This window comes from Leucopleurus acutus, assembly GCF_964270905.1.
Source record: "Leucopleurus acutus genome assembly, chromosome: 3".
Lineage (NCBI taxonomy): Eukaryota > Metazoa > Chordata > Mammalia > Artiodactyla > Delphinidae > Leucopleurus > Leucopleurus acutus.
Window position 1 is genome coordinate 20,519,867 of NC_139145.1, and position 144,179 is coordinate 20,664,045.

Sequence of the window (144,179 nt, forward strand, 5' to 3'; positions counted from 1 at the left end):
TTAGCTATGCAACCAGACCATTTAGAAAAGTAGTTTACTTACAAAGAAGGGTTCGAAGGAAGTCTAGGCTTTAGAAGAATAAGCTCCCTAAATAAAAAATACAACACCCATTTAAAGGGGAAAACCCTGTAAGCTTGCAAAGGCTAAAAGTTTATAGCTAGTCTGCTCTTTGGGGAAAACAGCAATTTTCTCAAACGGCTACTATCTGCCAACATCATGTCACAGCTTCAGACATTAGTATCACAAGAGTCAGGGATAAAGTTGTCTTAGTTAGAGTCAGTAACTTCCAGGAAAGCCTTCAGTTTTCATTAATTTGGGGATAAGACTGAAACAAGGTGATCCTGTCCTGCAATTTATATAAAGGTGCAAAGTGCTCTTTCCTCCCCTTCTGACTAAGATGTGATGTGTATGCCTTCCTTGTGATGGAGGAGGGAAAGGTGTCAGCTTTGTCCCCACAGAGGGCAAAAATTATGGCATATTTTAAAAGTTGCAAATTTACAAAGTAATACTTTTTTTTTTTGAGAATCTATTTTAATTAATTAATTTTGGGCTGCGTTGGGTCTTCGTTGCTGCGTGCGGGCTTTCTCTAGTTACGGCAAGCAGGGGCTACTCTTTGTTGTGGTGTGCCGGCTTCTCTTGTTGTGACTCACGGGCTCTAGAGAGCAGGCTCAGTAGTTGTGGCACACGGACTTATTTGCTCTGCAGCATGTGGGATCTTCCTGGACCAGGGCTTAGAACCCGTGTCCCCTGCATTGGCAGGCGGATTCTTAACCACTGTGCCACCAGGGCAGCCCTGAAGTAACAATTTTTTTTTTTTTTTTTGCGGTACGCAGGCCTCTCACTGTCTTGGCCTCTCCTGTTGCAGAGCACAGGCTCCGGACGCGCAGGCTCAGTGGCCATGGCGCACGGGCCCAGCCGCTCCGCGGCATGCGGGATCTTCGCGGAACAGGGCACGAACCCGTGTCCCCTGCATCGGCAGGCGGACTCTCAACCACTGCACCACCAGGGAAGCCCATGAAATAACACTTTTAACACGAGAAAAAATCACACTGCAATGTAATTGTGCTATTTATAAGCTAATCACAGAATTTAGAAAAGACTCTAATTACTGGCATATTCAAGTTTAAAAGTGCATGAAGAAAGCCTCTCAGTCCCACCAGTAGGCCTGGCCAATGGTCAAATGCTGAAATCTAAAAGTCCCAGCCCCAAGCCCCTATAGCCCTCTTGAAATGAGCCTTGATGGCAAGCTTTGGACATGTGGATAGATTGTTTTTCAACTTCGTTTACTTCCTCAACTTTATTGCTTTGTCATATTTGTAAACCCTTTAAGGAAAAAAGAAGTCTTCAGGGTATGACAGTTGAGCTGGCACCTCTCCAAGTGTCACTTTCCTTAGTGTAAAAGGGAAATAATGTTACGACCACCTTACCTAGCAGAGGCTGGTGCTATTTGCTTCCCCTTTTGGTTCTGCTACTAGTATGAACCCTGCCTAACCCAGCTGTTCCTGGAAGAGGGTCCCTGCTCACTTCATCTCTTCTTAGTCAAAGTGCCTTCGCATCTCTTCAACTTCCCCTCCGTGAAACGGGTTTGAGGGTGTCACTTTACTATGCCACCTCCATCTGCCCTCAGCCTGTCACAGACCTAGGCATAAAATGCTAGTCAAGGGTAGCTTTTCGTCTGGGAGCTGGCAGTTTCCACACACGGAGCTCTGGCCCTACCAACCTGCAGTGCAGCTAAGATCCTGGGGCTTTCCCGACCATGGACTACAACTCCCAGCATGCATCGAGGCCCCCCCCCCCGCCAAATCTCGCGTGAAATGACTCGGCCTCTGGAGACTTTATCGGGAAGGCTGTGGGCCGGCCGCCTGTGGTCCCTCCCTGTTTGGTGTCTGGGGCCTTCTGTGTCGCCACGGGCACAGCGCCGCTCACACCATGGCTTGGGTCCCGAATGCGCCACAGCCTCTCGAGAGACGTGGGTCCTCGGAGCCTCTTTAGTGCCGGAGCTCGGGCCGCAGGCGGCTCCGCGGCGGCGGAAAAACAGGTAACCAGATGAGCCGGACCGGACCCTCCTTGGGGCTCGGTCCTCCACCGGTAAGGAGGGGCGTGCCCCCGTCCCCTCCACCGAGGCCCTGGCCCGGGCCCTCGTGGTGCTTCTCTCCTCTCCCCTTACTCAGGCTCAGGTCTTTGCCGGACCGCTCCGTGCATCTCTCGCCCCGCCTTCTGGGGTCCCCCCGTGGGGTATCTCTGTGATCATGCCCCCGCAGCCCCGGCACCGGGCTTCGCCTCTACTTTACCAGGCCGGCCTTGTCCTGGACCCCCCATTTCTCGCCCTTACCTCCTACTACTTGCCTTGCCCCGGGGAACATTCGGCTTGTGCCAGGCCCTGGCCCTAATCGCCTTAATCTTTCTTATCCTCGCCGGGTGGAAGAGGCGGTTCACTCAGCCCAGGCGTTTCACATCCTGGTGGCATTGTCCTGTATCTTATGAAGGAGAAGTCAGAGCTCTGCGGGGAGGGGGGAGGGGATGGGCACTGGGAAGTGGAAGGGGAGGTGTCGGGTCGGAATGCTGCCTGGACCCCGAGGATGGCCGACTTTGGTTTCAGCGATACTCTTTAATGAGGAACTAACGATTTTGCCTTCTGAGCTTCATCAGGATAGAGGAGGGAGTGCAGCAAGCTGAAAAGCAAGTAACTTGGCTTTCTCGGAGCTTTGTTTGAACTCCCCTCTAAAATGGAGATGAAACTACCTGCCTTACAGATGGGCCACTTGTCTGTAACCTTGGACAAATCACTTCTGCTTTTTAGTTTCCTTTTCTTTAAATTGGGGGTAAACAATGCCTGCTTTGCAAGGGTTGCTGCAAGGGTTAAAACGCAAGATAAGTGTTGTATAAAACCCTTATGAATATCAGTCAGTACTAGCAGCAAGGAATGAATTTACCCACTGTGGTTCCCTAGTCCCTTGCTGTGGGTCAGGTTATTTGGACCCTGAGCCCTAACTTATTTAAAAACGAAATGAGTATAGTGTCTCTCGCAAGGTTGTTACAGGAGATACATGAAAGTACAGGAAGGTGTTTGGCAGACTCTGAAGGGCTGTGCCAATGCTGGTTGTTTGTTGTTCTCAGAACCTCTGGAATGGATGGACTCTTCCCGAGCAGCTTTGCTAACTTGCAGCAGCTGAGCAGCGTTCCTCATTAATATCTGTCTGTCAGCATAATCGTCACATCATTTCACTCTGGTAAGGTGACCTTTTCACTGTGTATGGTGTCTGTCATATCACAGGTGTTAAGATCAGTGACAGGTACAGTGAGACCTTTGATTTTATCCTTTTTTTTTCTCCCTCGCATGTTTGTCCCTCTTTTGTGTGTGTTTCAACCTTGTAACCAAGCCATAAAACTCTATGTGCTTGTCAGAAGAACAGCATTGGAGCTATTCTTTGGTGTTCACTGTAAGAAAATGCCCTTTGTTGTTTTTATTAGGTGGCAGGGACTCAGCTCTGAATTCTGTATAGAAAAAGCACCTGGATCCCAGTCTTTCAATGGCTTCGAGACAACCAGAAGTGCCTGGTAAACTTAATTCTTTTTGGTAAAGTTATGTTTTGCCCTTAACATTTTGAGCTAGACAGAAACTACTTTTTCTGAACCACATATTAATAGTAACTCTGTGCCACCAGGAGAGTATTTAGACTTAATAGATTGGCATCATTTAAATATTATCTTATTAACCACCCAGCCAGGGTGTGAACCCAAAAATCTAACTTGAAAGAGAACAGTTATTTCACTTAAGGGTATGACAGATTTGTCACTTTCCTATGTATCAAATAAAAATTCAGAATAAGCTGCGTAGTTCTTAAACCAAAATGATTAAACTCACCCCCTTTTTTTGTGAGGAGGAGATAGGAGGGTGGGAGGAATGAAAGTTTGGGCAAAAAGGCACCAGCCTGATTTCAAGACACATTGAACTTAGTCATGAAAATGCTCACTGCAACATTTAGTGAGCCCTGGGTCTGTACAGGGTTATAACTTCTGGATTAGTGAAGTCATTGATTCCTCCTTGGCCTGTTTTAGTGGGAAGGGCTAGTGATTTTTAAAATCTGAATCACTCAATTTTTGATTCTCAGTAAAGTATAGATGATAGTGCCTGTCTCTCAGGTTTGCTGTGAAGATCAAACATAAAATACATGAAAATGTGAGTTAAAGATGAATATACATTTACTGCCCAGAAAATTTTTTGGTCTCTATTTGTGGGAATTTATCTCCTAGTAAATATTAGCTGACTTTATTATTATTCTTAGGAAGGCTATTGGGATGGCTCTTGGGATGAGTCTTTAAGATGTTTCTGAAATTGCTCCCAAATTAAGTGGAGTCATAGGAGTCTCCCGATAAGGATCCATCTCTAGTCTCTAACTTCATCAACTTGTGTTTTAGTTTGTCTTTCATTGTCGTTGTGATGACTGTGAACTCCCTGTAAGCATCCTGGCCGCAGGGTTGCATGCATTAGGTTAATGCTTATAGTGTGGAGAGCATGGAGTGTTGCGTGGCGGGTGTGAGAGCTGGCTGAGATCTGTGTTCCAGCCCCCACCTCACACTTGCTAGTGGGGTGTTGCTTAAGATCTATGCCTCAGTTTCCTGAGCTGGAAAAGGGGAAGAATATCTGCTTAATGAGGATTAGGAAAGATGAGGGATGTAAGTTCCTGGCAAGGAAGGGTACTTGGTAATTATGATTTGCTTGTGTGTTTGTTTTAATTGAGATAATTCACATACCATACAATTCAGCCATTTAAAATGAACAGTATAGTGATTTTTAGTATATTCACAAGGTTGTGCAACCATCACCACTGTCTGATTCCAGAATATATTCCTCACCCACAAAAGAAAACCTTGTCCCTTTAGTAGTCACTCCTGTGGCTCCTCCCTCCCCCCAGGTCCTGGCAACTACTAATCCTCTTTCTGTTTCTATGGATTTGTTAGTAATTGTTATTAATCATAATAATAATGGTAACTGCTTGGCCCTCTTGTTGTTTACATGGAATGTCTTTGCTGGTTTTGGACTTATTGCCGAACAGGTTGATGTCTTGGAGAGTGTGATTGTGTAATTAGAGCAACAGGATAATGTCACACTGAAGGCAGGATCTGGACGTTAGTTCTGCTCTGAAAGGATCAGCAAACAAACAAAATGAACTTTGCTCTCTGATCTGGCAGAGCTGAGTGTGCCCTTGAGGTGGGGAGCCTGCGTCACTGGGGCATTCCGCCAGTCCGTTCCGGTGGACAGGAATGGCAGGATCAGCTGGCAGTGCTTTGTGAGAACCGTTGTCAGTAGTTTCTGTGATGAAAATTGGCTGTGCCATTTAAGTCATATAGAACATTCGAAACTGTTCTAGATGCTGCTGGACAGCATATTATTTGACATATTTCTTGTCATGGTGCTCTTGTTATCTTAGGTGAGGTAGTAAAGACAGAGGATTTGCCACCTCTGGGCCTTCTTTTCCTCATGTATAAACTGGGAACAAGATTTCATGGTGTTTTTTTTTTTTTTTTTTGGCCATGAGGCTTGTGGGACTTTAGTTCCCCAACCAGGGATTGAACCCTGGCCCTCAGCAGTGAAAGCGTGGAGTCCTAACCACTAGACTGCCAGGGAATTCCCAAGACTGCATATCCTCAGTTTTGCCTGAATTGAGAGTCTTGGGATTGCCACGGGCTTCTGTGGCCTAAAGAATACAAGCTTTGAGGGCTTCCCTGGTGGTGCAGTGGTTGAGAGTCCGCCTGCTGATGCAGGGGTCACGGGTTCGTGCCCCGGTCCGGGAAGATCCCACATGCCGCGGAGTGGCCCGTGAGCCATGGCCGCTGAGCCTGCGCGTCCGGAGCCTGTGCTCCGCCACGGGAGAGGCCACAACAGTGAGAGGCCCGCGCACCACCCCCCAAAAAAAAAAAAAAGAATACAAGCTTTGAAATCAGATTGCTTTGGGTTTTGATTCCTTACTGCACTTTGAAGTTATGTGACCTTGCTCAGGTAAATTGAAATTGAATTTTGGTTTCCTAATCCATAAAAATGGATTAGGGGTGCTGTGTGGGTTAAGTGGAGAATCCAGTGTCAGGCAGAGAGGAAGGAATTTGTAGTTACCTTACCTTGACTGGATTAGCTCTTCCAGAACGAGCTTTTCTTGCTCTGTCCCAGAATAAGAGTGTTTCAGAGCTTTCCTGCCTACAGATTAATTTAAAGCTACTGGTATGTTCAGCTGATGAGCCCATCCTGACAGGTGTGTCTGTTCTTAGCTCTTGAGCCTAGTGGGCCTCTAGGCAAGATGTCCCTGCCCATCGGGATGTACCGCCGGGCATTCAGCTATGATGATGCCCTCGAGGACCCTACGCCCATGACTCCTCCTCCATCGGACATGGGCAGCATCCCCTGGAAGCCAGTGATTCCAGAGCGCAAGTATCAGCACCTCGCCAAGGTATCTGACCCCGCTGACTGCCGTTGGCAGGCCCAACCCCTTCGTTCTCCTTCCTCTGCTCCAGAAGCCATCAGCAGCTCCTGACACCCATAGAATTGGGCAGCCACCAATCCTTATATATGTTATGTTTTCTGTAGAGTTGGTAGGCCTTTTTCCTTTTTAATTCAAAACTAGAATGGCTGTGTCTTCTACCTGAAATACAACCTCCCCATCCCCTCTCCTCCCCGTCCTCCCCACCCTCGTTTCCACAGTATTAAATCCAAGCTCCTTAATCTTAGTCTGGCTCTGCATGGTCCAGGTCCTGTCAGCGCTCCCTCCCCTCCGAATCCACCCCCCACCCCCTGTGATCCAGCCATGCAAGTTACCTAAGATTTCTTGTACTTAATAGGGTATTTGATGCCTCTAAGTCTTTGCTTCTCGCTGTTCCGATTGCCTGGAATGTTCACAGTCCCCATCCTATCCTCGTACTTCATCTGCCTGACAGATGGCATCCTTTAAGTCTTAGCTCAACCATCTCTTCTGTGATTTTCCTCCGTCCTCCCAGTAAGACTATCACCCCTCCTTTTGAGGTCTCCAGTGTACTGTGGACCCCTGTTACAATCCCTGTGTTACTTCATTGCCCTCCATTAGCTTCCTGGAGGCAGGGGCCCTGTCTGATTCATACTCCATCTACAGTATCTAGCAGAGGACTTGGCATAAAGTGATTGCAAAAAAGATGCTCATTGAGTGATTAAAAATTGGCTCTTTCCTGAACATATGCTGTGCTTTTCCTCATGCTGTCCCTCCTGCCTCAGATGCCCTTCCCCACTGCCATCCTATGTGAGAGCTGCCTCCTTTGTAAGGCCCTCCTGACATGCACACACATGCACACACATACCTCGTTACACACTGATCTGCTCTCACAGCCCTTTTGTGCAGTTGGGCTTCATGGGTTCTGACATGCTTGTTGCAGGGTTGTTTCTGAAGCCTGTGCTTCCTGACTGCAGGGACTGTGTCTCTCTCGCCTCTGACTTTCCAACCACCAAGAATGCCGGAAAGGTGGTCCTGTTGCCTGAATAAGCTAGGCCCACCCAGTTCAGATGAATCCTTTTAAGCTGCAGCTATCGTTTCACTGCACTTTGAGCTATGTGACAGCTAGGTCCTGACAGCAAGTACCAGTAAGCAGCTGTCTAAGCAGACCTGGGTGTGAGCCACCTAACAGTCTGTGCACCAGCTGTGAGCTTGGGCTTCACCCCTGAGCCACAGTGTCTCTGTGTGAGAGATGAAAATACTTTGTCATGGAGGTGCCGTGGGGATTAAATAAAAGAGGACTGGAGGGACTTCCCTGGTGGCACAGTGGTTAAGAATCTGCCTGCCATTGCAGTGGACACGGGTTCAAGCCCTGGTCTGGGAAGATCCCACATGCCATGGAGCAACTAAGCCCGTGCGCCACAACTACGGAGCCTGCGCTCTAGAGCCCGAGAGCCACAACTACTGAGCCCACGCACCTAGAGCCCATGCTCCGCAACAAGAGAAGCCACTGCAATGGGAAGCCCATGCACCGCAACGAAGAGTAGTCCCCGCTCGCCGCAGCTAGAGAAAACCCGTGCGCAGCAACGAAGACCCAACGCAGCCAAAAATAAATAAATAAAATAGATAAATTTATAAAAAAAAAAAGAGGATTGAAAGGCCTGGCCCATATTAGGTGTGGAGCTGATGTTGTGACTCCTGGCTCCGGGCTTAGCTTCCCTTGGCAGAGCTGTATGTGATCCTTCCTTTCTAAAGAGTGTAGTGTCCCTCCCTTCCCCGCCACCCCCCCACCCCACATACCATTAAGCTCGCAGAACAGGGCGCTCCTTGCTATGAAAGTGCCCCCTACAGCTCTGGGGGAAGTTCCCTATATCAGTTTTCTACTGAAATCTGACCCAGTCAGTTGTTGAGGTAGAAACATTTTGTGTAAAAAGTATTGGCAGTACTAGGGGGAAAGGGCCCCAGCAGCCGGCCTGTGATGCCAAAACAGCAGACTCAAGGGACCGGAGCAGAAAAGAAGCAAGGCTCCTGATAGCTCTTGGGAGGGCAGCCCACCACCCGCTTCATTTATGAAGGCTGCTGCTTGCTTCTCTAGGCAAAGAATGGGCTTCCAGTTTTCTGCTGTGTCCCAGCTGGAACAGCTGACAGTTTGGAACAACTGGCCTTTCTAAGGAGAGCTCAACTTGACTCATTACATGCATTCTTTTGTTTGTCCTAACCATCCATGCCCTAGGCATCCATGTCCCAATCGTCAGCCGTCTTCCAAGTGAGAAAGCAGAGGTTCAAGTTTTGCTCGAGTAAGGTCACAGCTGAAGAGTTTAAATCCTGTTTTGTAACAGGGATACAACATTTCAATACTTCCTTCTACTCCCCTCCTTTCTGACCATCTTTCTTCTCAATTCCTTTGGAGAAGTAGAGAACAAAGAGTAAAACCCAGTCCTCTGCTTCCAGTTAGTCCTGAGCACGGTGTCAGGTGTTTAGATTAAGGAAGGCAGCGTGCTCCAGCCCTCTCATGTTAAAGCTGAGGAGCTACGTAGACTTTCTGGTTTGTTTTAAAAGACCGTTATTGAACCCTTAGAGCAGTGGTCCTCGAAGTGTGGTCTCAGGGACCAACAGCATCAGCATCACTTGGTAATTTGTTAGAAACAAAATTCTTGAGCCCTACCTACTGAATCAGCCCTGAGTTGGGGCCCAGCAGTCTGTTTAACAAGCTCTCCAGGGGATTCTGGTGCTTGGCAAAATTTGAGAACCACTTAGCAAATGCAGTGATTAATTAAGCAAAAGCAAGCATGGTGCTTGGTACACAGTCAATGCTTAGTAATAGTTGTTTCTTCTGTATCCTTAGGGGCATATTGTGTTTTGGACAGACATAATCTGGAAAGATAATAGAGCTCAGAGCTTCAAATTCTGGCTCTCCCACTTTTATAAATACAGGCTATTCGTATAATGTCATATCTTTTGTCACTATGGATAATACATATCTAATTGGGTGTGGACAACCAAGCCCCCCTTCACATATTTTCTCCTGTATCTGATTACTCCCAGAGGAGTAAGTTGAGGCGTGTGACTCCCTTGTCTGGCTCAGGTGCCTCCTTGCCCCTCTTGAACAGGTGGAGGAAGGAGAGGCCAGCGTCTCATCCTGTGCCCTGCCATCGGCCATTGATGGTGCGGACAAGGTCCCCGTGGTGAAGGCTAAAGCTACCCATGTCATCATGAGTTCTCTGATCACAAGTAAGCATTCTGCGCTCTCAGAACTGGGGGCGGGGAAGAGTTTAGGCTTCCTACAACTAGCTGGGGGAGTTCTGCAGACACACTTGCCTTAACCTGTCCTAACCCAGCCTGGCAGAGGTCAGTCTGGCTGCTGAGTCATCATCAGTGTTGAAGCTACATTTAGGTGGAAGACTTGCCCAACGTTAAGCATCTCAGTTGATTTAGGTGCACTCCTGCTGCTTCGTTGCTACAGCCTTATTTTCCCATATCCATCAGCGTGACCTTGGGCAAGTTACTTAACTACTGAGGCTGTTTCCTCCTCTGTGAGATGGGGAATCTGGCCGGCAGGTGGAGGGGAGGATTAGATGGCACCAGTGTTCAGTGGCCGGGAGCGGCTGCTGATACTGTTTCAAGCTCTGCTGGAGAAGGAGACACACTGAGACATCTCCCACCGCCCCTGCGCTTATTTTTTTAAATTAAATGGCTCAAAGTTGTTCCTCCTCTTGGATCTTGAGACCAGATTGGTGCCTCAAGTGTCTTTGGTCTTAAGAATGTGTGATTTGTGGTCCTGATAAGACTGGAAACAAGAGAGCTTGAATTTTTAAAAAAAAAATCTTACAAGTTAACTAAACTTGTTGGTTCCAGAGGGCCCTTCTAGTTGCTTCTAGTGGGAAGTTAACAATTATTAGATATACAGCTCTGCTTGTCAGCAGCAGCCTCTGCCAGGGGCAGGGCACGTAGAGGTTCTCTTTAGTTGGCTCAGTTTTGATGTCGGAAGCCCTTGTTTATCTGCTCTGGAGGGCATCAGTTAGTCTTGGGCAATTCCTGAAGAACTCACCCAGGAACCAAAAGTCCAAACTCTTACTTGGACTTTTTCTTATTCACACATAAATGCACTGTTTGAATCAGCAACTATTGCTTGTATTTTTCAAGCTTGAGAAGGTGTCCTGGCAGTGTTAGGAAACTTAGTCATTGTTCTTTTAGAACAGTGTAACTTCTTTATAGAAAATAGAGTTTACTAACAGTATAGAACATTATAGCGCCCCAGTATATATTACTGTCACTCAGATACTTATTTGGCTTAGTCATTTCCACATATATGCCTATTTTTATATAATTGCAAATCTAATAGACAAACCATTCTATCAATATTTTTTCAATTAATATTACGATGAACTTTTCATGTTGCTGTAGTCATAAATTTAAAAAAAAAAGCATTTAAAATCCTGGCATTTTAAATATCAGGTATCGTATTCATTAAATCCTTTCCTGCTTTTAAAATTTTCAAGTGACTACATGGCAAGACTGGAAAACACCTTTATACATTTAGTGTGTGTGTGTGTGTGTGTGTGTGTGTGTGTGTATGTTTCCTTTGCTTCTGTTTCTGTTGGAAATAAACTAGTCCCTTAGAAGGGGAATGACTAAGTCATAAAGGACATCTGGTATCTGGACTTTTGGTCCTCAGCTGCCACATTCTTGTACATGGGGGTGTATTACATAGTGTGTGTACAGATTAAGCAAAAATTCCACTGTCAGTCATTCCCAGGTATAACTGACATTGATGACAAGATAATCGGGTCAGACTGCCCTGATAGTGAGTTGAGTCTGCCTGCTGTGCCAGGCACTGTGGTGGGCAGTTTCACACACAGGAAACATTGGATCAGTAGACCTTGGTTAGTTCAAGGCACATTCTCTCTGGTTTGGATCCAGTTGCTACTTTGGTGCCATCTGTCCTAAACGTGGCCCATTTCTCTTTGGTGAAGATCGTAAAGAGGGTGGTGAGTATCTCTGAGGAAACTTTATATTTGGAGAACTTGCACTGTTTCTGAATGTCAGCTGCCTTCTTCATGTTGCATTTCTGAAAACAAAGAAAATGTCCTAGGGTATAGATGAGAGGAAGGTAAGGAGTGTTTCCCGGGAGGTTATCAGGCTGTCCCTTTAGGAGTAACCTGCTCTTTAGCTTGCTGTAAGGGAAGGCTTCTTTCTGCCTAGGCTTCATGTGAGGTTCAGAATTCCTGCCACGATGCCTGGGCATCCTTCTCGGATGGCCAGTTTGTATGCTCTTGCTCTCGGGGAGAACAGTGGATATCTGTGTTCATCTCCCCCAGTTTGTGATGGGAGAGGGGGATGGGCATGACTGTTATCTCCTCTGTTCCCAGAACAGACCCAGGAGAGCATTCAGCGTTTTGAGCAACAGGCAGGGCTGAGAGATGCTGGCTACACACCCCACAAGGGCCTCACCACCGAGGAGACCAAGTACCTTCGAGTGGCAGAAGCACTCCACGTAAGCTTGTTTCTTAGGAACTTTTAAAAAACAAAACCCTCGGGCTTCCCGGGTGGCGCAGTGGTTGAGAGTCCGCCTGCGGATACAGGGGACACGGGTTCGTGCCCCGGTCCGGGAAGATCCCACGTACTGCGGAGCGGCTGGGCCCGTGAGCCATGGCCGCTGAGCCTGCATATCCAGAGCCTGTGCTCCACAACGGGAGAGGCCATAACAGTGAGAGGCCCGCGTACTGCAGAAAAAACAAAAACAAAAACAAAAACACAAAACCCTCATCATTCACAGCTTGAGGTGTGGCTGTGGTTTTGAAGTTACCAGCTCAGCTAGTTGGGGGTGTGGAGAGTGGTGGAAAGAGGCTTGAGCGAGGAATTTAGAGCAGGTTTAGTCTCCCTTGTGGTCGCACTTTCTAGCTGAAAGCTCCCGGGCTCTTGGCCTCGTAGTTTCTGCTTATCCATCTATAAAACTTACTGTTTCCCTTACTTCTAGTTCGGAGGGTCAGATGAGGTTCTGAGCTTACACAGGTGATATGTGTGAGCACATTATGAACAACAAAGCCAACGTGGGTCACTATGTACCAGGGTGATTGACTCTGAGGGCGAGAAATGGGAGTCAGGCAACCTCAACAGAGGTAACACTGGCTAGAAAGGAATGTTATGCTCTATGTTTAGTTTTTTAAAAATTAAAATAAATATAGAATTGGGATGTTTTTGCTTTCATTTTAAAAATTGGAACAAATGGAGAATTTTCAGTAAGGTTAATAATGACCAAATAATTGTATGAATAAAATAAAATAGTTTCAAATGATTTTCTTTCAGGGAATATCACTTTATACTTAATAGTGCTTTTAAGAGTTATCAAGCACTCATATTCACTTCATCTTCTTCCTAATCCTCTGACATAGATACATCCATGTTTTATAAATGAAGAAACTGAGGTCCAGGGTTATGTATTTATTAACCAGTCATAGTACCTGCAATCAAGTCTCCTGATGCCCTATTTCCTGTTGGTTTTTCTCCATATTCCAGAGTTGCCTGAGAATCTGGCTCCCGAGGGGCTCACAAGGAGGATCATGATATACAATACATGGAGGAGGAATAGTTGGGGGTTAGTGGCCTGTGGGCAGGGATATGAGACGTTGTGGATGGCTGCATTTTGTAATGAGCATCCCGGATGATGTTTGCACACTAAACTTAAAACCACTGCTGTGGCGGGTCAGGGTTGGTTTGGTGTCCAGCTTAAGCTCTCAGACAAGACAGATCCTTCTGGAGAGGGGCACTGTCAGCCTTTGACACTGAGAACTTTCCAGGGTAGGTGTCAGTCTGAATTCCATTTGCACAGTTCACCCCATATAATGGTGGAACTGAATCTGGCCCACCTTCTGCATCTTGGCCATAGGAGTAGAACATGAGGATGGCTGAAATGCCAGCTCATGTAACCTGATATGTTGAGTGTTGAGAAAATTCATCACGGTCATTTGTTTGAAGTATAGCCTGGGCTGAGCATTGGTGTACTAGACACGGAGCACGGAGACCGTATGGAAGCCTTGACCTAGGAGCAGTGAGAAGTAGGCTTGTCTCCCCTGCTAGACTGCTGGTCTGTCTGTTAGATGTCTGTTTACAACGCTGAGGGCAGCTGGAGTGACTGGTTATGGGAAGGAAGGGCTGCACAGAGGGAGCATTTAGCTGGAGGGGTTAGTGGCCAAGTCTTGGCGCTGAGAGGCTGGGGATGGCGGGGTGTGTGCGGTAGTGGCAAAGAGGGCAGTTGAGGAAGGCCCGCCACTGGGGTTCTGGCTCGTCCACTTACTTATTGGTTGGTCAATGTGGACAGTCGAAAGCTCTGGTGTGGAATTAGTACAGAGATGTTCAGGATATGCTATAGGATGAATACATTTTTTTAAAAGATGGAACTCTAGTATGGCAGAATCAAAGGAATATCTTCCTATAATCCAAAACTATTTCACCTCTTAATGTTTCCTTTTGCCTGAAGTTAGTGTGAACCAGGTTGTTTATACCCAAACTTAGCTGTTTTGTATTTGCTGTGATTTTTAAAAAGCCTCTCTTCTTACCCATCTGAGCAGAAACTAAAGCTCCAGAGCGGAGAGATAACAAGAGAGGAGAAGCAGCCGGCCTCCACCCAGTCCACCCCAAGCAGCAGCCCCCACTCGTCCCCTAAGCAGAAGCCCAGGTGAGCCCTTCCTGCGACCCCCACCCCCCAGCAGCCGTGGGCTAAAGCAAAGCCAGTGCCACGTCCAACACTGGGAGGTCAGCCTGTGGCTTCCGAGCCAGGAGGGGGAGCTGACAGTCCCTAGTCCTTGCGTGGGACACTTCTAGAGGTGTAGGAAGAGGATGTGTTACCATTTTATTCTTTCTCTTCCAGAGGCTGGTTCACTTCTGGTTCTTCCACAGCCTTACCTGGCCCCAATCTTAGCACCATGGATTCTGGAAGCGGGGAAAAAGACAGAAGCTCGGCAGATAAATGGAGCGTCTTTGGACCAAGATCCCTCCAGAAGTCTGATTCGGGTAAGGCTGCCCCTTCACGAAAGAGAGCAGTGGCGGGCATTTTACCATGTATGTTGGTAGCTGCTTACTAATTTTGAAATCGTTTGCTCTGTGGTTTACTTCTGTAGGAGGTTTTGCCATCCAGGCCTACAAAGGAGCCCAGAAGCCTTCTCCAATGGAACTGATTCGCACACAAGCCACCCGAATGGCCGAGGATCCAGCAGTGTTCAAGCCACCGAAAATGGACATCCCAGTGATAGAAGGGAAGAAACAGCTGCCGCGGGCCCACAATCTAAAACCGCGGGACTTGAATGTTCTCACACCCACTGGCTTCTAGAGCTCTTTCTGTTCCGGGGACTCTGGATAGAGGTGGCTTGAGCCCAGCTCCCCTTTACCTTGGCTCTGACATAGGAAAAGTTTTGTTTTCTCTTTTTAAAAAACTCTCAAACTGAGGCTAGAGCTGGAGACATAATTGGCTTTTGAGAAACATTAGTGCAAAGCTTGTCCTTGTGTGGAAGAAGCCATTTTGTACTGCTTTAATTTAAAGTTAGACTAAACCTCAGCAGTGATGCATGGGGACCTCATTACCTATTTTTGTATCATTTACCCTACACAAGAACTTTGATCATTACTTAATAGGTAAATAATATTTGTGTTGTTCCAAAACCAAGGCTTCTTGATTCCTTTACCACTGTCCACGTGCGCATGGACAAATCATGGCATAGAGGCGTTCACTGACTAGTTTAGATGACTTTGGCCCTCCTGGCTGTGCTGGCACTGTGTGCTCCAGCCTTGTCAGTTATGGGGACCCAGGATCTGTTTGAGATCTGGGTATAGTTAAGAGCCAGCCTTGGTAGGGATCCCCTCTGTTTTCTGCTGAAACCAGAACCTCCTTGCTTTTTGGTAGACCTCATGGATCACTTTGTCCTGCAGCCAGTTCTTACGTAGTACCTCTTGGGCCAGTGCTGTTGGAGGGATGCTTCTCTTTTGTGTGTCACAGAACAAACACTAGCCTTACATATCCTTTGTTGCACTTTAAAGTGAGATTAATTTAACTCCCATTTGGTTGAAAACTTCCGAAGGGAGAAAATCCAGTCTACTGGTTTGGTATAGATAAATGGATGTTAAACTTTCTTAAAGGAGGTGGCAACTGCAGTTCGAGTATAGTCTTGCAGTTCATACGAAACTAGTGTCACCCTATTTTGAGTTTCTTGTTCAGGCCAGGGCCTGAAAAATTCTTTTCTGGGAGGTGGAAGAATTAAAAAATTTTCTGTATGCAATCATTTTCCCCCCAAAAGAGCCTCATACCTTTCTAAACACGTACCTCACTGAGGAAAGGGATGAGGGGATCCACCTTTTCATTTCTCCTCACTGTGTACATGTTCAATCATTGTCTTGAACACTGTTTCAAATTCCTGCTGTCTTTTGCTTTGGACAGTATGGTGTCTACACAAGGAGCTGAGCTGACCTTCCCACAGAGATGCCCTGGAGTCTAAAAAATCAGAACAGTTAATTTATTTGTGTTTTCTGTTATGCTTGTATCTCTTAACTTGTTTTGACAATAAAAATCCTTACTACTTTCTCAAATGTGGATGGAACTTTTTTTGGTTCTGTTAAGAGTAGTTATTCCATTCTGCCTGCTTGCAGTCATGAAACCGAAGCGTGATAAACTTGGTATTTTGAAAAACCATTGCTTTTTTATTGTATGCTTTTAACATCAGATTTTTTGTAACACACTCAATCCTTTTGTTTTTACCCCTTTCATTGCATTAGATCTTGACAGACTGGCCACAAAGTCAAGTTCATAGGCAATATCACAGGTCCAATATAGGATGTTTGTTTTCCATTAGGGAGAAACAAATATGTCTTTCTCTTTCGAAACAGGTTGTCAGTACCTTGAATGACATAACATTGATGTCTAGAATTTGTTCAGCACACGGATTCTTTTTTCACATCTTGAAATGTTAAACATACAGTGCATATAGTATTACCTGTTCCAAAAAAATTATAGATAAATAATTTATTAAAAAATATATACACCTTATATATTTAAGCCATATCTGAGAACAGGCTAGGATAGGATTATAAAAAAAAAGATATTTACTAAACAGAAAGTTATTATAGCCTACAGATAAATAAGATAGGTTTGGTCCTATAAGATTTTAAACTACTTTTTATACTTTTAGAACTTCCAAGTAATTTGAGATGGAGTTCAGGAGGTATTCTTGGCGTTCAGTGCTTAGAAGGACCTCAGGGTCTGCTCCAGGCCTGTGGAGAGGCGTCTGCGTCAGGGTTCAGGTCTGCGGCATAGAAAAGCAGGAGCTTCAACAGGTGCACCTTGTCTTGGAGCTGCGGAACGAGCGGCTCCCCCAGCATCTGGACCAGGCGGCTGCGGAAGGCCTCTATCTGTTTCTCCACGTCCACCACTGTGATGTCATCTCCTTGCTGGGGCTTGGGCTTAATCCTTTTGATTATTAAGTCTTTTCGATCGATCACTGAACTCCGTAAGTGCTCTGCAAGAGGGAAAAGGTTAGCGGAACTGTTCTGAACTGCTTTTTATTCCTTTATGACTTGGGAAGATGAAGTCCAATTTTGGTAGGTAGGGTCTAGGCAAAGACTTGATGAGTTACTAGGATACAAGTCAAAGGGCGTGTGAGTACCTGTGGTACCTCCATTTCCAGTCCTTTGTTCTTGGTCCTCTTTGGACCTCAAGTTTTACGTATTAAAAAATGTATTTCAAAGTCATTTTAATTTTTTTCAGAGTAGTACATGCTTTGTTTAAGAAAATCAAATTCTACTCAAAGGCTTTTGTCCCCTGTGACTGTTCTCCCCCAGTAGCAGAGTGAAATAGAGCACATTTCCCTGCTTAAAACCCTCCAGATACTTGCCTTTGCTTTCAGAGGCCAAACTCCACTTTGTTCTGTGGCCCAGCCTGCCTGCCAGTCTCCTCTAGTCCTGCTCTCCTTCTTACTACCCGGATCTTACCTCCAGTTCTTGAAACAAGCTCTTCCTGCATCATGGCATTTGCACTTGTTCTATCTGGACTGCTTTTCCCCTAGACCTTTGCATGCTTACCTCCTTCTCATCCTTTGGGACTCAGCTAAGAGGCCCTCCCTGACTAGAGTGAGCTGCTTCCCTCGTTTCCCCAGTGTTCCTCTTCATCACAGCACCTGATTTATTTATTGGGTTGCACTCACCAAAACTATAATTGTTTTTGTTGGCTTGTTCACTGTCAGGCACTGTCACTGCAGCTAGAATGTCAGTCCATGAGGGCTGGGCTCAAGTCTCTGCCTCTGACGTCACGCACTGGCAAAGGGGTGTACATCCTCATCTCTTCCATGTTCTTGCTGGTCACCAGAGAATAACTAGGCAACCCCAATTGTGGGGCATTCTACAAAATAAGTGCCCTGGACTCTTCAAAAATGTACATATTACGAGAGACAAGTAAAGGCTGGGAGCTGTGTTAGATGACAGGAGACTGAAGAGCATAACAACCAAGTACAATGTGTGCTGTTTGACTGAATCCTGGCCAAAAGCAAAACTGAACACCTATAAAGGATATTATCGGCACATATTAGATAATATTAAATCAAGGATAAAATAAGTGGGATGATGAATAGTTGTTATGTAGGGGAATATTCGTATTCTTCAGCTGAAGTATTTAAGCATGAAGGATTATGACAGTGCAACTTACTCTTAACTGGTTCAGCAAGAAAAAGAAAAAAGCATATAGATGGATTAACAGATAAACCAAATGTGGCAAAATGTTAACAGCTTATGAATCAAGGTAAAGTTTATATGGGTGTGCATCGTACTATGCTTTAAACTTTTCTGTAAGTCCAAAAATAAAATACTGGGGGAAAGTACAAAGGTCTAAAGGTATCTCATCCCAAATCCATAACTCAGTCCCAACAAGGTTCTGGAAGTGTGTGGAATTGAGGGAAAGGAGCTCAAGGTTACATATAAGGCAAATGAAGTGAGAAGAGCCCTGCAGCCCTTCTGACTCCCAGGTGCGCCAAAGGCCACAACAGTATCATTTTCTCTATCTCATTTATAAAATGGGGGTAATGGCGCCTTCATTAACAGGGTTATTAGAAGGACTGAACTACAGTGTCCAGAAATTTGGGAAACAGAATAAACTGAAAAGAAAGTACAATAAATACACTGTAGAGTTTCCAAAAAGTCTGGAAACATAGGAGGTGAAGCTGCCTTGAGATGTCATTACAGGGCCCTTTCAACATTCAATCAACAAACATTTACACTGAGCACCTACTCTGTCTGTGGAACTGGGCTAGACTTCGGGGATGCAGTGGGATCAGAGCCTTGGGCCCAGCCTTCATGGACTGACGTTCTAGCTGCAGTGACAGTGCCTGACAGTGAACAAGCCAACAAAAACAATTATAGTTTTGGTGAGTGCAACCCAATAAATAAATCAGGTGTTGTGATGAAGAGGAACACTGGGGAAACGAGGGAAGCAGCTCACTCTAGTCAGGGAGGGCCTCTTAGCTGAGTCCCAAAGGATGAGAAGGAGGTAAGCATGCAAAGGTCTAGGGGAAAAGCAGTCCAGATAGAGAGAACAAGTGCAAATGCCATGATGCAGGAAGAGCTTGTTTCAAGAACTGGAGGTAAGATCCGGGTAGTAAGAAGGAGAGCAGGACTAGAGGAGACTGGCAGGCAGGCTGGGCCACAGAACAATGTGGAGTTTGGCCTCTGAAAGCAAAGGCAAGTATCTGGAGGGTTTTAAGCAGGGAAATGTGCTCTATTTCACTCTGCTACTGGAGGAGAATGGTCACAGGGGACAAAAGCCTTTGAGTAGAATTTGATTTTCTTAAACAAAGCATGTACTACTCTGAAAAAAATTAAAATGACTTTGAAAAGATAGAATTGGCTGAATAGAGTGGGATATAGGGAACATGTGGGTTAGGAGCAAGAAGAATTTGGAATTTATTAATACAGGAAATTCAAAGAAGCAAAGGTTGGCAGTGCCCACCTAACCACCATCCAAGGGGAGGAAGTCTTGGCCAGTGGACTTGAACCATTCTGGTCCAGTTGGCAAGGCCTTGGATTTTATGCTTCAGTAGAGGAGAGTTCTTACATCGGAGGTTCTTGTGGTTATTGTGTGAGGTGATTTATGTAAAGGGTTTATTTGGCACAAGGCCTGGCTCAAGATATTCTGGCTGGTAGTATTATTAGTTCCTGGATCAACATTAGGATCAGCTACTATTATTTTATCATAATCATCGTCACTACAGGAATCTCCAATCTAACAGTCACACTGAGCTCTTTATCTTCTCTGCAGATCTTCCATTTATCTCCACGTCAGTACTGGGCGACATCCTTCAGCCTTGGTCACCCATGCCCTGTCACACTGATCTTCAAAGTGCTTCTGATCCGTCACTGCCTTTCCCACTGCACCACCCACACCCTTGTCACCATTATCCCTCCCCTGACCTCTCTGGTCCTCGGCCAAACTATTTATCACACATCAGGCAGAGTGACCTTACTTAAAACCACTTTGATGGGTTCCCTTCACTCTGGAATCAAGGTGAAATTCCTTAACACGAACTCCCTAACAGGAGGGCCCTTCACACCTGCTCCTGTCTGGTACCGTGGTCTCGTTTCGTGCTATTATCCCCTTGCTCACTGTATCCTAGTCCCACCAGTTTGCTCTATGTTGCTTGGACTCATTAAGCAACTTCTTGTCTCAAGGCCCTTGGACATGCTGTTTCTTCTTTCTGGGAAACTTTTCCCTCCCTATTCGCTTGGCTAACACTGGTACTTCATATCTCAGCCCAAGTATCACTTCTTCAGGGAGGCCTTCCTGGGTTCCTCCATAAACAGTGTAAGTCCTGTTTTGTGCACTTGTACTTTCCTTCACAGCATTTATTTTCATTGCAATTATATGTTACTTGTGTGGTGGTTTGTTTAGGGTCAATCTCTTTACTAGACAGTTAAGCTCTAGGAGGGCAGAGGCCATGTTGGTCTCACTCATTGAAGTTTTCCCAGTGAGCCAGGCACAGAGGAGGCATTCAGTAAATACTGGTTGCCTGGATGAATGTATGAACTTAACTGATCTTGCCTGAGTCTGCTTTTCTCCCCTCTGTGGACAGGGCTCCTTGCAGGAAGGCTGTATGTGAGACTCTCCTTGGAGTGAACAGGTGTCTGACTTCCGCATCGCCCTAAGTGGTCCAGCAGAGCGGAATTCAGGAAAAGCATGCATTTCATTCGTTTAAATACTATATGTTTAAATTCCTAGAATTCATAGTTTCAAAATATGAGGTTCTAATTATTCATAAGCATCAGGAAAACTCACGGCATTATGGCAATTCATAATTTTGCCGAGGCTGACTTGAGTTGCATGGTTGTGAAACTGGGGTGTGGGGGATTGATTCTCTCAGCCAGAGAATGTGAGCTCAGCCAACAGCCCAGCATCCACCTCTCAGTGGGGCTACTCTGCCCTCTACAGAAACATTTACAAGATGTGGGGCTTCAAGATATACTTCTCCCCAGGATCAAGGGTAGATACAAAAGTATTTTAACCATGTATAGAGAGTTTAGAAAGTGGGGGGTCGGAAATTCCTTAGAATCTCACCTTCTAATCTCACCCAGTGATTTCATAGAAAATTAGTTCCTTCCAGTGTGCTTTCACCATATACAGACTTTGGCAACAGACCTGGCTCTGCATTTACTTTCCTCTCAGCCTTCGTTTTCCCATCTGTGAAAGGCGGGTGGTACTCACCTTCACAGGGGTACTGGGTTAGATAAGCCAGTGCATGCACATTTACCTATGCTGCCTTCCTCTCTTCCTCCATGCTAAGAGGTTCCCATAAACATAGGGCGCGCTTAGGCGCCCCAACCTCTTCCCTTCTTCCCCTGCCCTTGGAGCTGGACAACTCCGGCCGACCTCAAAACGCACTCAACAATGTCCTCAGCCCACTTGAAGAGGACAGAGATGACTAAGGAGCCCTCACAGTAAAATGCCTACTGACAAGGACACTGACCATTTCAGGGAACCATTCAGCTGTGTTCTTTGTAGTTCTCTGTAGGACTCTGTTTTCAAACTACTGGTTCTAAATATTTTTTTCTCCTTCTTAACTCCTGGTCTCCAAAGAAGCTGGAAACGACGTTAAGGATAAAATAGCATTGGAACACACCCCGTTTATTCTTGGTCAATATACACTGGTCTGAGGCCTTCCTCTCCTTTATTCAAGGCAGAAGAATATTCTGTAATAAAAGTAGATCCCATGTCCATCTTAAATTACTATTGCCCATGACCCAGGTGTATTCTCTGGGACGCAAAACAGAAATGAACAAGAAGTGTTAAAGGTGAACTTTAAGCAAAACCGAGCTGCTTTAATATTAAACTTTCAGCTAGATCTCCAAAAGAAACAATTACATAAACCTCCATGAGGCATGGAATTTGCCTTTGGGGCTTTGTTCTGAGAAGGACACATACCTTTCTTTGAGCGTGTTAAAAAATGCACAAACCACACAATTACATGTCATGGCCTTGACAATGCTCTCTCTTATGTTTTAGTTACAGGCGCCTGAAACAGAGAAGACCCTCCTGGCCAGATGACAGGCAGCTAACAGTGACTGAGCGCTTTCTACTTTTATCTCACGCCCATTAGCAATCAGTCTTGGCAAGTTATGTATTACCATCCCCGTTCTATAGAAGGAAGAAACTGAGGTCTAGAGACATAAAGTTAGCTGCCCAATGCAGAGTAGGTGATGGAGTTAGGATTTAAACCCAGACCTTCTGTCTTAAATCCAGTGCTTTTTAAAATGTTTCTGTAACAGCTTCCTCAATTCCAGGCCCAAGAGGGTGTAAGGACCATCTTATCTTCCCAAGTGCCATTACTGAGCTAAAAGCAACCTCAATATGATCATGGCAGGTAAATTATGTATGTGTGTGTGTGTGTGTGTGTGTGTGTATATACATTTTCCCCCCTTACTGATGGAGAATAAGTTGGACATTGTACCCCTCAATACTTGAGAATGGATTTCCTAAGACCAAGGGTATTTACTTTCATAAGCCAGGATAATTATAAAAAAAAATGAAACTTAACACAATACTATTATATAATCTACTTAAAATTTACCAACTGTCCCAATAATGCACATTATAACTTCTTTTTTCCTGGTTCAGGATCCCATCCAGGATCATGTTTTATGTTTAATATTCATGTGCTTTAGTTTGTTTTTAATCTGGAACAGTTCTTCAGTCTTTCTTTGTTTTTAAGACATTGTGACTTTTGAAAGTACAGGCCAGCTACTTTGTAAAAGCCCTTCAATCTGGGTTTGTCTGATGCTTCCTTCTGATTAGATTCAGGTCATGAATTTTTGGCAAGAACACTACATAAGTGATGAGGTGTCCTTCTCAGGGTATCACATCAAGAGGCATGTCAGTTTTCTCCCCTGAAAACTTACTATCTTTCCTTATGTAATTAATAATTACATTAGTTTCCCCAGGGACCACATTAATCCTTGGCTAATCAAATCATTCTTATTTGAAGCAGCTATTCCATCATTATCCTTGTCAATATTTGCCCCCTGAGTGTTAATTAGTCTAACTTTTCCAGATCCTCACGGATCACTGGCTTTGCCTGTGACTAGAGCAGAGCCACTTTCACAGACTTAAGAGTGTCTTACAACTTTTGCAAGATGTACATTTTTACTTTGCCACTGATTTGCTCTGTATTTGCATCATATTGACGGATATTTACAATGTCCGAGTCAGTGAGCAATCAACCCAACAAAGACGCTGCAGTGATAGGCCACGGAAAGATGCCAGGGCCAAATCAGGTCATTACTAAATCCTTCTCATGTTAGGATGACTTTTGTTTACCTGCACAGCCTAATAACTGTGAGGACCACTGTAGTATCTGCCATAACAAAAATACTATGTGAATTCTGTTTCACAGCAGTGATTCCGGCTATGTCCTTCCTTGTTCCTCACAGTTATACCAAGGAACAATGGTTTATTGAAGCTAACAAATTAGTGTCCCTTATGTAACTTTAATTCATAATAATGTCCACTGTGAGACTCCCACACCATCTGGTTTGTGACCAAATGCTCCTTACCTCTTAAAACATGTTGGTAACTGGATAACAGAAACTGTAGATGCTCAACCAGTTCATCCCATGTCTGCCACTGGGTTTTATCCGACTGCAGAGATAGTAAAAGCAATTGGTAATAAATGCCTTCCTCAGTTAGAGGTTTTGTACAGTTTTCAAGTCACTTTTACATAATGTAAAAAAGTGAAAAACACTTTTACATAATTTACTTAATCAAGGATTAAGGAAAAGGTGTTCTAGGCCTGGAACTGAAATAGGGAAAAATGTACCTGACACTTGAGCAGTGATGTGGAATTGTTCAGAAAATAGAGGGCCTGGGCCAGAGACAAGGGCAGGCGGGTGGGTGTCTCACAGCTGTGGAGGAATATGATTTCCAGCACTTTGCAGCGCAGAAGGTGGCTCTCCATGGTAGTAAAGAACATCTCTCTGTGTGGAGAAGAGATAGAGAGAGTTCACCATCACAATTATTGTTTCACGGAACATACACCACAATTCTCCCTGAATGCTCTAACCTTTGCCCTAATCCAGAGAAGGCTAAGAAGGAATACAGTGAAGGCCTACAAAATCACAAAGCTTGTGGACAGGGCAGAAATGGATTTGTTCATAAATTCGCAACTGTCAGAAGGAGGGAAAGTCTTTGATATTTGAAAAAGACTAGTTTAGGACACATTAAGAAGAATTATATCATACTGTAACCAAGAGAATTAATCATGAGATTACATATTTCTGAATGGCCATAATGTGCCAGGTACTGTTTGGCAGAAACAAGGAATAATAAGAGAAATAAAAGATGATATTGCTCTCAAAAAGCTGATAGTTGAAGAGGGGCAAGAAGTATGCAGCAGGAAACCTACATAAAGCGCAGGGCAAGTGTACACGTATGCGAGGTGCCTGTGGCGCTCTAGAGACACAGAGAAGAGAGCACATTTGGTCAAGGGGCTGGAAGCAGCCTTCGTATGGAGGAGGTGGCACTGCTGACAGTGGTCTAGGAGTAAAGAAGGCCCGAGACAGGAGGCATTTCAGTGCAGGGATAAACATGGGTAAAAACAAAGAAGTAAAAGTCATAGCTGGGGCACTGCAGCCTTGTTAAATTTCAAGTCTAGGACTTAAGAGTCCCAGAGGGACTCTGGCCCTTGACTTTGTCACTCTGTGCAGGGCAGGGCTTGGCCAGCGAGGGTGGGCTGGAGCACATTCAGAGGCTTCTGAGCAGGACAGCTGTAAAACGGGGGCTGTGCTTCAGAAAGGTGAATCAAACTCATTGTTCTAAAAGCAATGTCAGCTTCCAAAAAAAAAAAAGTTATGAATCTCAGATGCACAGGGTGAATCTCTGGACTGCCTGAAGGTTTTTGCCTGAAGGTTTGTTTGGTGGTTCTTGCCAGGTCTGCTTGTCATAGCAGTTCTGAGGAATAGACGGCTCATGAGCAGATAAGGAGATGGCAGCAACAGAGTTAGCTCTAGATCTCAGAGTTCTTTCTTCTACAACTGCCCCTTTGCAGTTTTGCAACATCTGGAAAAATAGGGTGCTCTTTGTGCCACTGTCACTTATAAAAATGATAAATAACAAAGTATCTATTCATTTTTATTTTCTTTTTTCCCCTTTCCCGTTGCTGTTCCACCAGGCACAGGTATTATTTGTGTAAAAGCAAGGGTAAAAAAGCAGAATAAATACTTTAAAACCTTTGCTTCTTACCATTCAAAAGTTTTAAAAAGTCTGTAATATTTGTGAAAATCCATTTTATCTCTCTTTTTAAAAAAAAAATATATTTATTTATTTATGGCTGTGTTGGGTCTTCGTTGCTGTGCGCGAGCTTTCTCTAGTTGCGGCGAGCATAGGCTACTCTTCTTTGTGGCGCGCGGGCTTTTCATCGTGGTGGCTTCTCTTGCTGCAGAGCACGGGCTCTGGGCACATGGGCTTCAGTAGTTGTAGCACATGGGCTTCAGTAGTTGTGGCACGCAGGCTCAGTAGTTGTGGCTCACGGGCTCTAGAGCGCAGCCTCAGTAGTTGTGGCACATGGGCTTAGTTGCTCTGCGGCATGTGGGATCTTCCCGGACCGGGGCTCGAACCCGTGTCCCTTGCATTGGCAGGTGGATTCTTAACCACTGCACCACCAGGGAAGCCCCATTTTATCTCTTTAATGTGTGTTTTTTTTTTAAGTACGATTCTATACCTCCTCTGACAAATTTTCTTTTTTAATACAAAGGACTCCAAATTATTACATTTATAAGATATTCCCCCAATTCTTTTAAAGTTTAATTTCTACTCTGTATTTGGCCTATTACTTTCACAAGACAGTTTTCCTATTTAATAACTTTTTATTTCAAACTGTATTTTCTCTTCCAATTTTTATTCCAGGGCCTGCATTTGTCCTGGTTTTATAACCCAAGATGGCAAACCCAGAAATATCCAAGGGACAAGAAAGTAATTTTAATGTATTGGACATAGTAGGAAATGGAGGTACAATTATCTATAGCAATTCAAATTCAAAATTTAAAAACAAGATACAGAGGAAGGCTAACATCCAGATCCAGCCTTAACAAGTATAGCTGGTATTGGATTTACTCTCCTGTTATCAATAATTATAAACCTGTACAAAATATATGAAATAACTATTTTCAGGCATTGGACAAGCTACTACAAATGACTATTATTCTTGAGAGAAGGGAAACAAAGGTGGTGAACCCCATGTTTACCCCAGATTTCTTGCTGGGGGCACTTTCTAATTAAGGCAGAGGAAAGCGTCGGTCCCAAACAGAAAGCAGTGGGCTTGTTGGGCAGAGCAAACAGAGACTGGAGTTCAGTAGAGCTGAGGTGGCTGGAATTTGTGTCAAAGAAGAGGGAGCTCAAGAAATATGTGTAAGGGGCCCCCTTGGCACACGGACAGGGAGAAGATCCAAAAGCCTGGGAGAGAACAGCTAGTGAGGAGCTGTGAGCTGACTGGGAATTTGGGAGAGTACCCAGTGCTGAAAGACATGGGGTTTCAATGAGCTAGAGGAGAGATCTCATTGAACATGTTGGGCATTCAGGTGCAACCCCAGAAAGACTAAGCTACAAGACTGGTATCTTAAGAAGGGTTGATTTAGAACACCCTTACAAATCCTAGAAACAAGGCTTAAAAGGAGAAAGCTAATCTGCCAGTAAATCACTGTCTGCAAGAATGAAACTCAATACTCTTTAAAGGAAGTCAGCAAATTTCAGACTCTCAACAATGTGGCATTCATAATGTTCAGCACACAATAAAAAATTATTAGACAGGGGAAAAAGCAGGAAAATGTGATTCATAACCAGGAGCAAAATGTCCATAGAAACAGGCTAAGAGTTGATACAGATGTTGGAATTAGTAGACAAGGACTTTAGAACAGCTATTATAAATATGTTCAAAATTAACCAACCAACCAACCAACCAGCCGAACAACTCACCAAGATATATATAATCAGTGATTAGATGGGGACACTTAGCAAAGAGAAAGGGACACTATAACAATGAACCAAATGGAGAGTCTAGAGCTGAAAAACACAATACCTGAAAAAAAAAAAATCACTGGATAGGCTTAACAACAATTGGGCACCATAAAAGAAAAGATCAGGGAGCATGAAGTCTATCCAAAGTGAAAAAGAGAAAAAAAAAAGACAAGTCAAAACAAAATAAAACAAAACAACAACAGTAGAAAACACCAGATCCTCAGTGTTCTGTGGAACAGTGTCATACAGCTTGATGTATATGTACTTGAATTCCCAGAAGATGAAAGTTTGGGGCAAAAAATAATGGCCAAGATATTTCAAAAATTGATCAAAAGTATCAACTCACAGATTCCAGAATCTCAATAAACCCCAAGCAGGTTAAACATAAAGGAAACCACACCTAGTTATAATAATCAAATTGCTGAAAACAAAAAAAAGCAGCCAGAGAACAAAGACACATGGCATATAAGGGAACAAAAGTAAGAAATTCTAATGACTTCTCATCAGCAATCCAGAAGAAAATGGAACATCTTTAAAATAAATTAAAAATACCTATCAATCTAGAACTCATATCAAGTAAAAACACCATTCATATATGAAGGTAAAATAAAAACATTTCCAGATAAACAAAAGCTGAGAGAATTCATTATGGTAGACCTGCACTACAAAAAATGTTAAAAGAAGTTAAGTTCTTTAGGTGGAAGAGAAATGATACCAAATGGAACTTGGATCTTCAACAAAGAAAGAAGAGCACCCAAAATGGTAGCTATGTGGATCTGATGTGTTTTTATTTCAGCACCACTAAGCAATTAACTCAATTCTGACACTATTTACCATAGTGTCAGATCCCACAGGTTAAGGGCTCAATCCTACAAGACTGCCCTCCCACTCTCTCTTCAGGTGCCAATTGGAAAGTCCAGGTTGTTGACCTGTGTGCTTCTGAACCACTTAGCTATAGATGGAAGGTTCCCAGAAACCCATCTTAGGTTTGATTAATTTGTTACAGTGGCTCACAGAACTCAGAGGAACACTTTACTTACTAGATTACCAGTTTATTATAAAAGGATATAACTCAAGAACAGCCAAATGGGAGAGATGCATAAGGTATGGGGAAAGGGTGAGGCCCTTCCATGCTCTCTGGGTACATCACTCTACAGGCATCTCCACCTGTTTACCAACCTGGAAGCTCTCTGAACCCAGGCCTTTTGGGTTTTCAAGGAAGCTGCATTAGATAAGCATGACTGATTAAATCATTGGCCATTGGTAATTGAACTCAACCTCCAGCCCCTGCCCATTCCCAAGACGTGGGGGTGGGGTGGGGGGAGGGCTGGTAGTGGAGGGTTGGAGTCCCAACTCTCTAATTACATGGTTCCCCTGGCAACCAGCTCCTATCCTTAGGTCACCAAATACTTTCTGAAAGACCCCTCACTAACATAACAAAGATAACTTGATCACTCTTATCACTTATAAAACTCCAAAAGAGCTCTGTGCCAGGAACAGGATGAAGATCAAATATATATATTTCTTATTATAGGTCATAATATCACAGTTAGGTAGTATAAAGACATTCCCTCCCATATCTCTGAAATTTTTTTAAAAACAACTAAATGTTTAAAGCAAAAATATGATCCCATCCTGGAGTAAAATGTATGACAACAATAGCACAGAGGATGGGAGTGGGGTAAATGGAAATACACAATTATAAGGTTCTTACATTACATGTTATGATATAATATTAATTCAAGGCAGACTCTAGTAAGTTAAGAATGCATATTGTAATTCCAAGAGCAACCATTAAAAAAAGTATAACATTTGCTGAAAAAGCATGTGATAAAATTCAATACCTGCTCATGATAAAAACTGAGAAAACTAGGAATAGAAGGGAACTTCTTCAACTTATTAATGAATATCTACAAAAAAACTTATAGCTGGCATCATAATTAATGGTGAACTCATATATATATATTTTTTTGCGGTACGCGGGCCTCTCACTGTTGTGGCCTCTCCCATGGCGGAGCACAGGCTCCGGACGCGCAGGCTCAGTGGCCATGGCTCACGGGCCTAGCCGCTCCGCAGCATGTGGGATCTTCCCAGACCGGGGCACGAACCTGTGTCCCCTGCATTGGCAGGTGGACTCTCAACCACTGCGCCACCAGGGAAGCCCTGAACTCATATTTTAATTAATCAATAATTAATGAACTGAATGCTTTCCCCTAGATCATGAACAAAGGTGTCTGCTTTCATCACTGCTATTCAACATAGTACTGGAAGTTCTAGCCAGTGCAGTAAGGCAATAAAAGGCATACTGATTGGAAAAAAAGAAATAAAACTTTCCCTATTTGCAGATGACATGATGGTCTACACAGACAATCCTAAGGAATCTTTGGCACAAAAGCATTTTCCTTAAAAGAAAAAGCTGATAAGCTGGACTTCATTAAAATTTAAAGCTTGCTTTTTGAAAGACCTTGTTAAAGAGGATGAAAAGACAAACTACAGAATGGGAGAAAATATTTGCAAACTACAGATCTGAAAAAGGATTGTATCTAGAATAAAGACTCTTAAAAGTCAACAGTAGGAGAGCAGAGTCAAGATGGAGATGTGGGAAGACGTGGAGTTAGCTTTTCCCTGCAACTAGGGCGCCTGCCGGCCGCTGGTGGGGGACTCTGATGCCCAAGGAGATGGGAGGTACCCCAAAGTGAACCGGTAGGATGTAGGGGGACTGATGGGGGAGGAGAAGTGGAAGCCAGACAGGATCGGCATCCCTGAGGCCAGGGAGATCAGGAGAGGCAGGCGGGAGGAACTCTCCAGGAAGAGCAGGAGAGGAGGGAGGGCGATTGCCTGGCCCGCCTGGGCCAGGGAGCCTGCTGAGCTCCCAGGCCTGTACCCCCCCTCCAAAGCCCCATCCAGGCTGCATGGGTCCTGGGGGCATAGGAGGGAGGCAGGGAGATCAGGAGAGGCAGTTGGGAGGAGCCATCTGGGAGGAGTGGGGGATGAGAGGAGGGCCATTGCCCCTCTCACTCGGTATGGGGAGCCTGCTGAGATCCCAGGCCTGTCACCTGCCCTCCAAAGACCCCTCCAGGCTATGTAGGTCCTTGAGGGCATAGGAGGGAGGAGGGGAGATCAGGAGAGGCAGGGGGGAGGGGCCCTCCCAGACTGGAGGAGCAGGAGAGGAGAGGAGGGCGTTTGTCCCACCCACTTGAGCCCAGGAAGCCTGCTGGGCTCCCAGGTGAAGTCCCCTGCCCTCTCAGACCAGGAGTGGGGGGCACGCCTGGGCCCCTTCTGTTCCTTGAGCCTAAGCCCCATCCCCCACAGCCCCCAGGGCCTGTTCCAGCCCTGTGGGTCCTGAGCATTAGCCCCACCCACTACCCAAACCTCACCCTTGCTTAGGCCCTGCCCTCTGCAGCCAAAGCCTCCTCCCCCACCCCCCTTTTTTTCCCTCCTCTTTTTTACTACTGTGGTACTGTTGTACCTTCCGATTGTTGATTCATCTATATTTTTATTTTTATATTCTTCCTAACATATCTGTTAGTTTCCTAGTCTAATTTTATTTTTTACTTTGTTATTGTATTTTATTTTTTTGCCACCCCAGGCAGCTTGTGGGATCTTGGTTCATGAGCCTGCCAGGGTAAGGACGAAGCTCCTGCGGTGGGAGTTCTGAGTCCAAACCACTGGACTAACAGAGAACCTTAGACCTCAGGGAATTTTCATTGGAATGAGGTCTCACGGAGTTCCTCATCTTAGCACCAAGACCCAGCTCTACCCAGTAGCCTACAAACCCCAGTGTTGGAAGCCTCAGGCCAAACAACCAGTAAGACAAGAACACAGTCCCACTCATAAAAAAATTTAAAAAAATGAGACGGCAAAATAATATGTCACAGATGGAGGAGCAAGGTAAAAACCTACAAGACCAAAAATATGAAGAGGAAATAGGCAATCTACCTGAAAAAGAATTCAAAGTAATGATAGTAATGATGATTCAGAATCTTGGAAACAGAATGGAGGCACAGACTGAGAAAATACAAGAAATGCTTAACAAAGGTCTAGAAGAAATAAAGAACAAACAGAGATGAACAACACAATAACTGAAATAAAAAATACAGCAGAAGGAATCAGTAACAGAATAACTGAGGCAGAAGAACGAGTAAGTAAGCTGGAAGACAAAATGGTGGAAATAACTGTCGAGGAGCAGAATAAAGAAAAAAGAATGAAAAGAATTGAAGACAATCTCAGAGATCTCTGGGACAACACTAAACACACCAACATTCGAATTATAGGGGTCCCAGAAGAAGAAGAGAAAAAGAAAGGGTCTGAGAAAATATCTGAAGAGATTATAGTTGAAAACTTCCATAACATGGGAAAGAGTCACTTAAGTCCAGGAAGCAAAGAGAGTCCCATACAGGATAAACCCTAGAAAAAACACACCAAGACACATATTATTCAAACTAACAAAAATTAAATTCAAAGAAAAATATTAAAAGCAGCAAGGGAAAAACAAAAAATAACATATAAAGGAATCCCCATAACGTTATCAACTGATTTTTCAGCAGAAACTCTGCAGGCCAGAAGGGAGTGGCAGGATATACTTAAAGTGATGAAAGAGAAAAACCTAAAACCTAGATTACTCTACCCAGCAAGGATCTCATTCAGATTCAATGGAGAAGTCAAAAGCTTTTCAGACAAGGAAAAGCTAAGAGAATTCAGCACCACCAAACCAGCTTTACAACAAACGCTAAAGAAACTTCTCTAAGCGGGAAACACAAGAGGAGAAAAAGACCCACAGAAACAAACCCAAAACAGTTGAGAAAATAGTAATAGGAACATACATATCAATAATAACCTTGATTATTAAATGCCCCAACCAAAAGACACAGACTGGCTGAATGGATACAAAAACAAGACCCATATATATGCTATCTACAAGAGACCCACTTCACATCTAGGGACATATACACACTGAAACTGAAGGGATGGAAAAAGATGTTACAACAGACAAGGAGGGACACTACATAATGATCAAAGGATCAATCCAAGAAGAAGATATAACAATTATAAATATATATGCACCCAGCATAGGAGCACCTCAATACATAGGCAAATGCTAACAACCATGAAAGGAGAAATCGACAGTAACACAATAATAGTAGGGGACTTTAACACCCCAGTTACACCAATGGACAGATCATCCAAACAGAAAATAAATAAGGAAACACAAACTTTAAATGACACAATAGACCAGACAGATCTAACTGATATTTATAGAACATTCCACCCAAACGTGGCAGAATACACTTTCTTCTCAAGTGCACATGGAACATTCTTCAGGAGAGATCACATCTTTGGTCACAAATCAAGCCTCGGAAAATTTAAGAAAATTGAAATCATATCAAGCATCTTTTCTGACCACATGCCATGAGACTGGAAATCAATCACAGGAAAAAAACTGTAAAAAACACAAATACATGGAGGCTAAGCAGTGCACTACTAAATAACCAAGGGATCACTGAAGAAATCAAAGAAGAAATAAAAAAATACATAGGAACAAATGACAATGAAAACACGACAACCCAATCTAAAATAAACAACCTAACCTTACACCTAAAGCAACTAGAGAAAGGAGAACAAACAAAACCCAAAGTTAGCAAAAGGAAAGAAATGATAAAGATCAGAGTAGAAATAAATGAGAGATGAAGAAAACAAAAGATCAATGAAACTAAAAGCTGGTTCTTTGAAAAAATAAACAAAATTGGTAAACCTTTAGCCAGACTCAAGAAAAAAAGGGAGAGGGCTCAAATCAGTAAAAGTAGAGATGAAAAAGGAAAAGTTACAGCTGACACCACAGAAATGCAAAGGATCATAGAGACTGATGCAAACAACTGTATGCCAATAAAATGGACAACCTAGAAGAAATGGATAAATTCTTAGAAAGGTACAATCTTCCAAGACTGAACCAGAAAGAAATGAAAATATGAAGAGTCCAATCACAAGTACTGAAGTTGAAACTGTGATTTTAAAACTTCCAACAAACAAAACTCCAGGGCCAGATGGCTTCACAGGCAAATTTTGTCAAACATTTAGAGAGGAGTTAACACCTATTCTTCTGAAAGTATTCCCAAAAATTGCAGAGGAAGGAACACTCCCAAACTCATTCTATGAGGCCACCATCACCTTGATACCAAACCAGACAAAGATACCACAAAAAAGAAAATTACAGGCCAATATCACTGATGAACATAGATGCAGAAATCCTCACCAAAATACTAGCAAACAGAATCCAACAGCACATTAAAAGGATCATACACCACAATCAACTGAGGTTTATCCCAGGAATGCAAGGATTCTTCAGGATATGCAAATCAATCAATGTGATAAACCATATTAACATATTGAAGGAGAAAAACCATATGATCATCTCAATTGATGCAGAAAAAGCTTTTGACAAAATTCAACACCCATTTATGATAAAACTCTCCAGAAAGTAGGCATAGAGGGAACCTACCTCAATATCATAAAGGCCATATATGACAAACCCACAGCCAATATCGTTCTCAATGGTGAAAAACTGAAACCATTTCCTCTAAGATCAGGAACAAGACAAGGTTGCCCACTCTAACCACTATTATTCAACATAGTTCTGGAAGTTTTAGCCACAGCGATCAGAGAAGAAAAAGAAATAAAATGTATCCAAATCAGAAAAGAAGTAGAACTGTCACTGTTTGCAGAGGACATGAAACTATACATAGAGAATCCTAAAGATGCTACCACAAAACTACTAGAGCTAATCAATGAATTTGGTAAAGTAGCAGGTTACAAAATTAATGCACAGAACTCTCTTGCATTCCTATATGCTAACCACAAAAAATCTGAAAGAAAAATTAAGGAAACACTCCTATTTACCATTGCAACAAAAAGAATAAAATACCTAGGAATAAACCTGCCTAAGGAGGTGAAAGACTTGCACTCAGAAAACTATAAAACACTGACGAAAGAAATCAAAGATGACATAAACAGATGGAGAAATATATCATGTTCTTGGATTGGAAGAATCAATATTGTGAAAATGACTATACTACCTAAAGCAATCTACAGATTCAATGCAATCCCTATCAAACTACCAATGGCATTTTTCACAGAATTAGAACAAAAAACTTTACAATTCGTATGGAAACACAAAAGACTCTGAATAGCCAAGGAATGTTGAGAAAGAAAAATGGAGTTGGAGGAATCAGGCTCCCCAACTTCAAACTATACTACAAAGCTACAGTAATCAAGACAGTATGGTACTGGCACAAAAACAGAAATATAGATCAATGGTACAGGATAGAATGCCCAGAGATAAACCCATGCATATATGGGCACCTAATTACGACAAAGGAGGCAAGAACATACAATGGAGAAAAGACATCCTCTTCAATAAGTGATGCTGGGAAAACTGGACAGCTACGTGTAAAAGAATGAAATTAGAATACTACCTAACACCATACACAAAAATAAACTCCATATAGATTAAACACTTAAACATAAGGCCAGACACTATAAAACTCTTAGAGGAAAACATAGGAAAAACACTCTTCAACATAAACCACAGCAAGATCTTTTTTGACCCATATCCTAGAGTAACAGAAATAAAAACAAAAATAAACAAATGGGAGTTAAACTTAAGAGCTTTTGCACAGCAAAGGAAACCATAACCAAGACAAAAAGACAACCCTCAGAATGGGAGAAAATAATATTTGCAAATGAAACAACAAAGGATTAATCTCCAAAATATACAAACAGCTCATGGAGCTCAATATGAAAAAAACCAAACAATCCAGTTAAAAAATGGGTGGAAGACCTAAATAGACATTTCATACAGATGGCCAAGAGGCACATGAAAAGATGCTCAACATCACTAATTATTAGAGAAATGCCAATCAAAACTAAAATGAGGGGCTTCCCTGGTGGCGCAGTGGTTGAGAGTCCACCTGCCGATGCAGGGGACACGGGTTCGTGCCCCGGTCCAGGAAGATCCCACATGCCGTGGAGCGGCTGGGCCTGTGAGCCATGGCTGCTGAGCCTGCGCATCCGGAGCCTGTGCTCCGCAATGGGAGGGGCCACAACAGTGAGAGGCCCGCGTACTGCAAAAAAATAAATAAATAAACTACAATGAGGTATCACCTCATGCTGGTCAGAATGGTCATTATCAAAAAATCTAGAAACAAATGCTGGAAAGGGTGTGGTGAAAAGGGAATCCTCCTGCACTGTTGGTAGGAATGTAAATTGATACAACCACTATGGAAAACAGTATGCAGGTTCCTTAAAAAACTAAAAAGAGAACTACCATATGACCCAGCAATCCCACTACTGGGCATATACCCTGAGAAAACCATAATTCAAAAAGAGACATGTACCAATGTTCATTGCAGCACTATTTACAATAGCCAGGACATGGAACCAACCTAAATGTCCATCGACAGATGAATGGGTAAGGAAGATGTGGCACATATGCACAATGGAATATTACTCAGCCATAAAAAGAAACAAAATTGAGTTATTTGTAGTGAGGTGGATGGGCCTAGAGTCTCTCATACAGAGTGAAGTAAGTCAGAAAAAGAAAAACAGATACTATATGCTAACACATATATATGGAATCTAAAAAAAAAAAAGGTACTGATGAACCTAGTTGCAGGGCAGGAATAAAGAGATAGACATAGAAAATGGACTTTAGGACATGGGGTGGGAGGGCAAAGTGCGAGTAGCATTGACATACATACACTACCAAATGTAAAATAGTTGGCTGGTGGGAAGCAGCAGCATAGCACAGGGAGATCATCTCGGTGCTTTATGATGACATAGAGGGGGGGTGGGAGGGACGCTCAAGAGGGAAGGGATATGGGGACATGTGTATGCATATGGCTATTCGCTTCACTGTGCAACAGAAACTAACACAGTATTGTGAAGTAATTATACTCCAGTAAAGATCTATTAAAAAAAACCAAACTCAGTAAAAAAGCAAACAATCTATTTAGAACATGAGAAAAAAATATTTTAGTGAAGATGTTATACAGATGGTATTAAGCACATGAAAAGATGTTCAACTTCATTAGCCATCAGAGAAATGAAGATGAAAATCATAATGAGAATCCACTACACACCTATCAGAATGGCTAAAATAAAAAACAGTAACAACACCAAATGCTGGCCAGGATGCAGAAAAACTGGATCACTCATATACTGCTGGGGGGAATGTAAAACCGTACAGCCACTCAAGGAAACAGTTTGGCAGTTTCTTAAAAAAATTAAATAAGTAACCACTATATAATACAAAAATTGCACTCCTTGGCACTTATTCCATAGAAATGAAGACTTACATTTATTCAAAAATTTGTACATGAATGTTTACAGAAGTTTTATTCATAATAGCCCCAAACTGGCAACAAGACAGATATCCTTCAGAGGTAAATTGTTAAAAAAAAAAAATCAAAGGTAAACCCACACTATGGAATACTATTCAGCAATAAAAAATAATCAACTATTGATAGATACAACAACCTGAATGGATCTCCAGAGATTTATGCTAAGTGAAAAAGCCAATCCCCAAAGGTTACATACTGTATGATTCCACTTATACAATATCTTGAAATGACAAAACTATAAAAATGAAAAATAGACTAGTAGTTGCCAAGGGTTAAGAAGGGGTGGCAGTGGGAAGGTATAGTTCTGTAAGGGCAAAATGAATAATCCTTATGACTATGGAAATGTTCTCTATCTTGGCTTCTATCATTCTTTGTTTTTATTTTTAAAAATTGAAAAAATTTTTATTTTATTTATTTTTATTTTTGGCTGCATTGGGTTGCTGCACACGGGCTTTCTCTATTTGCTGTGAGCGGGGGCTACTCTTTGTTGCAGTGCGTGGGCTTCTTATTGCGGTGGCCTCTCTTGTTGCGGAGCATGGGCTCTAGGCACGCAGGCCTCAGCAGTTGCGGCACGTGGGCTCAGTAGTTGTGGCTCACGGGCTCTAGAGTGCAGGCTCAGTAGTTGAGGCTCACGGGCTTAGTTTCCCTGCGGCATGTGGGATCTTCCCAGACCGAGGCTCAAACCTGTGTCCCCTATATTGGCAGGTGGATTCTTAACCACTGTGCCACCAGGGAAATCCATTCTTGATATCCTGGTTGTGATACATGCACTAAAGTTTTGCAATACGTTACCATTGGGCAAAATTGTATAAAGAGTACATGTGATCTCTCTGTATTATTCCTTACAACTACATAAGAATCTACAACTATGTAAAAATAAATTTTTAATTTAAAAAAGTTAAAAAGACTTAGGAAATATAAAATGGAATAATAGAAAATAATTAATCCAAAAGAAGGCAGAAAAGGAGGTAAAAATGAACAAAGAACAAAAGGGACAAATAGGAAACAAACAGTAAGATGACAGATATAAAACCAATAATTAAATTAAATGTAAATGGAATAAATAACTCCAGTTAAAAGGCAGGGATTTTCAGCTGCCTATAAAAGCAAATCTGACTATATGCTGTTTACAATAAATATACCTTTTTTTTTAAACTTATTTTTTACACTGAGAGAAGAGTTGCAAGAATAGTACAAATAATTCCCAAATACCCTTAGTATTTTTCACTCATGTTCCCCAAGTGTTAGACATTTACCATATCTTCTTTATCCTTCTTACTAACTCTGTCTTTCTATTTTTTTTCTCTAAACTATTTGATAGTAAGTTGCAGACATGATGCCCATTTATCCCTAAATACTTGCAGTGTATAATTTCTAAAAACAAGGACATTCTCTAAGATAACCACGTACAATGATAAAAAAAATCAGAAAATTAATCTTAATGCAATACTATTATATTAAGCATAGACTTTAATCAGATTTTTAAAATTGTCTTAATGATGCTATTAATAGCAAAAGAAAATCCCAGATTATGCATTGCATTCAGTTGCCTGTTTTCTAATGTCCTTTGATCTGGAATAGTTCCTCAATCTTGCTTTGTCTTTCATGACATTGACATTTCGGAAAAGTGCAGGTCAGTTTTTTTCATAGAATGTTTCTCATTTGGGATTTCTCTGATGTTTTCCCATGATTTGATTGAGGTTATGCATTTTTTGGCAGGAGGACTGCAAAAATGTTGTGTGTATCATATCAAGGGGCATATGATGCCAATTTGTCCCATTGCTGGTGTTAATTTTGATCACTTGACTATGGTAGTATCTCCACAGTAAAGTTATTATTTTTCACTTCATAATTAATATCTTGTGAGAATATACTTTGAGATTATGCAAATATCTTGGAGTACACAAACTTTCACAATTTTAGTACACACTCATACCTGAATTTACTCTTATTATGATGGCTTCCAAATGGTATTTTTTCCCCTAATTCATCATTTCTTCTTTTTTTTTTTTTTTTGGTACGCGGGCCTCTCACTGTTGTGGCCTCTCCCGTTGCGGAGCACAGGCTCCGGACGCGCAGGCTCGGCGGCCATGGCTCACGGGCCCAGCCGCTCCGCGGCATGTGGGATCTTCCCGGACCGGGGCACAAACTCGTGTCCCCTGCATCGGCAGGTGGACTCTCAACCACCGCGCCACCAGGGAAGCCCCATCATTTCTTCTTATATTTATTAGCTGGCTTTCTAATATAAGGAAGAGAGTCCGTTTTCTTCCTATCAGTATTAGAATCATGGATTCTTATTTTACACAACAGTTTATAACGTTCTACTGTCAATATTTATTTGGTACTCAAATTATCCCAGATTTAGTCAGTGGAAGCCCTTTAAGCTTCTTTTGACATGCTCTGAACATTCCTTGAACATTTCCTCACTTTCTGGAACAAGATGTTCTAGGCTCATTTTATACTTTTCTTTACCTCAGCTCTGGAATTAGTCATTTCCTTAAAGAACTCTGGTTCCTTTTAGTATAAACTAGTATTTAGAAACAAAGATCTGAGTACTAGGTGTGCTCACTGCTACTAGGGTGTAATTGTTTCTATGCTCTCTCAGTGGGTAAAGGTAGGAAACAGACGTATGAATTCACACACACACGCACTATATATATATATATAAAACACACTCACACATCTACATTTATTCCTATATCTATTAGAAACCACAAGTTCATGTTGATACCTCCAATTCCAATCCAGCACCACAGGGTTCCTTCTATCCTTTCCCCTTTTCATATGTGTAACTCTCTTCTCTGACAGTAAGAAACTTGGCTCTCATTATCCACAATACATTTATTTGTTTAATCCTAGAATACACATAAGATAGTTTTTGAATTGTTAACTCATACTTTCTGTGAAAAAGAAAGTTACTAACTAGAGTTTAATATTTACTTACACTTCATTTTGTCTTTAGCCTGAGGGCGTTTAGTCCAGATACTGTGTTTTACATTACTTGCACAGACTAGTGGTTTCCAGGGGTTGGAGAAGATGAATAGTTACCCGTAAAAGGGTAGTACAAGGGATCTTTGTGGTGATGGAACAGTTCCATATATCTTGATTGTGCTGGTGGTTATATGAAGCTACAAATGTCATAAAATTACATAGAACTACCCTCAAATGAGGGCAATCTAGGTGAAATGGATGAAATCTGAATATGTTCTGTGGATGATACCAATGTCAATTTCCTTTTTGTGATACTGTTATAGTTATGCAAGATGTAATCACTAGGGGAAAGAGGGTGAAGGGTATACAGGACCCCTCTGTACTAGTTTTTGCAACTTCCTGTGAATCTATAATTATTTAAAAATAAGAAGTAAAGAAAAAGTTGCTTGGGCTTGTCCTCCCTCCCATCCCCCACCCCATGGCCCCAATTATTATTCATTTAAAACACAGGTTAATTTGTGTCTGTTTGTATTGCATGTTAGGCTCCCATCCAACTTCCTTGCTGATTTATTTTTCTTTTTTTGAGTATATAAAACATTAATATGGTTCTAAAAGTCTAAAAGTTATAACTATACAAAGAAGTATACTCAGGGAAGTATTACACTACCAATACTACCATTAAGGTCATTGCAACTCCAGCTCAGCATCTTATCTCCTTTCCAGCCCATTGCCATCTATCTACCCCTGTATGTAAGCAATTTGATTAGACTGCAGTTTATCTTAATTTGGTTTCTTTTTTTGTAAATTATTATAATCGTGTATGTTTAAAAATTTCTCCTTTTTAGAAAAAGGTATGTATATTTATTATGCATACTCTTTTGTATTTTGCTTTGTTTACTTAACAATATATTTTGGAAAACAGATCATAAATATTTTGCTCCTATTTTTAAATTTTACTTTTTTACAGCTATATCTTCACTGTGTAGATGTACCACAGATATTCAACCACTGCCCTATGTATGGGCATTTGGGTTATTTCTAGTATTTTGCAATTACAAACATGTTGTTGTGAATATCCTTGTGCATATGTATTTTTATACTGTTAAAAGTGTACCTTCAGGGGGCTTCCCTGGTGGCGCAGTGGTTGAGAGTCCGCCTGCCGATGCAGGGAACAGATGTTCGTGCCCTGGTCCAGGAAGATCCCACATGCCGCGGAGCGGCTGGGCCCGTGCGCCATGGCCGCTGAGCCTGCGCATCCGGAGCCTGTGCCCCGCAACGGGAGAGGCCACAACAGTGAGAGGCCCGCGTACCGCAAAAAGAAGAAAAAAAAAGTGTACCTTCAGGGTAAATTCCTAGACATGAGATTGCTGGGTCAAGAGGTACATGTACCTTTAATTTTGTTAGATATTGTAAAATTCCCCTCCATAAGGCTTGTACCATTCTGCAGTCCCACCAGCAATGTATGAGTACCTACCTGCTTTCTCAAAGTCTCACTAATGGAGTCTTTTATAGTACTTTAAAATTTTTACTATTTAGATAGGTTAGAAATTGTACCTCAGTGTAGTTTTAATTTAAATTTCTTTAAATATGAATGAGGTTGAACATTATAAGAAAATAAAATCACAGATCACTATCTCTAGTAAACATAGATGCAAAAACCCTTAACAAAATATTAGCAAATTCAATCTGTCAATAAAAAAAGGATAACATATCACAGTCAAATAGGGTTTTTTATTCTAGGAATGCAAGGTTGTTTTAATATTAGGAAATTAATCAATGTAATTCATCACACCAATGGAAGAAAGGAGAAAAATTTTGACTATCTCAATAGAGGAAAAAAATTTCACAAATTTTAATACCTATTCTTCACAAAAACACTCAATATATTAGAAATAGAAGGAAGTCTCCTCAATCTGACAAGGGGTACCTATGAAACACCTACAGCTAATACTACTACTAAATGGTCAAAGACTGAATGTTTGCCCCCTGAGTTCAGGCATAAGGCAAGGATGTCTGTTCCTATCACTTCTCCAACATTCTATTGGAGGTATTAGCCCATGCAATAGGGTAAGATAAACAAGCAAAAGGCATACAGATTGGAAAGGAAGAGGTTAAACTGTTTTTATTTGCAGACAAAATATTGTGTATGTAGAAAATTCTAAGGAAACTACAGAAATATTCCTACTAGAATAAATGAATTCAGCAAGGTTGCAGGATTTCTATATGCTATCAATGAGGCACTGGAAAATGATAGGTCACATGGGTTATGCCTTTGTCAAAACTCATGGAAGGATATTTATGTAAATTAGTTTGTATCATTTAATTGCATGTAAATTATACCTAAACTTTTAAAAGTTAAAACAACCAAGATAAAAGTATATAAAGTATCTCCTAGTATAATTTGGGGTGGTTGCCAATATGCCCTTTCTGAGAAAGTTTTAAAGTAGGGCCAGGTTTCATTTAAAATTTTTTTGTCTATGTTAAGCCCAAATTTGTTTACAGTTACCCATTCCTTAGATTTCCCATCTCTCACCAGAATCTGGGTATAAATGAATGAATGGTATGGGAGTTGGACCCAAATGAAAGATCCTTAACAAAGTGATAGAGCAAGCATGGCATTTATGAATGCTTCCTCTTGGCTGACCACTGTAATGTATTGCCTTCTTTGAACTGACCTTGGATTTAAGAAGTCCTGGGGGGCTTCCCTGGTGGTGCAGTGGTTGAGAGTCCGCCTGACGATGCAGGGGACACGGGTTCATGTCTCGGTCCGGGAAGATCCCACATGCCGCGGAGCGGCTAGGCCCGTGAGCCATGGCCACTGAGCCTGCGCGTCCGGAGCTTGTGCTCTGCCACGGGAGAGGCCACTACAGTGAGAGGCCCACGTACCGCAAAAAAAAAAAAGGTCTTCCCTGGTGGCGCAGTGGTTGAGAGTCTGCCTGCCGATGCAGGGGACACGGGTTCGTTCCCCGGTCCGGGAGGATCCCACATGCCGTGGAGCGGCTGGGCCCATGAGCCATGGCCGCTGGGCCTGCGTGTCCGGAGCCTGTACTCCGCGGCGGGAGAGGCCACAACAGTGAGAGGCCCGCGTACCGCAAAAAAAAAAAAAAGAAGTCCTGGGTTTAAATCTGGATTCTGAATGTGATTAGCTGTGTAAACTTGGGTTATTTAACTACTTAGAGTATATTTCTCATTTGTTAAACAGTAATAACATTATAAAGTTTTATGAAAACATGAGATAATTAACATGACAATGACTGGCACATTGTAGGGACCCAATAAGTGTTTGTCTTAATCTTAGCAGGATATTTTAATTAAATCTTTATTACAATTCTATATGGTACGACATTTTCTTCCAATAGAGGAACCAGAACTGTATAAGAATAGTCTTGGCTGCCAACTGGCAGCTTAGGGGATGAGTATGGGAAGCAGACATGGACCTGATGGAGATAATTTCCCCTAAGGGCCACCACCGTACAATGGCTTTCTCATAGTTATCTTCTGTACCAGCAACTGTTCATGAATTCATATTCATTCCAGTTTATTTTTCTTCCTTCAGATTTCTAAAATTACTGGTTCAAAGGAGGAATCACAGGCCCTAGCCAAGAGCTCTATTTCCTTGTCTCTTCCTGATGAAATGCTTTACTAATTAATGCTTAGAGAAACTGAATTCCTTATTCTTAGTATCTTGGCTCATTCTAAAGGTGCAACCCTATTCATTCTTGGGTCACCTCTTTTTCCCCTAATATTGGATATGCCTATTTCATTCATCCATCAAGACTTTAGTGAACAGTTATACCAGGCTCTATGGCTGAGGGTCAGAGAAGATGGTCGTGCCTCACAGCTGAACCTTGAGAGATGAGTAAAGTTATTAGACAGATGGATAAAGTGGGAAAATTTAGGCTCCATTTAAGGTACCCTGCCTCTTCCCAAGAAATTATGCCTTAGTTGCAAATAATAACAACTGGTTGAGAACCTCTTTCTTTCAAAAGGTTAAAGAGACAGGACCTATCCCTCTACCTTTTTTTTCCTAATTTAACTACCATTTGGAATTCTCTTTTGAAATTATGTTCCCAGACCAAAACAAAAGACAAACGAACAACAACAACAAAAAAACTAAGACTCACCTCTGACTCCTCTCAGGAATGTCCAGCACAAACCCAAACATCATTTCAGCAATTTTATTGGAGCTGCATGTGGGGGTCCTATCCACCTCTACGGCTATGGACAGCATCCTCTGCAGCTGGCATACAATCCTGAGTCCAGAACACAGAACACAAATGAGCAGGAGGGTCTGGCAAAGAGCTACCCTACTGGCTGGGATGAGGTCCCCACCAGTGTACTAAAGGATCTTGTAAAGCACACACTAGGGTCAGGGAGAACTACTCAAGCATCAGCATGCTTTTATTAGCAATTTCACCTACCTGAATCCCTTTTGCCAGATCATACTATCTGAACCTCTCAGAACCTGGGGTTGAGCTGTAAAAGCAAGCTGCTTTTAAATTCAAAAAGAGAAACATACAATCTTAAGGATCTAGAGAACTTTAAGGATCACCTAACCTATAACTTCTCTATTTCACAGATGAAGAAACAGGTCCAGAATGACTAACAATTATTTGAATTTCTTTGATAGGAGAAAATACATATTTACCATATAGTCTTCTCCTGTTACTAGTTCCTTTACAATAATCTTTTACTAAGTTCAGTCTCAGAGTTTCAGCTGGTGAAACGTGACCCTCTCTTTCATCAGACCTAACTGTGGGAGACAGCCAGGCTGATGTGGCAGGAGGAATCTGGGCAACCCCTCAGAAGGTGAGCCTGGCCTTGAAGCTAGCCTCTTCTAACATGCACTATTATTTGTGAGGGAAGGAAGGGCTCTGTTTTCAGAAAATCTGTAGCCAGTGACACAATAGGTGGAACAGGGACTCTGGCATCAGATTCTGGCCCAGCAATGACAAGCTGATCAATTTTTGACAAATTACTAAACTGCTCTCAGTCTAAGTTCTCTCATCTCAAAAAAGGAGAAATAATACCACCTATTTCATAAAGTTGTGCTGTTTAAGATATCTGGCAGACAGGCACTCATTCATGGTAAACAGCAGTGCCTACTGTTGTTGTTAAGATCATGATCACTTTTAGGGGGACCCTATTTTATTCTACTAATATCTACTTACAATAAATTTATTACTATTATTATTATTATATTAGCTTTCATTTAAGGAACAGTGTCTGCTTCTCTCTTGGGTCTATATACTGAGTTCTGGGATAACCCTACTTCCCTACTTTAGGACCTTCCCCAATCTGCTCAAGCAAATATTTCATTGTTCCAAAACATTCTCCCTTTAGGTACAAGATTGTCTCCTAAATTAGTGAAAACCCATAGTACTTATATGAAAATCAGGTCAGTGCAACTAGATTATTATAGAGCGTTGTGAATTTAGGCACAAATGCTGTATTTGAAATATCAAGTGTGACTGTCATTTTTAACACAGTTGACATGGAATAGCAGGTTACTTGTGCAAGGGCAGCTCTAGCCCCCAAATCCTGGCATTTCTCAAAAAATGCCAAGACCACTTTCAATCCCATTAAAGAAATGCCAGGAATCTCTTTCCAGTGTGGTCTGAGGTAATAGGACCTGCCCTGGTCTGAGCCATTGCTGTTATAATCTGTTGGAACCTGCAGGTTGAACTGCTCTTCTTCTTCCAGGACTGGAGGAGAGACCCAGGTCCTTGAGGACAAAAGGCTGCTGGAACACCCACTATGCATGACTCCTCTTCTGTCAGTGGACAGATGAAGTGGTGAGTAGCTGTAACCCTGTATTGTCTCTTGGAATCTAGGAAAGGGAGGGCACTGTCCTCTGGCTTTTGTTCCATTTCGGCTTTGTGAATTTATATTCACTTAGTGAAGTCCTATTCATCTAGGGGGAAAGCATCTGCTTTTGTTTTACCTTTGGAATTAGGAATTTAGCCTTTAGTCAAACTAAGATAGTTTTTAGTAAAAACCAGCCTATGTTATAAGAGCTTGTTAATTTTGGGGAAACTCCTCTTAGGGGGTGGTGCTGTTCTCTAAAACAGTAAATCCCAATAGCCCCAGGAAAGATGACTTCTGCCTGCTCCTTACAGCTGATTGGTGTTCTTTGTGAGGTTAGGTTGGGGAGAAGGGTGGCTACTGCTGGCCTTCAAGATTCCTGTTCCTGGAGAGGTTTGATTCTCCTTTGGGGACTGAGTTAATCTGTCTTCAGTTACTGCTTTGACCAACCACTTGATGACATCCCTGCAATGGAAAAAAGATAAGAAAGAAAAAGTTTAAACTTCTGTCTTACTATATGGTGCTCAGAACTGCAACTTTAACATGGGCTCCTAGACCTCTAGATTTCCCTAAAGGCAACACAGAGGGTCCTTAGGCTACTTTCAATATTTAAAAAGTCTAATGGAAACCTTGCATTTAATTGCAGTAAGGTTACAAAAGGTAAGTAAAACATCAACATTTTTCTTTAAGTTAGAATTATTGAAAGGTATCTCCAAGGTCAAAGAGCACTATCTGTGGCTTCCTGACCAGGAACATTCCTTGACAAAGTGGAAAGTTGGACTGGATGACTTTGTTGGCTTTCTATTATTAGATGTCAGTTATTAATGCTAATAACCAAGGTTTAGAGTATGTGCAGTGGAGTCAAACCTTACACAGGGTGTAGGCTCACAAAGTTAGTAAGGTAAAAACATCTCATATAGTCAAAATTACTTTTGATGATCACTTAGGTAACCCAGGTAAAAATGATGGATTGAATATACACATCTAATTTTGTTCCCTCCTAAAATGCCACTAATACTACAGTAAATAATTTTTTAAAAAGTCCACAAAGAAGGGAAGAAAAGGAGGGCAGATAATAACAGTAAAAATCTGGAAGCTGGAAGGAAAATGAAGTATATTCACAAAACAATATTCTTCAGTAGTGGAAATGAATATGCTACAGTGGATAGGTATGGACAAATCTTAGTACTCTATAATAGTAAGTGAAATATAAAAGTACCAATTGATTACATACAACATGATACTCTTTTATATACAGCTAAAAGGAGCTAAAATAAAAATATATACTTTGCAGGAACACATATAGATGCAATAAAACTATATAAAAAGGAAAGGAACATGATGAACATTCAGGATGCCAATTACTTTGGGTGCAAGAAGGTGCCAAAAGTGGATGATGGGGGATGGATGTAGGTAATTGTCAAGGTCCTAGCCTTTGATTTAAGGGGTTGGGTAAGAGATGCTGATTACAAAATTCAAAGTAACCAATTAACTAAGTAAATAAGGCAAATGTCATGTTTAGATGATGTTTAATCTAAGTCTATGACTTTGGCAATGGGGTAAATTTTAACTGACTTGGCAGAATTAAGAAAGCTGAATCCTAAGCCAGCAGTAGAGAAGAGCAATCCTATTTAATCCTATTCACCAAAAAATGGAAAAAAAAAAAACCTTCAATAAGTGCTACAAATGGCAGTATGAGGTTTCCATGAAGTTAGGGTAAAAGCGGGTAAATTAAAATAAATATGACGGCTTGTAATCTGTTTAAGAAACTTTTAGATCTTCTCCCCCAGTGCTGAAGACTACAGGTTAACTTTGTGGAGAGGTAAAACAGAGGGTCTCTGGACTGGGATACCAGGCACAGCTGGGAGGCAAAGGCATCAAAGCAAAAACAGGGGCTCTAAGTGAACCTATGCATGCTCAGTGCAGAGATCCTTGCCACCTTCCCAGAACTGTCTTCCCAAAACCTGGCATCCTGGTCTTTATCCTTCATGTAGGAAATCTGAAGTCTTTTCTGGAAAACTCATCCAGCCCAAGAGGAAAGACCTAAAGACACTGACGAAGTATTTTCTAAGAAATGGACAGCCAGTTCCACCTACAGGGAAGCTCAGAAATGACAAGTCCTCACCTGTACTCAGAGCTTCCAAGAGCTTTTGAGTCACCCTTAAACGTGGATAGATTACAAAAGTTTACCAGACATCTATGGACATATTCTAACATGAGAGATAAACACCAAAAAGCCAAACCAACCCTCCTTTCTCCTCAAAAAAGCAACTTGGAGAAAACAGACATTATACAGGGAATTAACAAAAACAAAAGCTATCATTAGTATAATCAAAGATATGAAAAGATACGGATCCATGAAAGAAAAAGACAAGAACAGAATACTATTTATTATTTTTAAAAAGGAACATTTAAAGAAAAAGAGCTCTTGGAAATTAAAAACATGATAACAGGAATGAAAATTCTATTTTCCAAGAATGAAGGATATGAAATGGCCCATTGAATGCCCAGCATACTAGATGAACATAGATCTAAAACAAGTATATTGGGCAAAAAGAGGATTCTATAAACAGCCAGAGAAAAAAATCAAGGCACACACAAAGAATCAGCAATCAAAGTAGCTTATGGCTTCTTCACAGCAATTCTGGAAGCTAGAAGACAATGGAAGATTTCCTTTAATATTCTGTAGAAAAGATATTTCTAACCTAAATATCTATACTTACTTATCAATCAACGTGTGGGAAGATAAAGATATTTTCAGACATACAAGATCTCAAAAATTTTACTTCCCACATACCTTTCTAAGAAGCTACTGGAGACTGATCTATCAAAAACATGGGAGTAAACCAAGAAAGAGAAGATATGAAACAGAGATCCAACACTGGAAACAGGTGAAGGGAATTTTCACATTTATGATAAAGACTGGAAAAGAGGACAACCAATCCAGATTGAAGGAGGTCAAAACGTTCCACCACAGATCTTCAAGAAGAAGAACTTCATAAGACTAACCCAGTGTGAATAAACATCTTGATGGGATATTTAAACCAAACAGCAGAGAATCTAGGGTTGACTTCTGATATGCACAAACAATACGAGGAAACTAAAAATGAGGCAGTTATTAACTCTAAGGAAAACAAAAAAGTATGAGTGAAAGAAAAAGTAATCACAGTTTAGTACTTGGCTCAACTCTGACTAGCACACATAGTTATAGTGATGGAAACATTGGATATTGATCTAAACAAAATTATGATATAACTCTATTAATGGCATGGGGGCTGGGATGTGTGTGTGTGTGTGTGTGTGCGTGTGTGTGTGTGTGAGAGAGAGAGAGAGAGAGAGAGAGAGAGAGAGAGAGAGGAGGTAGAGAGGAAAAAGAGCTAACTCCTCATCTTTCATGTGGGGAGTTAATAGATAATAGCTAACAATGAAAAATCAACAATTAGCAACACAAGCAGTTTATTTAGCCATAAAGAGGTAAAAATCCAAAGAATCACTTAAATAAAAGAGTTGAAAGTAGTTACCCCTTGGGAAAGGAAAATGTGGGTGAGGGGATCTGGGGACTAGTGTATTTCTTAAATCATGTAGAACTAGATTATTCTTTGTATGCACAGTTAACAAAAGAAAAGAAAATCCCTTAAGGGGTCATATGGAGACTGACTTACCATCACTTTCTTTTTAAAAACTTATCTTTGAGGTATAACATATAAAATAAATTGCACACTGGTTTTTGTTTGATGAAATTTTTTTATTTTAAGAAGGAAATGGAAAATTTTATTTGAGCTAAGCTGAGGATTATAACCCGGGAACAGCCTCTCAGAAAGCTCTGACAACTGTCCCACCCGTTAGAGGTCAAAGCACAGTTATATACTGTTTGATGAGTTTTGATAAATACATGCACATATCCGTGTAACCACAACCTCAATCTCATAGCCCTCTCTTTTTGAATCAAATACAGCTGGTTTCCCCTCCAGCTGGAACTGATTTTTTTCATTGATAAAGCACAAAATAGAGTATGTGGCTTGCATTTAGAGGTTACCAATGCCTATCTTTAAACCCAAGAGTATAGTGTTGGGTATAGTGAGAGGCTCACACAATGAAAGTGAGTGACTTGTCACTGGATTGAGTTGGGTTCATGTCTCCCATCTCCCAATCCAATGCCTAAGCTCACAAAGCAGAATGGTCAGGAGAGTTGCTCTCACTATTTAAATTGTTATTTTTCAATTTTAAACCCAACTATGCTATCCTGTGCTCTCTGTAGTTTCTCTACTTACTGATTTTCTACCCCCTATAATCATTAACATTTAAACTTTACATAAAATGGTACATCTAGGGAAATGGATATAAGCATGCAAACTAAGGGAGAAAAAGCGGACTGTTACTTAGAACATAATGAAACGTCCCCCTTTTCTAATTAAAGGAGTTATAATAGTCAATATCCCACACTGGCCTGTGAAAACTATTCTTAACAAATATGCCAGAACATATGAGAAAGTAAATGTGAGTGAAAAAAATCTCAGTGATGCTCTGAAAAAAGGAATGCTGGTGAGAACCGTTTCCAAAAGAAGCAAAGCTTGTAGTTTCAGGATGAAAATTCTAGCCTGAGATCCCTACCCTATAAACCACATTTCACCCCGTTGGTATAAGGATATGGTAGTTCCCCACTCTGAAGCTTCCAGAAGCTTTGGACCTGATCCTACAAAAAAAGAACACGTGCTTGCTACCTTACTGTACTTTATTGTCAGCCACGTGACCTATTATAATAATAGGCTTTTCAGAAAGTAGTAGTGACAAATGAGATTTATCTTGAGTTACTCAGGGGGATGGAAATAAATTTAGGTTTATAAAAGCTGTGAAAAGTTTTACACAAGTCAAGTTTTCCCCCTGGATCTCACAAGGCCGTCTGAACAATACTGAAATAGACTAAAGGAAGTCTGATGGTCCTCGGGAAAAAACCACACAAGTTATGGCATCTGACACACAGTTGGTACAGAGAGGTTTTCTTCTAGGACTGTTTATAGTTGTAATAACTATCCCTGTTATACTATCTAGCTACTAGAAAATCTCATCCACCTGATGTTCTCAGGACTTGAGTAGCTGCCCACTTACAGCCCCTACCTCTTGTCATCCCAGGGCTCAGATGGCTGGTTACCTGACATTGTGGGGTTGCTTGTCACAGGATAGCACAGTGCTTGCAATAGATTGCTGCAGGTGCTGTCGCTGCTTCCTCAGGATCTGTTGGAAATCATCTTCCAGGGTTTGTACTACATAACGTAGAAAAAGGACTCGCCCGGGCAGATTTTGTCCCTGGGGGAGAAAAAATGAGAAGTATTTCCTCTCAATCTCCTGGATGACACTGAGCACTGGGCTCTCATAAATACTAAGTCAAGGGAAGGCCCATGAGTCAACTAGTGTGTATCTAAAAGAGAGGTTTCTGGGAGAGAGCAAGCAGTCTAGGTCATTATAAAAGAGGGCAAATAGGGCAATCCTAGAGCTTGAAAAGTCAGTCTCTTTCTTTCACTGAACCTAACTATCAGTCTCAGGATAAACCCTAAACTGTGGATATCTGAACAGAGACAGAAAAAATGACTATGCCAAGCTACTAGATCAAGCAACCATGATGTCTATCTCACTGCTATACTTCTAGTAAGATGAGCTGATGTATATCCTTACTGTGAAAGCAAGTCTGAGCTGGGTTTCCTGTTACAGGTGAAATGATCCTAACTGTTGAAGCCTAACTGATGCAGGTAAAGAGCATGGGCTTTGGTGGTGCACAGACCTTATTTATTTGTTTGTTTGAAACTCAGCTCCATCCCGTATTTAACTTACCCCGCTGAGTCTCAGTGTCCTTGTGATTTATGTGGTGATAACTCTAACCTTACCAAAGCCAGCGTAAGTGTCTGTCACACAGCAGGCAGGCATGCACAATTCATTGGTTTCCCTTTACTGACAAGGAAGGACTTACTTCTGGCCTTGTGCTATTTGTTTTGTAAATGCCTTATAGTTTCTTTGTCCCTCATTTCCTGCATTATTGTCTTTGATTTTTTCATAGTGAAATGTTTACATTCCTTTCTCATTCCCTTTTGTGTATATTCTATAGCTATTGTCTTTGTGGTTACCATGGGGATTACATTTAACATTCTAAAATTATAATACTTTGAATTTATACCAGCTTAACTTCAATAACACACAAAAACTCTGCTCCTTTACAGCTCTGTTCCCACCCCTTTTAGTTGTTGAAGTCACAATACTATATCTTCATATATTGTGTGCCCCAAAATAAACTAATAATTCTTTTAAATGCATTAATCTTTTAAATTATGTAGAAAACAAAATGTGGAGTTACAATAATACTAGCTTTTAGATTAATACTTTAAAAATGTATTAGTTTCTTAATACATTATAGAAAACCAATGTGGAGTTACAAACCATTGTTACAATAATAGCTTTTATAACTGCCCATGTATTTATCTTTATTTCTTCATACGGCTTCAAGTTACTGTTTAGTTTTCATTTTACCCTGCAGGACTCCCTTTAGCATTTCTTGATGAGCAGGGATAGTAGTAAATGAACTCCCTCAGCTTTTGTTTATCTGGGAATGTCTTTATTTCTCCCTCATTTTTTTTTTTAACAACTTTATTGGAGTATAATTGCTTTACAATGGTGTGTTAGTTTCTGCTGTATAACAAAGTGAATCAGCTATACGTATACTTATATCCTCATATCACCTCCCTTTTGCGTCTCCCTCCCACCCTCCCTATCCCACCCCTCTAGGTGGACATAAAGCACTGAGCTGATCTCCCTGTGCTATGCAGCTGCTTCCCACTAGGTATGTATTTTACATTTGGTAGTGTATATATGTCTATGCCACTCTCTCACTTCGTCCCAGCTTACCCTTCTCCCTCCCCATGTCCTCAAGTCCATTCTCTACATCTGCGTCTTTATTCCTGTCCTGCCCCTAGGTTCTTCAGAACCATTTTTTTTTAGATTCCATATATATGTGTTAGCATATGATATTTGTTTTTCTCTTTCTGACTTACTTCACTCTATATGACAGTCTCTAGGTCCATCCACCTCACTACAAATAACTCAATTTCGTTTCTTTCTATGGGTAATATTCCATTGTATATATGTGCCACATCTTTTTTAACCATGCATCTGTCGATGGACACTTAGGTTGCTTCCACGTCCTGGCTATTGTAAATAGACCTGCAATTAACATTGTGGTACATGACTCTTTTTGAATTATGGTTTTGTCAGGGTATATGCCCAGTAGTTTCTCCCTCATTTTTTTTTTTTTTTTTTTTTGCGGTACGCGGGCCTCTCACTGTTGTGGCCTCTCCCATTGCGGAGCACAGGCTCTGGACGCGCAGGCTCAGTAGCCATGGCTCACGGGACCAGCCGCTCCGCGGCATGTGGGATCTTCCCAGACTGGGGCGCGAACCCGTGTTCCCTGCATCGGCAGGCTGACTCTCAACCACTGCGCCACCAGGGAAGCCCTCTCCCTCATTTTTGAAGGACAGTTTTGCTGGATACAGGAATCTTGGTTGACTTTTATTCTTTAGCACTTTGAATATATCGCCCCACTAACTTCTGGCCTCCAGTTTCTAATGAGAAATCTCTGATAATCTTATTGAGGATCTTGTATTGATGTGTCACTTCTCTCCTGCTGCTCACCCTCATTTTTAAAGGAAAGTTTTGCCAGACATAGTATTCTTGGTTGACAGTTCTTTTCTTTTAGAACTTTGAATACATCATCCCATTGCCTTCTGACCTGCAAGGTTTCGCTGAGAATCTGCTGAGAGTCTTATACAAACTCACTTGTATGTGATAATTCACTTTTTTCTTGCTGCTTTCAAGAAAAAGTCTTTCAAAGAAAAAGTCTTTGACTTTTGACAGTTTGATTATAATGTGTCTTGGTGTGGGGTCTCTCTGGTTTATTCTCACTGGAGCTTTCTTGAATTTGTATGCCCACTTCTTTCCTCAGACTTGGAAAGTTTTTGGTTATTATTTCTTCAAATAAGCTCTTTGCCCCTTTCTCTCTTCCGTTTATGGGACTTCTCTAATGTGTATATGGTCCATTTAATGGTGTCCCATAGTCCCTTAAGTGCTCATCAATTTTCTTTATTCTGTTTTCTTTTTGCTCCTCTGTCTCAGTGATTTCAAATGACCTTTCTTCATGTTCACTGATTTTTTTCTCCTGCCTGACCAAGACTGTTGTTGAACTCCTCTAGTGAAGTTTTCAATTCAGTAACTGTATTTTTCAGCTCCAGGATATGTTTGATTATTTTCTACAGTTTTTTAAAATTTAATATTCTCATTTTGTTCATGCATTATTTTCTTGCTTCATTTTGTTGTCTGTGTTCTTTTTTAGCTCCTTGAGCATCTTTAAGATAGTTTAAAAAATTTTTTTGTCAGTATGTTTGTGAGATTTGTGTTTGTTGTGTTTGTTGAGAGATTTGTGTTTCTTTAGGGTTAGTTTCTGGAGCTTTATTTCATTCTTTTGATTGGGCCACATTTCCCTGCCTCTTTGTATGCTTTGTAATCTTGTTTTGAGATTTAAACATTCGAAAAAAACACCTTTCCCAGTCTTTATCCATTGAGTTCATGCATGGCAAGACCTTCACCAATCAGCTTGGCTAAAGGTCCTGAGACCTCTCAGACCTTTACTGGAGATGTGTTTTCTCTGAGCTTGTGTGTGTGCTTTTATCTGCCTTAATTTCCCAAGTGGCTTGCCCCTACTTCTTCTTGAAAGCCCACGGTCTCTTGCTCCCCCAGTACCTGTTTGTGGAACTGCATACTCTCTGCAGCTCTAAAATGCTGCAGTGCTCACATTTCTTTTCAGCCAGAAAACTAAGCCACTGTTCTCAACAGTGCTCTGAGTCAGGTAAGACAGAAACTATTCTCCTAACAAGCCAGAACACTGGACTCAACGTCCACTCTTCTGTTTCCATCCCAAGGGAGGAGCCAAGGTATGGGAGATTTCCTCCTAGTTGCACTGTTCTATGCTAGGTAGAGGGAGGGGCATGGACACACAAAACACCACAAACTTTCCTACTCCTTTCAATGGAGTACCTTCTTGGTTATGCATTGGCCTGAGTACTACAACTTCTCAACTGGTCTCTAGAGTTTTCACAAAGGTATTCTGGTCCATATATTGTTGTTAACTTGGTATCTCCATTGGGGAATAAGGGCCTGGAGCTTCCTTGTCTACCCTCTTGGTGGTGTTTCCCAGATCATGCTTCCTTAAAGCCCTGTATTTTTTTGCTCCAATCTGGAGTGATTGCCCTCTAGGTCTACTATTTGCAGTAATCTCAGGACTTCTCTTCCTTACTCTTCTGGATTAGATCTAGTGATACTGGATCCTGTGTCTCCCCCTTTTTTGATTGTTCCCCTATTCTTTGTATGCATATCTTCAAGTAACCTATGAAATGGGGTGTGTGGATATTTTGTCAAGTTTGTACATGTCTGGAAATGTCTTTATTCTACCCTCACAGTTGACTAATAGTTTGGCTGAGTATAGAGTTCTAAGTTGACAATAATTTGTTCCATCCAAGTGCTTTTGGGTTAGCAGACAGAAAGCTGGCAATTAAATTTAGGGATCCCTAAAGGTCAGAATGCAGACTTTTTTTCTGGAGCACCAACTCTACACTAGCTGCCTTCATTTATGACAGATGGTTCATTCGATTTCTTTTAGACAATGAATCCTCTGATTTTTTGCCTGAAAGGTAGGTAACCTGGCAACTGAGCTTTCTGTACTCAAAAACAGAGATTATCAGTTCCATCTACAAGCTTTCAACAGACTTACAGCTCATATCCTACTTCAACCTTCTTATATATTGTGTTTCTGAGTCCAAAAATTCTCTGCTCTAAAGGGCAGATTTCCTCCCTCTTTGGCTACAGCCCTTCCTCATGTATTCTAGCCTGTAGCTTTCTCAGCCTAGCTTCATCAGTCATCACTCTTATATTTCCTTTAGCTCTTCCAATCTTCATTCAAATCTATTGTCTTTCCCCTTATTTTCAGTGCCATAGGTTTATATATTTCTCTATTCATTTACTGTTATTTTAAATGGAATCTGAAAAAGGAGAGGGATAAGTGAATATATTCAATCTTGAATTGGAAGACAGCACATACCATTTCAATAGGAATGTTTTGGTCGGGATTGGGGGGAGTAAAAGAAAGGAATAATGGCAAAGACGTTACTACCAGATTTACAGTCACTTTTATTTCTAGTTAAAACTTCCTCTGCAGGGCTTCCCTGGTGGCGCAGTGGTTGAGAGTCTGCCTGCCGATGCAGGGGACACGGGTTCGTGCCCCGGTCTGGGAAGATCCTACATGCCGTGGAGTGGCTGGGCCCGTGAGCCACGGCCACTGAGCCTGCGCGTCCGGAGCCTGTGCTCCGCAACAGGAGAGGCCACAACAGTGAGAGGCCCGCATACCGCAAAAAAAAAAAAAAACAAAAAACCTCCTCTGCAAAAGATTTTTGCTTGCAATTGCTATGTTACCTCTTCCTCCATGACATAAGTGAGCAGCTTCCAGTCCCACTCCACTGTCTTGGCATTAGCTGGATGTAGCCTGAAAGTAAAGTGACATCAATTAGAATTCTGGAGAGTTTAGTGGAAGAAGGGATGGGATCTCGAAGATGATAGAAGCAAGAAGCCTCCTCTTATCCTCAGTGCTCTTGCCCACGCTTTGATACAATACCATGTCATCTGAGGGTAGTGGAAGTTCATTTTCTTTGGCTACCCAGTATCCACCTGTCTTTTGGGAAGCATTAGTACCCCAATTTTGCCTTGAAGAAATCAACTCTTTATTATTCTTAGCCCACTGGCTTTACCCACTAGGACCCTGGGATGAAGTCTGCAAAGCATGTCAATCTTGATATTCTATTCCTCGATTCACAATGATTGGCTCAAAGATGGACTCAGGTCTTATGTTATGCCAATTAAAACCTATAAGACTCAATTTCAGAACTCTGTATGATTATAAAGGAAGTGGACCCTCTCTTGTACTAAGAATGTTGTAAAAGCTAGAGGCTGAGAAGGTTACCATGTGAAGCCTAGAAACAGCAACGTAGAGCTGAAAAATGGATCCTGGTAACCATTTCTGAACTGAATTAAGTCACATCTTATTCCTAGGTTTCTAGTAACACGAGTCATTAAATTCTCTTTTACCAGCTGTTAAAGCCAGTTTGGATTGAGTTTCCTGTCACTTGCAATACAAATAATACTAATATACTAAGTCACCCTCTCTAATGGTTAGATGAATAAATCTTAGGCAAGAGAAAGTTGTGCCCTGAGTCCAAGTTCCCCAGAAGATTCGCCAAAAGCTAAGGTTCATACTGTTGAATTTTCATGAGAAGCATGTAGGCCTCCTTTAGAACATCCACAGTCTCAGAGCCACTGAGCAGGATTTTCTGGATGATGTGAGCCACAATTTCTCTGGGTGGGTAATGCTGGGGTGACACAAAGTCCATCAAAAACTGCACAGTCCCCAGGGGAAAGTTTTCTTCAATGGTGTTTGCTACCATCCTTAGTCTTCGATGAGGGATAGGTTCTAATTTTTGACCCTTGTTCTGCAGAGATAAAAAGAAATAAATTAGGATGGGTTTCTATAGACATAAAAGCTAGAGGTTCTGGAACAAGTTGAAGACAGGGAAGTTTTCCATGCATTTTAAATATTCATAATTTAAAAAACTGAGACTGGAAAGCCTTATCTAAAAAACTTCTAATGACATGGTAAAATACTTATATTAAGTTAACAAATAAGAATACAAAGTTCCACATGTAACATGATTTCATCTGTGTTAAAATATAGCATTAGAAAGGAAAGTACAAAAGATTTAAGAGCTAGCCTAAGTTGATTTTGGAATAAGGGTGATAAGATATTTAGGGGTAGCTATGATACTATATCAGATACTGAAACAAAGAGATGAATAAAGATGCTTTAAATATCTTTTATTGTTAGAAGAAGAATTCCATTTTGTTGGTCTTTTTTGAGTCAACAGTAAATATTAAGTTGCTTCACCGCCCCCCCCAACCCCCAAACAGTATGTATATAAAGAATGAAAGAGAATGTATGAAAAGTGGTTTTCTGTTATCTGGGTGGTGAAATGATGGATGATTTTTCCTCTATATGTTCTTTTGTAGTTTTCAATTTTTCTGTAATAGACACATCATCAAAAGAAAAACAAACATTAAAAAGTCTGATATAATAACAACAATAATTATAATAATAAGTTTTAACATTCAACTTATCCTCACTTAATTCTCTCAACAACTGTAAGAAATATATGTTATTATTATTCCTATTTTATAGATAAGGAAACTGAGATTTAGAGTGAGAATTTGTCATGCAATAGATGGCAGAAGCTGGTTTCATACAGCGGTATAACTCCATAGCTACCATCTAAACTCAAACTCTCTATAAACAACAAAACCAACAATAATAAATATATTATTGTTAAAACCCCCAATTATTAAAAAATTTAAAGTGTCTACACATAAAAAGGCAACCAGGAAGGAAATACACCCAATTATTAACATTAATAAATGCTGACTGATAGCATCATGGGTAATTATTTCTTAAGCAAGCATTATTTTTAAAATCTGAGAATAAGTATTAATTTTAAAACATAAGCCAAACAAAGTTTGATAGTTTATGTATAACAGAAAAACAGTGATGGCTGGAATTGCCCTTCTGGGGAGAGAGCAGTTAGCTTTCTTATGTCTCAGGCCACCTGAGGGTAACCCCTGATCTCACTGATAACTCAGAGGAGTTAAGGCTAATGGCTGGTTAGCGGCAGCATGGACACTGGCTAAGAAGTTCTTGGAAGAATTTACTGTATAGCACAGGGAATTATATTCAATATCCTGTAAAAACCTATAATGGAATGTAACCTGAAAAAAATAACAGAATCACTTTGTTGTTTACCTGAAACTAACATAATATTGTAAATCAACTATATTTTAATAATATAGTTATATATTATTAAATATATATTTAATATAATAAATATATTATATTTATTGGCTATAAATGGCTATAATAAGTATTATTATAGCCATCCTAGTCGATACAAAGTGGTATCCCATTGTGATTCTGATTTGCAGTTCCCTAATGACTAATGATACAGAAAATCTTTTGAGAAATGTCTATTCAAATCCTTTGCCCATTACTAATATAATACTGTAAATCAACTATACTTCAATAAAAAAAATAATGTACTGACCAAAACCCCCAATGAATTAGAATAGAATAGAAAATAAAGTGCATCACACTAAAAACAAGTTCTGGGGGGAGAATGACTTAGTGAAGAAGTACTTATAAAAAGCCCAAAAGTAATCAAAAGAGACAGAAAATATTTACAGATGTATTCTAGATGGTTGAGATTCTTTGAGAAGTTAAGAAATAAAGATGAAGAAGAAAAGCCACTCTGTGTAGCCTAATTGCCACCTTGTAATCTGAGCTATGTGTACACATAAGGTGGACCTGTATCTACTGATGGCTTCTTTGGTTGTGTAGCACCTACAAAGGACTACAGCCTTGACTAGGTAAAAAACTTTCTCAAGTCCTCCAGGTGCTCAATAATGGAATGATGTATCGCCAATCAGAGGCAAACTCATAGGAAAAAAGAGAACAAGCTAGTGTTGGGGAAAGTCATTCAGAAGGAGGAAACATAAAGCCTACTAGAAGGTAGAACAATTAAAACGAGAGAAAAAAATTCACTCTCTAAGGGCAAATCAATGTGAATGCCTGACACCCACTAAGCTGGATTACGGATTGCTCCAACAGGAGAAGCACCTTTTGAATTCTTGAACAACTTCAAGCCAGTCTTCTTAATGTTGGGAATGTGGTTAGGTATAATGAAAAAAAGCTTCATGTTATGGGACTTAGCCACAATTTTTTTTTTCTTACACATCTAGTTTAGTTCTTACAGATCAATGAAGACTAATGGGAAGTAGCATTTCCGTTAAAGTCTTAAAATTGAGCTGGAGAGGGTGTTGAGAAAAGGGAACCCTCCTACACTGTTGGTAGGAATGTAAACTGGTGCTGCCACTATGGAAAACAGTATGGAGGTTCCTCAAAAAACTAAAAATAGAGCTACCATATGTCCAGCAATCCCACTCCTGGGCATATATCTGGAAAAAGACGAAAACTCTAATTTAAAAAGATACAGGCACTCCAATGTTCATAGTAGCACTATGTACAATAGCCAAGACATGGAAACAACCCAAGTGCCCATCAACAGATGATTGGTTTAAGAAGATGTGGTACACACACACACAAACACACACACAGTGGAATATTACTCGGCCATAAAAAAGAATGAAATAATGCCATTTGCAGCAACATGGATGGACCTAGAGAATATCATACTAAGTGAAGTAAGTCAGACAGAGAAAGACAGATATTATATAATATCACTTATATGTGGAATCCAAAAAATAATACCAATGAATCTATCTACAAAACAGAAACAGACTTGCAGATATAGAAAACAAACTTATGGGTACCAAAGGGGAAAGGGAAGTGGGGAAGGACAAGTTAGAAGTATGGGATTAACAGACACAAACTGCTATACATAAAATAGATCAGCAACAAGGATCTATTGTCTAGCACAGGGAACAATATTCTGTATCTTGTAATGATGTGTAATGGAAAATAATCTGAACAAATATATAACTGAATCACTTTGCTGTATACCTGAAACTAAAACAATATTGTAAATCAACTTCAATAAAAAAAATCTTAAAATTGAATTTCCTCCCCCCAAGTTAGAGAGTAACAATTTTGAAGGTACCAAAGTGTCATGAGTATTATTATCTCTGTAATATGGAAGCTGTAATGAGGGCATCAGGAATTGAGGAAGGAAAGGCAGAGGAATTGAGAAGTATTTGATGAGGCCTATGATGAGCCAGACACTCCAACAGGCACTTTACATATTATCTCCTTTAATGATACTGTGAAGTATGTTCTTATCTCCATTTTATAGATAGGTGAAGTGACTTCTTCAGTGCCAGATTTTAAGTGTGGGGCTGAATTTGTACCCAGATCTGATTCTACACTGAATGGTTCCACAGTGGGAGAAAGATAAAAATGTCTTAACTCAGCTGGGCCTGTCCTCTCATGCATGGACTCCTTGTAGCATACTAACGTCATGCTAGGCCTATACAAAGGACACCTGATCCCCAGGGGAAGACATGTTAGCTCACCTCTCTTGTGTCTTTATCTGGTATTAGTGTCTGGAAGAAGAGGTGATGCACCGGAGGTCGTAAGAAGTACTTCAGTCTATGCAGGCATGGTCTGTTGTACAACCCACCTTGTGGTGTTCGTGCTTGCACCTGGGCAGATCTGGGGTTGACAGGCTCTGACAGTGATATCTCTTTTCTGGCTGGAGTTTCTGTGACAGAGAGCCAAGGAACTTTCTCTAAGGAAGTTTCAGACTGTGGGCTGGGAGAGCAGCTTGGAGAGGATGGAGCTGAGACATCCATAGGGGTGTCATGGTTCTGTACATCATTTTGCGGAGAGTCAGGCCTGAGTTTTGGTAAATGAGGCAAGTCTCTAAGTGTGTGTGGCATGTCTTCTGGCAAGCATGACATGTCCCCAGGTGAATGTAGCACATCTCCTGATAAGTGTGGGATTTCTCCAGGTGAATGTGGTACACTTCCTGGTGACGGTGGCGTGTCTCTTGGTGACTGTGGTACATTGGCTGGTGACTGTGACACATCTGCTGGTGACTGTAGGACATCAGCTGGTGACTGTGGCACATCTCTTGGTGACTGGGGCATGTCTCCTGATGATTGTGGCATGTCTCCTGATGATTGTAGCATATCTCCTGGTGACTGTGGCATGTCTTTCAGGTGTGCCACATCTTGTGGATACGTTATGTTTTGAGGTGGGCCTGGTACATCTTGAGGTAGGCCCAGTGAGTCTTGAGGTGGGCTTTGTGAGTGTTGAAGTTGCCATGATGAGTCTTGAGGTGGACTTGGCATATTCTGCTGAGCGCATGCCACATTCTGAGGGCATGGCACATCTTGAGGAGGGCATGGCCCTTCTTTAGGTGGGTGAGGCAAAGTTTGTAGTTGGCACTGCATGGTTTGTGATGGGCATGACAAGGCTCGTGGTGGGCATGAGGAGGCTCGTGGTGGACATGGTGAGGCTCGCAGTGGGCATGGCAAGGCTCTCAGTGGGCATGGCAAGGCTTGTGGAGGGCAAGGCACATCTTGCTGTGGGCATGGCAAGGGTGCCCTTTGATTGCTACGGCTACCATTATTGCTTGTTGCAGGGAGGGAGTGAATATCTGAAGATAGCTGTAGGCTTGCCAAGAAGCCGAGGTCACCTTTGAATATGGTTGAGCTACAATTCGGCTCTCCTGGATAAACAGAGCCCCCACTGATGGACACAGGGGGCTGGGGACCTTCAAATGCAGTTTCTTCCAAAAGGTCCAAATCCACAGGATCACTGTTAATGATTCTCCGTGCTGCAGGCCGAGAGCTTCTGTCTACCCGCCCTTCCATCACCTCTTTGCTGGAGAGGCTGGCACATGCTTGAAGACTGGCTGGCTCTTTCTGGGAAGGAGCAACGGGTTCTAGAGTCAAGTCAAGAGTGGCAATAGGTCTATTTTCTTCCTCAGATCCTGTTAGGTCAATCACACAGAGTCCATTGCGATCCTTTGCCCTTGGTCTGGTTTCTCTAGTTAAGTCAATGAAGTCCTGTTGAAGGATTGTGAGAAGATAAGAGGTCAAGTAGGGGTCTTAGCTTTATCTAAGAGGACTTAAAGCTTAGCTTTTAATGATAAAACTATTTTACTTTTTCACTTCACTGACAATTTATATATCTTTTTTTTTTTTTTGCGGTACGCGGGCCTCTCACTGTTGTGGCCTCTCCCGTTGCAGAGCACAGGCTCCGGACGCGCAGGCTCAGTGGCCATGGCTCACGGGCCCAGCCGCTCCGTGGCATGTGGGATCTTCCCAGACTGGGGCACGAACCTGTGTCCCCTGCATCAGCAGGCGGACTCTCAACCACTGCGCCACCAGGGAAGCCCCTATATATCTTATATAACGTAAGTGTTAGTTTATTTCTTTTGGCCAAAATTTTCCTCTGTCAAAGCTGCCAATTTCTATACCTTCTTAAATTATCCAAATGCCACAAGCACATAACAGAGGACACAGGGGGAAATGTATTATGATCCAAGGTGGACAGGGGAGTAGTAGAGAAGATTTCAACCTTAAGTCAAAGTAAAAAGCAAACTTTGTTTGGAAAAGCAAATACACAGGATAACCTACAACAGAAGCTAAAGAAGGGAAACTAATACGAGAATTTACTTTGTGCTAAGAATGTGTTGAGTGCTTTCACACATCTTTAATTTTCACAATGACCCTGTCAGGAAGGCATTATCATCTCCATTATACAGATGGGGAAACTAGAGTTCAGAGGGGTTAGGTTATTTACCTATGGATTATACAGTTATGTAGCAGAGACAGACATTCAAACCCAGGCCTGTTTCCTTCTTTCCCTGTTAGGGCCTAGGAATGTACAACTTCATTCAATGTATAGTCAGCCTATAGTCAGATATGGAGAATAATACACTAAGGGTTATAAAACTAACCATTCTAAGTGTGAGCCTAAATTAATTACAAAAAACCTCCTATATTCACCCCCATTCCTTGGCAAAATGATTAGGCAGTTCACAAAGCCTGATGATGCCAGCCAGAGGTACTGTAAACAACTTCTGTGTCATGAGCCAGGAAAAATATTGCTCTGCCTTCCAGGTGTCTCCTCACTTGGTTGGGTACCATTGCCACTGCTATGTCGGGTACTAATTGCTGGGCTAGCAATGCTCTTGCTGCTACTACAGCTACCGTGCTATTTCTTTTAATAGATGTGATGGTCACCACTGTCAACGGCACCAAAGCAGGACACAGGATCCTGGGTGGGTCAAGTGAGAAGCTGGAATGCACCTCATCTTGGAATAGGGATTGCTTGGTGAAACCTAATGCCTCATTCCTAAGAAGCAACCATATAGTATCACTGCCTCTCTACTGCTAGCTGAACTCAACATAAATAGCTGCAAAGGTCTGAATTCAACTCCTATTCCATCACCAACTCCTAAAATGCAACATTACCATGTCTCTCTCACTTAAAACCCACCATATGAGCTACAGGATAAAGGGCAAATGCTTTAGTAAAGACTCATAAAGCCCTTCATAATTCAGCCTCTTCGTGATTACTCTCCTCCTCGTGTGCGCAAATCACACAGAACTACTTCAGATCCCCAAATGTGCCATGCTTTCTCAAGTATTTCTATCTTTATGTTTGCTTATGTTCTTTCTTTTGTCTGGAGTGATTATTATCCCTTTGATTGTTTGGAAGTTTCTTGTCTTTCAAGACTCAGCACAGATATCACTGTGTGCGAAAATTCTTCCAGATCACTTCTTGTCCCAAGTTAAATTACTAGTTTTCTCCCTTATATCCCCAATTCATCTGTACAAACCAAAGAGGTTTATCCCAAAGAATTTGATGTTTTTAAATGATATTGAAAATGGAAATAATTTTTTGTCATTTTCCAATTATTCATTGCTAGTATATAGAAATGCTGTTGATTTATGTATGTATATTATCCCTGTATCCTCTGACCTTGCTAAATTCACTTACTAGTTCAGGTAACTTTTTTTGTAGATTCCTTAGTGTTTTCCATATAAGAAATCATGTCTGCAAATAGAGGAGTTTTACTTCTTCCTTTTCAATCTGCATGCCTTTTATTTCTTTTTCTTAACTATTACAATGGCTAAAGCATCTAGTGTAATTCTCAGCAGAAGTGCTGAAAGCAGACATCTGAGACTTTCATCATTAAGTATAACGTTAGCTGTGTTGTCTTCATAGATGCCCCATATCATGTTGAGAAAGTTCCCTTCTTCTCATTGTTTTTTCAGAGTTAAAAAAAATTTATTTATTTATTTATTTAGGCTGTACTGGGTCTTAGTTGCAACACACAGGATCTTTGTTGTGGCATGTTTAGTTGTGGCTTCTTAGTTGCAGCATGCATGTGGGATCTAGTTCCCTGACCAGGGATCGAACCCGGGCCCCCTGCATTGGGAGCATGGAGTTTTACCCACTGGACCACCAGGGAAGTCCCATTTTCTGAGAGTTTTAATTGGAAATGGTTGTTAAATTTAGTCAAATGATTTTTCTGCACCTGTTGAGATATTTTATGATTTTCCTTTGTACTATTAATATCAAAAATTATATTAATTGATTTTCTAATGTTAAATTAATCCTATGGAAAACTCCACTAGTTATGATGTATTATTTTTTTCTATATTGTTTTAATATATCAATATTTTGTTAAGAATTTTTGCATATTTATGAGGGATATTAGTTTACAGTTTTCTATTCTTGTAATTTCTTTTACTGGTTTTGCTATCAGAATAAAATTGGCCTCATAAAATGATTGGGAGCTATTCCCACCCCCTCTATTTAGGTTGTGTTGGATTGGTACCATATCTTTCTTCAATGTTTATAGAAATCACCAGTGAAGATATCTGGGCCTGAAATTTGCTTTGTAGTTAAAATTTAGTAGACATAAGGCTATTTACATTTTCTACTTCTTGTGTTAGTTCTGTGACTTATGGATTTTGTTATTAAAATTATTAGCATAAAGTTGTTCACAACAGTCCTTTATTATCTTTCTAATTCTATATTCTGTATAGATTTATCCCCAATTTTCTTTTTTTATTCCCAGTATTGGTAATTTGTATCCTTTGCATTTTCTCCCCTGATCAGCCTAGCTAGAAGTTTATCAATTTGACTGATCTTTCCAAAGGACCAGATTTTTCATCCATTCCCTTTATTTCTATTGTTATCATTATTATTTCCTTCCTTCTATTTACTGTGGATTTAATTTGCCCTTCTTTTTCTAGCTTCTTAATGTGGAAGCTGATACCTTGATTTTCAAAATCTTTCTTTTCTAACATTAGCATTTAAAGCTAAAAATTTCCCCGTAAGTACTGCTTTAGCTTCATCCCACATTTTTTTTTTTTTTTTTTTTTGCGGTATGCAAGTCTCTCACTGTTGTGGCCTCTCCCGTTGCAGAGCACAGGCTCCGGACGTGCAGGCTCAGCGGCCATGGCTCACGGGCCCAGTCGCTCTGCGGTATGTGGGATCTTCCCAGACCGGGGCACGAACCCGTGTCCCCTGCATCGGCAGGCGGACTCTCAACCACTGCGCCACCAGAGAAGCCCCATCCCACAATTTTTAATACACAGTCACTTTATTATCATGTAGTTCAAGCTTACCTTCACCATAGTCAGAAAACAAACCCTTAAGATTTCAATCTTTTGAAATACACTGAGACTTATTTTATGTCCTAACACATGGCCTACTTGCTGAATGTTCCTTGTACACGTGAAAAAAATGTACATTCTGCAGTTGTTGGATATAAATGCCAATTAGGTCATGGCTGCTGATAGTAGCTTTTGGATCTTTGATTTTCTTCACCTTTGAGGGGATGCAGTTGTGCTATCAAGTACTGACAGAAGTGTATTAAAGTGTCCAGGGGAGAGACCTTCAAGATGGCGGAGGAGTAAGATGTGGAGCTCATCTTCCTCCCCATAAATACATCAGAAATACATCTACATGTGGAACAACTCATACAGAACACCTACTGAACGCTAGCAGAAGACCTCAGACCTCCCAAGAGGCAAGAAACTCCCCACGTACCTGGGTAGGGCAAAAGAAAAAAGAAAAAACAGAGACAAAAGAATAGGGACGGGACCTGCACCTCTGGGAGGGAGCTGTGAAGGAGGAAAAGTTTCCACATACTAGGAAGCCCCCTCACTGGTGGAGATGGGGGGTGGGTGGGTGGGGGAGCTTCGGAGCCAGAAGAGAGCGCAGCAACAGGGGTGCAGAGGGCAAAGTGGAGAGATTTCCGCACGGAGGATCACTGCCGACCAGCACTCACCAGCCTGAGAGGCTTGTCTGCTCACCTGCCAGGACGGGTGGGGACTGGGAGCAGAGGCTCCGGCATAGGAGGTCAGATCCCAGGGAGAGGACTGGGGTTGGCTGCATGAACACAGGCTGAAGGGGTCTAGTGTGCCACAGCTAGCAGGGAGGGAGTCTGGGAAAAAGTCTGGAACTGCCTAAGAGGCAAGAGACCATTGTTTCAGGGTGCACGAGGAGAGGGGATTCAGAGCACCACCTAAACAAGTTCCAGAGATAGGCGCGAGCTGCGGCTATCAGGGTGGACACCAGAGATGGTTATGAAATGCTAAGGTGGCTACTGCAGCCACCAAGAAGCCTGTGTGCAAGCACAGGTCATTATCCACACCTCCCCTGCAGGGAGCCTGTGCAACCCGCCACTGCCAGGGTCCTGTGATCCAGGGACAACTTCCCCGGGAGAACACACGGCAAGCCTCAGGCTGTTGCAACATCATGCCAACCTCTGCCGCCACAGGCTCGCCCCGCATTCAGTACCCCTCCCTCCCCCGGGACTGAGTGAGCCAGAGGCCCCTAATCAGCTGCTCCTTTATCCTGTCTGGGCGGGAACAGATGCCCTCAGGCGACCTATACGCAGAGGTGGGGCCAGTTCCAAAGCTGAACCCCAGCAGCTGTTCGAACAAAGAAGAGAAAGGGAAATTTCTCCCAGCAGCCTCAGGAGCAGGGTATTAAATCTCCACAATCAACATGATGTACCCTGCATCTCTGGACTACCTGAATAGACAACGGATCACCCAAAATTGAGGTGGTGGACTTTGGAAGCAACTGTAGACTCAGGGTTTGCTTTCTGCATCTAATTTGTTTCTGGTTTTATGTTTATCTTAGTTTAGTATTTAGAGTTTATTATCATTAGTAGATTTGTTTATTGGTTTGGTTGCTCTCTTCCTTTTTATATATATATATATATATTTTTTTTTTTTTTTTCCTTTTTCTCTTTTCATGAGTGTGTATGTGTATGCTTCTTTGTGTGATTTTGTCTGTATAGATTTGCTTTTACCATTTGTCCTAGGGTTCTGTCTGTCGGTTTTCTTTTTTTTTTTTAGTATAGTTTTTAGTGCTTGTTGTCATTGGTGGATTTGTTTTTTGGTTTGGCTGCTCTCTTCTTTATTTCTTTCTTTTTTTATTACTTTTTAATATTTTTATTTTTAATACTTATTTTTTATTTCAATAACTTTATTTTATTTTCTCTCTCTCTCTCTCTCTTTCTCCTTTTTTTCTGAGCCATGTGGCTGACAGAGTCTTGGTGCTTCAGCTGGGTGTCAGGCCTGTGCCTCTGAGGTGGGAGAGCCAAGTTCAGGACATTGGTCCACCAGAGACCTCCTGGCTTCACGTAATATCAAATGGCAAAAGCTCTCCCAGAGATCTCCATCTAAACACTAAGACCCAGCTCCACTCAATGACCAGAGGGCTACAGTGCTGGACACTGTATGACAAACAACTAGCAAGACAGGAACAGAACCCCACCCATTAGCAGAGAGGCTGCCTAAAATCATAACAAGGTCACTGACCCCAAAACACATCACCGGACATGGTCTTGCCCACCAGAAAGACAAGATCCAGCCTCATGCACCAGAACACAGGCACGAGTCCCCGCCACCAGGAAGCTTACATAACCCACTGAACCAACCTTAGCCACTGGGGGCAGTAACCAAAAACAACAGGAACTACAAACCTGTAGCCTGCGAAAAGGAGACCCCCAAACACAGTAAGTTAAGCAAAATGAGAAGACAGAGACACACAGCAGATGAAGGAGCAAGGTAAAAACCCACCAGACCACAATAAATGAAATTAAAAATTCTCTAGAAGGAATCAATAGCAGAATAACTGAGGCAGAAGAACGGATAAGTGACCTGGAAGATAAAATAGTGGAAATAACTACTACAGAGCAGAATAAAGAAAAAAGAATGAAAAGAATTGAGGACAGTCTCAGAGACCTCTGAGACAACATTAAACACACCAATATTTGAGTTATAAGGGTCCCAGAAGAAAAGCAAAAGAAAGGGACTGAGAAAATATTTCAAGAGATTATAGTTGAAAACTTCCCTAATATGGGAAAGGAGTCAATCAAGTCCAGGAAGAGCAGAGAGTCCAATATAGGAAAAATCCAAGGAGAAATATGCCAAGACACACTAATCAAACTATCAAAAATTAAATACAAAGAAAAAATATTAAAAGCAGCAAGGGAATAACAACAAACAACATACAAGGGAATCCCCATAAGGTTAACAGCTGATCTATCAGCAGAAACTCTGCAAGCCAGAAGGGAGTGGCAGGACATATTTAAAGTGATGAAAGAGAAAAACCTACAACCAAGATTACTCTACCCAGCAAGGATCTCATTCAGATTCGACGGAGAAATTAAAACCTTTACAGACAAGCAAAAGCTAAGAGAATTCAGCACCACCAGACCAGATCTACAATGAATGCTAAAGGAACTTCTCTAGGCAGGAAACAAAGGAGAAGGAAAAGACCTACGATAACAAACCCAAAACAAATAAGACAATGGTCACAGGAATATACATATCGATAATTACCTTAAATGTAAATGGATTAAATGCTCCAACCAAAAGACACAGACTGACTAAATGGATACAAAAACAAGACCCATATATATGCTGTCTATACGAGACCCACTTCAGACCTAGGGACACATACAGACTGAAAGTGAGGTCCTGAAAAAATATATGCCATGCAAATGGAAATCAAAAAAGCTGGAGTAGCAATTCTCGTATCAGACAAAATAGACATTAAAATAGACTATTACAAGAGACAAAGAAGGACACTACATAATGATCAAGGAATCAATCCAAGAAGAAGATATAACAATTGTCAATATTTATGCACCCAACATAGGAGCACCTCAATACATAAGGCTAATGTTAACAGCCATAAGAGGGGAAATCGACAGTAACATAATCATAGTAGGGGACTTTAACACCCCACTTTCAACAATGGACAGATTGGGCTTCCCTGGTGGCGCAGTGGTTGAGAGTCCGCCTGGCGACGCAGGGGACACGGGTTCACGCCCCGGTCCGGGAAGGTCCCACATGCTGTGGAGTGGCTGGGCCCGTGAGCCATGGCCGCTGAGCCTGCGCGTCTGGAGCAATGGGAGAGGCCACAACAGTGAGAGGCCCACATACTGAAAAACAAAACAAAACAAAACAAAACAATGGACAGATCATCCAAAATGAAAATAAATAAGGAAACACAGCTTTAAATGATTAAACAATATCAATTAAGATGGACTTAATTGATATTTATAGGACATTCCATCCAAAAACAAGAGAATACACTTTCTTCTCAAGTGCTCATGGAACATTCTCCAGGATAGGTCATATATTAGTTCACAAATCAAGCCTTGGTAAAGTTAAGAAAATTGAAATCATATCAAGTATCTTTTCCAACCACAATGCTATGAGACTAGATATCAATTACAGGAAAAAATTTGTAAAAAATGCAAACCCATGGAGGCTAAACAATACACTACTAAATAACCAAAAGATCACTGAAGAAATCAAAGAGGAAATCAAAAAATACCTAGAAACAAATGACAATGAAAACACGATGACCCAAAACCAAGGGGATGCAGCAAAAGGAGTTTTAAGAGGGAAGTTTATAGCAATACAATCCTACCTCAACAAACAAGAAACATCTCAAATAAACAACCTAACCTTACATCTAAAGCAAGTAGAGAAAGAAGAACAAAAAAACCCCCCAAAGTTAGCAGAAGGAAAGAAATCATAAAGATCAGATCATAAATAAATGAAAAGGGAATGAAGGAAACAATAGCAGAAATAAATAAAACTAAAAGCTGGTTCTCTGAGAAGATAAACAAAATCAATAAACCATTAGCAAGACTCATCAAGAAAAAAAGGGAGGGCTTCCCTGGTGGCGCAGTGGTTGGGAGTCTGCCTGCCGATGCAGGGGACGCGGGTTCATGCCCCGGTCCAGGAGGATCCCGCATGTCGTGGAGCGGCTGGGCCCATGGGCCGTGGCTGCTGGGCCTGCGCATCCGGAGCCTGTGCTCCGCAACGGGAGAGGCCACAGCAGTGAGAGGCCCGCATACCGCAAAATAAAAATAAAAAAAAAAAAAAAGAAGAAAAGGGAGAAGCCTCAAATAAATAGAATTAGAAATGAAAAAGGTGAAGTAACAACTGACACTGCAGAAATACAAAAGATCATGAGAGATTACTACAAGCAACTATATGCCAATAAAATGGACAACCTGGAAGAAATGGACAAATTCTTAGAAAAGCACAACCTTCTGAGACTGAACCAGGAAGAAATAGAAAATATAAACAGTCCAATCACAAGCACTGATATTGAGACTGTGATTAAAAATCTTCCCACAAACAAAAGCCCAGGACCAGATGGCTTCAAAGGCGAATTCTATCAAACATTTAGAGAAGAGCTAACACCTATCCTTCTCAAACTCTTCCAAAATATAGCAGAGGGAGGAACACTCCCAAACTCATTCTATGAGACCACCATCACCCTGATACCAAAACCAGACAAAGATGTCACAAAGAAAGAAAAGTGCCAGCCAATATCACTGGTGAACATAGATGCAAAAATCCTCAACCTAATACTAGCAAACAGAATCCAACAGCACATTAAGAGGATCATACACCATGAACAACTGGGGTTCATCCCAATAATGCAAGGATTCTTCAATATATGCAAATTAATCAGTGTGATAAGGCATATTAACAAACTGAAGGAGAAAATATTGATATTTATGAACATCATATGATCATCTCAATTGATGCAGAAAAAGCTTTCGACAAAATTCAACACCCATTTATGATAAAAACTCTCCAGAAAGTAGGCATAGAGGGAAACTACCTCAATATCATAAAGGCCATATATCACAAATCCACAGCCAATATCGTTCTCAATGGTGAAAAACTGAAACCATTTCCTCTAAGATCAGGAACAAGACAAGGTTGCCCACTCTAACCACTATTATTCAACATAGTTCTGGAAGTTTTAGCCACAGCGATCAGAGAAGAAAAAGAAATAAAATGTATCCAAATCAGAAAAGAAGAAGTAAAACTGTCACTGTTTGCAGAGGACATGATACTATACATAGAGAATCCTAAAGATGCTACCACAAAACTACTAGGGCTAATCAATGAATTTGGTAAAGTAGCAGGATACAAAATTAATGCACAGAAACCTCTTGCATTCCTATATGCTAACCACAAAAAAATCTGGAGGAGAAACTAAGCAAACACTCCCATTTACCACTGCAACAAAAAGAATAAAATACCTAGGAATAAACCTACCTAAGGAGACAAAAGACCTGTATGCAGAAAAGTATAAGACACTGATGAAAGAAATTAAAGATGATACAAACAGATGGAGAGATATACCATGTTCTTGAATTGGAAGAATCAATATTGTGAAAATGACTATACTACCCAAAGCAATCTACAGATTCAATGCAATCCCTATCAAACTACCAATAGCATTTTTCACAGAACTAGAACAAAAAATTTCACAATTTGTATAGAAACACAAAATACCCCAAATAGCCAAAGCAATCATGAGAAAGAAAAACAGAGCTGGAGGAATCAGGTTCCCAGACTTCAGAATATAGTACAAAGCTACCGTAATCAAGACAGTAAGGTACTGGCACAAAAACAGAAATATAGATCAGCAGAACAGGACAGAAAGCCCAGAGATAAACCCACGCACATATGGTCACCTTATTTTTAATAAAGGAGGCAGTAATGTACAGTGGAGAAAGGACAGCCTCTTCAATAAGTGGTGTTGGGAAAACTGAAGAGCTACATGTAAAAGAATGAAACTAGAACACTCCCTAACACCATACACAAAGATAAACTTAAAATGGATTAAAGATCTAAATGTAAGGCCAGACACTATAAAACTCTTAGAGGAAAACATATGCAGAACACTCTATGACATAAATCACAGTAAGATCCTTTTTGACCCACCTCCTAGAGAAATGGAAATAAAAACAAAAATAAACAAATGGGACCTAATGAAACTTAAAAGCTTTTGCACAGCAAAGGAAACCATAAACAAGACAAAAAGACCACCCTCAGAATGGGAGAAAATATTTTCAAATGAAGCAACTGACAAAGGATTAATCTCCAAAATTTACAAGCAGCTCATGCAGCTCAATATCCAGAAAACAAACAACCGAATCCAAAAATGTGCAGAAGACATAAATAGACATTTCTCCAAAGAAGATATACAGATTGCCAACAAACCCGTGAAAGGATGCTCAACAAACCCATTAAAGGATGCATTTCTCAATCATTAGAGAAATGTAAATGAAAACTACAATGAGGTATCACCTCACACCAGTCAGAATGGCTATCATCAAAAAATCTAGAAACAGGGGCTTCCCTGGTGGCGCAGTGGTTGAAAGTCCGCCTGCCGATGCAGGGGATGCGGGTTCGTGCCCCGGCCCGGGAAGATCCCACATGCCGCGGAGCAGCTGGGCCCGTGAGCCGTGGCCGCTAGGCCTGCGCGTCCGGAGCCTGTGCTCCGCAACGGGAGAGGCCACAAAAGTGAAAGGCCCACGTACCGAAAAAAAAAAAAAAATCTAGAAACAGTAAATGCTGGAGAGTGTGTGGAGAAAAGGGAACCCTCTTGCACTGTTGGTGGGAATGTAAACTGATATAGCCACTATGGAGAGTGGTATGGAGGTTCCTTAAAAAACTAAAAATAGAACTACCATACGACCCAGTAATCCCACTACTGGGTCGTTTTCTCAGACAAGAAAACCATAATTCAAAGAGTCATGTAGCAAAATGTTCATTGCAGCTCTATTTACAATAGCCAGGACATGGAAGCAACCTCAGTGTTCATTGACAGATGAATTGATAAAGAACATGTATACATATATATACAATGGAATATTACTCAGCCATAAAAAGAAACGAAATTGAGTTATTTGTAGTGAGGTGGATGGACCTAGAGTCTGTCATACAGAGTGAAATAAGTCAGAAAGAGAAAAACAAATAGCATATGCTAACACATATATATGGAATCTAAAAAAAACACAAAATGTTTCTGAAGAACCTAGAGGCAGAACAGGAATAAAGACGCAGACGTAGAGAATGGACTTGAGGACACAGGGTGGGGGAAGGGTAAGCTGGGACGAAGTGAGAGAGTGGCATGGACTTATATATACTACCAAATGTAAAACAGCTAGCTACTGGGAAGCAGCCACATAGCACAGGGACATCAGCTTGGTGCTTTGTGACCACCTAGAGGGGTGGCATAGGGAGGGTGATAGGAAGATTTAAGAGGGAGGAGATATGGGGATATATGTATATGTATAGCTCATTTACTTTGTTATAAAGCAGAAATTAACACACCATTGTAAAGCAATTATACTCCAATAAAGATGTTAAAAAAATAAAGTGTCCAACTATGATTGTGGCTTTGACCATTTCTCCTTTTCATTCAGTTTTTGCTTTGTGTCTTTTGAAATTTATTAGGTGTATATACACTTTTAATTATTATACCTTCTTAATGTATTAACCCATTTATCATTATTAGGATTATCATTTATCCTTAGTCTCCAGCAATCCTCCTTGTACTGATGTCTATTTTTCTGTTATTAATAGAGCCAATTTAAATTTCTTATGCATACTGTTTGCATGGTGTATTTCTATCCTTCTGTTCTCCATGTACTTGTATCTTTGTATTTAAAGTGAATCTCATATAAATAGTTCATAGTTGTTACTGCTTTTTCGTCTGGTCTGACAACCTCTGCCTTTTGATTCGTTTTGGGGTCATTTACACTTAATTGGTGATTTATTTGCTTTTATATCTATAATCATGCCATTTATTTCCTATTTTTCCTATCTGTTCATTGTTCTTCTGTTCCTCCTTTCCCACCCCACTTTGAATTAATCACATATATTTTTTGGAATTCCATTTTAATTCCTTTGTTGCTTTTCTAGCTATATATATATATATATATTTTTTCTTTGCAGTACACGGGCCTCTCACTGTTGTGGCCTCTCCCATTGCGGAGCATAGGCTCCGGACGCGCAGGCTCAGCAGCCATGGTTCACAGGCCTAGCCGCTCCGCAGTATGTGGGATCTTCCCGGACCGGGGCATGAACCCATGTCCCCTGCATCGGCAGATGGACTCTCAACCAATGTGCCACCAGGGAAGCCCCTCTAGCTATATTTTTAAATTATATTTTTAGTGGTTACTCAGATGATTACAGTATGCAAATTCAACTAATCCAGTATACTTAGAAAATATATTAAAATACTTAAGGTAAAAATGTAGGAACCTTAAAAAATATTCCTCTTGCCTTGTGCCCCATTATTTTTGTTGTCATATATATTTTACATATATATTATGAACTCATCAATATAGTATAACTATTTTATTTTCAGTTATTTGTCTTTTAAGGAAATTAATAGAAAATATTTTCTTTTTACACACATATTTACAAGTTCCAGTTCTCTTCATTCATTTTTGTAGATCCAAGTTTCCATTTGGTGTCATTCCCCTTCAGCTAAAATTTCTCATAGTGCAGGTCTGCTAGTGACAAATTCTCTTTTTCTGTTTATCTGAAAATGTCTTTATTTTGTCCTTTTTAAAAAATTTTTTTGGTGGCGTTGGGTTTTTGTTGTTGCACACGGGCTTTCTCTAGTTTTGGTGAGCAGGGACTACTCTTCATTGTGGTGCATGGGCTTCTCATTGTGGTGGCTTCTCTTGTTACGGAGCATGGGCTCTAGGTGCATGGGCTTCAGTAGTTGCAGCATGCGGGCTCAGCAGTTGCAGCATGCAGGCTCAGTAGTTGTGGCTTGCAGGCTCTAGAGCACAGGCTCAGTTGCTGTGGCACATGAGCTTAGTTGCGCCACAGCATGTGGGATGTTCCCGGACCAGGGATCGAACACTTGTGCCCTGCATTAGTAGGCGGATTCTTAACGACTGTGCCACCAGGGAACTCCTTGTCCTTAATTTTGAAGGACAACTTTCCCATATACAGAATCCTTGGCTAAAGGTTTCTTTTTTCCTTTATTTGGATATAAGGGAAATGTCAGTCCAATGTCTTTTAGCCTCCAGTTTCTGATAAGAAGTCCGTTGTGTTTTGGTTTTCTTTTTTGGCCACACTGCGTAGCTTGCGGGATCTTAGTTCCTCGACCAGAGAATAAACCTGTGCCCTTGGAAGTGAAACTGCAGAGTCCTAGCCACTGGACCACCAGGGGATTCCCAAGAAGTCTGTTGTTAATTGCATTGTGTATCCTATATGTAACATATTTCTTTCTGGACAGTCAAGGAGTGGTTTTCTTTGTGTTCATCTTGCCTTGAGTCTGCTGTGCTTCGAGGATCTGTAACTTATTATTTTTTTCCCCACCAAATTTGAGAAAATTTCTGCCATTATTTCTTCAAAAAAATTTTATTACCCCCACCCCTCCTTTTAAGACTCTAATTACCCATATTTTGAATTATTTTATATTTCCCTACAGATCTCTGAGGCTCTGTTCAATTATTTCCATCTTTTCCCCCACTCTGTTCTTAAAATTGGGTGATTTCTATTGTTCTATCTCAAACATTGCTGTCACTCCTGCCCACCCCGACATCCTGTTTTCTTTTCTAATTTGCTGTTGAGCCCATCTAGTTATTTTAAAATTTTAGTTACTGTATTTTTAAACTCCCTAACTTTTTTTTTTTTTTGCTTAAAATAACATAACTTTATTGTCTCACAGTTCTGAAGTCCAGAAGTCCAAAATCAAGGTGTCAGCAGGGCCATGCTCTCTCTGATGGCTGTAGGGGAGACTCCTTCCTTGGCTCTTCTAACTTCTGGGGTTTATTAGCAATCCTTGGCTTGTAGATGTGTGTCTTCACATTATCTTGCCTCTGGACGTGTCTATCTCTATATCCAAATTTCCCCCTTTTAGAAAATGAATTTCTGCTGTTTATTGTTTCCATTTTCTCTGTTGAGATTTTCTACCTATTCATTCATTGATGCCATATTTTCTTTAATTGGATGAACATATTTATAATAAATATTTTGAAATTTTTTGTTAAATCCAACACTTAGGCTCAGAGTCAGTTTCTATTGACTGCCTACTTTTCCTCCCCGAGTATGGGTCACACTTCTGCTTCTTTACATGTCTAGTAATTTTTGGTTGAAAATTGAGTATTATAGGTAATACACATAATGATTTGATGGTTTTCTTACAAAAACTGTCTTTTCATTTTTGTTGTTGTTCTAGTAGATAGTTAATTTGCCTGAACTCAAACTGCAAGCTTTTTCTCCCTGGCACAATGTAGGTACTGACATCTTTGTTCTTATGGTTTCCAGGTGCTGCTCTTTCAACCTGGTGGTGGGCGGCAGGGTGGTTCTCTCTTGTGCCTGCCTAAATTTGGCTATCAGCCAAAGATTTGTGCAGATTTTACTCTCATTTTGGGGTTTGCCCTTCCTGTGATTCTCTTGATTCTGGGGATTAGGGATTGCTTCCCTAATTATTTGCTGCTCTGCCAACCTTGACCTCTATCCCCTGACATTTCAAAAGCATAAAATTTCAGCTTTCTGTCACCTAAGTGGCAAATGATTGCAGAATGCAGTTCGTTAAAAGAGCAGCAAATTCACAGATATTGCCCCGTGCAGCTATCTTTCAAGAGCATATTTCTCTCTAGTGTCTGCCTGATTTTTCCCTGGGCCATCAGGGAGTATTTTCGCAGGTAAAGTAGTTTCACAGATTGAAAGTACAATTCAACTGCCTTGCTCCACCTTGGAGAGAGTTTATTGCTTCCCTCTTTGATCACTCCGTAGCACTCTATACATACCAATATCACTTTAGTGCATATCACAGAGTACCTGCTTATCCTCTCCCCCGTTAGACGTAACTTATTTTTGTATCCTGTATCCTTGGTACTTGCATAGTATTTTGGACTCAACAAATGATAAATGAATAAATTTAATCTAATAATTGTTTATTTATCCTCTCATCTCATTGTCCTCTGATAGTCCTCCTAACTCCTAATTAAGTAATTTGCTTTTCCATCACATATTACTCTAAGTTTTCACAGACAACAAATTATCTTTCTAATTTTAATAATTATGTCACCAGACAGAAATACAGATGACTAAGGCTCTCCAATAGTTTGTATCTGCAGAATGAAATATAGCAACAAGCCCATAAAGCCCTTGTCCACTCCATTAACCCTATTTTCCAAAACTAGATGCCTCACAACAACCCTGTGAGGTGAATATTATTCACATTTTATAGCTAAAGAAACTAAAACTCAGAAAGCAGAATAGTTTTCTTTTGGGTTTCTGGACTTGTTTAAATCAGAAGTCTCAAATTCACCTACACATGCCAGGGTGTTGGTCCAAGGCTTATTTCCTGATTATGGTGCTGAAAATGGTGTTTGCTCTTCACTGCAGGTTCAGCTCATGGTTTTGGTTTTATTTTTCTCCTTGGAGAGTTCTGTTAATTCCTGCCAGCCCAGCAAGCAGGAAAAATTAGTTTCATCCAGGATCTAGTTGTTGTTGTTTTAGCAGAGAACCCTTTCAAGTCAGTCATACTGCTGAAGGCAGAAGTTCCTGGGTTCAGGCCTCTTTACAAGATCCCAGTATTAGTTGCTTATCTTTCCCACTAGGACTGAGTATAATGCCATAGTGACTGGCACAGCATCTGACAAATGGCAAAGTGCTCAAGTAACATCAACTGAATAAAAAAATAATAATTTTGAGGGGGAAAGCTGATCTTCCATACCTCACATACAGAACTTCCACTCAAGAAGACTGAAAATAACAGAGATACTTCAGGTTTCTCTCCACCTATCACTCTTTTCCACAAAGAAAAAGGAATGGCATCATTATTTGGTGAATCTAGAACCAAGGGCTGAACCAGGAGCCCCCCTTCTTTGTTTTAAGCCCTCTACCCTAAAGATACTATCTGCTTTTTGCTTGGGTAAGTTTACCTTGAAGTTTGTTAGGTAGGAAGGGGTCAATGGGGTTTTAAGTTTAATTTATAGTTTTAGAAAGCCAAAATGGGGCTATAGATCCAGGAAGCTTACTCTAACTAGGCACTATTAGTAACATAGAATGTATTAGATCAATCTCCATCTATCTGACTTGTATATCCTTTTTCTGTCTCTATGGATTTGCCCATTCTGGACATTTCATATAAATGGAATAATAAATATGTGGCCTTTAATGCCTGGTTTCCTTAACTTAGAATTATGTTTTCAAGATTCCTCCATGTTTTTTAAAAAAAATATTTATTATTTATTTATTTTTGGCTGTGTCGGGTCTTAATTGCAGTATGGAGGATCTTTCATTGCAGTGTGAGGGTTTCTCTCTAGGTGCAGTGCGTGGGCTCCAGAGCATTCAGGCTCAGGAGTTAAGGTGCATGGGCTCCAGAGCACGTGGGCTCTGTAGTTGCAGCACATGAGCTCTCTAGTTGTGGTGTGTGGGCTCAGTAGTTGTGGCTCACAGGCTTACTTGCCCCGTGGCATGTGGGATCTTAGTTCCCCGACCAGGGACTGAATCCATGTACCCTGAACTGGAAGGTGTTTTTTTTTTAATTTTTAAATTTTATTTATTTTTTTATACAGCAGGTTCTTATTAGTTATGCATTTTATACATATTAGTCTATACATGTCAATCCCAATCTCTCAATTCATCACACCACCACACCCAGCCCCCGCCGTTTTCCCTCCTTGGTGTCCATACGTTTGTTCTCTACATTTGTGTCTCAATTTCTGTCCTGCAAACCAGTTCATCTGTACCATTTTTCTAAGTTCCACATATATGCGTTAATATACAATATTGGTTTTTCTCTTTCTGACTCACTTCATGCTGTATGACAGTCTCTAGATTCACCCACATCTCTAAAAATGACCTAATTTCGTTCCTTTTTATGGCTGAGTAATATTCCATTGTATATATATACCACATCTTCTTTATCCATTTGTCTGCCGATGGGTTGCTTCCATGACCTGGCTATTGTAAATAGTGCTGAACTGAACATTGGTGTGCACGTGTCTTTTTGAATTACAGTTTTCTCTGGGTATATGCCCAGTAGTGGGATTGCTGGGTCATATGGAAATTCTATTTTTAATTTTTTAAGGAAACTCCATACTGTTCTCCATAGTGGCTGTATCAATTTACACTCCCACCAACAGTGCAAGAGGGTTCTCTTTCCTATACATCCTCTCCAGCATTTATTGTTTGTAGATTTTCTGATGATGCCCACTCTAACTGGTGTGAGGTGATACCTCATTGTAGTTTTGATTTGCATTTCTCTAATAATTAGTGATGTCGAGCAGCTTTTCATGTGTTTCTTGGCCATCTGTATGTCTTATTTGGAGAAATGTCTATTTAGGTGTTCTGCCCATTTTTGGATTGGGTTGTTTGTTTTTTTAATATTGAGCTGCATGAGCTGTTTATACATTTTGGAGATTAATCTTTGTCTGGTTTTGGTATCAGGATGATGGTGGCCTCATAGAATGGGTTTGGGAGTGTTCCTTCCCTTGCAATTTTTTGGAAGAGTTTGAGAAGGATGGGTGTTAGCTCTTTGCTAAATGTTTGATAGAATTCACCTGTGAAGCCATCTAGTCCTGGACTTTTGTTTGTTGGAAAATTTTTAATCACAGTTTCAATTTCATTACTTGTGATTGGTCTGTTCATATTTTCTATTCCTTTCTGGTTCAGTATTGGAAGGTTATACCTTTCTAAGAATTTGTCCATTTTTTCCAGGTTGTCCATTTTATTGGCATAGAGTTGCTTGTACTGGTCTCATAGGATGCTTTGTATTTCTGTGGTGTCTGTTGTAACTTCTCCTTTTTCATTTCTAATTTTATTGATTTGAGTCCTCTCCCTCTTTTTCTTGATGAGTCTGGCTAATGGTTTATCAATTTTGTTTATCTTCTCAAAGAACCAGCTTTTAGTTTTATTGATCTTTGCTATTGTTTTGTTTCTATTTCATTTATTTCTGCTCTAATCTTTATTTCTTTCCTTCTGCTAAGTTTGGGTTTTGTTTGTTCTTCTTTCTCTAGTTCCTTTAGGTGTAAGGTTAGATTGTTCATTTGAGATTTTGCTTGTTTCTTGAGGTAGGCTTGTATTGCTATAAACTTCCCTCTTAGAACTGCTTTTGCTGCATCCCATAGGTTTTGGATTGTCCTGTTTTCATTGTCATGTTTTGATTTCCTCTTTGATTTCTTCAGTGATCTCTTGGTTATTTAGTAACGTATTGTTTAGCCTCCATGTGTTTGTGTTTTTTACATTTTTTCTCTGTAACTGATTTCTAATCTCATAGCATTGTGGTCAGAAAAGATGCTTAATATGCTTTCAATTTTCTTAAATTTACTGAGGCTTGATTTGTGACCCAAGATGTGATCTATCCTGGAGAATCTTCCATGTGCACTTGAGAAGAAAGTGTAATCTGCTGTTTTTGGATGGAATGTCCTATAAATATCAATTAAAGCTATCTGGTCTATTGTGTCATTTAAAGCTTCTGTTTCCTTATTAATTTTCTGTTTGGATGATCTGTCCATTGGTGTAAGTGAGGTGTTAAAGTTCCCCACTATTATTCTGTTACTGTCAATTTCCTTTTATAGGTGGTAGCAGTTGCCTTATGTATTGAGGTGCTCCTATTTTGGGTACATATACATTTATTATTGTTATATTTTCTTCTTGGACTGATCCCTTGATCATTATGTAGTGTTCTTCCTTGTCTCTTGTAACATTCTTTATTTTAATGTCTATTTTATCTGATATGAGTATTGCTACTCCAGCTTTCTTTTGATTTCCATTTGCATGGAATATCTTTTTCCATCCCCTCACTTTCAGTCTGTATGTGTCCCTAGGTCTGAAGTGGGTCTCTTGTAGACAGCACATATATGGGTCTCGTTTTTGTATCCATTCAGTGATCCTGTGTCTTTTGGTTGGAGCATTTAATCCACTCACGTTTAAGGTAATTATCGATATGTATGTTCCTATTACCATTTTCTTAATTGTTTTGGGTTTGTTTTTGTAGGTCCTCTTCTTCTCTTGTGTTTCCCACTTAGAGAAGTTCCTTTAGCATTCGTTGTAGAGCTGGTTTGGTGGTGCTGAATTCTCTTAGCATTTGCTTGTCTGTTAAGCTTTTGATTTCTCCATCGAATCTGAATGAGATCCTTGCTGGGCAATCTTGGTTGTACGTTCTTCCCTTTCATCACTTTAAGTATATCATGCCACTCCCTTCTGGCTTGTAGAGTTTCTGCTGACAAATCAGCTCTTAACCTTATGGGAGTTCCCTTGTATGTTATTTGTAATTTTTCCATTGCTGCTTTCAGTAATCTTTCTTTGTCTTTAATTTTTGCCAATTTGATTACTATGTGTCTTGGCGTGTTTCTCCTTGGGTTTATCCTGTATGGGACTTTCTGGCTTCCTGGACTTGGGTGGCTATTTCCTTTCCCATTCTCCAGTCCTTTCTCTCTCTCTCTCCTTCTGGCACCCCTATAATGTCAATGTTCTTGCGTTTAATGCTGTTCCAGAGGTCTTTTAGGCTGTCTTCATTTCTTTTCATTCTTTTTTCTTTCTTCTGTTCCACAGTAGTGAATTCCACCATTCTCTCTTCCAGGTCACTTATCCGTTCTTCTGCTTCAGTTATCCTGCTATTGAGTCTTTCTAGTATATTTTTCATTTCAGTTACTGTATCGTTCCTCTCTGTTTGTTTGTCCTTTAATTCTTCTAGGTCTTTGTTAAACATTTCTTGCATCTTCTCGATCTTTGCCTCCATTCTTTTTCCGAGGTCCTGGATCATCTGCACTATCATTATTCTGAATTTCTTTTCTGGAAGGTTGCCTATCTCCACTTCATTTAGTTGTTTTTCTGGGGTTTTATCTTTTTCCTTCATCTGGTACATAGCCCTCTGCCTTTTCACTTTGTCTATCTTGTGAATGTGGTTTTTGTTCCATAGGCTGCAGGATTGTCATTCTTCTTGCTTCTGCTGTCTGCTCTCTGTTGGATCAGAAGGTGGATTCTTAACTACTGGACCACCAGGGAAGTGTCCCCAACATTCATCCATGTTGTTATTGGTATTTCATTCCTTTTTGTGGATCTGTTGTATGGCAATAGCACTATTCTTTATTCATTCACCAGCTGATAGACATTTGGGGTGTTTCCACTTACTGTCTATTATGAATAATACTATGAACATCTGTAGACAAGTTTTTGTGTGTTTTGTGTTTTGTTTTCAGTTTTATTGGGTATATGCCTGGAAATGCAAATGCTGGGTCATCAGGTAAGTTCATGTTTGACTTTATAAGAAACTGTCAATGTTTTCTAGAGTGGCCATATTATTTTACATTACTACCAGCAATGCACAAGTGTTTCAGTTTCTCTGCATCCTTGCCAGCATTTGGAATTGACACCATCTTATTTTGGCCATTCTGATAGGAGTGTAATGATAGCTCATTATGATTTTAATTGTATTTTCTTAATGGCAAATGATGTTGAACTTTTCATGAAAATACTTGCTGCGCATATATCGTCTGTCCATATTCTAATTGGAATGTTTGTTTTCTTAGTATTAAGGTTAAAGTATACTATATGTACCTAGATAAGTCTTTTTGTGATATATGTTATTTGTAAATCTTTTCTCCTGGTGTATAGTTTGCCTTTTCATTTTAACAGTGTCTTTCACAGAGCAAAGTTTTAATCAATTAATTGATTTTTAATCAATTAATTGATTTTTTACATTTTATTTTAGAGTATAATTGATTTACAATGTTGTGTTAGTTTCTGGTGTACAGCAAACTGATTCAGTTATACATATACATATATCCATTCTTTATCAGATTCTTTTCCCATAAAGATTCTTACAGAATAGTGAGTAGAGTTCCTTGTAGTATGCAGTCGTTTTAATCTATTTTTTCGTAATTAATTAATTTTTGGCTGAGTTGGGTCTTTGTTGCTGCGTGTGGGCTTTCTCTAATTGTGGCGAGTGGGGGCTACTGTTCATTGCGGTGTGCAGGATTCTCATTATCAGTGGCTTCTCTCGTGGAGCATGGGCTCTAGGTGTGTGGGCTTCAGTAGTTGTAGCTCGCAGGCTCTAGAGTGCAGGCTCAGTAGTTGTGGTACATGGGCTTAGTTGCTCTGTGGCGTGTGGGATCTTCCTGAACCAGGGCTCGAATCTGTGTCCCTTGCATTGGCAGGCAGATTTTTAACCACTGTGCCCCCAGGGAAGCACTGATTATCTACCTTATATATAGTAGCGTGTATATGTTAATCTCAAACTCCTAATTTTTCCCTCTCCGTCACCTTTCCCCTTCGATAACCGTAAGTTTGTTTTAGAAGTCTGTGAGTCTGTTTCTGTTTTGTAAGTAAGTTCACGTGTAACATTTTTTAGATTCCACAAATAACTGATATTATATGATATTTGTCTTTCTTTGTCTGACTTATTACTTCAATTAGTATGATAATCTCTAGGTCCATCCATGTTGCTGCAAATGGCATTATTTCATTCTTTTTGCAGTACACGGGCCTCTCACTGCCGTAGCCTCTCCTGTTGCGGAGCACAGGCTCAGGACGCGCAGGCTCAGCGGCCATGGCTCACGGCCCGAGCTGCTCCGCGGCATGTGGGATCTTCCCGGACTGGGGCACGAACCCGTGTCCCCTGCATCAGCAGGCGGACTCTCAACCACTGCACCACCAGGGAAGCCCCTATTTCATTCTTTTTAACGGCTGAGTAATATTCCATTGTATATATGTACCACATCTCCTTTATCCATTCCTCTGTCAGTGGACATTTAGGTTGCTTCCATGTCTTGGCTATTGTAAATAGTGGTGCAATGAACACCGGGGTGCGTGTATCTTTTTGAAGTATAGTTTTCTCCAGATATATGCCCAGGAGTGGGATTGCTGGAACATATGGTAACTCTATATTTAGTTTTTTAAGGAACGTCCATACTGTTCTCCATAATGGTTATACCAATTTACATTCCCACCAACAGGGTAGGAAGGTTCCATTTTCTCCACACCCTCTCCATTATTTATTATTTATAATTTATTTATCATTATTATTATTTATCATTATTATTTATCATTATTTATTATTTATCATTATTTATTATTTATCATTATTACTTAAATTTATTTATATATCTTTGGCTGCACTGAGTCTTTGTTGCTGCATGTGGGCTTTCTTTAGTTGCGGCAAGCGGGGGCTACTCTTTGTTGTGGTGCACGGGCTTCTCATTGTGGTGGCTTCTTTTGTTGTGGAGCACAGGCTGTAGGAGCACGGGCCTCAGTAGGTGTGGCACACAGGCTCAGTAGTTGTGGCTTTGGGGCTCTAGAGTGCAGGCTCAGTAGTTGTGGCACATGGGCTTGGTTGCTCCACGGCATGTGGCATCTTCCTCAACCAGGGCTCGAACCCGTGTCCCCTGAATTGGCAGGCGGATCCTTAACCACTGCATTAAGTCCCTGCAGAATTTATTGTTTGTAGACTTTTTGATGATGGCCATTCTGACCGGTGTGAGGTGATACCTCATTGTAGTTTTGATTTGCATTTCTATAATAATTAGTGATGCTGAGCATGTTTTCATGTGCTTTTTGGTCATTTGTATGGCTTCTTTGGAGAAATGTCTATTTAGAGCTTCTGCCAATTTTCTGATTGGGTTGTTTGTGTTTTTCAGATTGAGCTGCATGAGTGGTTTGTATATTTTAGAGATTAATCCCTTGTTGGTCACTTCGTTTCCAAATATTTCTCCCATTCTGTGGGTTGTCTTTTTGTTTTGTTTATGGTTTCCATTCTGCAAAAGCTTTTAAGTTTAATTAGGATCCATTTGTTTTTGTTTTTATCTTTGCTATTCTAGGATGTGGATCCAAAAAGATATTGCTGTGATTTATGTCAAAGAGTGTTTTGCCTATGTCTTCCTCTAAGAGTTTCATCAATTGAGATGATCATATGGTTTTTCTCCTTCAATATGTTAATATGGTTTATCACATTGATTGATTTGCATATCCTGAAGAATCCTTGCATTCCTGGGATAAACCTCAGTTGATTGTGGTGTATGATCCTTTTAATGTGCTGTTGGATTCTGTTTGCTAGTATTTTGGTGAGGATTTCTGCATCTATGTTCATCAGTGATATTGGCCTGTAATTTTCTTTTTTGTGGTATCTTTGTCTGGTTTGGTATCAAGGTGATGGTGGCCTCATAGAATGAGTTTGGGAGTGTTCCTTCCTCTGCAATTTTTGGGAATACTTTCAGAAGAATAGGTGTTAACTCCTCTCTAAATGTTTGACAAAATTTGCCTGTGAAGCCATCTGGCCCTGGAGTTTTGTTTGTTGGAAGTTTTAAAATCACAGTTTCAATTTCAGTACTTGTGATTGGACTCTTCATATTTTCATTTCTTTCTGGTTCAGTCTTGGAAGATTGTACCTTTCTAAGAATTTATCCATTTCTTCTAGGTTGTCCATTTTATTGGCATACAGTTGTTTGCATCAGTCTCTATGATCCTTTGCATTTCTGTGGTGTCAGCTGTAACTTTTCCTTTTTCATCTCTACTTTTACTGATTTGAGCCCTCTCCCTTTTTTTCTTGAGTCTGGCTAAAGGTTTACCAATTTTGTTTATTTTTTCAAAGAACCAGCTTTTAGTTTCATTGATCTTTTCTTTTGTTTTCTTCATCTCTCATTTATTTCTACTCTGATCTTTATCATTTCTTTCCTTTTGCTAACTTTGGGTTTTGTTTGTTCTCCTTTCTCTAGTTGCTTTAGGTGTAAGGTTAGGTTGTTTATTTTAGATTTTTCTTGTTTCCTGAGGTAAGCTTGTATTGCTATAAACTTCCCTCTTAGAACTGATTTCCTGCATCCCATAGGTTTTGGATCATTGTGTTTTCGCTTACATCTCTAGGTATTTTTTGATTTCTTCAGTGATCCATTGGTTGTTTAGTAACATGTTGTTTAGTTTTTTACAGTTTTGTGTTTGTGTTTTTTAGTTTTTTTTTTCTTGTAGTTGATTTCTAATCTCACGGCGTTGTGGTCAGAGAAGATGCTCGATGTGATTTCACGTTTCTTAGATTTACCAAGGCATGCTTTGTGGCCCAGCATGTGATCTATCTTGGAGAATGTTTCATGTGCACTTGAGGATAATGTGTATTTTGCTGTTTTCAGATGGAATGTTCTATAAATATGAATTAAGTACATCTGGTCTAACGTGTCATTTAAGGCCTGTGCTTACTTATTGATTTGCCATCTGGATGATCTGTCCATTGATGTCTCCGTTTCTCAGGCTGCAGGATTGTAGTTCTTCTTGCTTCTGGTGTCTGCTCCCTGGTGGGTGGAATTGGGTCTTGTCCCACTGGTGGGAAGGGCCATGTCAAGGGGTGTGTTTATAGGTGGTTGTGGGCTCAGGAAGACTTTAGGCAGCCTGTCTGCTGATGCGTGGGGCTGTGTTTCCACCCTGTTGGTAGTTAGGCCTGAGGTCTCCCAGCAATGGAGCCTGCAGGCTGATGGGTCAGGCCAGGTCTTGGTTCCAGAATGGTTACCTCTGGAGAGCTCACACTAATGAATATCCCTGGGGTCTCTACCACCAGTGTCCTTGCCCCTGCAGTGAGCCACAGCTGACTCTTACTTTCCCAGGAGACCCTACAAGGCCCACAGGTAGCTCTGGCCCAGGGTCCTATGGTGTCACTGCTTTGCCCTGGGTGCCAGTGCACGTGAAACCTTGTGTGTGCCCTCCAAGAGTGGAGTCTCTGTTTCCCCTGGTCCTGTGGAGCTCCTGCACTCAAGCCCTGCTGGCCTTCAAAGCCAAATGTTCTGGGGGCCTTTCCTCCCAATGACAGACCCCCAGGCTGGGGAGTCTGACATGGGGCTCAGAACTCTCACTCCTGTGGGAGAACCTCTGTGATATAATTATTTTCCACTTTTTGGTTCACCCACCTGGTAGGATATGATTGCATTGTGAAAGCACCCCTCCTACTGTCTCACTGTGGCTTCTTCTTTGTCTTTGGATGTAGAATATCTTTTTTGGCAGGTTCCAGTCTTTTTTGTTGATGGTTATTCAGCAGTTTGTTGTGATTTTGGTGTTTTCGTGAGAGAAGGTGAGCTCAAGTCCTTCTATTCTGCCATCTTGTCTCTATTCCAGGGAGTTTTTATATTAACAAGTTTTGAGATCTTCAGATCTATTTCAAGAAAGTGGATTAGAAATAGAGTAAAAAAATAAAGATAAATAAAGTAGAAATGGTAACCTAGATGGACAAAATGGAAGTCAAAGTCATTGATTCATTCAATCACTCTTTGAGGACAATTGTGCACTAATCATTATTCTAAATGCTTATAGTTGAAAAGAGATACAATCCATTACAACAAAGAAGTTACAGTTTACTGGTGGTAGGGTCATGAGAAAGCAAATATTTGGCCCTTCTTCTTTTTCTTGTCCTTAGTCTAGTTTCACTTGCTCATAGAGTGATGCATATAGAGGCCTTGCACCCAGCCCTTGAGACCAGAGTTCCTCCAAATTTTTTATTTTGATGAAGTCCAATTTATCTTTTTTTTTTGGATTGTGCCTTTGGTGTCATATCTAAGGACTCTATCTAACCTCAGGTCTCAGCAATTTTCACTTATGTTTTCTTCTATAAGCTTTACAGCTTTACATTTTAAATCTATGATCCATTTTGAGATAATTTTGGTATAAGGTATGATATTTATATCAAGGTTCTTTTCCTTTTTTTTTTTTTTTTGCTTTTGAATGTCAATTGTTCCAGCATCATTTGTCGAAAATACTATCCTTCCTCCATTAAATTGCTTCTGCATCTTCATAAAAAAATCAGTTTGCTGTACTTGTGTGGGTCTATCTCAGGACTCTATTCTATTCCATTGATCTATGTGTCAATACCACACTCTTGTGATAACTGTAGCTAAATTGTAACTATTAAAATCTGATAGTTTGATTCCTCCAATTATAGTCTTCTTTTTCAAAATTGTTCTGGCTAATTTACTTCCTTTGCCTTTCCACATAAATTTTAGGACAAGCTTATCTATGTTTATAAAGAACCACATTGAGATTTTGGTAGGAATTAAGTTAAATCTATACATCAATTTGAGAGAAATGACATCTTTAGTATGATGAGTCTTCCAGTCCATGAACACAGTATATATTTTCACTCATTCAGGTCTTCTTTCTTTCAGAAGCAGTTTGTAGTTTTCAGTATATGGATCCTATATATATTTTGTTAAATTTATATCTAAGTATCTCACTTTTGTGGATGTGATTGTAAATGATAGTGTTTTCAATTTAGGTTTCTAAATGTTTACTGCTAGCATATAGAAATATGATTAATTTGTGTTGACCTTGTATACAGTGACCTTGCTAACTTATAACCTCACTTATTTGTCCTAGGAGGGTTTCTCTTCCTTCCTTCCACCCCTCCTCTTATGTTCTTTCTTGTAGATTCCTTAGGATTTTCCATGTAGACAATCATATTATCTGGAAAAAGTTACACTTTTATTTCTTCCTTTACAATCCGTGTGCCTTTTATTTCCTTTTCTTGCCTTATTGTGCCAGCTAAGACTTCCAGTACCATATTGAATAGGGGTGTAAAGAGCAGGCATCTTTGCCTTATTCCAGAAAGCATTCAGTCTTTCATCATTAAGTATGATGTTAGTTCTAGTGTTTTGTTTTGGTTTCTGTAGATGCTCTTTATTGGGCTGGGGGAAATTCCCTTCTGTGCCTAGTGTGCTGAGAGTTTGTATGATGAATAGGCATTGAATTTTGTCAAATGTGTTTTCTGCATCAACTGATATGATCATGTGGCTTTTCTTCTTAAGACTGTTAATAGATTACATTAATTGGTTTTAAAATACTGAGCCAGCCTGGAATTCCCAGAATAAATCCCACTTAGTTGTGGTATATTATTCTTTTCATACATTGCTGGGTTTGATTTGCTAATATCTTGCTGAGGATTTTTATATCTATATTCACGAGGAATATTGGTCTATAGTTTTCTTTCTTTTTCTTTTTTTGTACTGTCTTTGGTTTTGATATCAAGGTAATGCTCACCTTATAAAATGAGGGGGATAGTGTTGGTTTTTCTTCTGTTTTCTGAAAGTTGTGTAGAATTGGTGCTATTTCCTCTGTAAATGTTTGGTAGAATTTGCTAGTGACAATTTTGGGTCAGGAGATTTCTTTTCGGAAAATTTTAAATTACTAATTCAATTTCCACAACAGTTATGGGACTATTCAATTATCTATTTAGCCTTGGGCGAGTTTGTGATTTTGGAGGGGAATACGTCCATGTTAACTAAAGTTTCAAATTTATATGACTACAGTTGTTTGGAGTAGTATCTTATTATCCTTTTAATATCTGTGGGGTCTGTAGGGATATTCCTTTTTTCATTCCTGATACTGGTAGTTTGTTTCATCTCCCATTTTTAATTTATCATTCTTGCTAGAGGTTTATCAAAGTTACTGATTTTTTCAAAAGAAATCTTTTAGTTTGATTTTCTCTATTGTCTTTCTGTTATTGATGTCATTGACTTCCACTCTAATATTTATTATTTCCTTCCTTCTGTTTGTTTGGATTTATTTTGTATGTATTTCTTTGTTTAGTTTCTTGAGGTATGAGCTTACATGACTGATTTGAGGCCTTTCTTATATATAAGCACTAAGTGCAATATATTTCCCTCTAAGCACTGCTTTAGCTGTGTCCCAAAGATTTTGATATGTTGTATTTTCATTTTAAATCAGTATAATACATTAAAAAATTTCCCTTAAGATTTCTTCTTTGGATGTGGCACATATATACAATGGAATATTACTCAGCCATAAAAGGAAACGAAATTGAGCTATTTGTAATGAGGTGGATAGACCTAGAGTCTGTCATACAGAGTGAAGTAAGTCAGAAAGAGAGAGACAAATACCGTATGCTAACACATATATATGGAATTTAAGGGAAAAATGTCATGAAGAGCCTAGGGGTAAGACAGGAATAAAGACACAGACCTACTGGAGAATGGACTTGAGGATATGGGGAGGGGGAAGGGAGAGCTGTGACAAAGCGAGAGAGAGGCATGGACATATATACACTACCAAACGTAAGGTAGACAGCTAGTGGGAAGCAGCTGCATAGCACAGGGATATCAGCTCGGTGCTTTGTGACCACCTGGAGGGGTGGGATAGGGAGGGTGGGAGGGAGGGAGACGCAAGAGGAAAGAGATATGGGAACATATGTATATGTATAACTGATTCACTTTGTTATAAAGCAGAAACTAACATACCATTGTAAAGCAATTATACCCCAATAAAGATGTTTAAAAAACATCTTTGACCTATATATTATTTAGACATGTATTAATTTCCAAGTGTTTGGATATTTTCCTGTTATATTTGTGTTACTGATTTCTAGTTTGATTCCATTATGGTCAGAGGGCATACTTTTTATGATTTCAATTTTTAAAACATCTATAAGGTTTGTTTAATGACTCAAGATGTGGTCTATCTTGGTGAATGTCCCATGTGTGATAGAACAGATGTTACTGGGTGGAGTGCCAACCATCTTTTTAAAGTTTTAATCCAGGTCTTGGCCTAATGATATACTAACTAAGAATAAGGAGAAGAGTGGCTCTTCTCTCTCATGCTAAGAAAGAAACTTTTTAGTTTTCAAATAAGTAGGACCAAACTTTGGAACCTTGGGAAATTTAAAAGTTGCATTAGACCATCAGAGTCCAAAGGATTATAGAGCAGAAGACCCTACTTTTACACACCAGAGTTCGTGAAATCTCACACAACTCAAGATCAACTCATCCCCAAGATAGTAAGTACAGTATAGGCGCATCTTACTTGGGGATTTGGTTCCAAAGTAGGCCAGTAAAACAAGAATAGTGCCTATTCAATATTTCTCTTGAAGAGAAGCCAGCATAAAGGCGTTACCACTGGCTAACACTGGGTCAATTTGAACAACAAATAAATAGTACTTAAACAAATGATGCTGCAGCAATTGGACATCCATAGGCAAAAATATGAACCTCAACCTAAATCTCAGACCTTACAGCAAAATTAACTCAAAATAGATTATAGACTTAAATATAAAATGTAAAACTATAAAACTTTTAGAAAAAAAATAAGAGAAAATCTTTGGGTTCTAGGGCCAGGCAAAGAGTTTTTAGACAGCACCAAAAACACTACTTATAAAAGAAAAAAGTGAGTAAATAAGACCTAATCAAAATTTAAAACTTTTGCTCTGTGAAAGCCTGTGTGAAGAGGATGAAAAGACATGTTATAGACTGGGAGAAAAGATCTGCTAATCACAGACCCAACAAAGAAATAGTAACTAGACTATATAAAGAACTCTCACAACTCAACAGTAAAAAAAAAAAAAAAAAAATTCAAGTAGAAAATGGGTTAGATATGAACAGACATTTCACTGAAGAAGATAGACAGATGGCAAATAAGCACATGGAAAGATATTCAACATCATTAGCCATTAGGGAAATTCAAATTAAAATCTCAATGAGATATCACTATATAACAGAATGACTAAAATAAAAATAGTGAAAACACCAAATCTGGGTGAGGATGCAGAGAAACTGGATCACTCATATAATGTCAGTGGAACTGTGTGACTGTTTTTTAAAAAATGAAACAAACAACTACCATAGTACCAGCAATCACAGTCCTGGACGTTTATACTAAAAAAATGAAAAATTCTTCATATAAAAACATGTACATGCATGTTCATAGCAGCTTTATTTGTAACAGCTAAAAACTGCAGTTATCCCCAGTGTCCTTCAACAGATGCCTGGTTACACACACTGGCACATATATACAGTGGAATACTATTCTACAAAAAGGAATGAACTATTGATACACATAATAACTTGGATGAATCTTCCAAGAATCATGATGAGTGAAAAAGCTAATCCCCAATAGTTACATACTACATTATTCTATTTGAATAACATTTTGAAAGGATAAGTTTTAAATGAATGTCAGATTAGTGGTTGCCAGGGTTTAGGGATGTGAGTGGGGTGATGGTGGTGGTGGGGGGAAGGTGAATGGGGTTATAGAAGGGCAATATGAGGGATCCTTGTGGTATTGGATTGGTTTAATATCTTGATTGTGGTAGTAAATACAAGAACCTACAAAGGTTATAAATCTATAGAACTTAATACACACAAACACACAAATGAATAAAAGTAAAACTGGGGAAATCTCAATAATATAAGCAAATTGTATCAATATCCAGGATGTGATATTACACTATAATTTTGCAAACTGCTACCACTGAAGAAAACTAGGCAAAGTGTACAAGGGATCTCCCTGTATTATTTCTTACAACTGTTTGTGAATCTATAATTATCTCAATAAAAACAAATAAAGAGTAGTAGAAATTATTTAACCAACTGAATAAAATAGAAATCCATTAATTCATACTAATGATAGGTAGACAGGGTGATGTGAAAGAGAAGGAAATATTCTTCTTTATAGTAGAATGCCAACTAATATAATTAGGAAATATAATGCAATCAGGAAATATAATCACTATTTTACAACCATCATGGTAAGAATTGATTTAGGCAAGAAACATCAATGTATGCTAAAACTAAAGTATAGCAATTTCACGAGGATTAGAACACTTAATAGTCTCAGAGTGTCTCCCTACAAATTTCTTACTAATCAAGAGAAAGACAGCACCTTTAAAGTAGAGAAACCTGGCTGATTCTACATCAATGAAGTGACCAATGTTAACATCACCAATAATGAAACAAACTACCTAATGTTCCTCCTGATGAGATGCACTGAGAATATTACTTCTGTTTATCAAAACACCAGAAAGTTGTAAGAAAAGTCACAGATTAGAAGGTTGTTGGCAGTGACTGGTTTGGGAATACCATATAAAGATGAAAATGGCTAATTAAAGCCACATGCAATAACACTGCTTAATTGTATAAACATAAGATTGAGGAAAAAACAAAGGCAAAAGAGAATAACATGCAATATGATTCTGTGATATTGGGATCTAATAAGAAATATATACTTGGTTTTTGTCTCTGGTTCCTGATACAGAGCTCCTAAAACCCTTGTAGTTTCCTTAGTGGTAGAAGAGAAGCATCTTCGTTATTAATAAGCCCCTTTCAACCATATCTGTGTTTGTTAATGACATGACTGATGGCTGAAAGCCCCTAGGTATTTCAGGATTGGGGCTAGTTGCTAGAGGAACCAACCATGTGATTAGAGGGTTAGAATTTTCAGCCCTACTTCCTAAGTGTCTGGGGAGGGGAGAGGAACTCAAGATTGAGGTAATCACCAATGGCTAGGGATTTAATCAGTCACACCCACTGTCATGGAGCCTCCATAAAAATCCTAAACAACAGGGTTTGGAGAGCTTCTGAGTGGGTGAACACATCCATGTGCCAGGAGGGTGGTGTACCCTAAATTACATGGAGACAGAAGCTCCACTTGAGACCCTTCTGAACTTTGCCCTCTGTACTTCTTCATGTGGCTGTTCATTTACGTCCTTTATAATAAACTGGTAACAGTAAGTAAAGTGTTTCCCTGAGTTCTGTGAGCCATTATAGCAAATTATCAAACCTTAGAAGGGGGTGATGGGAATCCCTGATTTGCAGACAAGTTGGAAAGAAGTGAAGGTAACTTGCACTACATGCAATTGGAATCTGAAGAGGGGGGCAGTCTTGTAGGACTGAGCCCTTAACCTGTGGGTTCTATGATGACTGCAGGTAGTGTCAGAATTGAATGAAATTGTGGGACACCCAGTTGGTATCCAGAGAGTTGGAGAATTATCCCCCAATAAACATATTTGAATAAAAATTTAAAAGTCCCTGGAATAAATTTACTGGGAAATTTCAAGACCTATATTAAGAAAATTTCGATTGTCATATATATAGGCTGTTATATATGACCCTCATGGTAACCACAAAGCAAAAACCTATAGTATATACACAAAAGATAATATGAAAGGAATCTAAGCATAACACTAAAGAAAGTCATCAGACAACAGGGGAAGAGAGCAAAAGAAAGAACAGAGAAGAACTACAAAACTGCCAGAAAACAATTAACAACATGGTAATAAGTACATACCTATCAATAATTAAATGTAAATGGGCTAAATTCTCCAATTAAAAGATATAGAGTGGCTGAGTGGATTTAAAAAAAAACAAAACAAGGGCTTCCCTGGTGGTGCAGTGATTGAGAGTCCGCCTGCCAATGCAGGGGATGCAGGTTCGTGCCCCGGTCCGGGAGGATCCCGTGTGCCACGGAGTGGCTGGGCCCATGGGCCATGGCCACTGGGCCTGCGCGTCCGGAACCTGTGCTCCGCGACGGGAGAGGCCACAGCAGTGAGAGGCCCGTGTACTGCAAAACAAAACAAAACAAAACAAAACAAAACAAAACAAGACCCATCTATATGCTGCCTATAAGACTTACTTCAGATGTAAGGACACATACTGACAAAGTGAAGGGATGGAAAAAGATGTTCCATGCAAATGGAAACCAAAAGAAAGCTGGGGTAACTGTACTTATATCAGACAAAATAAACTTTAAAACAGACTGTAATAAAAGACAAAGAAGGGCATTACATAATGATAAAGTGGTCAATCAAACCAGAGAATATAACATTTGTAATTATTTATGTACCCAACATAGGAGCGCCTAAATATATAAAGCAAACATTAACAGATGTAATGGGAGAAACTGACAGCAATGAAAAAAACTGTGATATACTTTAATACCCCACTAACATCAATGGATAAATCATTCAGACAGAAAATCAATATGGAAACATTGGCCTTAAAAGACACACTAGACCAGATTAACTTAATAGATATAAACAGAACATTCCAGCCATAATCAACAGAATATACATTCTTCTCATGTGCATATGGAACATTCTCCAGGATAGGCCATATTTAAAAAAAATAAAGTCTCAATAAATTTAGGAAGACTGAAATCACATCAAGCATCTTTTCTAACAACAATGGTATGAAATAAAAAATTAATTACAAGAAGAAAACTGGAAAAATCACAAATACATGGAGATTAAACAACATGCTACTGAACAGCCAATGGGTAGACAGAGAAATCAAAAGATAAATAAAAAAATACCTTGAGACAAATGAAAATGGAAATACAACTTACCAAAATCTATGGGATGCAGCAAAAGAAGTTTTACGAAGGAAGTTGATAGTGATACAGGCCTACCTCAAGAAACAAGAAAAATCTCAAAGACAGAATTTAATTTTACACCTACAGGAACTAGAAAAAGAAGAAATGAATCCTAAAGTTAGGAGAAGGAAGGAAATAACAAAGATCAGAGTAGACAGAAGTGAAATAAAGACTAAAAAGACAACAGAAAAGATCAATGAAACTAAGAGCTGATTCTCTGAAAAGATAAACAAAATGGACAAACCTTTAGCTAGACTCACCAAGAAAAAAATAGAAAGGGCTGAAATGAATAAAATCAGAAATGAAAGAGAAGTTACAACTGATATCACAGAAATACACAGGATCATAAAAGACTACTAAGAGCAATTATATGCTAAAAAATTGGACAACCTAGAAGAAATGGATAAACTCCTAGAAACATACAATTTCCAAGACTGAATCATGAAAAAATAAAAAATCTGAATTGACAGATTACTAATAAAGAGATTGAATCAGTAGTCAAAAACTGCCCCTCACCCCAAACAAAAGTCCAGGGTCATGGCTTCTTTGGTGAATTCTACCAAATATTTAAATAAGATTTAATAACTATCCTTCTCAAACTCTTCCAGAAAACTGAAGAGGAAGGAATTCTTCCAAACTCATTTTACAAGACGAGAATGGCCTTGATACCAAAACCAGACAAGAATACCACAAAAAAAGAAAATTTCAGGCCAATATCACTGATGAACATAGATGCAGAAATCCTAGCAAACCGAATCCAACAATACATTAAAAGGATCATACACCATGATCAAGTGGGATTTAGTCCAGGAATGAAAGGATGGTTCACCATCCACAATTCAATTAACATGGTATACCACATTAACAAAGGATAAAAATCATGATTATATCAATAGTTGCAGAAAAAGCATTTGACAAAATTCAGCATCCATTTATGACAAAAACTCTCAATAAAGTGGGTAGAAATGGAAACATACCTCAACATAGTAAAGGCCATATATGATAAGGCCACAGCTAACATCATACTCAATGGTGAAAAGCTGAAAGTTTTTCCTCTAAGATCAGGAATAAGACAAGGATGTCCACTCTTGTCACTTTTATTCCACATAGCATTGGAAGTCCTAGCCAGAGCAATTAGGCAAGACACAGAAATAAATGGCAGTATTTGTGGACAATATATTATATAAAGTATGATAACTCCACCAATAAACTGTTAAGAACTAATAAATTCAGGAAAGTTGCAAAGTACAAAATAAATATACAAAAATCTGTATTTCTACACACTAACAATGAACTATCAAAAAAGAAAACAATCCCATTCACAATTTTATCAAAAAGAATAAAATACCTATGAATAAAATTAACCAAGGAGGTAAAAGACCTACACACTGAAAACTATAAGACACTGATGAAAGAAACTGAAGAAAACACAAATGAATGGAAAGATGTTTCATGCTCATGGTTTGGAACAATTAATATTGTTAAAATGCCCATATTACCCAAAGCAATCTACAGATTCAATGCAATCCTCATCAAAATCCTGATGGCACATTTCAGAGAAATAGAACAAAGAATCCTAAAATTTGTATGGAACCACAAAAGACCCCAAATAGCCAAAGCAGTCTTAAGAAAGAAGAACAAAGCTGAAGGCATTGCACTCCCTGATTTCAAACTCAGTATGATTTTGGCATACAAACCGACACATGGATCAATTAAAAAAATAGAGATCCCAGAAACAAACCCACATACATATGGTCAATTAATTTATGAAAAGAGGTAAGACTGTACAATGGGGAAGGGACAGTCTCTTTAATAAATGGTGCTAGGAAAACTAGACAGCCACAAGTAAAAGAATGAAACTAGACTATTGATACTATCTTACACCATAGAAATTAACTGAAAATGGATTAGAGACCTGAATGGAAGACTCGAACCACAGAACTCGTAGAAGAAAACATAGGTGGTAAGCTCCTTGACATTGGTCTTGGTGATTATTTTTGTATCTGATTCCAAAAGCAAAGGCAACAAAAGCAAAAATAAACAAGTGGGACTACATCAAACTAAAAAGCTTCTGCACAGCAAAGGAAACCATCAGCAAAATGAAAAGGCAACCTACTGAGTGACAGAAAATATTTGCAAATCATGCATCTGATAAAAGAGTAATATCCAAAATATATAAAGAACTCATACAACTCAATAACAAAAAACCAAATATCTGATTAAGAAATGGACAGAGGACCTAACATTTTCCCAAAGAAGACATATAGATGGCCAACAGACACATGAAAAGATGCTCAACATCACTAATCATCAGGGAAATGCAAATCAAAACCACAATGAACTATTACCTCATACCTGTTACAGTGGCTCTTATCAAAAAGACAGGAGATGACAAGGGTTGGCAAGGATGTGGAGAAAAGGGCACCCTTGTGCACTGTTAGTGGGAATGTAAATTGGTACAGCTGCTATGGAAAACAGTATGGAAGTTCCCCCCCAAATTAAAAATAGAACATGTGATCCATCCAGCAATTCTACTTCTGGGTATTTATCTGAAGAAAATGAAAACACTAATTTGAAAAGATATATCCATCACTATGTTCACTGCAGCATTAGTTGCAATAGCCAAGAAATGGAAACAACCTAAGCGTCCATTGATGGATGACCAGATAAATATGTTGTGTGTGTGTGTGTGTGTGTGTGTGTGTGTGTGTGTGTATAGTATATATATATAAATAAATATATATATACAATAGAATACTACTCAGCCATACAAAAGTATGAAATTTTGCCATTTGTGACAACATGGATGGACCTAGAGGGTATCATGCTAAGTGAAATAAGTCAGACAGAGAAAGACAAATACCATATGATTTCACTTATACATGGAACCTAAAAAGAAAAACAAACACACAATACGAAATTCACAGGTACAGAGAACAGAATGGTGTTTGCCGGGAGGGTTGTGAGGGTGGGCAAAATGGGTGAACAGGGTCAAGAGGTATAAACTTCCACTTATAAAATAAGTTATGGGGATGTAATGTTTAGCATAGTAATTATATCAATAGTATTTTATAATACATTATTATTTTTATAATATATTATATGTTATATAATAATATTATAAATTATAATGTATTATAATAATATATCAATAATATTGCAGGGCATATTTGAAAGTTGCCAAGAGAGTAAATCTTAAAAAAATTCTCATCACAAGAAAAGGATTTTCTTTGTAACTCTGTACGGTGAATGATGGTAACTAGATTTATTAAGGAGGTCATTTTGCAGTGTATACAAATACTGAATCATTATGTTGTACATCTGAAACTAATATAATGGTATATGTCAATTATACCTCAATAAAAAAATGATGAGGATTTTTAGAAAATGTGACATGACACTAAAGTTCATTGATAATGTGTGAAACTTCGGTTAAAAATTAAAAACTTTGTTAATTAACTAGATGGGAGGAATCCTTTCACAATGCATATGCATATCAAATCACCATGACATACACTTTAAATATCTTACAATTTTGTCAATTATACATCAATAAAGCTAAAATTTTAAATAAATAACTTAAAAAAAAAGAGAAATGTGACAAAACCCAGAAAAACTCTGGAAAATAATGAGCTGGGGGCTAACACTACCCTAATTTTCATCATATACCATTCTCTAGTATTTGAATTTTTTGGACTGGTACATGTAAGGTTTTTTTTTTAATTAATAAACTTTACTTTTTGGAGCAGTTTTAGGTTCACAGAAAAACTGAGCAGAAAGTAGAGTGTTCCCATATATCCCCTCTCCCCACATATGCACAACCTCCCCCAATATCAGCATCACGGTGGTATATAAGTTACAACTGATGAACCTTCACTGACACATTATCAACACCCAAAGCCCATAGTTTACATTAAGGGTTTACTCTTGGTGCTGTACATTTTATGGGTTTTGACAAATGTATAATGACATGTGTAACCATTGTAGTATCATACAGAATAGTTTCACTGCCTGAAAAATCCTGCACTTTGCTTATTCAGGTCTCCCTCTCCATTAACCCCTGGCAGCCAGTAATCTTTTCACTGTCTCCACAGTTTTCACTTTTCCAGAATGTCGCATTGTTGGAATCATACAGTATGTAGTCTTTTCAGATTACGTATTACTAAGTGAAAAAAGCCATTGAAGTTTACACCAAGTATTTTCATGGCTTGATAGGTTATTTCGTTTTAGTGCTGAATAATATTCCACCATCTGGATGTACCACAGTTTACTTATCTATTCACTTATTGAAGGACATCTTAGTTGCTTCCAAGTTTCGGCAATTATGAACGAAGCTGATATAAACATCTGTATTCGGTTTTCTGTGTGGACATAAGTTACAATTCATCTGGGTAAATACCAAGGAGCACAATTGCTGGTTTTTATGGTAAGAACACATTTAGTTTTGTAAAAAACTGCCCAACTGTCTTCCAAATTTGCTGTACCATTTTGCATTCCCACCAGTAATGAGTGAGAATTCCATTATTCCACATCCTCACCAGCATTTGGTGTTTGTTTTGGATTTTGGGTAGTCTAAAATCCAAATGTAGTAATATTTCATTGTTATTTTAATTTGCAATTCCCTAATGGCACATGATGTTGAACATCTTTTCATACACTTATTTGACATCTATATACCTTCTTTGATGACGTATCTGTTTATGTCCTTTGTCCATTTTTTAATCAGGTTGTTTATTGTTGAGTTTTAAGAACTCTTTGCATATTTTCAAAGCAGTCCTTTATCAGATGTGTCTTTTGCAATATTTTTTTCCAGTCTGTGGCTTATCTTCTCATTCTCTTGTCTTTCACAGAGAAGTTTTTAGTAGTAGTGAAGTCCAGCTTAGCAATTATTTCTTCCATAGATCATGTCCTTGGTGTTGTATCTAAAACATCACTGCCAAACCCAAAGTCATCTAGGTTTTCTCCTATGCTATCTTCTGAGAATTTTACAGTTTTGCATCTTATGTTTAGGTCTATGATCCATTTTGAGTTAATTTTTATGAAAGTTGTAAGGTCTGTGTCTAGATTCATTTGTTTGCATGTGAATGTCGTCGTTGCAGCACCGTTTGTTGAAAAGACTATCTTTTGCTCCTTTGTCAAAGATCAGTGGACTATAGTAATGTGGGTCTATTTCAGGGCTTTTTATTCTGTTCCACTGATCTATTTGTCTATTCTTTCATCAATACCACACTGTTTTGATTACTGTAGCTTGTAGTAAGTCTTGAAGTCAGGTAGTGACAGTCCTCTGACTTTGTTCTTCTCCTTCAATATTTAGTTGGCTATTGCTTCTCCATATAAACCTTAATCAGTTTACTGATATCCACAAAATAACTTGCTAGGATCTTGATTGGGAGTGTATTGAATCTATAGATCCGGTTCATAAGAACTGACATCCTGACAATACTGAGTCTTCCTTTCTATGAACACGGAATATATCTCCATTTATTTATTTCTTCTTTGATATATTTTATCAGTTTTATAGTTTTCCTCACATAGATCTTGTACATGTTTTATGAGATTTATACTTAAGTATTTCATTTTTTTAGGTTTTAATGTAAATGGTAATATGTTTTTAATTTCAAATTCCACTTGTTCGCTGCTGGTATACAGGAAAGTGACTGACTTTTGTAAGCTGACCTTGCATCCTACAGTCTTGCTATTATCGCTTATTAGTTTTCGTTGTTGTTGGTATTAATTCTTTTGGATTTTTTCCTACATAGGTGATTATGACATGTGAGTAAAGACAATTTTATTTCTTCTTTCCTAATCTGTATACTTTTTCTTGTCTAATAGCTTTAGTTAGGACTTCCTGTACAATACTGAAAAGCACTGGTGAGAGAGGATGTCCTTGCCTTGCTCCTGATCTTAGTGGGAAAATTTTAAGTTTCTTACCATTAAGTATCAGAGGTTTTTTGTAGTTGTTCTTTATCAAGGTGAGGAAGTTTCCTCTTTAATCCTAGTTTGCTGAGGTTTTTTTTCTTTTCTTTTTTTTCTTTTTTACCATGAATAGGTGTTGGATTTTGTCAGATGGTTTTTCTGCATCTACTAATATGATCATATGATCATATGAAGAAAAAATTTCTTCTTTAGCCTGTTGATGTGGTGGATGACATTAGTTGGTTTTCAAATGTTGAACCAGATTTGCATACCTGGAATAAATTCCTCTTGGTCGTGGTGTATAATTCTTTTTATACATTGTTGGATTCAATTGCTAATATTTTGTTAAGGGTTTTTGTATCTATGTTCAATGAGAGCTATTAGTCTGTAGTTTTCTTTTCTTGTAATGTCTTTGTCTGGTTTTAGGGTATTAGGGTAATGCTGGCCTCAGAGAATGAGTATTCCCCCTGCTGCTATCTTCTGTAGAGAACTGGTAATAATTTCTTCCTTAAATGTTTAGTGGAATATACTAGTGAACCCATCTGAGCCTGGTGTTTTCTGATTTGGAAGGTTATTAATTATTGATTCAATTTCTTTAATAGATATAGGTCTATTCAGATAGTCTATTCATATATCTTTTATAACAAAAATTTAAAGTTTAAAAAGTGTTGGTTATCCCCAAATTACCCTATAAATTTAATAAATTCCAAACAAAAATGGTATTTTTTAAAGGAATGAGTAAGATGATTCAAACATTCCTTTGAAAGTGGAAAGGCTCAAGAATAACTTAAAGGGAAAACAAAAGACAAATAAGGAGGCTTTGCACTACCAAATATCAAGACAACTTCAGAGCTACAGTAATTAAAATATGTAGAAAATAGGCCCCGAATTATCTGGAAACTTAGTTTATGACACAGGTAGTTTTACACATAATTGGGTAGATCATTCAATAGTATTAAATGAGTTAACTCATTATTTGAGAGGAGTTTTTCCTTTCAGCAAAATTCTATGCAATTGAAAAGTTAGACCATTACATTTGGCACAAATCTAAGAAATTTGATAATATCCAGGTTTGCCAAAGTATAAGAAAACAGGTATTCTTAAACACTGTCCACATAAGAATATATATTACATCCATTTTGAAGTATAATTTGGTGGTTATATATCAACTAGTGATCTTAGTTGCAAGAAAAAGGGTAGCTCCTAGAATCTAGAGAACCTGAGAACCAAGTTTGGAGTCTACACAGCCAAAACTGATGCTCTAAACCACAGTGCACAACTGAATATGTGATTATCACTGTCAGTGGGCACAAACACCACAGCTTCCACGGCCAGCTATACCCTGTACCCTACTGCTACATGTAATTGCCATTGCTGCTGCTGTCTCACCAAAATGGAGTCTACCTTACCCTGCTTTTTCCCATCACCAGCTTCCAATTCAAAGTCTGGAAAAAGTACTTCTGACTGGTATAATCTAGGTTCTATGTCCAAGCATTAGGTGCAAGGGAGCCCGGGAATGTGAGTATCTGGCATTCAGCTTTTTTTTTTAGGAGGAAATAGATTGTATCTCCAAAGGTGGGAGTTTTACAAACATAGTTCTGGGTTTCAGACACTAGGATCGCACAAAGAATGACATTATGTCCACAACAGTGGTATACATTAAAATTATAAATACTTATTACTCTTTAACTCCAGAATTCCATTGTAAGGAACTTGTCCTAAAAACATATTCTTATGACCATGCAAGAGAGTTCATCACATCACAGTCTGTAATAGCAAAAATATTAAAATCAATAAGGGAGAGGTTCAGAAGGAGAAAAATAAATACCATATGCTAACACATATATATGGAATCTAAAAAAAAAAAGTTCTGAAGAAACTAGGGGCAGGATAGGAATAAAGATGCAGATGTAGAGAATGGACTTGAGGACATGGGGAGGGGGAAGGATAAGCTGTGACGAAGTGAGAGTGGCATGGACTTATATATACTACCAAATGTAAAATAGACAGCTAGTGGAAAGCAGCCGCATAACACAGGGAGATCAGCTCGGTGCTTTATAACCACCTAGAGGAGTGGGATAGGGAGGGTGGGAGGGAGACGCAAGAGGGAGGAGATATAGAGGTATATGTATATGTATAGATGATTCACTTTGTTATGCAGCAGAAACTAACACAACATTGTAAAGCAATTATACTCCAATAAAGATGTTAAAATAAATAAAAATAAGGGACTGGTTAAATAAATTATGGCATTTTTTATATGAGAATAACATGCAGCTGATAAAATATTTATTGAATGAATACTTACTGTGTGCCAGGAACCATGTTATGCACTGGGAATACCATGGTAAACAAAGTGGACAATAGTCTGAATGAGGTACCAATATTTTTTTTAAATGCCTAAAATATATTAAGTGGTTTAAAAAATTACTATGACTCCACTGGGAAAAAAATTAGACATTTAGGTATGTTTGTGTACATACACAGAGAAAACTATTAGTTATCTCTGGAGAGCAGGAATGGACAGGGGTGCATTCTTTCTGATGTCCTGAGTTTTTTGCCTCTTTAAAATTTTAAAATAATTTTTATAATTTAAAATGGGGAAATTTTATTTTTTAAATGACACAAATTGTATACCTTAAAAAAAAACCCCGAGAACCCACTGGAGACTACAGGGTTTCCTTCTGGAGTGACGAAAATGTTCTAAAATCTAAAACAATGGTGATTGTTAAACTACTCAGGAAATTTTAAGGGCAAATTTTATGTATGGTATAGAATTATATCATTTTTTTTTTTTTTTTTTTTTTTTTTTTGGGTACACGGGCCTCTCACTGTTGTGGCCTCTCCCGTTGCGGAGCACAGGCTCCGGACGCACAGGCTCCGGACGCGCAGGCTCAGCGGCCATGGCTCACGGGCCCAGCCGCTCCGCGGCATGTGAGATCTTCGCGGACCGGGGCACGAACCCGTGTTCCCTGCATCGGCAGGCGGACTCTCAACCACTGCGCCACCAGGGAAGCCCGGAATTATATCTTAATAAAGCTGTTAAGGGGGAACGGGGCAAGTGATCTGCAGGCTTACGTGGGAGCCGACCTTGATTTAAGATCCAAATTATCAATAGTTTGACATCTGATGTTTTAAATTAAAAATGTAGGTGAATTTTGCCTTCTACTCTAAAACATATCCATAGTTTTAGTTCCAAAAATCTTTATAAAAAATTAGCTTGGGTTGGAAGCCATTATTTATCCCCTGGTTCTCCCATCGCAGAGGGTATTTTGACATAACTTATCTCAGGAGGAAAGGATTCCTTAGAAAACCAATAATAAGAATTCTGTTTCTCCCTGAATAAATAATTAATGAGCACCTACTATGTTTGACGCATTAAGTATGTGGCTGTGTCCAGCAGGGAACTTGCAATTTTGGGGAGAAGGGGTTGAGAAAGAGAAAGTGATTTAAAAAGTATTTTTAAAGTACATGATAGGGTTTAAAAAATAATTTTTGGATTAAAAAACACTGGTGAGTCTATTCTGATAAAAACACACATTTGAAAAATAGAATTATACTTTGCAATTTGCTTTTTTCCACTTAACTATTTCCAGCATCCCCAGAGGATGTTCCTTTGGAAACATGGTGAGAGGTTTGCAAGTTCACCCCAGGATTTTCAAGACTGACACTAGTGGTGGTAAATCTGCTCTATCAGTTAGCACCTGGTTGAACCTACCTCAGTTTCCTCATCTATCAAATAGGGATAATAATAGTACCTACACCTCATAGGGTTGCAGTGAAGATTACATGAGTTAATCCGTGCAAAGCACTCAACATGGTGCCTGGCATAAATACCAACTTTTCTTACTATGTGATGCAACAAGGTCAAAATACAAAGTCCACAAATAGACACGAAGGTTATTAGTTGATAAAGGTAATATTTGAAACCACTGGGGAAAAAGGACAGATAATTCAATAAATGATGTTGGGACAACTAGTTAACCATCTGGAGAGAAAAATATTAGATTACCATTCTATTCTTTTTTTTTTTTTCTATTCTTTTTTTGAAACTAATTCCAGGTGGATTAATGAAAAAAAAATTTATAATCTTAGGAGTGAGGAAAGTCTTTCTAAGTATGACAACAAAGACAGAAATCATAAAGGAAAAGGGTGACAGAATTGACTATGTAAAAATTTAAAACCTCTGTAAAGAAAACCAAAGAAATCAAAAGTGGGGAAAAATATGTAACATGTATGACACAGGGGTAGTTTCCTAGTACAAATTACTACAAACTGGCTGGCTTAAAACAACATCCTCTCACAGTTCTGGAGGCTCAGAAGTCCAAAATCAAGGTGTCTGCAGGACCATGTTCTCTCCAAGGCTCTAGGGGAGAATCTGTTCTGTGCCCTTCTCTTAGCTTCTGGTGTCATGAGCAATCCCTGGTGTTCCTTGATTTGCAGCTGCATAACTCCCTCTGTCTTCACATCTTCTTATAAAGATACTAGTCATATCGGACTAAGGGTCCACCCTACTCTATGATCTCATCTTCACTGATTACATCTGCAATGACTTGATTTTCAAATAAGGTCACATTCTGTAGTGGTGGTGGGGACTTCAACACATCTTTTTGGAGGACCCAATCCAACCTATAAAAAGTCTTTACTATGTGAGTAAAACTGACAAATTAGTAAACACACAAACAAACAGAAACCCAATAGGATAAGAACAGGCAATTCACGCACACACCCTATGTGTGTGTATATATATATATATATATATATATATATATACACACACATACATACATACATATATAGAGAGAGATCTCCAATAAACGTGGAAGACGTCCAGCTCTCCTACATGCCAAGCACACACTCTGATCTCCAACCTCACTAGCTGCTCCTCCTCCCCTTGCCTTCCCCTGGGCCAGGCACTGTGGCATGCTCTAGGGCTAGATCCTGGATGCTCTTCCTCTTGTACACTGTCAACCTAGATGAACTCTTCTAGGTCAATGACTTTACAACTTATGTGCTAATGACACCAAACTAGTCAGGACTTCTCCCCTGGCTTCCAAACTCAGTACAAACCTTATACCTTGCATCTCCAGTTGGCTCTCCCACAGGTATCTTAAATTTAACACCTTTTAAAGAGAAATCTTGAATCTTTCCTCCAACCCTGTTCCTCCCCAAGTCTTCCCCACTTCAATGACTGACACCAACTTGCATCCAGTTGTTCAGGCCAAAACCAGGGCATCATTTTTGATTTCTCCCTTTCCCTCATTAACCACATCCAAAGATCAGGATTTACTTTATAAATGCCTTCCATATCTCTCCAGTCTTCCAGTTGCACCACCTACAAAGCTACAATTATCTCTGGTCTGGACTACTAATGAAACCTCCAAGACTGATCTCCCTGATCCACTTTTGTCCCCTTATAGTAAGGTGAAGCTGGTTTGTTTGGGACAGTTTAGTCTTCACCTGTTGCTTGATACCCAGTCCAGTTAGTAACTCCTTTCATTTGCAAAAGAATCCCCATTTGGATGACAAATTATATGGTCACCTTGCCTTACAGTCTTTTCTTCTCACAGTAGCTAAAGTCACCTTTATTTTTTTTTTGCAGTACGTGGGCCTCTCACTCTTGTGGCCTCTCCTGTCACGGAGCACAGGCTCCGGACACGCAGGCTCAGCGGCCATGGCTCACGGGCCCAGCCGTTACGTGGCATGTGGGATCTTCCCGGACCGGGGCATGAACCTGTGTCCCCTGCATTGGCAGGCGGACTCTCAACCACTGCGCCACCAGGGAAGCCCCTAAAGTCACCATTTAAAAGTGTAAATCAGATCATGTTTTCCCCCCGCTAAAAACCCTTCAAAGATTTCTTATTACATAAGAATAAATCCAAGTTCCTTACTGTGGTCTAGAAGGTCCTATATAACCTAGCTCACCTACTTCTCATCTCTTCCAACTCTGTCCTTCACTCACATTCTAGCCCCACTGGCCTTTTGATTCTTCCAATTAGTCATGCCCCTTCCAAATTTCAAGCCTCTGTTTTTGCTGCACCCTTTACTGCTACTTTATTCCCCAAGATCTTCTCATAACAAATCTGTCATTTTGTTCTCTTATCAAACATTAACTCTTCAGAAAGGCCTTCTTTGAAGACGCAATCTAACGCTCCCAACCCCACCCAAGTTATTCTCTATTACATTGTTCACTTATTTGTTAGTTTATTGCTCTTATTTCCTCACTAGAATGTAGGTCCATTGTCATCCTGTTCACCTTTGGTACCCAAGGTCAGAGCATGTGCTCAATATGTATTTAATGAGAGAATGAATCACAATCCACAACCATAGAAAAAATTAAAACCATGACAGCTCACAGAATCTGGCTATCAAATCAGCAAATATTAAAAGAACAAAAATTCCTTACTTTTCTTCCTAACATTCTGACATGACATTTATGTGATTGTTTATTCTTTGTCTCCCTCTGACTAAAGTGAAATCTCCACAAAAACAGGGACTTGGTTTTGTTACACAGCCATATTCTTAGCAACTACAAGAGTGCCTGGCATATAGTAAGTGCTCAATAAATATTTACATACTGAATAAATTGACAGTATCTAGGGGTAGATATTGACTAGGTAGTGGAGAAAGGGGTACGGTGAAAATATAATTGGTGCACGATTTCTGTAGGAAATATGACAATATATATCAAAAGCCCTCCAAAGAGGGCATACTTTTAGACTCAGCAATCTCACTTCTAAGAGGAACTTATCCTAAACAAACAAACAAACAAACAAAGGTACAAAGATTATTTATGAGGAAATTTCTGAGTTGTTTATAATAGAGAAAATTTAGAAATGGCAGCATAATATCCATTTATAGGAAAAGAGAAATGTAATTATAAATCTGTACAATGAAATACATTAAAAATATTGGTGATGTGTATTTATTGATGCAGAAAAAGACAAAAAGTATATTAAAAGAAAAGGCAAACTGAAAACAATGAAGTATAGCAAGACTTCATTTTTGCAAAAACATATGGGGATGACACATGGCTATGTATGAGTGCACACTGGTATTTACAAATAAAAGTTTAGCCAGGCATACTTCAAAATGTTAACATTGGTTATTTTTGGATAGCGAGATTAAGGGCAATTAAATTTTTTTCTATATACATTTCTCAATTTTTTGTAATTAGGGCAACCAAAATTATCTGAATATGTTCTGCTTTTATAAGTAGGGGGGAAAAAAGCAATAAATAAAAAAACACAGACACATTTCATCAACTTACTGAAGACTAAAGCCCAGGTTAAGAGCCAGAAGTTCAGAAACATCAACTTCAGCATTGGAGATGGGTTTCTGATTTCCTGAATTCAAGCAAGTTGTTTCCCCTCAGTCAATATTTGTAAAAAAGAAAAAAAAATTACAAAACTTGTTTCTTTCATTTCATTGCTTCCCAAGCTTGAGAAACAGCACAAAGTATAGCAAAAGCTATCATTTATGCTGGCATTTTTCTTGCATTGCTTCATTAAAAACCTTCTAATGGTCCTGCCAGGTAGGTATTAATGTTCTCAAATGCAAAATCTGAGAGAGATGACAGAACTTGCCAAAGCTCACACAGCTGTTGGGGGCGGGGGGGGGGGGGGGGGGGAGGCGGGGGAGTTCCGAGTTCCGTATTTAAACAGAGGTTTCTCTGACCTCAGGGCCTTGAGAAAAAGCTGGACAAAGGCGCTTGAGGCTTTATAACCTTGCTCTCTCAATGCCTCTGATCTTTTGTGTGGTTATCATACCACCCTTATCTAACTTGCAAGAAAGATAAAAGGAGAACTAGCCCAGAGTTTTTAGAAAAGTGGAGTAAGTCTCTGGAGAAGCGAGATTTACACTGGGTACTACTCTGGAACTTGCCCTTCATTTCTCTTCAATTCGAAAAGCTCCAAATCAAAATGCTTGGTTGGGTGGTCACAAGGGAGGGGAGGGGGGCAGTTTGAGAGTGCCCCTATGTATGTGTGTGAAGGGTCACAACACACGCGACAGACTGGGATAAGGATGACATCTGGGCACCTGAAGAAGGAAGCTGACCCAGGATGAGGGAAGATGGATACCACTTGGGAGCAAAGGACAAAGTTAGTAGGAAGGACAAATTAAAGGGGGATTGAGAGAAGGAGGAATAGGAAAGAGGAGGAACTGGGAGGAGATGCAGTTGGGAGTTATTCTGCAGTATTTTTTTCTTCCACCTCTTTTCTTTCTATATTCTTTCCCTTGATTATCTCGGTCACAATTAGACCTTCGATGCTCCTTTCTGTTTAGATGGTTACCAAATCTTTCCAGTCCTGACTTTTCTCCAGAGTTCAAGTCCTCTGTCGTTCAAACTGAATGCAGCATTCCCTCCACCCCAAGCCTGCTCCTACTGTATTTGCTCTCATCGTCAAACATCCATCTGAACTGCTCGCTCTCCCATTCCGTCAACCATTCTTTCATCCAACAAATATTTATTGTGGATCTAGTATGTCCCCCACACTGTCACAGCACTAGGGACATCCATTCACTTCCCAAGTTGGGTCACTTTTACCTTGAAAATCTTTTGTCTGTCCATCTCATCTAAATTCTTTACTGAAATTTATTGAGGATCCCTCTTGCTTGAATCATGGCAACATAGCACTATAAGTTAATTGGTTTTGCATGCCATTTATTCTACAGTGACCTCCTAGATTTAGCACTATACCTGAAGTGGCTCACAGTGGAGGCTTAGGGACTACAAACAATGGGAAGGGGATTGGAGAAGCAGAAGCTAGATTTGTCTTGATGAAGTATTTGCAAAGGAAGAAAGGGGTTTACAAATAACATCAGTGTGACAATTCTGTTATTTCTGGGGTGTGGCTTTGGGAGGCTGGGAAGATTGTTGGAAGTCTGATGCTGGGAGTCTCCTGATAGAAAGCCTTGCCCAACTCCCATCCCTTGAGTACTCAATAGCCACTTGTTGATTATATCACCTTCTATGACAGAAGCCGCAAATGTTGTGTTCTCCATCGCATCCCCAGCTCTTAGAACATCAGGCCCATAGTAGGGCTTCAATAAATATCTGTGGAGAATTCTAGAAAGGCAGGGACCATAGATGTTTTATTCACTACCTTAGGAAGGACAAAGAGCCTGAGGGAAAAAGAAATCGTGCAAGATGTTTCCCTCCTTATTCCTTTAGAGCCTGGTAAATGTTTCCTAAGAGAAATAAACGGCCCTCCTGCACAACTCCAAAATCGGGCCCCTCGCTCGGCTGCCAGGCCCTGGAGCGCGGCCACCATCTGGCCCAGGCCCCAGCTTCCCTCCCTCCCCGCCCGGGCTCCTGTTACCTCCCTGCATACATCTGTACCCACCACAAGCCAAACAATTACACGCTCCCGCGTCCCCGCCTCGAGGTCCGGGACTACCCCTAGGACCCTGCGTGCCCCCGGGCCCCCCGGCCGCCACCCCCGCCAAGGCTCGGGGAAGCGCACGGCCCGGCCTGAGACCGCCGCCCACTGTGGGCTCCCGCACCCCCCGCACCCGGACCTCGTCCATGTGCTCGGCGGCCACTCTCCAGCCTCAGCCGGCTCGGGCTTGAGTGCGGAGCCCGGGAGGCCCGGCCTCCCGACCCGGGCCAGCCGCACTCCTCAGGGTAGAACACGACAGGAAGGCGGCAAGGCGGGAAGCGGTTGCAGCTGTGAGGCGCCCAGGGGCGGGCGGCGGGGCCGCCGGAGCCAGCGGGCCGGGCCGAGGGTGGCCCGAGCGGAGGCGGCGCTCCGGTCGCGGCGGGGCTCGGGAAGCGGCGGCTCGCTCACTCACCACGGTCCGGCGGGGCAGCGCGCCGGTGGTCCGGGACAGGGCCCGGCGGAGCCTCCGCGCCCTGCCCGAGCGGGTCCCCCCGGAGCTCTCGGAGCCGCTGTCGTCCGAGATCACGATGAAGTCCTCCATGGCTGCGGGTCCCGGCCGAGCCAGCGCGCGGACGGACGGCAACCCGGGAGGCGGCAGCGGCGGCGTTGACTTCGGTTACTGCTGCTGAGGCGGCGGCGGCGACGGCGACGACAACCGGGGCCATCACCCCGACTGCCCCGCCCCGATCCCCGCCCCGTCGGCCCCTTCCCGCCCCTCCGGAGCACCGCCTCCTGGCGGCTGGCGGCGGGCGGCAGGCGGCGGGCGGCTAGCGGCCGGTAGGGCCGCGGTCACGGTTTTTGGCGGTGGCACTCGTTCTCCCTTCCCGGAAAGCGAGAGAAGATCAAGTCGCAGCCGGCTTGGGCCGGTGTTGGGGACGGCCGTGCGGGACGCTGAGGCTGTGAGGGCTTCCCCTGCTGCTTCTGACTCAAGTGTGAAGTGAGGTGTGAACAGGCCTCTCTGACCCAGACAGCCTCGACATACTCACCCGAAGAGAGTCCCTTTTCTGCACACGTGCAAGTACCTTTGTAGGATCATTTCCTAGAAGTGGAATTACTAGGTCGAAGGCGCTGTTTCTGTTCTGATAAATGATGCCAAATTACTAAATTGTACCAATTTGCGGTTTCACCAACAATATATGTCACTCAGGAATTTAAACTGAGATTTAGAGATTTGTTCAGTTGGTAGCAGGATCAGAGACTGAAAAAAATGCACAAAGAGAAGCGATGAAGGAGCAGACATTATAAATATTTAGATGTTATGAATAAGCAAAAAAGATACACCCAGTGGAGGGAGAAGCGGTAGGTAGTTGGTTGTTGAGCAGGAACGTTAAAATCAGGATAGGATCTGTTTTACAGTAAATGGGGTATTGACCAAATCTTGCTGCCCAGGCTCTAGCAATTTGGCAGAATGTATTAACAGAGCTAAAGGAAAATGTGTTTATCGGAAAGGGGATTGGTTCCTAAAGGAATGGTTGTCAGGTGCTATCTAAGCACTGCTTAGAGCAGCGATTCTCAAACTTTAGTGAGCATCAGAATCACCCAGAAGGCTTGTTAAAACACAGATTGCTGGGCCACACCCCAGGGTTTCTGACTTAGTAGGTTTATGAGGTGGGGCCACCCAGTTTTCATTTCTAACAGGTTCCCAGGTGATGTTGATGCTGCTCTTCTGGGGACCACGCATTGAAAACCTCAGATCAATGGCCAACAGATTTCAGATGTTCTGGTGGTATGTTTGAAATCATCCTTGTTGTGAAGGGATTCATTAAGTTGTTTGTCTTCACCAAATGCCATTAAACATTTAGTTTATTTAACTTCTTTTTTGGGCTTCTGTGGCTCAGCACCTTTGTTACCACTTCTTTTCATTCTTAGCTGACTCCTGCTCCTCTAACTCACTCCTTAAATCATGGTGTTCCTCATGACCTTCCCATACTTCTCCCTACACAATCTCAATCGTTTCCATGCTTTAATGATAATTTTTATGCTGGTGACCCCCATATGTTTATCCCCAGCCCAGCCCTGTCCTCAAAGCTCTGGATATATATATCCAAATGTCTGTTGAACCTCATAGGCATCTCAAGTTGAATATGTCCAAAACTGAACTCAACCTCCATCCCCCTACCTGGCCCTCCAAAAATAAAGCCTGCTTCTTCTCTGTGTTCCCTACTTTAGTGACTGGTGGTACTACCAGCCAGCAATGGCACAGCTTTATGCTCTCAACAAATCCTGTCTCTTTTACCCCCTAAATATTTCTTGTACTCACTTGCTTCTTTTGGTCTCTGCTCTTATGATTCTAGGCAAGCTAAGATCACCTCTAGTCTAGTCAGTAGTCATAGTCTCCTATCCAGTCTTCCTGAATCTATTCTTGTCCTATTTCATTCCTTCCTCCACACTCAGCCAGAGTGCTCTTTAAGAAAGTATGTAATGAACCCCTTCAGTGGCTTCCTAATAACACTATGCCTCCGTGTGCTCAGGTTGCCATGGTTGCTTAAACAACAGAAATTTATTTTCTCACGGTCCTGGAGGCTGGGAATTCCAAGATTATGGTGCTGACCAATTCAGTTCCCAGTGGAGACTCTTTCCTTGGGTTGCAGATTTCTCAGTATAACTTTAAATGGCCTTTCCCCAGTGGATGCATGCAGGGAGAGGGTGAGGGTGAGGGTGAGGATTAATGGCCTTCTTATAAGGGCACTAATCCTATCATGAGGATACCCTCATGCCCTCATGCCCTACTCTAATCTAACCTTAATTACCTTCCAAAGACCACATCTCCAGATACCATTACATTGTGGGGTTAGAGTTTCACCATATGAATTTTGGAAGAACACAAACATAACATGCTATGAACTTCTAAATATAAGGACAAATATAAATAATATGTATTTTGTGTAGATTATATTAATGTTATTTTATATAGTAAATATATGATATGTTTACATATAGTAAATATATGATTTCACTGTAAGTAAATTTTACCTTAAAAAAAAAGAAATGGTAAAAATTTTTGAGGTTTATGATATGCATGCTATAGTGTTAAGGAGTGAAGTGTAATGAAGTCTGCAAATTACTTTGAAATGCATCAAAATTAAGATGGATAAATGTATAGAAAGATAGATGTGGGTAAATAAATATAATAAAACATTAACATTGTCAAATACATGGTCATTATATGGGTGTTCACTTTTACCTTTTATGTATATTTAGATGTTTTTATATTATGTTGAGAAAAAAATTAAGAAACAATTATAATTTTACCACTATTTTTTTTTTTTTTTTTTTTTTTTTTTTTTTTTTTTTTTTGCGGTACGCGGGCCTCTCACTGCTGTGACCTCTCCCGTTGCGGAGCACAGGCTCCGGATGCGCAGGCTCAGCGGCCATGGCTCACGGGCCCAGCCACTCCGCAGCATGTGGGATCCTCCCGGACCGGGGCACGAACCCGTGTTCCCCTCATCGGCAGGCGGACTCTCAACCACTGCGCCACCAGGGAGGCCCTACCACTATTTTAAAAACTTAAACAAAAGAGATTATAATGAACCCCGTGTACCCATCATACGGCTTCAAGAATTATCAATCTTGTTCTGTTTATATTCCCACGCACTGTCTCACCTCTACCTTCCTGAATTATTTTAAGGTAAATATCAGACATCACATTGTTTATTCTGCAGACATTTCAGTTTGTATCTTTAAAAGATAAGGAATCTACATTCATCAAATTATTGTTGAGCATATATGCTGTACTCGAGGGATACAATAGTGAACAACATAGACATGATCTCTGATCCATGGTGCTTATAGTTTATGGGGAAGACAATAAACTAGTAAATAATTATAGATTATGATAAGTATATAGCCAGTTTGTAAAGTCTTCACTTGTGAGATATAAATATGAAGCGATTTAATTTGTTTCCCCTATAACCATTACCACTGTCTTTAGAAATTCACTTAACTCTGTTGAACGGATTCCCTTAAGAATATTCTACTCTGGTCCCATAACTCCAGTCACTTTCAGTAACTAATACAGTCCCATTCCAAGTATTATGACTTAGGCCTGCCCGTTTAAAATCTTTAATCTCTTATTTAATTCATAGCTCTTCCCGTTCTCCTGGTGCAGGTGGACTTGTGGCTACAACAGTTAGTGGAGGGAGTGGTAATGTCACTCCCTTTCTGCTTGGCTCTGCTCCTAAGTAAGGATGAGGAGGAGGGAGAAAGAATGTTCTCTGCAAGACTGTCCATGAAGAGTTATCTGTTCTTTTTCTTCTGGTTGTTGCTACTTCAGTAACGGTTCTCCCAATGTGTCAGGAGTCCGGATGCCAGCTCTCTTACTTGGAATGGGCACATTGTTGCTCTCTGGGGCCTCCCCTGTGCACTCTCTAATGTAGGAGAGGTCAATCTAAACCCTTTCTCCCAGACATCCCCACTAGTCCCTGCCAGGGGCAGTCTAACATACAGCCTTTTGTTGTTGGGGGATCTTTGTCTGGAGGGGCTTCTTGGGGAGTACCAGCAAGGGCCTTAAGCCTCAGCCACCTTCTGTGCTCTCCAGTTGACTCACCCATGGAGAATTTACGTGCATAACTCAAGGAGGAAGGGAATGCAGGCAGCTCACATCTTGGTGCTCTTCTCTTAGCATCAACTAGCTCTCTCCTCCCTTCCTTCACCCCTAGGGGCATCAGGGGCTTATGCAGAGCAATAGTTCCGTGACTTTCAGACAAGTTCTCAGCTTGGGGAGTGGAGAGAGGAGTAGTTTACTGCACTTTAAACTTGTGGGAAGGGAATGGGAGAACAAGATGAATGGCCTCCATCCTCTTTAGCTAGAGAAAAGCAATGGATGGTTGCCAACTACAATAAGTAATGTTCATTCATGGATATATGAACAAATTGGAAAAAAATTCAAATATCTACTTCTGTTGCAGAATTTATGATAAAGTGATTAATATTAGTAACTGACTTTCAAACACACAAATAGTGATAAGACTTCAGGGGTACAACAGTGTTCCGATTGTATATATCTTTCTCATCAGCCATCCTGCCTGAAACTCAGGAAATATAGGGTCCCTGGTTGTATAATATGAATACACTTGAAAAGTTCCTTGTCCTTATCTGGCAACCGAGATGGATGAATACCACCCCGAAGTTGCCTTTCTTAAAACCATTAAGTAGTGTCACTTATGTTTTCTTGGCCATCCTGCATCTGTCTTGCAACAGGCTGCTACCCAAGACTTCCCAAGTTTATGATGATGTTTTTTTCAGAAATTAGTATGTATGTGTATTTTTCTTTTTCCTCTGGGTGACTTATATTATTTTTTCCAGATTTATTGAAATATAATTGACATATAACATTGTGTAAGTATTAGGTGTACAGTGTGATGTTTTTATATATGTATATATTGGGAAATGTTTACCACAATAAGGTTAGTTAATACATCCTTTATCTCACATAATTACCATTTTGTTGTTGTTGTTATGGTGAGAACAGTAAAGCAACATTTAAGTATATAATACAGTATTATTATCTATAGTCATCATGCTGTACATTAGATCCCTGGAACTTATTCATCTTATAACTGAAAGTTTGTACCCTTTGACCAACATCTTCCCATTCCCCCCACCAACCCCCAGACCCTGGTAACCACCATTCTACTCTCGTTTTCTCTGAGTTTTGTGTTTCTAGATTCATGTATGAGTGAGATCATATAGTATTTGTCTTTCTCTGTCTGAATTATTTCACTTGGGAAAATGCCCTCAAGGTCTAACCATATGGCTGCAAATGGTAGGATTTCCTTTTTTTTAATGGCTGAATAATATTTGCGTGTATATTTTTCAAGGTGACACTTCTTCATAGACTTATTCCCCTCAACTCATACATAAATTGGGAGGATAATGCAGTCATTTATTCCTCAAATGGATACTCTATTTAATGAGTGCCTACTAGGTACCAGGCACCTTGTTAGGGGCTGGGGATGCAACAGTGAGCAGGACAGCCCTGGCCTCTATCACAGAGCTTAGCAGTGAAGAAGGTATCCCTTGCTTGTGAATGAAGAAAACAAATCCTGATCCCTTACTTTCTTCTTCTAAAATAATTTTTAATTAAACATTTATAGTACATGAAAAAAATGTGCAAATGCAAATCAAAACCACAGTGAGATAACATTTCACACCCATAGGGTGGCTTATTATTAGGAAAAAAAAGGGAAAAACAAGTTTTGGCAAGGATGTGGAGAAATTGGAACCCTCATGCATTGCTGGTGGGAATGTAAAATGGTGCAGCTGCTGGGGAGAACAGTTTGGCAGTTCCTCAAAAAGTTAGAATTACCATATGATCCAGCAATTTGACTCCTAGGTATTTTCCCAAAAGCCTTGAGAGCAGGGACTCAAACAGATACTTATCCACCAATCTACAGAGCATTATTCATAATAGCCAAAGGTAGAAATCACCCAAGGATTCATCAGCAGATGAATGGTATATCCACACAGTGGAATTCTATTCAGCCTTAAAAAGGATGGAAATTATGACATATGCTACACCATGGATGAAAGTTTAGGAAACTATGCTAAATATAATAAGCCAGTCACAAAGAGACAAATATTTTATGATTCTACTTATGTGAGTTACCTAGAATAGGTAAATTCATAGAGACAGAAAAATAGAGGTTATCAGGGGTTGGGGGAAGGGAAATGGGGAGTTTTTTAATGGGTACAGAGTTTCTATTTGGGATGATGAAAAAGTTCTAGAAGTTGAGAGTGCTGATGGTTGCATAATATTGTGACCGTACTGTGCCACTGAATTGAACATTAAAAATGGCTGTAATGTAAATTTTATGTATATTTTAACCACAATAAAAATATGTGAATACTTTCCTTTTATTAAAAAATTCAAACGTTATAGACAAGGTGGCCTCTTTGACCACCTCCTCCATCCTGATTCTGGTTCCTCCTCTTCAGTGCTGCTGTGTTTACCCCTCTAGAGCTTTTTTTTTTTAACATTTACCTATATTCATATGTACTTATTCAAAATGACATGTATTTTCAGCTTTATCCAAAAAGCATGTCTGCTTTAGTATGGAGATTTGAAACCATGATTTGCAGTAAAAATGTTCTAAGCAACAGGGCTTCCTTACTTATTAATGGGGACTTTTTTAGTGGATATACATCTTTAAAAGGTTTTTTTATTTTTATTTTTTTCATTGTGGCAAGTCAGTGCCTGCAGACCCACTTTTGTTTATGCTAAAGCTGTCCAGCTCAGGTTTCTCTCCTGCCTAGGGAACACTCTGTTCCCCTTGCTGGATTCTAGGTATAAACTCCCAGTTTTGGGTCACTCCTCGATTTTGCACTGGACTGCTTTAGTAGGCAGCCTCTCAGTGTGCATAACTTTATTTAAATCATTTTCTTATCTTTTCCTTGTTTCCATTCCAGCTTCTAGTTTGCTGAGATATCAAATAGATGTCAGAGTTTATATTAAAATTTTGTGTTACTATGTTCAAAGATGATGCATCCTCATTTTGAGAAAATTAAGGCAATTTAGAATGGTTACAAAACAGAATGTGTAATAACATTGCACTTTGATAATATCTTTCCAGACATTTCTTAATGTCAATACCCACAGGTGCCAACACACAATTTTATATAAATGGGATCATAGTATGCACATTGTACTGCAATTGGGCTTTCTTAAATTAAAAAAAAAAGTCCTTACAGTTTTCTCTGTCAGTGGATATAGATCTACAATATCCATTTTTTGACTCATGATAATATTTTTAAAATAGTATGAGATTTGCTCTTATTTTATAGAAAAGCACAAAGAAGCAAACATTCTCCCATCCCTGATAGCCTGTAGGGAACAGTTTGTTAAATTAAAAGAAACAAATCTATGAGATTAGAAAATTCATGCTACGAAAAGTTACCAAATAAAAAGTGAATGTTGAGAGCCACCCTCCCTTTCCTTGTTCATCTTCCCAAGGCTAAAATGCCTTTCTTAGTTTCTTGTGAATCCTTCAAAACTTACAAACGTATTTATATATACTTATTTCTATCTTTCTATCTCCTTTTTGTCTGTTTTTAACACAAAAGATCATAGTATACACAGTTATTTACTTTGCTTTTTCATTTAATATGTTATGGGGATAGTTCCCTAACTGCAAGGTATAAAAAATATATATTATAATATATAATATAATATAATATAACATAATGCATATATTTCTGAGCTGCATAAAAAGTCATTTGTTAGAATGTGCCACAATTTATTTAATTAGTTCCCTATCATGGTAATTTTGGATGTTCCTAGGGTTTTGCTTGTTTGTTGTGTGGTTTAGATTTTACTCCTACTGGTAGAACAGTGTTGCAAGAATATCTATGTACTTATCTTAAGTCTTATCAGCATATCTACAGAGAAAATCCTAAGCATTGAGGACTGGGTTAAAGGATATATGTGTTTTACATTTTGATGGAAATTTACCAAATTATTATCCAGAAAGTTTGCACCAAATAACCTGCCAACAAAAGTGTTTGAGTGCTTGTTTCTGAAACTTCCACAAGCATTGGTTATCAAAAATTTTAGTTGTTGCCAATCAAATACATTAAAATTGGTATCTTGTTCTGATTTGCATTTAGTTTATTATGAATGAAGTTGAGATACTTAAAAAAATTTCATTGGCCATTTGTAGTTTTTTTCTTGAAATTGTTCATACACATTCACTATTTTTTTTCTCCTGGGCTGTTCATCTTTTTCAATAGCTATCAGTAGAATTTGTATGAATACCTAATGTTTAATGAGCAAAGTATTACATTATTTTATAATTTATTCAACTACCTAATAATGAACACTTAGGATGTTTACAACATCATACTGCAGTTTCAAGTATTCTTATACTTACATACTTATCTGGACCAAATATCTCTTTAAGTTAGATTTCTAGAAATGGAATTCCTTATTTAAAGCCAAATTCTTTGTCAAATTTTTCAAAACAATTTTCATCGTTTGATGGGGGAATGGTCCAAGTGGGAGAAAAAAAGAAACAGGAACTAAATAGTTCCTCCTAATTGCAGGGGTAATCAGCTGTAAATTAGAGTTGAACTATTAGGCTGATTGATGATGTTATCATCCTAGTTGCTTTCCTCAGTAAGCTTCTTAAAAATCCTAAATCTCCTTCTCTATTTGTGTGCCCAGACCTCCTGGGAGTCTGTGAATTCTATGGAGAAAAAAATTAAACTAACTTTGTAATTGTCAAGTGAACAATAGTATTTAAAAATTGTAAGCACATTCTGAATCATTTTATGGCTATGCCATTTTAACGTTGGCTTTACATTTCTGTTTACAGTTGTCGGAGTTGGTACATACTATTTGAAGGAACATTTGGCATCATGGTAGTTCATTAATTTAAGTTGAATGGAGGAAAGTAGTGGGAGAATTGAGTCAGTTACCTATGGCACTGGTGGACTCCTGGGGAAACAGTTCAAAAGAAACTGTGCACAAGCAATCCGTTAAATTAGAAGAATATAGGAAACTATTTGGGGGAGGATGAATTACTTAAATCCTGTCTTTGTATCTAACAATTTGTTCATTAGCAGTAAGTGTAGTAGAAAACATAGAGTGAAGAAATTTTACATTTCTGATTTGAGTAATAATTGGATTAGGTCACCAATTTAGGCCAAATTGTATTAATGACCACAGTGCCAGCCTCAGTTTTATAGGAATTATCAGGATTTAAAATTTTAACTGCATTAAAGGATTCCAGGATTGCTTGGGTGGGCTGCCTTGAGTTAGTAAAGAAATGAAGTTATTAACACAATTTTGTACAACGTAATTATCTGAACAGATGTTTTCTGTATTTGTATTCTTGACAGACAAAATCAAATAGACAAAAATTGGTTTGTTCTCATTTATTGACCAAATATGGATTTATTTGATTGTTATGAGGATATATCTCTCTCTATAGATATAGATATATATACAGATAGACACATATATAAAACATTAATCTATTTTTCTTTTTTCCAATGTTACTTTCTTGAGGAAAGAAAAATCCAAGATGAAACTAACACTTAAATTAAGTTTTCCTTTGTCCTTTGTTACCACTACATTCAGTTTTACATACCCATTTGCAATGATATTATGACTAGAGTTTTGATTTCTACATTTCATTTAACATATACCATAACTATTTTTCCATGTTTTAATCTGATTTTATTCTTATTTCCCTTTGCCTTATACACTCTTTCTTGACAACGATCATATAACCAATGTCATTTGCTCAGGTACATGAGCCCACACATTTTTCTCCATAACCATGTAAACATCTACAAATATATATAGACACATACACACACATGTAAATAAATACATAAAAATATATAGAAGATTGTGAATTTGTCTTTACAAAAGTCAGATCATAAACCATATATATTCCTAAGTTATATCCTTTGTTGCTTAATTCATCAGGGCAGCCCACCAGAGCAGGACCTATAGATCCAACTTGAGTTTTTAATAGCCACATAGTTATCCATACTACACATGTATACATTAATTTACTCTTCCTTTATTAGTGGAAATTCAAGTTGTTTTCAAGTTTTTGTCATTACAAACAATGCCACAGTAAATATTCTCATAGATTCATCCTTAGATTGTTAGGACTAGGATTATTAGATCAAAGGATATGTACATATTTTGTTTTTAATATGTAAGGCCGTATTACTTACTTTAGAAAGCTGTGTGTGGACCTTATTTGGATCTCGATTCACACAAACTATGAAAATAAATATGACATTTGTAAAACAGTTGGAAATTGCAACACTGACTAGATATTTCATTAAATTAAGGAGTTTTTGTTATTTTTTAAGATGTGATAATGGTAGAGATACAAACTGAAATATTTATGGATGAAATACTTTCCTTCAGAAAAGTACTGGAGGGAAAGAAGTGGATGAAAGGTTGGATGAAATAAGAGTGGCCATGAGGGCTTCCCTGGTGCCGCAGTGGCTGAGAGTCCGCCTGCTGATGCAGGGAACACGGGTTCGTGCCCCGGTCCGGGAGGATCCCACATGCCGCGGAGCAGCTGGGCCCGTGAGCCATGGCCGCTGAGCCTGCGCGTCCGGAGCCTGTGCTCCGCAATGGGAGAGGCCACAACAGTGAGGGGCCCGCGTACCACAAAAAAAAAAAAAAAAAAAAGAGTGGCCATGAGTTGATAGTTGTTGAAGCTGGTATAATGGGAGCCGATTATACAATGGTCTTTTTTTATATATGTTTGAAATTTTCCATAATAATAATTTTTAAACATTTTAACAATTCACGCTCTAGTGTGAATGAGAAAACCTATTTCCATACATTTCCCTTAGCACTGGGTGTTACCACTTTTTGTTTTTTAAAATCTCATGTGTGAATAAAGGTATTTGTTGTTATAATTTGCATTTACTTTACTATTAGTGAGGTTGATTATCTTGAGTAAGTGTAAAGCTTCCTCACTGGCAGCTAGCATCCATGCCATGGTATTCCCAAATGAACTTACACAATACTTTCTAGAATATAAGTAAGATGTACACAAGGCCACTCTGGAACAAGACAGAGACAAGACCACTTTGCAGCCATAGAAACAATAAAACAGCTGGAGTGACAGCTGCTCTTTTACCAACGAAAACTTTAGCCTTGCTTTAATTCTGCTTACTAGATAAAAATTCTGAAGGTATCAAGCCGCTAAATTGCCCCAATTTCTTGACAACCTTCAATCCATAACTGGTCTCTACTTCTTAAACTTTTCTGGAATAATCCAGCACAAGTCCAAGTCCTGTGAGAAGTCCCTTCCAATCCTCTTGCTGAGGCCTGTAGTTTCTCTGGAGAACTTTCTCCCTTGTGGCAGCAAGGTAAATGAGCCTACTTTTTTTGCTATGGATTTGTTTCTGGAGGCCTTTGGTCAGTGGGCTTTAAAACAATCTTTTCAAAGTTTATTGTCCATTTGAATTTCCTCTTCTTTGGGACATTTTCCTGGTTCAGTGGGTAGTTCTGAAATTTTCCCTTTTGTTTGAGTCAGTCCCATTGATTACTCTAGGACCCATATGTACTACTTCTTAGTCAGAAGGGGTGAAAAATAAGGATTCTCATTCAGGTTGCATCATTCTAGGTTTGATGGCATTAGCAAGAATTTTCAGGATCTTATTAATTCACCAGGAAGGCTGCTGGGAGGTGAGGTTGAAGGTAGGAGCTAAGCTGGACTTCTCTATTTGCTCCAGACAATTCTGGTTGTTTTCTTGGCCACCAATCTTGTTTGGCCAATGTTGATGGCATGTGTGTGTGTGTACCATTTATTGCTTGTATCATTAGGTATTGAAAGAGAAAATTCATCATCTTAAATGAGAAGTCTGATATTTATATTAGATTTTGCTTCATATTTTTACAAGCTCTAATGTGAGATAAACATTTAATACTTCTTTGTTAATTGTTCTTTTATTGATATGAAATATCACTATTTGCCCCTTTTAGTGCTTTTTATCTTGAATTCTACAATTTGTTACATTAACATTGTAACATACATAACACAATCTTTTGTTTGGTATGCTGGGAAAATATTTTGATATTTAAAGCCATGTGTCTTCATCCAATATGTAACTCTTTTTCCATTCAAACGAGTAGACTCTTAGTCATCCTTTGGCATAAGGGAGATTGTCACAATAGAACCAGAGTACAAAGAGGCAATTCTTGGCTTGTGAAGTTCCCAGCTAAGGCTCAGGTATAAGATATTCTGAGCAAGTTTCTTCACCCGGATTCAGAGGAGAGAAGAGCCAAGTCCTGTTCTGTTTGCTCTATCAGTTCTGTTTCCTTAAGTGTTACTTCTGTCTTTTGTGAAGTGTAGTGTTTCTTAGTTTTGTTTTTTCTTTAATTTTTATTTATTTATTTACTTATTTATTTATTTGGTTGCATTGGGTCTTCATTGCTGCGAACGGGCTTTTTTCTAGTTGCGGCAAGCTGGGGCTGCTCTTTGTTGTGGTGTGTGGGCTTCTTATTGCCATGGCTTCTCTTGTTGTGGAGCACGGGCTCTAGGTGTGTGGGCTTCAGCAGTTGTGGCACGCAGGCTCAGTAGTTGTGGCTCGTGGGCTCTAGAGTACAGGCTCAGTAGTTGTGGCACACGGGCTTAGTTGCTCTGCGGCATGTGGGGTCTTCCCGGACCAGGGCTCGAACCTGTGTCCCCTGCATTGGCAGGCGGATTTTTTTTTTTTTTTTTTTTTTACGGTACGCGGGCCTCTCACTGTTGTGGCCTCTCCCGTTGCGGAGCACAGGCTCCGGACGCACAGGCTCAGCGGCCATGGCTCACGGGCCCAGCCGCTCCGCGGCATGTGGGATCTTCCCAGACCGAGGTGCGAACCTGTGTCCCCTGCATCGGCAGGCGGACTCTCAACCACTGCGCCACCAGGGAAGCTCTGGCAGGCGGATTTTTAACCACTGTGCCACGAGGGAAGTCCCTGTTTCTTAGTTTTGATGTTAGAGTTTCCCTCAAATATTTTGTCATTCTTGGGTTGGGTGTTCATCTTGATTTTTGAAGTTCCCTATTAGTCCACATGTGAATGCTAGATGTGTGTATCTCATCTTCTTGCCAGGAATTTCAGGAGAGTTTGAATTTGCTGCTGGATGGTCTATATATACACCATGGAAACCAGCCTGGATGGTCTATATTAGTGTCCGGTCTTCTGGGACTAGGGACAACTACATTATTACTGTGGGCACTGCAATGCCCTGCCTCTCTGGCTCAGCTACTTACACTCACACTCGCTGCTCTTACCAGGAAGCAGAGGTCTCTACTGCCAGCTGCTTTGCAAAAACTGGGGAAGATTATTTTATTAGTTGCCCCAGTTAGGTCTCATTCCTATTTCCCCGTGTCTACTGCCTCTGAGGTTGGAGAACCTTCAAGTTGCTCTCCAGCTTTGCTTCAGTTTTCTCCACTGGACATTTTAGGTTATGATATTCTCTTTCAATCTGATGCAATTTGCTTTCCATTTTCCAGAGATTTCCTTATAATTCCAGCAGATTAATGTGATTATCAACATCATATCAGCCCTCAACATTTCTGGGTAATTCTCAGTTTGATTTCCTGCTCCCTACAGTTATTTATTTCATATCTTTTCTATTCTCCTTAAACCTCTGACTATTCCCCTTCCTTCATATCATCAGAAGACCTTACCGTTTACTGCAGAAAGAAAATTGAAGCTATTACATGAGAACTCCCTCATCTTCCCCAAACCAAACTAAAATGCATCCATAACAGCCTCTATCCTTCCTGCCCTCCTGCTGCATTAGAAGTGCTGTTTCTCATCACATTTAAGGTTAATTTCTATAACTTTGTTCTGGGTCCAACTCCCTCCTATTGTCCTCAAGCCCTACGCTCTCAACTGCTCTTTCCCTTACCTACATATCCAACTGCTCCTTCCCAACTGGGTCCTTCCCATGCACTTAAACCTTACTAAGTCTGTTTCATCTTAAAAACAACCATAACCCAAACCTTCTTTTCACCTCACTTTACCCTCTAGCTCCCATCCTATTTCTTTTCTTTCCTTTGCAAACTTCCCGAGAGAGTCGTCTACATTAGCAGCTTCCATTTCCTGGACTCACATTCACTTCTCAACCCACTCCTGTCTAGCTTCCACCCCTCCATACTCCACAGAAATGGTGCTCCTCAGATCATCTGACTTCTGTGGTGGTTTTAAAATATGGCCACAAATTCTTTAGTATTCTTCCTTCAAAAGGTAGAGTCTAATTCCCCTTCGCTTAAGTGTGGGTTGTACTATCTGGCTTGCTGCTGATGAACAGAAAATACACCAGAAGTGATGGCATATGACTTCCGAGGCTGGGTCACAGTGTGGCTTCAACCTGTCTCTCTTGGGTTGTTTGCTCTGGGGAATCCAGCTGTGAATGGGTCATCTTGGAAGGGGATCTTCCAGTTCTGTAAACTCTTCAGATGACCACAGCCTGCCTGACATCTTGGTTATAGCCTCGTGGGAGGCTGAGCCAGAAACACCCAGCTCAGCAGCTCCTGGATTCCTTACTTTCAGAAATTACATGAGTTAACAAACGTTTGTTATTGTAAACTGCTGAAGTTTAGGGTATTGTTACACAGCAGTAAGTAACTAATATAACCTCCATGCTGTTACATACAAAGAATGCTTAATGTGAATGTCAGCAGCATTTGGCATTGTTGGCCTCCTCCTCTCTGAAACACTCTTCTCTTTGATCTCATGACACCAATGTCTCCAACCTCTCTGACCCTTCCTTCCCAGAATCCTTTGCAGGCTCTTTCTCCTCTATAAGCAATTAAATGTTGGGCTCCTTAATGTTCAGTCCTAGGCTCTCTTCTTTTTCCAATCTAATCTTCCTCCTGGAGAGTTTTCACTCAGCATCTCAGTAAATATGCAGTTGACATTCAAATTTCTTCATCTAGCGCAGACCTCTCCCCAGAACTATTTGCCTATATATCAAACTGCTTGCTCAGCATTCTCCTTGATTATCCCCAAATCACCCCAGTCTCTGTACTCCAAGAAAAAACTATCTTTCCTCTCAAAACTTGGTTCTCTTGGGTGGTGGGGAGATGAGTGAAATAGGTGAGAGAAATTAAGAGGTACAAACTTCCAGTTACAGAATAAATGAGTCACAGGGATGAAATGTATAGCATGGGGAATATAGTCAACAATAATATGATATCTTTGTATGGCGACAGATGGTGACTAGACTGACCATGGTGATTATTTTGTAATGTATATAAATACTGACTCACTATGTTGTGAACCAGGGACTAACTTAGTGTTGTAGGTCAATTATACTTCAAACAAACCCATAGAAAAAGAGACCAGATTTGTGGTTACCAAAGGTGAGGGGTGTGGGGAGGGGAATTGAATGAAGGTGGTCAAAAGACACAAACTTCCAGTTATAAGATAAATAAGTACTAGGGATGTAATGTACAACATGATTAATATAATTAACACTGATATATGTTATACATGAAAGTTGTTAAGAGAGTAAATCCTAAGAGTTCTCATTATAAAGAAAAAATATATAAAAATTTTGTATGTATATGAGATAGTGAATGTTCATTAAACTTATTGTGGTAGTTATTTCATGATGTATGTAGGTCAAATCATTATGCTGTATACCTTAAACTTATACAGTGCTGTTATGTCAATTATATCTCAATGAAACTGGAAGAAAAAAATTAAAAAATAGTAATTGAAAACTAAAAACAAAAACTTGGTTCCTTTTCTGTGCATTCTGTTTCAGAGAATATCACCACTGCAATCATCTATCCAGTTGCTTTGGGCCATCCATGTACCTCCCTCTCCCTAACTACACTTATCTAATCATTTACCAAACCTGTTCATTTTAACTCCTGTATATCTAGTAAATCTATACCATCCAAGCTGTCGTTCTTTCTCACCAGGAGTATTGCAGGAGCCTCCAAACCTATTTCCTTAACGTCTACCCTAGGCTTGTCGCCAGTCTGTTCTCTACACTATTGCCCAAGGGATATTTTCAAATATTTTAAAAAACACGACACAAATCTGGTCATGTTTTCTTCCTGCTTAAAAGTCTTTAATGGTTTCCTATCACTGTTTGGATGAAGCCCTCAAATTCTTAATATGACCTGCTGGTCCTTTCATCCTTTTATCATAGCTTACGTCTCTAGCCTCATTGTGCCCTACTCCCCACTTGCTAAAATTCAGCCATTTTGATCTTTCAGCCCTTCTAATGTGCCATGTTCCCTCTTGCTCCAGGACCTTTGAAGGACTCTCTCTGCAATGTTATTATCGATGGTAGAAGTCAGCATTACCATCCCTGGGTCAGGGGAGACTCCCCACACTTTCAGTCTATGTGAGATTCTTTTTTAACCCTCCTAGAGAATTGGGGCCCTTTTCTCTAGAGCATTACCTCAGTTAATAATCGGGCCGAGAGGTAAGACCCTTTGATTAATATGTGCCCCCACTCCTTCACCCCCCCCTTTAAATTGTAAGTGCCATGAGAGTACTGAGAGTGCCTAACTTTGTACACTGTTAAGGTTCAGTGCCTGGCACAGGGCCCAACACCTGGTGGGCATTTAATGAACAGCATGGACTGTTCCCTAAAACTTTGGAAGGACTTGCACATAAAATTTTCTGGTCTGGTGCCTTTTTTTAAATTTAAAAAATTGGGTAAAATATGCATAACATAAAATTTGCTGTCTTAACCATTTTTAAATATACAGTTTAGTGATATTAAATACATTCATAATATTGTGCAACCATCATTACCATTCATCTCCATAACGTTTTTTTTTTTGGCCATGCCCACGCGGCTTGCGCGATCTTAGTACCCTGGCCAGGGATCAGACCCAGGCCCCTTGCACTGGAAACGCAGAGTCCTAACCACTGGACAGCCAGGGAATTCCCTCCATAACTCTTTTCATCTTGTAAAACTGCATCTTTATACCCATTAAACCATAACTCTCCATTGCTTCCTCCCCCCAGCCCCTGGCACCCACCATTCTACTTAATGTCTCTATGATTTTAACTAAGTATCTCATATAAGTGGAATCATACAATATTTATGACTCTTTCTGGGACTGGCTTATTTCGCTTAGCCTGATGTCCTCCAAGTTCATCCATTCTGTAGCATGTGTCAGAATGTCCTTCCTTTTAAAGGCTGAATAATATCTCATTATTCAGCCTTTATTTTAAAGGCTGAATAATATACTAAATTTTGCTTACCTATTCATTCACTGATGGACACTTGAGTTGTGTCCATGTTTTAGCTATTGTGAAATAACACTGCTATGAATATGGGTGTACAAATATCTTTTTGGGACCCTGCTTTTAGTTCTTCTGGGTATATACCCAGAAGTGGAATTGCTATATCATATGGTAATACTTATTTTTTAAATTTTTTGAGGAACTGCCATAGTGTTTTCCATAGTGGCTATACCATTTTACATTCCCACCAACAGTGCACAAGGATTCCAGTTTCTCCACATTGTTGCCAACATTTGTTATTTTCTGTTTAAAATGGTGTCTCTTAAGCACAAAAATTTTGATGTTGATGCAGTTTATCGGATTTTTCTTTTATGGATTATGCTTTTTGTGTGATATCTAAGGATTCTTTGTCTACCCCAAGGTCATGAGGATTTTCTCCTGTTCTAAGAATTTTATAGTTTTAGCTCTTTTTTAGATCTTTGATTCATTTTGAGTTATTTTTTATGAATGATGTAAGTAAGGACCTAAATTCATCTTTTTGCATGTGAATATCCAATTGTTCCAACAGCATTTGTTGAAAATATTCTTTCCCCATTGAATTATTCTGGCACCTTTGTTGAAAATCAACTGACCGTAAATGTAAGAGTTTATTTTTGGACTCTCAATTCTGTTCCATTGATTTATTTATCTATATTTATGCCAGTACACTGTCTTGATTTCTGTAGATTTAGAATTCATTTTGAAATTGGTAGCTGTAAGTCCTTTAACTTTGTTCTTTTTCAAAATTATTTTGAAACAATTCTATTCTAGGTCCTTTGAATTTTTATATGAATTTTAGGATCAGATTGTCAATTTCTGCAAAAAAGGCAGCTGGGATTTTGGTAGGATTGCATTGAATCTATAGATCAATTTAGATCAATTTATAGATCAATTTAGGGGAGAATTTTAAAAAGAGTGAGTCTTCTAATGCATGAACATGAAATGTCTCTCCATTTATTAAAATCTTCTTTAATTTCTCTTAGCAATATTTTGTAGTTTTTTTTCTTCCAGTTTCATTCAGAGATATAAGTGACATACAGCACTGTATAAGTTTAAGGTGTACAACATAATGATTTGACTTAAATACATTATATGGGTCTTATGCTTTATTCCTAAGCATTTTATCTTCTTGATATTGTTGTGAATGGAGTTGTTTTCTTAATTTCATTTTTGGATTGCTCATTGTTAGTCAATAGAAGAGCCATTGATTTTTGTATATTGATCTTATATCCTGTGACTTTGCTGAAATTATTTATATTCTACTATTTGTTTGTTTAACTGAGCTGTTTTGTTGTTTAGTGCTGGTGTTACTAATTCACTTGGAAGCCCATCTGCTCTGGTCCTGACAAATTTCAGTGCCATTTCTGTTGTCAGTGATGAACCCCCAGTTGTCTGCAGACCACTCAGCCTGGCCTGGAGCCAACTCAGGGTCAGTTAGGAGGTACAGTTTTTTCATTTATCCTGCTTTTCATCAGGGTTGAAAACACACAGCCGGGATACCTCCTACCAGCGGAAGGGCTAAGATACTGAAAGATTCAGTGGTTATAACTGAGCAGCAACCCCTCTGGCCCTGTTCCATATTTCAGAAGTCCCAAGATCTGGATCCCCTGGGGACCTGTGGATTTCTGGATCTTGTTCCAAATCCCTACTCCATCCCTGGAGGATGGGGGGGCTCTGCCTAGTGCTCCAAGTTTGCAGAAGGTGATTTCTTTTGGTAAGTTATGTTTTCCTGGGAGAAGGTAAGGGCTGGACACTTTTCCTGCCTTGTCTATGACTATTTCAGATGGATTTCCTTTAGAGCTCTATTCTGCAACTAGTGGGCAAATTTGACTCCTATCTAAGTTGATGCCAGCCTGTTGTTGTTGCTTTTCTTTTCTTTGGGGAGCCCTTGCTTTTTGGTCACTGGGAGCTGCTGTGACACTTGGGCAGCTTTTTGTTTGGTAATTTAGAAATTGTGCTCTCTGAGGTAAGTAGGCCAGATGGGTAACTGTGGGCCCTCCCAGTGCTGGGTATTAGCATTGCAAATATGACTTTTCAGTTCTAGTTAGTAAGGTGACACCCAGGGAGAGAAGGAATTGTGCCAACTAAAGGAAGGTTCTCTTATTTATAATTTTCCCCACCAGCAGGAGGTTTTCAAAATATAACATCTGTCTTAGAAGGCTCTGTGCTGTCTAATCATCATCATAATTATTATAATCATAATGTGAATTTAAATTTCAGTGACAATACCAGGTGTGCATAATTTTCTTTATTTTTAATACCTCTTTTGTGTGTGTGAGATAAAACGCAAGACATTATTTATTTTTTACTTTTTAAAAAAATTTTGATTGAAATATAGTTGATATACAACGTTGTGTTAGTTTCAGGTATACAGCAAAGTGATTCGGTAGAATATATATATGTATATGTTACTTCACCAGCATTAGCATAAATGAATTTGTCTCCTTAACACAAGTTTGTTTATGTTATGACAATCACTGCCAGGTAATGAGGGAGCAAAGGGTTTGTAAAGAAGGTGGCAGGTCTGAAGGAAAATTAGTTATAAAAATATTTTACATTTTAATAAGTAAAAAATTTTTCGTTATAAAGAAAAAATTTAAATACAGAAAGTAGAAGAAAAAAGAGTCACCTGTGGTGTCATCATCTAGAGACCACCTGTAGTAATGTGCATTTCTTGTTCTTTTTCCTATGTATAAACCTAAACAAATATATTTCTCATGTAATTTAGGGAATTATCAAAATAATTATGCTTTGCTTTTAATAAACCCTGCCCAAAACAAAGCAGAACTTGAAAATGGAAAAATGGGAGAAGAGTATTCATTTTACAAGAGAATTCCCTCAAACTTATTTTTCAATGTGGTTCTATTGTTTTTGGAAATGTCATGCCCTTAAAAAATTTCAAATTATACAGAAAAATACGAGAAGGTAAAACACTTGACATTCCCCTATTTAAAATGAACTACTATTGGGATACAGCTAACCCATTGTTTAGAGATGAATTCATGGCTGTAAATGTCTATGTTGAAAGGAAGAAGGAATGTAAATCAATAACTTAATCTTCTATTTTAAAGAACTGGAAGAAGAGCAAACTTAACCCCAAAGCAAACAGAAGGAAGGAAATATTAATGAGCAGAGTAGTAGTAAATGAAATAGAAAAACAATAGAGAAAATCAAGGAAACAAAAAAATTGTCAACAAAGTTGGCAAACTTTTAGCTAGACTGACCAAATGTAAAACAGAGAAGACTCAAGTTACTAAAATCAGGAATAAAAGTGGGGACATTGCTATTGACATTATAAATGAAAAGAATTATAAGGGAATTCTATGAACAGCTATATGCCAACAAATTAGATTATGTAAATAAAATGGACAAATTCCTAGAAACATGCAAACTACTGAAATTGTCTCAAGAAGAAATAGAAAACCTTAATAGATCTGTAACAACAAAAGGTATTGAATTAGTGATCAAAACCTTTTCACAAAGAGAAGCCCAAGACCATATGGCTTCACTGGTGATTTCTACCAAACATTTGAAGAAGAGTTAACATCAATTCTTCATAAATTCTTCCAAAAAAATAGAAGGAGAGGGATTATATCCCAACTCTTTCTATGAGGTTAGCATTACCCTATTGCCAAAGCCAGATGCAAACCACAAGAAAACTATAGACCAATATCTCCTATGAATCTAGATGTAAAAATCTTCAGCAAAACACTAGCAAACTGAATACAGCAACATATAAAAAGATTGTATGCCATGACCAAATAGGATTTACCTCAGGAATGCAAGGTTTATTCAACATATGGAAATGAATGTAATACACATGTTAATAGAATAAAAAAAAATCCACATGATCATCTCAATAACTTCAGTTAAAGCATCTGATAAAATTCAATACCCTTTTAAGATAAAGACAATAAACTAGGAATAGAAAGCAATTTCCCCAGCCCACAAATAACATCGTACTTTATGGTGAAAGATGGATAGCTTTTCCCCTAAGATCAGGAACAAGACAAGAATGTTTGCTCTATTCAACATTTTACTGGAAATTTTAGCCAGAGCAATAAGGCAAGAAAGTAATAAAAAGTATCCAGGTTGGAAAGGAAGAAGTAAAACTATTTGCAGATGATATGATCTTTTATACAGAAAATCCTAAGGCATCTACCAAAAAAAATATGAAAGCTAATAAAGGAGTTCAGCAAGGTTGCAAGATATAAGACCAAGATACCAAAATCAGTTCTATTTCTATATACTAGCAATGAACAATCCAAAAATGAAAACAGTTCCATTTATAGTAGTATCAAAAATAATAAAATGCTTAGGAATAAATTAAACAAAAAAGTGTAAGACTTGTACACTGAAAACTGCACAACATTTTTTAAAGAAATTAAAGAAGAACTAAATAAAAGGAAAGACATCTTGTATTCATGGATTTGTAAGACAATATTTTTAAGATGGCAGTGATCTTCAAATTGATCCATAGATTCAAAGCAATCGCTATCAAAATCCTAGCTACCTTTTTTTTTGTAGAAATATACAGTGGATTCTAAAATCCATATGGAAATGCAAGGGACCCATTATAGTCAAAACAATATTGAAAAAGAAGAGCACAGAAAATATATTTGAAATTTATTGTATGTGAATTTTATCTCAATAAGAAATATAAAGGAAAATGTTAACTACTGTTAAGAATACCATTGTGGTGAGTATTGTCCAGCCATCCAGATCCTTTATGTAACCCTGTGTTCATGTGACACAAGGGTGCTCTCCTGCTGCACTGTGACCTGCTCAACTCCCCCGCAGTATGTCTCAACTTCTCATGGCAATGGCTACTGAGCTCTACTGTCAATTTTAATGGTCATTTAAAATTCTGTTGAACATACTAGAGTATATTTAACTATTCTCAACTAATAGATGATTTCTAATCTTTGCATATAGTAAAGAATACAGTGATGATTATCCCATAAGTACTTCTTTTTCACTTATGTTATCATCCTTTTGGGTAAATCATTGAAGTGGTATTGCTAGATTGAGAGGTATTTGCATTTTGTAGAGCAGTGGTCCCCAACCTTTTTGGCACCAGGGACCGGTTTCATGGAACACGATTTTTCCATGGACGGGGTGGGGGAGGGGTAGCGGGGGCGGGGGAAAGGGATGGTTCAGGCAGTAATGCGAGCGATGGGGAGCAGCAGATGAAACATCGCTTGCTCGCCTGCCGTTCACCTCCTGCTGTGCGGCCTGGTTCCAAACAGGCCGCAGACCCATACTAGTCCATGGTCCGGGGGCTGGGGACCCCTGTTGTAGAGGACCAAACCACACTGTAGGAAGTTTATTTCAATGTGTGCTTTTAGCACTGGGGCATGAGTTATGTGTTTTTCTCGTGTCATCTTTGTGCAAGTTTAATTATCTACTTCACCTAATACTTGTGAAATGTGATTTATTTTACATACAACCCTTTAGGAATATATCAAATATGGATGCATTACTTTTTCTAAGTAGTTCAGCATAATACCATTAATATATGATTTTTTTCCCCTATAACCTAGGTTAAGAGTCAGAAAAGAAGATCCTCATAGAAGTAAAATACATGAATATCAGTCACAGCCTTGTTGAATAGCATAAATGGGAGATAGTCTAAGTTCTCATTAGAAGAGGAATAGGTAAATAAGTTATAGTACATCATATGAGGATACCAAAAGAATGAGGAAGAGTTATATGTATTGAGGTGTAAGGTCTGCAAGACATATAGCTGAATGAGAAGAGCAAATAGCAAATCAGTGTATATGATGTGTTCTAATTTAAACCAAAAAACACTAAAACTAAGTGTATAGAAAAATTTCTTCAAGAATATACATCGAACTTAATACATTAGGAGAATGGAGTAGAATGGAGGATGAAAGGTAAATATAATATCTTACTCTTATGTGAATTTTGTGCAGTAAGTATGTCTTCAAATATTACTTTAGGTAACAGAAACAGTATTTGCTTATTGTAGAATATTTATATATGTTGATAGATATAAAGAAGAAATTAACAATAACCTATAGGTTCATAACTCAGAATCATTAAACATTCTAATATATTTTAATATATTTTTTCTATATATGTATTTTTGTCATATAGCAGGTACAATTTTGGATCCGCTTTTTTTTTTTAATTAACAGCATACTCTGAGTATTTTTCTACTTTAATCTTAGTCATAATCCTAATATTGAAAATCAAAAGCTAAAGAAATAATATCTTGGGGAAAAATTGTATATTTTTTCAGTGAGCTAAAGAAGTAAAATTTTGGTTAAAAAAAGTCTATGGTTTAGTGGAGTATGGTTTAGTGGAAAGAATTATGGATTTGGAGGCAGATAGAACTTAGTTCAGAATGCTGGCTCTACTGCAAGGTATGACCTTAGTTAAGTCACCTATTTATTTATGTAGTGAGGTTAAAATTAATGCCTTACCAAGACACTAATTGAAGAGATCAAAGAAGACCTAAATAAATGCAGAGACATATTGTGTTCATGGATTGGAAGACTCAGTATTGTTAATTCTCCTTAAATTGACTTACTAGATATTTAATGCAACTCAAATCCAAATCCCAGAAGGCTTCTGTGATAAACTGAAGGTTTATATCCACCCTCCCCACCCCCACACCGAAATTCCTAAACTGAAACCTAATCCCTAAAGTGATGGTATTTGGAGGTGGGGCCTTTGGAAGGTGATTAGGTCATGAGGCAGAGCTGTCATGAATGGGGTTAGTGTTCTTAGAAAAGAGACTCCAGGGAGCAGATTCCAGAGAGCAATCTTGCTCCATCTACCATATGAAGACACAGCAAGGAGACAGTTTGTCTATGAACCAGGAAGCAGATTCTCATCAGACACCAAATCTGCTGGTACCTTGATCTTGGACTTCCCAGCCTCCAGAACTGTGAGAAATCAACTTCTGTTGTTTATAAGACACCCAGTCTGTGGTACTCTGTTGCAGCAGCCTGAACAGACTAAAACAGATCCTTTGTAGATATAGCTTATTCTAAAACTTGTATGGAAAGGAGCTAGAAAGCCAAAACAATTTTGAGAAGGAACAGAGTTGGAGGACTTTTACTACCTGACTTTAAGACATACTGTAAAGCTATAGTTGTTAAGATAGTGTGATATTGGTAAAAGGATAGACATATAGACCAATCAAATACATACACAATATAAAATCTAGAAAATAGACCCTCATAAATGGGGTCAACTCCCTCATAAATGGGGTCAACTGACTTTTGACAAAAGTGAAATGGAAATTTTTAACAAATAGTGCTGGAAAATCCAAATGCAAAGAGGTGAACATTTACCTACACTTAATGTTGCATACAAAAACAAACTCTGATTGGATGATAGACCTAAGTGTAAAGCATAAAACCATAAAGCTCTTAGAAGAAAACATAGGAGAAAATTTTTTCCTATTGGCTTAGACAAATACTTCTTAGCTCTGACACCACTGGCATGATCCATAGAGGAAAAAAGTTGATATATTAAACCTAGTCAAAAGTAAAAACTTTTGTTCTGCGAAGAACCCTGTTAAGAAAATAGAAAGCCAGCCCCATATTAGGGCACATTACACGTAAGAAAAGACCACTTGTATCTAAAATATATAAAGAACTCTCAAAACTCAACAGCATTTAACCAAAGAGTTTTTAAAAATGGACAAAAGATATTTCACCATAGAGGATATAAGGATGGCAAATAAGCAACTGAAAAGATGTTCAACATCATTAGTAATAATTAAAACCACAATGAAATTTTATTATATACCCATTAGACTGGCTAAATTAAAAAATACTGACAACACCAAGTGCTGATGAGCATGCAGAATAACTAGAACTCTCATTCATTTCTGGTAGGGCTGAAAATGATACTGCCACTTTAGAAAATAGTTTGGCAGTTTCTTAAACAAGGTAAACATACATTTATCATACGGCTTAGCAATTTCACTTCTAAGGATTTATCCCAGAGAAATGAAAACTTATGTTTACACAAAGATTTGTATACATATGGGTATGTGTTTCGTATAACTCATAAGTATAAAAAAATGGAAACCACTCAAATGTCTGTCTGTAGGTGAATGGATACTGGCACATCCACACAGCGGCGTACTACTCAGCAAGAGGAATGAACTATTAATGCACACAACAACATGGAAGCATTTCGATAACGTTATTTTAAGTGAAAGAACCCTTTCTCAAAAGGTTACATAATATTCCATTTGTATGACAAACTGGAAAAGGAAAAAATACCGGAACAGAGACCAGATCAGTGCTTGCCAGGAGTTAGGGTTGGGTGTCTGAATACAAAGGGTCAAGGGAATTCTTTCCCTAGTTGGAATTATCCTATGTTCTGTATATGGTGGTGGTTACAATAATGCATGTGTGTTTAAAATCCCATAGAGCAGTACATGGAAAAAAAAATTTTACTTTTTGTGATTCAAAAAAACCTCTGCCTTGCTGGATTGTCACTGGCATTGAGTAAAGTCTAATCCATCTGATTCCTAAAGGATTCTCATCAAATAGTAGCTGCTGTTACTAGTGGGAGTGTAGAATAGAGGTTTAGCATGGGCTCTTAAGTTAACCAGCCTATGTTGAGATCCTGCTCTGTCACCTACTGGCTTTTGACCTCTCTGTGCCTCAGTGTTCCCTCTAAAATGGGGTAGTGATTGTACCTATCCTAAAGGGTTATTAAGCAGAAAATAAGATAATATAGGCAAATATGTAATGAATTTACACGTTTATTATTAACATCATTTATTGTTTTTTCTCTGTTGATTTCTGTAGGAGACAACCTGGGGAAGTGTAGCGGGACTCCCGGAACTTATTGTGGGTTGGCATCCCAAAGGCCTCTGCAGGCATTTGTCTTTGTTGATCAAGATGGCAAGTAGGACAGCAGTCAGAAAGCAGGAACTATGCAGCTGTTTGGGTGTCCTAATGATTACTGGTAGGACGACCTGGCATAGGGAGAAGGCCCTGGCAGAGAGAGGCCTTCCTTTGTATAATTAGTTTGTCTGTTCTCTTGAAGTTGGTGGGCATCTTAGGTGCTTGTAAATGGACTGCCTGAGCATGTTTTCCAGCAGCAGGAAATTGTGGACTTCCTCTTTCCGCAGACTGAGGGAGGCCCCTCTTTTGAGATTGGTAGTATAGAGTTACTGTGGGCTGATTGGCTGGCTGCAATATTAGGCTCTGGTTGAGGAACTCTTGAAATTCTATCCCAGGGCTTTGAGAGAGTGGTCTTGTTAGTGCCTCTAACCTTTCCTTAGGAGTGACTTTGTTGGGGTTGCTACTGCTTTGATATATCAAAATTCAGTGATGTGGGTAGGGAAGGGTAGGGATGAATGTGGAGTTTTTGAAATCTAATTTTAATTTTAAAATTAACAAAGATTTAGATATAAAAATCTAAATTTATATATAATATGTGTGTGTGTGTATATATATATATATATATATATATAAAATTTGAGAATTGAGCATTTAATAAAAGTGACCAAGTTCTAGGAGTTCTAAAATTATGTTATTACCGGGACATTTTGTGGTTTTGCATTTTTTTTAAATCTCAGAAATAGAGTTTAAAGATTACTATAATTCTGTCATTCATGTTGTAACCAAGAATTCTGTGAAATACGTGAAATATGAAATGCAGTGCATGAGCTACATACAGCAAGCCTTAAAAGTCATTAGTTATTTACATGTATGTGTATGTATACCTGGCCTCATTCTATAAAGGATTTGTGGGGAATTCCCTGGTGGTCCAGTGGTTAGGAGTCCACACTTCTACTGCATGGGTTTGATCCCTGGTCAGGGAACAAAGATTCCACAAGCTGTGCATGTGGCATGGCCAAAAACAATAATAACAACAACAACAAAGAAAAAGGATTTGTGGTGGCTTATGACAAACATTGAGAAAAGTAGTAAGATATAAATAAGAAATACAAAATCAAGATAAGACAAATATAAATTAGAATAGAAATTCAAGATTGGGGCAAGCAGAGAAATTGAAGAGAAATATGCAAAAAGTAAGGGCTTGCTCTTAATTGAATGATTCAACTAAACATTTGGCTCTGAGCTTCCTTGGCAAAGTGAGGAACGGCATAAACTAACTCTTATTATTAAAAAGAAAAGCACATACCAGCTCCTTAGAGAAAGCAAAGCTTTTGTTAGCTCTTATATCCAAAAAAAATGTCTCATGTAGGAGGTTGTTACATATGAACAGCATCATTTTTTTTAATTTTTGAATTTAATTAATTTTTTTTTATACAGCAGGTTCTTACTAGTCATCAATTTTATACACATCAGTGTATACATGTCAATCCCAATCGCCCAATTCAGCACACCACCACCACCACCACCCCTGCTGCTTTTCCCCCTTGGTGTCCATACGTTTGTTCTCTACTTCTGTGTCTCAATTTCTGGCCTGCAAACCGGTTCATCTGTACCATTTTTCTAGGTTCCACATATATGCGTTAATATATGATATTTCTTTTTCTCTTTCTGACTTACTCCACTCTGTATGACAGTGTCTAGATCCATCCACGTCTCAAAAAATGACCCAATTTTGTTCCTTTTTATGGCTGAGTAATATTCCCTTGTATATATGTACCACTTCTTCTTTATCCATTCGTCTGCCGATGGGCATTTAGGTTGCTTCCATGACCTGGCTATTGTAAATAGTGCGGCAATAAACATTGGGGTGCGTGTGTGTTTTTCAATTATGCTTTTCTCTGGGTATATGCCCAGTAGTGGGATTGCTGGGTCATATGGTAATTCTATTTTTAGTTTTTTAAGGAACCTCCATACTGTTCTCCAATTTACATTCCCACCAACAGTGCAAGAGGGTTCCCTTTTCTCCACACCCTCTCCAACATTTGTTGTTTGTAGATTTTCTGGTGATGCCCATTCTAACTGGTGTAAGGTGATACCTCACTGTAGTTTTGATTTGCATTTCTCTAATAAGTAATGATGTTGAGCAGCTTTTCATGTGCTTCTTGGCCATCTGTATGTCTTCTTTGGAGAAATGTCTATTTAGGTCTTCTGCCCGTTTTTGGATTGGGTTGTTGGATCTTTAACATTGAGCTGCATGAGCTGTTTATATCTTTTGGAGATTAATCCTTTGTCCGTTGATTTGTTTGCAAATATTTTCTCCCATTCTGAGGGTTGTCTTTTCATCTTGTTTATGGTTTCCTTTGCTGTGCAAAAGCTTTTAAGTTTCATTAGGTCCCATTTGTTTATTTTTGTTTTTGTTTCCATTACTCTAGGAGGTGGATCAAAAAAGATCTTGCTGTGATTTATGTCAAAGAGTGTTCTTCCTATGTTTTCCTCTAAGAGTTTTATAGTGTCGGTCTTACATTTAGGTCTCTAATCCATTTTGAGTTTATTTTTGTGTATGGTGTTAGGGAGTGTTCTAATTTCATTGTTTTACATGTAGCTGTCCAGTTTTCCCAGCACCACTTATTGAGAGACTGTCTTTTCTCCATTGTATATCCTTGACTCCTTTGTCATAGATTAGTTGACCATAGGTGCGTGGGTTTATCTCTGGGCTTTCTATCTTGTTCCATTGATCTATGTTTCTGTTTTTGTGCCAGTACCATATTGTCTTGATTACTGTAGCTTTGTAGTATAGTCTGAAGTCAGGGAGTCTGATTCCTCCAGCTCCATTTTTTTCCCTCAAGACTGCTTTGGCTATTTGGGATCTTTTGTGTCTCCATACAAACTTTAAGATTTTTTGTTCTAGTTCTGTAAAAAATGCCATTGGTAATTTGATAGGGATTGCATTGAATCTGTAGATTGCTTTGGGTAGTATAGTCATCTTCACAATATTGATTCTTCCAATCCAAGAACATGGTATATCTCTCCATCTGCTGGCATCATCTTTAATTTCTTTCATCAGTCTTATAGTTTTCTGCATACATGTCTTTTGTCACCCTAGGTAGGTTTATTCCTAGGTATTTTATTCTTTTTGTTGCAGTGGTAAATGGGAGTGTTTCCTTAATTTCTCTTTCAGATTTTTCATCATTAGTGTATAGGAATGCAAGAGATTTCCATGCATTAATTTTGTAACCTGCAACTTTACCAAATTCATTGATTAGCTCTAGTAGTTTTGTGGTAGCATCTTTAGGATTCTCTATGTATAGTATCATGTCATCTGCAAACAGTGACAGTTTTACTTCTTCTTTTCCAATTTGTATTCCTTTTATTTCTTTTTCTTCTCTGATTGCCGTGGCTAGGACTTCCAAAACTATGTTGAATAATAGTGGTGAGAGTGAACATCCTTGTCTTTTTCCTGATCTTAGAGGAAATGCTTTCACTTTTTCACCATTGAGAATGATGTTTGCTGTGGGTTTGTTGTATATGGCCTTTATTATGTTGACGTAGGTTCCCTCTATGTCCACTTTCTGGAGAGTTTTTATCATAAATGGGTGTTGAATTTTGTCAAAAGCTTTTTCTGCATCTATTGAGATGATCATGTTTTTTTTTGTTTTGTTTTGTTTTTTGTTTTGCAGTACTCGGGCCTCTTACTGTTGTGGCCTCTCCTGTTGCGGAGCACAGGCTCTGGACGCACAGGCCCAGCGGCCATGGCTCACGGGCCCAGCTGCTCTGTGGCATGTGGGATCTTCCCGGACCAGGGCACAAACCCGCGTCCCCTGCATCAGCAGGCGGACTCTCAACCATTGCGCCACCAGGGAAGCCCAATCTTATGGTTTTTCTTCTTCAATTTGTTAATGTGGTGTATCACATTGATTGATTTGGGTATATTGAAGAATCCTTGCATCCCTGGGATAAATCCCACTTGATCATGGTGTATGATCCTTTTAATGTGTTGTTAGAGTCTGTTTGCTAGTATTTTGTTGAGGATTTTTTGCATGTATATTCATCAGGATATTGGGCTGTAATTTTCTTTTTTTGTAGTATCTTTGTCTGGTTTTGGTATCAGGGTGATGGTGGCCTCAAAGAATGAGTTTGGGAGTGTTCCTTCCTCTGCAATTTTTTGGAAGAGTTTGAGAAGGATGGGTGTTAGCTCTTTGCTAAATGTTTGCTAGAATTCACCTGTGAAGGCATCTGGTCCTGGACTTTTGTTGTTGGAAAATTTTTAATCACAGTTTCAATTTCATTACTTGTGATTGGTCTGTTCATATTTTCTATTTCTCCCTGGTTCAGTATTGGAAGGTTATACCTTTCTAAGAATTTGTCCATTTCTTCCAGGTTGTCCATTTTATTGGCATAGAGTTGCTTGTAGTAGTCTCTTAGGATGCTTTGTATTTCTGCAGTGTCTGTTGTAACTTCTCCTTTTTCATTTATAATTTTATTGATTTGAGTCCTCTCCCTCTTTTTCTTGATGAGTCTGGCTAATGGTTTATCAATTTTGTTTATCTTCTCAAAGAACCAGCCTTTAGTTTTATTGATCTTTGCTATTGTTTTCTTTGTTTCTATTTCATTTATTTCTGCTCTGATCTTTATGATTTCTTTCTTCTTCTAACTTTGGGTTTTGTTTGTTCTTCTTTCTCTAGTTCCTTTAGGTGTAAGGTTAGATTGTTTATTTGAGATTTTTCTTGTTTCTTGAGGTAGGCTTGTATTGCTATAAACTTTTCTCTTAGAACTGCTTTTGCTGCATCCCATAGGTTTTGGATCATCGTGTTTTCATTGTCATTTGTCTCTAGGTAGTTTTTTTATTTCCTCTTTGATTTCTTCAGTGATCTCTTATCTATTTAGTAGCATATTGTTTAGCCTCCACGTGTTTGTGTTTTTTACTTTTTTTTTTCCCTGTAATTCATTTCTAATCTCATAGCATTGTGTTCAGAAAAGATGCTTGGTATGATTTCAATTTTCTTAAATTTACTGAGGCTTGATTTGTGACCCAAGATGTGATCTATCCTGGAGAATGCTCTGTGCACACTTGAGAAGAAAGTGTAATCTGCTGTTTTTGGATGGAATGTTCTATAAATATCAATTAAATCTATCTGGTCTATTGTGTCATTTAAAGCTTCTGTTTCCTTATTTATTTTCATTTTGGATGATCTGTCCATTGGTGTAATTGAGGTGTTAAAATCCCCCACTATTATTGTGTTACTGTCGATTTCCTCTTTTATAGCTGTTAGCAGTTGCCTTATGTATTGAGGTGCTCCTATGTTGGGTGCATATATATTTATAATTGTTATATCTTCTTCTTGGATTGATCCCTTGATCATTACGTAGTGTCCTTCCTTGTCTCTTGTAACATTCTTTATTTTAAAGTCTATTTTGTCTGATATGAGTATTGCTACTCCAGCTTTCTTTTGATTTCCAATTGCATGGAATACATTTTCCTCCCCCTCACTTTCAGTCTGTATGTGTCCCTAGGTCTGAAGTGAGTCTCTTGTAGACAGCATATAGATGGGTCTTGTTTTTGTATCCATTCAGCAAGCCTGTGTCTTTTGGTTGGAGCGTTTAATCCATTCACATTTAAGGTAATTATCGATATGTATGTTCCTATTACCATTTTCTTAATTGTTTTGGGTTTGTTTTTGTAGGTCCTTTTCTTCTCTTGTGTTTCCCACTTAGAGAATTTCCTTTAGTGTTTGTTGTAGAGCTGATTTGGTGGTGCTGAATTCTCTTAGCTTTTGCTTGTTTGTAAAGCTTTTGATTTCTCCATCGAATCTGAATGAGATCCTTGCTGGGTAGAGTAATCTTGGTTGTAGGTTTTTCCCTTTCATCACTTTAAGTATATCATGCCACTCCCTTCTGGCTTGTAGAGTTTCTGCTGAGAAATCAGCTGTTAACCTTATGGGGTTCCCTTGTATGTTATTTGTCGTTTTTCCCTTGCTGCTTTCAATAATGTGTCTTTGATTTTTGCCAGTTTGATTACTATGTGTGTCAGTGTGTTTCTCCATGGGTTTATCCTGTACGGGACTCTGCATTTCCTGGACTTGGGTGGCTATTTCCTTTCCCATGTTAGGGAAGTTTTCTACTATAACCTCTTCAGATATTTTCTCTGGTCCTTTCTCTCTCTTTTGTCCTTCTGGGACCCCTATAATGTGAATGTTGTTGCATTTAATGTTGTCCCAGGGGTCTCTTAAGCTGTCTTCATTTGTTTTCATTCTTTTTTCTTTATTCTGTTCCACAGCAGTGAATTCCACCATTCTGTCTTCCAGGTCGCTTATCCATTCTTCTGCCTCAGTTATTCTGGTCTTGATTCCTTCTAGTATAGTTTTCATTTCAGTTATTATATTGTTCATCTCTGTTTGTTCTTTAATTCTTCTAGGTCTTTGTTAAACATTTCTTGCCTCTTCTCGATCTTTGCCTCCATTCTTTTTCCGAGGTCCTGGATCATCTTCACTATCATTATTCTGAATTCTTTTTCTGGAAGGTTGCCTATCTCCACTTCATTTAGTTGTTTTTCTGGTTTTTTTTCTTGTTCCTTCATCTGGTACATAGCCCTCTGCCTTTTCATATTGTCTATCTTTCTGTGAATGTTGAACAATATCATTTTAAAAAGTATTTTGGTAGGGGCTTCCCTAGTGGCGCAGTGGTTAAGAATCCGCCTGCCAGTGCTGGGGGCATGGGTTTGAGCCCTGATCGGGGAAGATCCCACATGCCGCGGAGCAACTAAGCCCATGTGCCACAACTACTGAGCCTGCACTCTACAGTCCACGAGCCACAACTACTGAGCCCATGTGCCACAACTACTGAAGCCCACATGCCTAGAGCCTGTGCTCTGCAACAAGAGTAGCCACCAGAATGAGAAGACCACACACTGCAACGAAGAGTAGCCCCCAGTCACTGCAACTAGAGAAAACCCTCATGCAGCGACAAAGACCCAACACAGCCAAAGAAACCAAAAAAAGTATTTTGGTATAAAAAAGAATGCAAAACTGAAACATTTTACAAGAGAAACTTGTAGAAAAGTTTGAAAAGGCAGGTAAGCAAATATAAAA

The 144,179-nt window shown here is 39.6% G+C and overlaps 2 protein-coding genes across 5 annotated transcripts; one reads left to right on the forward strand and one right to left on the reverse strand.

Moving 5' to 3' along the window:
* The first annotated feature begins 1,877 nt into the window (after positions 1-1,877).
* Positions 1,878-16,028, forward strand: KIAA1191. Of its 3 annotated transcripts, XM_082836731.1 has the most exons (9): positions 1,878-2,038; positions 3,118-3,230; positions 3,472-3,558; positions 6,265-6,443; positions 9,563-9,683; positions 11,822-11,946; positions 14,021-14,127; positions 14,320-14,462; positions 14,570-16,028. In XM_082836731.1, the coding sequence occupies exons 3-9, from the start codon at positions 3,531-3,533 to the stop codon at positions 14,776-14,778; spliced, it is 912 nt and encodes a 303-aa protein (XP_082692857.1). In that variant the 5' UTR covers positions 1,878-2,038; positions 3,118-3,230; positions 3,472-3,530; the 3' UTR covers positions 14,779-16,028. The 3 variants fall into 3 exon arrangements, with proteins under 3 accessions (XP_082692857.1, XP_082692858.1, XP_082692859.1); XM_082836732.1 differs by lacking the exon at positions 3,472-3,558; XM_082836733.1 differs by lacking the exons at positions 3,472-3,558; positions 6,265-6,443.
* Positions 16,029-16,650: 622 nt separating this feature from the next.
* On the reverse strand, positions 16,651-111,132 carry SIMC1 (SUMO interacting motifs containing 1). Of its 2 annotated transcripts, XM_082836552.1 has the most exons (10): positions 110,940-111,132; positions 60,324-61,823; positions 56,451-56,683; positions 55,614-55,683; positions 50,260-50,414; positions 45,423-45,575; positions 43,430-43,558; positions 23,789-23,945; positions 23,526-23,610; positions 16,651-16,954 (listed from the first exon to the last, which is right to left on the reverse strand). In XM_082836552.1, the coding sequence occupies exons 1-10, from the start codon at positions 111,066-111,068 to the stop codon at positions 16,692-16,694; spliced, it is 2,874 nt and encodes a 957-aa protein (XP_082692678.1). In that variant the 5' UTR covers positions 111,069-111,132; the 3' UTR covers positions 16,651-16,691. The 2 variants fall into 2 exon arrangements, with proteins under 2 accessions (XP_082692678.1, XP_082692679.1); XM_082836553.1 differs by lacking the exon at positions 60,324-61,823.
* Positions 111,133-144,179: the final 33,047 nt, after the last annotated feature.

Excerpts from the sequence above, each read along its gene's own strand:
- KIAA1191 (XM_082836731.1), top strand. The coding sequence starts at position 3,531 with ATGGCTTCGAGACAACCAGAAGTGCCTG. Across the intron at positions 14,128-14,319 it reads TCCCCTAAGCAGAAGCCCAG|AGGCTGGTTCACTTCTGGTT; the intron begins GTGAGCCCTTCC and ends TTTCTCTTCCAG. Across the intron at positions 14,463-14,569 it reads CCTCCAGAAGTCTGATTCGG|GAGGTTTTGCCATCCAGGCC; the intron begins GTAAGGCTGCCC and ends TTACTTCTGTAG.
- SIMC1 (XM_082836552.1), bottom strand. The coding sequence starts at position 111,068 with ATGGAGGACTTCATCGTGATCTCGGACGACAGCGGCTCCGAGAGCTCC. Across the intron at positions 61,824-110,939 it reads CGCTGCCCCGCCGGACCGTG|GACTTCATTGACTTAACTAG; the intron begins GTGAGTGAGCGA and ends ATCCTTCAACAG. Across the intron at positions 45,576-50,259 it reads AAGCAACCCCACAATGTCAG|GGATGTCATCAAGTGGTTGG; the intron begins GTAACCAGCCAT and ends TTTCCATTGCAG.